This window comes from Cyrtonyx montezumae, unplaced genomic scaffold, assembly GCF_038088225.1.
Source record: "Cyrtonyx montezumae isolate F1298 unplaced genomic scaffold, pur_monq_1.0 scaffold_8, whole genome shotgun sequence".
Lineage (NCBI taxonomy): Eukaryota > Metazoa > Chordata > Aves > Galliformes > Odontophoridae > Cyrtonyx > Cyrtonyx montezumae.
The window spans coordinates 104098657-104212242 of record NW_027072089.1 but is presented as its reverse complement, the minus strand read 5'-3'; the positions used below and the strand labels follow the sequence as shown (position 1 = coordinate 104212242).

Genomic DNA, 113586 nt, shown 5'->3' with positions numbered 1-113586 from the left:
ATAAAGCAGACAAATAACATTCAGGAGGAAAAGAAGGCCGGGCTTCACTACATAGGGTCCTGACATTCAGCATGGAAAGATCTATCAAATGTTTTACATACAGGGAACTAACATCTCCCTGCACACACACCTCTGCGTGGCTTTGAGTTGCTCAAGAGATTTTAATATCTAGCAAAAAATAAGGCATTATTAAAATGCAGGACACACAACAACAGATATAAGCGAATCTTTCACCCTAAATGATTTGGTGTAATAGGTGCAAAGCAACAGTGGTCCTACTAAGAAAGCAGACAAAAGGCACAACATAATCAGCACTGTGGCAAGGCAGGGCCCCACGCTACTACGTGTGAGAAACAGAGGGGTTTCTTTGCGGGGTGCTGTTGGAGCAGCACTGAGCAGGAGCAAACACATCTGACATCTGTTTGCTGGTACTCCTCTCAAAAACAGCATCACTTGTAACAAACACAAAGTGAAGCTTTACGAAATCTCCAGGATCCACATTCTCTACGTTACAGTGGTTATCTTACAAAGCAAGATCAAGCTGCAGGATTGTTTACTCTTTTATTTTACAAAACAAGTTACATCCCATTTCATTCATTTCATTAATAAAGTTCTTGTTTCGGTGTAGTAATTAACTAAATCGTTACTTGAACGTCAGAAAAATCATTCATCTGAAAAGGCTTCTCATCTCCTCCCACGAGGAACCATTCAAAGCGATCACCTGGGCCACAAGCGAAAGAAATGAAGGTGCAGCTCTGCCTGACTGAGGGCTGAGGGGCTCTGCCTCCACAAGGGCAGTGGGCAGGGCAGCTCCCCGCAGCCACACCCCGCTCACGGCCTGGCAAGTGCATCGGCAGCGGTTTGATTTTAAAGGCAGGGCTGCAAACCGGGGCACCTCACACACAGACCGTGGGGGGAAGGAAATAAGTGATGACCTCAGCTCCATCAGCCAGGAGGGATTGAGCAAAACATGTGACCAAAACGCATCGGCATGACAACAGCCAAAGAACATCACACAGCAAGACCAAAAGCAGCTGGCTAGGAGCGACCGGAGACCTGTGAAACTTCGGAAGTAGGAACAAACAGAACAGTGAGGACACAGCAGGGTTAGTGAGAACAACGTTCTTGAGAAGGTATTGCTACTTCTTGTAAGAGCAGAAAATTCACACCGCAAGTGACAGAAACATGCCCTTCAATCAGCATCCCAAAGAGCACTGTCAGTGCATCATTCATACGTCAAAGTGAGTTACCCCGTGACTGCTGAGACGGAAGGACTGCCATTAAGTGACGTCACATTTCAAGTGCAAAACATTTTTGGCAAAAGTGAAAAATAGAAAACCTTAACCAGTACTAATAAAAAAGTGGTTTTTAAATACTAGCACAGGGCCTGATCCCGCAAGCACGCAACTTGGGAACCCCAGCTGATGGCAGCCAGAGTTCTGTGCCCTAACGTTTAGAGGATAAGGTCTTTAAATCACCATTAGTGTTTATACTTTGTCTGTGTGTGGTGTAAGTAACACACACACAAACACACATGCATGCTGTGTGTCTATATGTGTGTATATCGTACACTTGTGTGTGTCTGTGTATCCATACACACCAAATGGCTCCTGAATTACCTCCAGCTTGTGGTTATTTGAGATGCACTGTTCACAGTATATAGCTTCTCATTTGTATCTTCTGATAACGGGACCTACTCAGTGACATTTTACAAGTTATATACTGCATCTTTATAATGCCTTTAAGGTAATGTTATAAGACAACTCCTGTATCTTGTCAAAGGCTCTTCCAGAGAGGATTCAAGTATTGCCAACCATCTCCCTGTAAGAAAATTAGGCACAGGTTACAAACAAGATAGATACATACTGCATCTGCATGCATCCCTATAAGAGCTAAAACACCACCAATGGACACTAGGAATCATCCCTATCCTCTGCAAACCCTGTCCTTAATGAACGTACAGCTCATTTTTGTAGAAGGGAAAGAAATTCTCAAGGGGAAGAGAAGCAATGGGAAGATGCAGATGAACTACTGGTTTAAAAAGATGTACACAGTGGCTAACATAAACTTTCCCCTTCCCCTATTCTCTAAGGAAGAACAAAGATGAACTGTGTAAAACCTGTCCCATTTCAAGCAGACGAATCCCAAGACTGCTTACTTACATCAGGCAAATATTCCTAGAGCATGCTCACTTTAACATCCTACGAACAAGATCAGCAGCAGAGTTGAGTGCAGAGCACTTGCAAATCAAGGCATGGATTTCACAGTAAAAAGCAAAGCTTTAGGTGGCTGACATGAGGTACCAGAAATTCAGCATTAAAGTCTAATTTAAACAAGTGCACTAATGCACAAAATAAATATGGAACAACCTATTGCTGTTCTCTGAAATCCAAATTCTACTAAAAATCAGTGGTACATAACAACACTAGCCCAGGGTAAAACCACAAGTGTCCATTTGTACAAGCATCCATGCGCACAAAGATGCTACTGGGTCTTAAGAAAGAAAACAGAATGCAGTACCTCTTTGGCAAAATACTTTGGCTTCCACGGGGTTGTAAGAGCCGCGCGCTGCCTCTCCTCTGCTCGCTGCCTCTCTTCAAGGCGGTGCTTGTGCTCCGTTGCCGCATCAATGTTGCCTTCCTTCAAAGAATTGGTGACGTGCTGCCAGAGGTGCCTGCATGATGGGGAGAGAACACACACGACACAGTCAGAGCCGTGCCCCAGATGGGCATGTGGCCACAGCAGCAGTGCAGCCAGCGTTGGGCCAGTGCTGCGTTGCCAGGTCACCTCTGCAAGGCACATGGATGCTGAGCCACCACTGCCACTACAGAATACCCATTTGTGGGCCACACTTTCAGACACACTCAGTTCCCAGCGATCTAACACGAGTTATGTTTCTCAATGGCTTTTGTTCCTTGACTCTTCATAACCTTTCTCAAAACTGATGGATGGTTTTACCATTTCCTGTTCACATCCTTTGCTGATGACCTACCCCAAATGATAAGCATTTATTCTGCACGTCTTTGAAGCCAGCTTTAGAATCACAGAATTGCAAGGCTTGGAACAGGCCTCCAGATATCATCTCATCCAACCCCCTGCCAAAGCAGCTCCCTAGCCCAGGTTGCACAGGTAGGCGTCCAGGCGGGTCTTGGACATCTCCAGAGGAGACTCCACCACCTCTCTGTGCAGCTGTGCCACTGCTCCGTCACTGCACTGTGAAGAAGTTCCCACACACATTTGTGCAGAACTTCCTATGCTTCAGTTTGTGGCCATTTCCCCTCATCCTATTGGCACACACTGCAGAGAAGAGTCCAGCCTCGTCCCTTTACCTCCCTCTTCTTAGATATTTATAGACGTGGATGAGATCCCCTCTGAGTCTTCCTTTTTCAAGGCAGAACAAATCCAGATCTCTCAGCCTTTCCTCTTAAGAGAGGTGCTCCAGAATGACATGGGAATGTTAGACAGAAGCCAAGAGAACATTAACCCAGAACACTGATGGCTCCCACAGGTTACTAGCAGAAGCACTGACACGCTGATGCTCAGAAGCCCTTCGAGGTCTATACTCTTATTTCCAGTTGACAGTATCTGTCAGTAATAACCAGATCTATGACCTGACCAACAGTACTGAGATGCAATCCTTCCTCACACTGTATTCACTTAGTATATTTCTGAGCCAAGGTGCTGCTAAGAAACTGACTGCAACTCCCACATATTTCCAGGGGTGTTTAAGAGAGTTTGTTGACAATCTGATAAACTGCATATCCTGCAGAAGCGCTAGGTAACTGTAATTTTCTTACCAGTGTCAAAAAATACAACAAATACACTGCAGAGTTACTGCTTTCATTATTTACTCCAACCTTTCCTTGTTATTAAACTACAGGGAAGAATGAGTTTGCGATAAACAGATATGTCTAGAAAGCAAAAAAATGACATCTGACCCTGCACAATGCCTCAAGATACACCACTGTACAATAAAGAAATACATTTAAAGATTATAAAATGAAGTTCAACTCGTGTTCTTAAATCCTCCAATAAAACGTTTCATAAAAGGCTCCTAAATTCAATAAAAATATTGATTTTTCTGAAGATAAGTGAAAGCAGTTATTGACAGAGAGTAACAGAATGAGTTTTTTTCTAATATAGCTAAGTCACATTAGGCACACGATGTGAGTTCTGACAGCCCAGAAACACATGTATGCAGATCTCTGTCACGTTGTATCATATTTTACATTTCTGGATACACACACACGCATCAAATCCATTACATGCATACGTATGAAATATATATAAAATGTGCAGTTCCAGCAAGAAGTATAAGATGCAAAGTTACCTGTGACAAACTGACTAATTCGACTGCCAAGCTACAATCCTAGAAATACATAAAAGACTGCATTACCATTTTCAAATGTTCATTAAAATGCACGCGAGCATTTTTCCCTCTACAAAACTCATGTTTACATCACTACAGTGTCATTTATATACCAAAGAGCAAACACACAGCCTCAGCTATTTGCTCCTAGATTAACGTGCTGTACAAAAGCAAGGCTTTTTAGAACACACCGCTGACAACTGCAGGTTGCTTCACCACTCTCTTTTCCCGTGAGGCTCAGAAGCAGAATGCTGTAATGCCACTGCCTTACCTTGATTCCAGTGGGCCTTGTTTTGCTATTGGTCTAATCTTCTTCTTGGTAACAGGTAGTTTGTTAGTGTCAATCACTTTGGTTTCTCCGTTGCTGTAAGTGAATTCCAGCGTGCCGTTCCATTCTCCCTGTGCCTTGCATACAATGGTATTAGTGGGATTATGTTTCACTTCGGCTGTAACCCTAATTCAGGAAGAAAAACAACAACAACACAGAAGTAATAACTGGTACCATTCATTATCAGTGTATGAAAGCACCATCTCTGTCTGCCTGCTAAGGCTACAAGCCTCACATCTACAAAACAGCTGTTCAAGCACAAACATACTGTTCCCCAAAAGACCCAGCTAAAACAGGGAGGAGTTTCCCGTGTGCTTTAAGCACTTTGTGTCAAATAATCTGTAAATTCACTTAAGTTTTTAGATGATTAAACTATCACAGCACAGCCTTTTCCGTTTTGATGGGCACCAATTAATCTGTCCCTTTTAGAAAAAGCCCTGTCAAAACAGTCTTGTGTCAATTATTAGCCTGAGCACAATGCTGAAGTGGTTGACACATACAGAAGAATAATAAGATCAAAAGGAATTAAAACAGAGGTAGCCATGCAAAAGCACACCTTCCCAATAGGCAGCAAAGCCATGGTAATGTCTACAGTCTGCAGAAGAACAGGAAAGGGAGCTGTGTGTCTTAATGATCAGGTCACCAACTTACACAAGGAAGTAAGACAGAAGCCATCTTGCACAGCTTCTCCTGACACTCTTATAAAAGGGGAACCAAAGACAGATGAGCAGGAGTTTCATCCAGAATTTCAGTGCGGAAATGGGAGCCACTCAGTAGGGAGCTACTACTATGTGCAGGGACGTACTCCTTAGGGGAATAAAAGCTGGCTCCACCTGCATCATCAGCTCACCTGAACTGCACTTGCACAGAAACAGCAGCTGTTGTAGCAGAAACATTGCTTTTCCTATATATTTTTTTCTGATCGTGTGCTGTGCAGAGGTATATAGATTAACAAACAGGGCAAGCTATTTAAATATCAATATTTTTACAGGTGAAAAAGCCTGGAAGTATATGCTGACTTCAGATCAATGAAAGATATTTATCTAATTTGGTTAAATGATATGAAACATCCAACTACAATAAACTGAGCTCTGAAGCTGCAATCCACCTGAGACACTAATATGGAAAGAAATCCAGATATCCATCTACAACATCATGCAATAGAGGAACCAAAGAGATGACCAAGTAAGTCTTTCCTTGAAATCCAATAGCAGGTCAGCAACAATAATTCCCATACCTGTGGACCTTCCCTCCATAGAAGGGCTTGGTGTGGAATGTGACTGTAGCAGAGTAGCCAGTCCTGGCACAATTGATGTTGACTTTGCCTCCGAGCTCCACCCATGGGATGGTAAGTATCGAGCGAGCATAGGCACTGGGCAGTGTGAAAACATATTCTTCTTCGTGCTCCAGCAGGTACAGAACACCTACGTAAGGAGGTTGGCAGGGAAATGGTAAGAGCTCATTGATGAGATCTGAGAGTCACTGATGAATTACTGTCATTAAAATATGCTTCCAGAGAGGGCACAACACAAAACTTGACTTGAAGGAGGGTGCTGCCAGCTCCTCTCCACTACTTTCTTTCTGACTAATTTGCTGGTGGGAACAAAAGGTTCTCTCCAGGTCTGGTTGGGTGCAACCAAGAACCACGCTTAAGATGTCCACCTAGGAACTTCCTAGAAGTTTGCTCCTTTCATTCAAAGTGCTCAGAAACTCTTATGTAACCAGTGGGGGCACTTCCCTGTTACCACTGACATCAAACTCTCTACCATGCAGAGAAAACTGCTGCCAGTTCTACTTCATTCTGCAATGGTTCCTAACAACAAAACAGCAGCCAAAGATTCCTGCATTACTTAGAACAACAAAGAAAGTAATATACCTGATGAGAAGATCAGATCGGCTTTCTTTAAGGTTACTGACACAGCTCTATCACAGCTGTATTTTGGTCTTTAAGATGGCAAAAAATGGGACATAAGACCAAAGATATATATATATATAAGATAGGTAAAGAGCGCTTCAAACCTTGCACAAAGAATTAGGCAATGCTAACTTTGCATAGTATATTTTTATTACAGTTCTACACCCCTTTATATCCCATTTAATAGCCAGCTAAAAGCAAAATTATACTTGGAAAATATTTTTTCACAACAGGGATCAAAAATAACCCATCACGAGAAGCACTTAGACCCCAGAAACCTTTGAAAACATCGGGGAAATTATCTTGACATACAGAATGTAATAGAATCTGTTCAGCAACAAGATGAGCATAAGCCAATTTACCTCACCCTGGGGCAGAGAGGGGAAGAATTGCAATACATCAGTAGCCGTATTTATTAGTTTGCCTATCTGTTGAAGACAATAATGACACATCTTGCAAAGTGGTCTGAAATGTAACGATGAAAAAGCACTGAATAGGAACGAGCCACCAGTACTGCCAACGTAAAAATATGCCCTCAGTGCTGAATGAAAACGCAGGCCTGAGTAACATTCAGAATTTAAAAGCACAGCACTCTATGAGCACCGTTTTAAATGGAGGATTGTAACAGGTTTCAGACTCAAACACCCATCAGCTGACAAAAGGATGCTGAAGCTCTGCATTTCTCACAGCCTCCAACTTCTCAGGGCCCAGGCACCCTCCTCTGATAGGAGAGGAAACTGCCAGGATCAAAACTGCGTTAGCACGAGTCTGCTTTCATCGCTCTGATGAGATGGATAGCTCTACTTCTCTGTGCAGGAGTGGGAGGGATGTAGAGCTCTCATGATCAGTGCCAACCACACTGAAAAGTGAATGGCGAATAATAGCAGTGACTTTCAGTGTAAAATATTTAACAACCACAGCAGGTTGTGTGTTAAAAATTGAACCAGCTCGCTTAGCCAGTTTTCTAGCAACTGGGAACTTCACTTTTTTTTTTCTTAAATTCCTTAAACATTTCAATAAACACATTTCTTTAACGAAGTGCCACCTCACTTGAAACATGACTCCAGCTCAATAATTACAACCTAAAGAAGAACAAAGGAAAGATGTGCACAATACCCACAGCTTGATACCACTTTCAGCACCAACCATGACCACCAGTTTCCCATTCTAATGCCTGCAGACTCCACCTGCAAAACCTCAATTGCCTGAAGCAGCGCACGGACTGCAGCTTCACCTCTGGGCCTGAGCTAAGAGCTGAGTCTCTTTTTGAAGATGAAGTCAAAGGGATGTTGAGACACAACATATATAACTGCTACCACCGTCTGAGTTCATGTTTTAGCCTCACAACTTTACCTTGAGAAATTAAAAGGCACTAAAAAGAAAACCTAACAGTTACTTTTAAAAGGGTTCTATGCTTTTAACATCTGCTTTCAGTAACATTTCACTGTGACTGAGCTCTAAAAAATTCAGGTAGGCCATCTGTGGGCTATGTTTCTCCCCTTGCTCCCCCAGCAAGGGAGCACTTGTTCTGAATTTTAAAAAATGGCAACAAATATACATGAAAAGTCGTCAAAGATTTTTCTGTATTTTAATAACGTTTCCTCCTCTCACATCAAAGAATTATTTTGGAAACTGCAGAGCCCTTCAAGAAATCGTTAAGTATTTATAGGCAGCTATTACACAGGGAGGATGCATCGCATAAGTACTCTGGGAAGAAAAGTGGATTTAGTAATCTAGCGTATTATTAGAACTAAATCCCACAGCAAAGAGTCAATTTTTTTGTAAATTTTTGTAAACAAGTGCTGAATTCTGAAATCTCCCCTTGAAATATCCTCAACACCATTTACTCCTGCTTTGATTAAGACAGCATATTCACGGCCACGCTCCTTGCCATGCCTCCCCAGCCCACATGAAAGGAAGCAATGTTCGCAGCACATCATTTTGCCCGTTTGGCTATTACACGTCCCTCGCTGATGCTGTAGCTTTGTGAATTGATTTTCCAGTAACACATATTGACGGAATACCCAGAGGAGACTCTGGATCAATAACTGCAGAAGAGGCATGTGAAATTCAATGCTTCCCACTGATTGTTCGGAGATCAATCCGAACAACAAATGCAATGTGGGTCATAAATGGCCGAGGGCAGTTTCCTGATTTAACTGGCTGTTCACACTGTCTGCATTATTCACAACAGGGCAGAAACGAGAGTAAGTTATGCACTGGGATGGAAGCACACATGGATGCAGTCCATCACCAGCCACCACAGTTCACACAAGATGCCCTCGTAGCCCCAGACATTCTAAGCAAGCTGCCCTGTAGTGCTTGTTTACCAAAAGCTGGACACATTTGCTAAGTAGTAATGCAGTAATGAGGACCGTGCCGTACAGAAAACGGTCTGAAAGCACTAGGCAAAAAATTACTAATTAAACAAAATTAATGCCAGGGAAATATTTTGTTAGTTCCAGCTGCATGGAGCAGAGCTGATGAATTAACAAGTCACTAATGCCTCAGGAAGGGAAATGATATATTTTGTTACATGCATAAACACACATACATACACTTGAATGGAAGAACTAAGAAAAACAACACTTGTTGCTTTCATTTGTATTTATCCTGGAAAGAGCACCGAGCCTCTCCCTACCTATCAAACCTTTTCGAGGTTGATTTCAGTCATAAGAAATAATTTCTGGAAGCATGCATCTCAACAGTTTTTAAAGCAATAAAAATTAGAAGTAAAAACACAAGATGCAGCTGAGCCACTTGATTATATAGGGCAATACACCTAAACTGCTTGAACTGCAAGGTAACTGCTGGATTTTGCTGCTTTGGAACAAAAACCAAGAACAGAACAGGAGCCCTCAGTGAGGTGTGCTCAGCACCACCTCTTCCATCAGAAAACCCTTATCTTACAACCAGAATCTGAAGATTTTTGGACCATGTAAAGCACATTAAATATTTACTCCGACTCTTCCATCCCCTGCTAATTTAAATCCTAATACAATTCTATTCATTATACCCTCTTCCCCTCCCTCACTCTCTCATTAGTACATAATTAACATTAACCAGAATTAGGGACTGTGCACACAACGTGAATTCTTACATGCAAAATACTCTCCCTTCTAACTCTGCTTTCTCCTGGGGAAACTCAACTCTGGTTGCTCTGAAGAATGCTTTTTTGTCATACAGAACAAGTTAAGGATTCTCTTTAGCAAACCAGATTTGGAGCTCTCATAACTGAAGATGAAGGCCTAGCATAAAAAAATGTCTCCCCATTAATAAACAATAATCATAGAAAAAAAATCTTAGTAACTTTGAGTTGCAACATGCACTAAAAATGGCACCATTTTGATACCGAGCTGCATCATTTGTATGACAGAATCATACTTGCTGTCAAATCCCCTCATTATTTAACTTCCTATAGCAGCCTTGGCAGCTCTGCTGCATCCTATTCCAGCAAGGCAGAAAAAGCAGCATGTGCTGCACATCTCGGGACACTGTGACAAGTTGAAAACACAACCTCTCAAAAGAACCACAGAAACATTACCAGCATAGTCCTTACAGAGTATAGCTCCAAACATTCAGTACTACACTAGCTATGTAATTAGCAAAGTGTAATATAAAAACCATCATTCAAATGTTTAGAGGCCACACGCACACAAAACCCACAACATTCAGAAGACAGAACACAACATACAGAAGATGTACACCACACTTGTTTGTATTCAGTGCTAATGCCACAACAAAGTTAGAGGGTAAACAAAAGCATTCTGTTAAATATCTTAACTAGTCACGGCTACCACTACGTTCTGTGAACTCAGCACAGTTTGCCTCTCTCTGTTGCTCTGTGGGGAAGAATTTTTCTTCCCCACATCCATCACACAGTGCTGGGTGAATATATGGGGTAATGAAACTGCTATACAAACATCAGAATGATCTGAATATTGTCTAAGAAAGGACAGATGCACATGGGAAGTATCAAGAAAATTGCCTTTTCAGAATCTAGAATCCATGCTGGTCTCGCAAGTATTCAAAGGCATCTACACGTACAGAAGTAAACTTGACAGGTTATCTTAAACACACACCAGTGTCACTGAATGCATATCCTGCAAGAGCAAGGAAAAGAAGCTGAGTACCCATAGTGAAAATTAAAAACAAAAACGGGAGAACAGAAAAAAAAAAGCATCAAAGTAACCCGATTAGTTAGGTCATTGAATATAGAGTAGCAGAAAAAAATGGCACAAAAAAAACAAATAAGGACTTCAATGATTCATGAGATGTCAGTTTGTCTTTTCCCATAAAGGAGAATCACTCATACTTCAGTCACTGCTTGCTCAATCACATTTTAGCAGCTTCTAACAGTAAGATTATACAATCCTGCAGCCAGCTTTCCTGTCAGAAAGCTTCTCCTGGTAGCATGCTTTAGTTTCTACCCATCTCAACTATCTCTTTCTATACTTTCTGAGTATAATGTGTCTTTTCACCATCTACTTTTTTCTAGACAACCTCCATTTGAAACACTGCAATGTTTTAAACATCCTTAAATACCAAGACAACCCTCCAAATGTTTCCTGTGCAAATAAAGTTGGGTTTGCACTACCAGGCACATAAATACAAACCCAGTCTCCTACACTGTAAGCCCAGTGGCTACTTTCTATTGGTTCAGCAATATATTCCCCAGCATTCATGCTGACCTCAATCTAACAGAGAATTTGTACTTATGTAAGACACGATAAAGAAAGGTCTGCAGCAGCTTTTCATTTTTGCACAGCTTGACTAAGCCAAACGCCGACCGCATCAGGAAGGCTTCCCTGGGACTAAAATAAAAGAAAGAAAGAAATCCATACTGGAAAAAAGTACAGTCTAGAGTGAAGAAAGCACATGGCGAAGCAAGCATTTTCAATAGAGGCTGTCAGGTTTGAGCTGCCTGTTTTCAGATGATAGGAAAGATTCAGTGGTACGATCTCCTGCTGCTTGTTGCTAGTCCTCAACACACAAAAGGAATGCCTGGGCCGCACTGGCATTTCTCCATCACTTCACAGAAATGCTGTCACCATGAGTCCACACGCTTCTGCATTGTTTACGTGAACAAAAAAGTTGAATGACAGCTAGACACTGGTAACTCCAAATTTCTTCCACAGAAGTTCATGGTAAAGACAGTGGTAAACCTTACACTAAAAGGGTTCATCACTCCAGGTGTTCCCCAAAGCATGCCTCTACTAAGGACACCTCTCTTCCTCATAAGGAAGGGAATTCGTTCCCACAAATGCACACTAAGCAATCCTTGGAGTGGGGAAGCAGTTAATACCCAGACTCTTTCTCTCTCAAAACTGGGACACATCAGGACTTTGAAGTCTTAAATAATCCCCACAGTAGACACCCCCAATCCCAGGGAACTGTATGTGCTAGCAGTTAAGAAAAAGAGATTTCCTAACCCCTAAAAAGACCTGACTGTAATTCCACTAAATAGCTCCCTTCACTCAGAAAAGACATGATCAGAAATGGATATGTACCAGAAAAACATGACAAGTGAAACCAGTGACTTGGGCTGGAAAGCAGGACAGTAAGGAGATGGACAAAAGGACGTATTTCCCTTTTGACATTCCCTTCTCCTCATATTAAAATACCAAAATCTCTGGAAGAAGGAAACAGCAGCACTGTTACAGACTTCAGTTACCACAATATCAGATCCAACAGCGAAGAAGTCTCCAGGTTCAGGTATGAGAGGGTATATACTGACATCAGGGAAGAAGCCACTGCAGTCATTTCTACTGTTTGACTTTGCTTTTTACTTCCAGCAGAAACAGCAGAACATATCTGTCTGTGCTCAGAAATCAGGGTTTTTCACTCAGTCACCCTAATGGTTCTTCTCACTTGCTTAATATCTTCAATGTTGATATTATTTAACATAATGGCAAAAGCAAGCAATTACTCCAAGTTGTTCTGGTGTTCCTATGATTACCTGTTAAGAGCACCATCTAAAAACTTCTTAACACAAAACTAATAAAAACCACAGTCAGGAGATTACCCTCAAATGGCAAGAGGGACTGAATTGTTTTGAAACATTAAATTAATACATTAGCAGTCAGTAACAAGTGTGTTTACCAGTTCATATCATACATTAATCCTTTGTTATAACTACCTGCTTCTTTGATTCCTGTTGAGCAACAGTTTATCACAAAGCAGAATGCATATATATGATACATATATATGTATATAAATGATATATGCATATGTGTATATATATGATACATATAAATTGTGAGTCATACCTCAACTATACAGATTACCACAAAGCTTGAGACAATAACATTACTACAGTAAGTACTACAGAAGCCATGATTCTTTACTGGAATTATGAAACAAGAATGTTGGGCTTAAGCACAAACGCTCTTTTTTTCTCCCTATTTCTTTGCTCCAGTTGTGAATCTCCAATACCAAATTGGATATTACTTTAAAAGTGAGCAAGAAAATTAAAATGATTCTTACAAAATATACTGCTACTGCAGCTAAACACAGGACCATGTATTAAGAAAACCTCTGAAAGAGCAGTCAGGCACTGAAACAGGCTGAGCATGGGGGTGGCTGAGTCACCATCCCTGGAGGTGGCTAAGAAACGTGTTGTACTGAGGGACACGGTTTAGTGGGGAAACACTGGCGGTAGGGGGATGGTTGGATAAGATGATCTCAGAGGTCTTTTCCAACCTTGGTGATTCTACAATTCTATGTTTCAGATATAACTAACCATCCCATATAAATATACATTTCCATTGCTTTGACACTCACAACATTAGCTCAAGAAATAAAATGAAAACACATTTCTTACCTTCACCTACCATAGAAACACCTATTGACATGCCCATAAACTTGCTTTTGGTCCATACATGGGCGTTCACACACATTTTCTTCTCCTTGCACTCACAGTAAAAGCAAGATACCGGTGGATGATGGGACACTTGTTCAGCCACAAACCTCAGCTTGTAGCACGTGGACTGGTCCTGGCCAGACTCCTTGGCTGGGTCCTTAGAAACCGCAGAGGCACCGTTAGTTCTGAATGGTTTCACTTTATCTTTAGGCACATCCCATGAGCAATGAAACGTTTCACCAATTATAGGGTTATAGGGCTTCTTGGCAACCGCTCCCTTTCGGCCTTCATGAAAAGCTGTTAGATAATACTCCACAAAGCAGATAATTCTTTCCTCAGGAGTGGCTCCAGCTGCAATTGACAAAAACAGGTCTGGATGGGCCATGAAATTTGCATACATCTCCAGCAGGGATCTTTTCTCCAAAATAAATGTTGGAAGCACTACCTGTATGCAAAGCAGACAAAGGCAGATATGATTTCCCCATGATCATACTACAGTGAGGGGTAGGGGGGAAGAACAGTTAAGACAGCTGCAATTCTGGCTTAGCCAAGTTTCAGGACAGTGTTTTTTCCTCCCCTCTGTAACAGCAGTTTCCTTTTCTTTACAGTATAAATAATGAACAAAGGAAAAAGCAGCAGCCTTGATAGCTGTGCCGGCTGCTTCCTATTTCATTAAGATTCTCAACAGTAGCTCATGCAACAGAGATGTGCTGTTCCAATCACACGGAAATTTTCCTTTTCCTCTCCTCCCAGTTAATAAACAAACCACTGTTCCCATTGCTCTCCTGGTTTACAAGGCAGAAAAAAAAAACATATTTTGATGTAAACTGATTTAGTTCTAACATCAACAGACCCAAATGATTATGACCCTTTAAAAATATCAAACCTTCCCAAAGCACTAGAAGATGAGTACTGTACGTAAACATACGCATCCTAATCTAAGAGACGAAGAGTATAATGTGTACAGCCATCCGGTATCTCAAGTACCTGGGCTACCAGCTTCACTCCCAGGTCCTCAAGAACCCACTGTGCATGTGTACGTAACTCTGTCCCCTTTCACCCCCTTCAAACTAAGCCAACAAGATCTAACCCAAAACAAATCTTGATTGTGTTTCCAAGAGTCATAGAGTTTCCTAGAGCCCACTCTCAAGAGGCTCTAGGTGGGAAAATGTCACCATATCCCCCTGACCTTCCCACTCAGTCCCCAGGGCACGTGGCACTCTTCCATTCCAACCCCCACCACATTACTGCAGGGAGCCACTGCTTGTTTTTCCCTTATTTCCCTCAAGTTGAAACAAACAAAAAGTGTGCAAGCTGTTACATCAGTGTCCTGGGACTAGAGAGGCCCAAGGGGCCCAGAGGGATGCTGGGACTGAGCACGAGTCAGGCTGCACGGCAGGCAGCCATCCCAAGTGCACTGAGCGTGATCTTGAACAGCTCATCTGGCAGTGCAGATGTCACCAAAGCCCCCACTTAGGAATAACACTTGGTTAAAAGTTTCCAATAAAACATCTTGGAGTGACCTAGCTTAATATGTTTCTCTCCATTCCTTCACAGTCTCTCCTCCTGCTCTCCGTACCTTGTGCAGGGAAGCTCAGAGCTCACTGCTGTGCAGCCAACAAGGGATTGCTGGCAGAGATATCCCACTGGATGCAGATGGCTTGGGTGACGCCAGTCACAGAACAACTGCTGTCCTCTATTAAAGCAGCTCTTCTGCTTTCCTCTTCCAGCTCCCTTTCTTTTCCTCTTTAACTCGCCTCCACATTTATTTGCTCCCTTCCCCAAAAGGGAGGGTTACTTAGAGCACACAGGGAATCACTTTTTGAACAAATACATTTGCTCTGCCCTTTCATCTTGTCATATTATTTATTCTACATGGAACCAAAGCCCAGTTCAGACCTATGAATCCCATGGATAATGGAACAGAAGCCATCAAACTTTCATTCATGACTAACTTACTTCTAAAGAAAACTTACAAGTGTGAAAAGAAATTCTCTTCATGATGGAATTTCAGTCTTAATTCCTTCACAGTAAGTCATCATACCCCAGGCACAAAACAAAACCAGATCACTGCTCCATTTGGTAACATGCATGCTCATTTTCTCTCTCCTTCTGTGCGTGTGTGTATAAATAATACAGTCACTCTTAGGATAATATTTTTACAAGTTTAGACATAAATCAAGTGAAGTTCCCTCTGCAGTATTCCACATACTCTATAACACTTCAGGACTCCACACAATTTCTATTATTAATAGAATAAATTCTATTAGTAGAATAGAAGAAATACATTTATTAGTAGAATATCTAATAAATTCTAACACCAAAAGATGGCAAGACCTTAATTTCAGACTATTTGTAGCAATCTACTGAGTGCCAAATACCATCCTCAGTGACCTGTGGCAGTGTAATGGGTGAAGGAGTGACAGAGGGGATTGTTTTTTTAAAGATGAATGTTAAATCTGGAAGCAGAAAGAGAGGTTTTCTTACAGTATTTTTAGCTCTTGAAACAATTCCCTCTTCCTTACAACATTCTTATTCTGACCAAATACTCAATATCATCTTTAAAAATGCAATTCAGCATTAGTGAGCTCAATACAAAATCTCATTTTAATACAAATTGTACACTCAGAGCTGGGTAGCAAAGTAACACAGGAACAAGCCTACCACTGGTGTCTAGAAGTGCCAGCAGTGGTTATCATGAGTCCACTGTACAAAACGGAAAGGGCAGGGAAACTTATCTGAATAAAAAGCACTGCATCTCTATTCATGTCCAAGTGGCTAACTCTAAGAGTGACCTTTATTAGCACAAATGGAGGGGAAGGAAAAGAAGCAATGGGCCAGGTTTAAGATTATGCTTATTTGATAATATAATATTAAGTCTGCTGTGGTTTCATCCTGTTGGCTTGACTGTGGAAACACAGCCCCCATACCCACTGTCAGACATGAGCTGCTTTGCACCCATACACTTAACACAGCGATGCCACCACACTCACTAGAGACATTATGAACAACTGGGCGTTTTTGTTATTCAGTTTCAATAATCAACTCAAAATTTGAAAGTCTATTTGCATGATCTTGCTTCAAAAGCCCCAACTACCATGGAAAATACACCCTTAACTGCAGCAGCTAAGTATCCCTTGCAGAACAGAGTAATTGAATAGTTTCCTCGAAAGGAGACAGAAGTACATAAGAAAATTGAGTTTCATAGCTTACAAAACTCTAGAACTTTAAAACAACTGTCTAGAAAACACTGCCACTTACTAAATAATCTCACTGCCTGCAATCTTCACTACACAACACCATCACCCTCTAACAGTCAGAAAATCACACCAGGATTTTTCTGTTTGTAACTCAACCCCTCTTGGTTTCCTCAGAAATCAGCCAAATAGAAACGTACAAGTTTGGAAGGCGTATAGCATTTTTCTTGCCAGCTCAGGACTGCCGTGCACTTCTGCTAGTACCGTACCTTCCCAAGGAGTGACCTTTTGGAGTTTTCTGCAGCCAAACAGGATTCAGTCTAGAAAAATATGATTACTATCTATGTTCTTGATATCATTTTTGGACAACATTGGGTGTTTGTTTTTTTCCTCGTTTTTTTAATTGCATAAAAGGTCAACACTATCTCATATTTTCCTCTGAGGAAAAGCTGTCATGACAACTAAATGAACAGTGGGATCTCTCCAGAATAAATACCAAATTGCAATAGTCTGAAGCAAACCATCTCTTGATGGCACATAAAATGTTAATTTCCATTCTGTCTCTCTGTGAAAAGCAAGTTGTTTAACGGGCATCCTTTCCTCTTCCTTGAGGTTAAAAAGAGGATATTAGTTCAGAGCTTGATCATCATTTTCTAGGTTTGAATCTTCCCATACTTAATTAGAGCCGAACACAACTGAGAAAAGTGCAGCATAACTTCTTAAAAATAAAGAAATTGATCACCATTTCTCTGACTTATTGTGAGGCAAAAGATGGGTGTCAGCACTTGTAACCCACTTCTTCAGAAACCTGACAAGCATAATCCTCGCTGAGATTTTCAGTACCTTAGAGGGACAAAAACCTTCTATCTACTGTCATCTGTGTCACTGTGGGAGTAAAATAAGGGTCTTTTCCACCCACCTATGTTTTTAATTGCACTATGCATTCATCTTTCAGTTTTAACCGTAAGATGCTGTAACAAACTGCCATGCTAATTTACAATAGGCTGATAGGCAGCAGAACTACCAGTAGCACTTCTAGCTGAATGGTAGCCCAGTACAGTTGTGGTGCATAGGGAAGGGAACAGGATGAGTGATCACCTGTATGTACAAACTGTTAGCATGAATTTCAATCCATCAGATGTCATTTACCCACACATTTATTAGGCTAGCAGAAGTATGATTTTTTATTTTTAATAAACAATTTAGAAGTGCAGCAGGGTGGTTTTTGTTGTTGTTCTTACTGTCTTTTTTCTTCTCCTTCCCATCAATGCCAATTTTAAGCAAAGTGTAAAGTCCAAGACGAGTCCAAGGCACCAGCACTGTGCTGTATTCTGCCACCACAAACTGCTCCCCCAGCTCTCCTGTGGCTGCTGAAGTCCATTCAGCCACCGCAGGGTTTAGTCTGTTCTAGCAAACCCCCATGCAGATTTGATTCTTCATTGCAGGGTTTTTATTTCACAGCAATTTTTTACTGCTTAATTCTTCATTACAAGGAATGGCAGCACGACACGTTTCAAAAGTGAAACACCTCTACAATGCTAAATTATCACTGTAGGAGACTCGTGTCACTGCAGACAAGGCCAACACTAACATTAATGTTGTTTCCTCTGATACAATACAAGAAGATAATGATTACACATCCAGAACCAAAAGTCAGCAAGGGCGCAGAAGAGCTGTTTGTTCATGTGCATCTCATCCTACAGTCCCTAGCTCATAAAAGGAACTGAAGAAACAACCCTAGGGAAGAAGGCAGAGAAAAATGCAAACATATAAAAATATCCTCTGATGTTAGCAACTACTAAGTCACAAGCAGAAGCTGACTAGCACCAAGGCTATCTGAAATTTGACTTTCACAGGAATAATGAACAGTAAGCAGGACAGCCAACAAACTGAGCTTTATTGTCACACGTCAGTGGCCCTGAGGGCCTCATGTCAGTGAGCAAAGTTAATAAAAAACAACAACAAAAAAAAGCAGACAGCTGTCCTGTAATTTTTTATTTTAATCCTTAAAATGGTCAGAAAAGTGATGTGCACATGTGGCACGTCTCATCAGTACTCATCATATGTGTAGCCATGCATCACACACACAAGAGAGATCTAACTGTGCCATATGCCCGCTCTTCTTTTCAGGTTGTAGGCATTATACACACATTCATGCATGCTAATGCTCTGCCAAAGCACAGATCTGATGATATCCATTGTTACCCTCAAAAACTGTTCTCTAAAATATTGTATAAGAAATTGGTTACCATATTCTTTTACTTTCCTACTTTTCACATACATGTCTACACTTCTCTGATTTATAGAAATTTATTTACGTTAATTGTGCCTGGGATTTTTGCCTCTTATGACTAAAAGATGATACCAGAAATCAGAAAGAAAAGCCTTATTCATTAAGGAAGACAGAATGTTTTAAAGCACACAACTAAAAGACAAGGAATCTTAGTCTGGTTTAAACATCACAGATTCTGACAGTCATGGCCAACCAAAACAAAAAAAAAGAGGAAGAGCTATTAATGATTGAAGAATGACAGGGAAACAAAACAAAAATGAACTGTACATAATGCCAGACATACTAAGAAGTGACAAGTATAAATTATGCACAAATTAAATGATGAAACGTTTATTCTCTTCAGAACAAAACATTAACTTCCCTGTAGCTAACCAATAGCTATACTTAGCAACAGATCATGGGATTGCTCAGAGTTAAAAATCTAAGTATTTTTAAATAGTGTCAACTGTTACAGAGGAAGCAGAGAATACTACACTGAAAAAGTCTTGCTTTGTACAAAACAGCAAAAATAGATTTTGATTAATACATAAGATTAAAAGGAAAGCAGATGCAACTCTTCAAAATGTCCATGAAAATAATCTGCTGCATAGCTACAGCTATTCCATAGAAATGGGAAAATCTCTCAGTAACTTCTCTGTTCACATCTGTATGGATAAGCTCTTAACAATACTGGCTCCAGAACCAGGAGGATGTACAGAATGTAGAACTGCTGCGTCGCTTACGATACACTGAAGACTGTCTTGTTTACCATTACTTTTTTCTTTTGCTTTTTTTAATTAATTGAAGCTGCCAAGTAATTAAAAGGGAATTGTTCCACAAAGCAGTAACTCAAGCACAAATCTCCTTCACCCATAAAACTGACACTATAGTTCCTCACAGGCTTGATGCACTCTGACTTAATATACATGTGGGATATATACACAACGTACAGCTGTTTTGAAAGATTTGCAAAAACTAAGTTTCTAAATCCTTTGTTTTTTCATCCCTCCCCCAACAGTGTCTGCTGGAGTCACTTCATGCAAAAGCCTGCCTAGCAGACAGCGGGAGTACATTACTGTCTGGAACCACCCTCTTAGGAAGAGACAAACATCATCTACACAGTTACACACACATGCACACACACACATAAATATATTAGGAAAAAGATACGATGTCCATACCCTGGTAAGGTCCATGCCAAGTTTGAGCTGAGAGATGAGATGGAGAATTACACTACGTTGATCATCCATGACTCCTAGATCTTCCTCTTCATTATCTTCTGTATCTGTCGCTTCATCTTCAACTAGGACCAACTCAGATGCTGAATGCTGAAATGAAAAGAAACATCACCATCTGGACAAACATCTTTTTTCTCCTCTATAAATGTTTAAAACAGAGCTGATCAAGGGAACAAAAGACAAGCTGTTAAAAAGGAAAAATACAAATAAAAAGCCAGCGATGGGTTCACAGGCTATTTTGATCCTTTCCTCTGAACACCAGTATTAAATATCAGATGCTAATTTACACGTCATATTCTTATATATATTGCAGTCACATATCAGGCGAAAAATCACTGTGTGCTAAAATAACAGCTATTTAACAAACAGAAGTAGACATCTGCAAATAAGTCTTCGCTAGATTGTTTCATATACATCTTCTGCACATATTCATGTATCTACCCAGATGTTGCATGACCAGATTTCACACTTTCTTCTCCCCATTCTTCTATCCAAGTTCTAAAGTTAGATATCTAAGTAAACCTCAAGCAGAACGCTAACCAGTGCTCACTGACCAATACAGTCCAGACTATTAACTGAAGGAGGTAAAGAAACTATAAACATCCTGGGGAAATAAAAAAAAAGAAAGAGGGAGAGATGATTGAGAGTAAGGCAATGCCATGAATCTTTATATCTGTAACATTATGATGCTTCTCATTGTAGCTGTGGCGATGCTGCCCATTTTCTTAGACACACTAGCTGAGCATCAGGAGACATCACACCATCTCCCTTCAAGAGGAACTCCAGGGATCATGACTTGTGACATTTTATTTCCCTTTGGGTTTTACGATATATAACAACACTAATCCAAACAGGCGGTAGTAGTTTTGCTCAGCCCACTGAAACCACTTTGCAAACCTGCTAGATCTAACTTTTTTTCTTTTTTAAATGAAAGTTGGGTTACGTAGCTGAAAAATTTTCAGCCCGGAATTTCATTATTCCCCAAGGAGCACATGCTGTAAGTGAGCCGGCACCACCTGCAGAAGTTAGCATTCCTTCATGCTAAGCAGTGCATTCCCGCAGAAGCAGCGAGCTTGCTGAGCAAAGTGAGAACATTTTCAGCTCTCTGAAAGTCTTCGCAAGTGAAAGTTTCACTAAAAAAAGCTGATGCTCAGAATTCGGTTTCAAAGGAAATACTTTTAAATAACATACTAGAGACCCCTCAGGTGAGCAGCCTGTGTAAGGAGAACGTTGCTGAAATTTAGTTGCTACGCCTTTTCGAGATTTTAATTAAGCTCTTTCCACTTTTTTTTTTCTTTTTAATTAAATACATGTTAAGTAAGTAGTTGCAAAACAGTATCCGTTTGGTGAGATCCAAGGACAATTAAAAGACACTCTGCAATTACTTTAAGACAGCAGAATATGCATCTTACATAAAACGGGATCTGGTGAGCTGTAACCTCAGCAGCTTAGAGCTTTGCAAAAGAAAACAAAACACACTTTCCTCTTCCCACTCCCTTGGAAAATAAAAGGACAGAAAAATAATCCCTCTGCTCCCAAAGCACTCAGCAGCTGATGACTTATTGACAAGTTCAATTAACATAAACCTGACAAACTCACACAAAATTATCAGTCAGGGGAGACGTAAAACACCGAAGCCCGGCTCTGCTGTCGAGGCAATGTTTCATTTGGAGGGGCTGTGGAAAAAGCATAACTTACAGCAGGCGTTTCCACGGGAGCTTTCCCTTTGATCCAGCTTGACCTCATTGAGAGCACAGAGCTACTGGGCAAGCACCACTTCTTCGTTACTGCCATGAACCAAGCTTGCGGCAAACAAGCTCCAGCAGGAATTAATAGTGCTGGGGAAAAGCAAGGGAACCTCCCTCCTCACTCCCACCCCCTCTTCTTTTTTTTTCTTTTTTTTTTTTTTGGCTATCCAACGAGTTTGAGTGTGTGTGCTGGACGTCAATCTGCTCCGTGCACTGAGAGTCATGTGACACTGGGATCAGTGAGCTTAACTGCAAGCAGCTCCAGTGGGAAAAACGCTGCTGCTGTTTCCCAGAGGACATCCCACTGGGCTGGGCTCCAGGTTTGGGCTACGGGGGAGATGACAAGGGAGGGAGAGAGAAAGTACACACAATTAACAGCCAGCATCAGAAAATAAAAAAGCTACACATCAGCCAGTTAAAAGACTAAATAATATATAATTTTCTTTTGCTCCTGAAAACTGCACACTCAGCCAGGGACAGAAACACTTCTTCCTTGCCTGCTAAAACAGGTATTGAGTTTTCCATGCCTTTCACGGTGCTGCTAAAAAAAATGCCAACTGCCTCCTATGGACAAAACAAACACAGTAGGTGGGAGCAGCTCTAGAAACAACTTTAGGTGTTCGCGGAAGAATTTTTTGCACTGTTTCAAATGAAAGACATTATCCTCCCTAAGGAGCATGACATGTACAATGTAATATTGGGATGAAGCACTTTTAATGACCATTCTGCAATAAGAACTGTATTTTTCATTATCTTAACTATTTTAATAGCACACATAAGGACACTGAAAATCCTCTAACTACTCCTTCTTCCACTACTAGAGTTTTCAGCGTAATAGTGATCCTCACTGCATGCAGAATGACATCACTTCTCTGTATCTTTCCTCACTTCCCAAGAAAATTAGAACACAAGTAGCAGTCTACTGCTAATGTCATCAGACCTGAATAGCCATCCTTAGTAGCACTATCCTGTATGTGTTTTCTTCCCATTTGCTGTTCAAAGCAAGTAATGAATTACCTTTTAGGTTTTTAGAAAATAGATTTCTCTTCTAAGAAATACAAATTTCTTTAAAACAAACCAACAAATAAAAAAATTCACCACATAAGTGCAATATACAGTGTGTGCAGCTACAGCCACAAAATACAATATAAATGCCACAAAATACAAAAGGTAACGTATGTTCAAAATGTTACTGAAGTTCCATTGAGTTTTTATTTCTTTGAACAGAAAATAGTATACAGTTTAGTATAAACCTATACGTAAGCATGCAGTAAAATGTAAGGGATTACACTGACTGATTATCCTTTAATGGCAGCTTTTCTGAATTATTAGACAGACATGTAAATGACTTTTCCCCATTAAATATAATTGAATAGCTGAGCTAGGAAAGCAGTGATTTGCTTCATTCCTGAGTGGCTGGGGCACAAAATAAAAGCTTTGGAGCTGTGCAGCTCAGCCTGGGAATGAACAGCAGAGTGAGAAAGATGCTGACTCTGAGAAATCAAACACCAAACCAGATACAAACAAGCACCAAGGCAGCACTTCTATTTACCATCAGTGTACGTTTCCAACACTGACTGGAACTACCAAGATTTTTCAGAAAACAACTGATAACTTCTAGAAAACTCGCTGAAGCTTACTGCTTTAGACTTTAAAAAGCAGAAAACACACTCCGGAAGAGATATTTTAAACAAGTTACATCATAGAATTGGGATCAATTAATTTAGGAAGGTCATCTCCTGGAATGAGAAACTCATGTTCAAGTCAAAAGTCTTGGAAAAACATGGTTCTTTTTTAAAACAAAAACTGTAGAAGAAAGAAATTTCTTCTGAAAGAAACAATGCATTTAAAAACATTCTGGAAAAAGACACTTCTACAAACTTGAGACAGAATCATAGAACTAGAAGCTACGTTTCTGTCAAAGGGCAAAACTCCTTCTGTTCTCCCAAACACTACTTCACATATTTCAAGTTTTTTTTCTAATTGTAACTGTTGTGCTGGAACTTAATTTTAGATAATTAGTTCAGTTATAAGATTTAGGGCTCAGTTTCCAACATGCTTCACAAGTCATATCATATAACAGTACTGCCAAGCACAGCATAGATCTTGTTTAATTGGAGGAAGGGAGTGTAGAAAAAAGAATATACAGAATCACTGCATCAATTATTAAGTTAGAAGAGATCTCTTCAGATCATCTGCTCCAAACCATCTGCTCCAACAAGGTTGACTAGAGCCAGTTGCTCACAACTGTGTCCTAATAGGATCTTAGGATCTCCAAGGATGGAGACTCCACAGTATCTCTGGGCAACCTGTGCCACTGTGACCATCCTCACCTGTGTTAAGCAGAGGGAAAGGAGCACTTCCCTCGACCTGCTGGCAGGACTCATCCTAATGCAGGCCAGGAGGCTGCTGGCTGTTTTAGCCATAAAGGTATATTGTTGTTGCATTGTCAGCAGTTGGCCACCAGGACTCCTGGGACTCTTCTAGTGCAAGGGCTTATCCGCAGATAGCTCCGGATGCATGATTTTGCAATTCCCTGTGTTGAACAGATTCCTTTTGATGCTGCCTGTGACTGTCTGTTTCAACGGCAGCACAACCCTCTGGTTTATCAGCCACCTCTTCTAAGCCTCTGCCCTCATCATCCAGGTCATTAATGAAGATGTAAAACAGCACTAGCCCTAACATTGACCTTTAGGTACACCACTAGTGACTGACCTCCAACTGGACATTGTGCCATCTGATCATAGCCCTCTGGACTGGCCATTCAGCCACTTCCCTTACCTATAATCCATTCCCCACCGATCTGTTTATGAAGATGCTGGGGAAGACAGGGTCAAAAACCCATGTTCAAGCTAAACAACATATGTTACTTTCTTCACATGCACCAAACCAGTCACCTTGTTGTAGAGGGCTTTAGTGGCAGTTAAGCAGGTAAGCTTGTAAGCACATGCTGACTACTTCTGGTAACACCTTTTTGTCCTTCATGTGTTTGGAAAAGGTTTCCATGGTTAGTTATTCCACCATCTTTCCAGGGACTGAGATGAGGCTGACCAACCTGCAGTTCTCCAGATGTTCTTTCTTGCCCTATTCAAAGGTAAGAAGGGAATTTGCTTTCTTCCAGTCTTCATGAATCTCTTCCAATCACCATGACCTTTCAAAGATAACAGAGACTAGCCTTGCAATTAAAATGGACAAGTACCTCCATGCACATAGATGTACCCTGTGGAGCCCCACAGGCTCATGTACATCCAGTTTAAGTGCTCCCTAATCTGGTCCTCAATGAACAAAGGTATATCTTTCCTATTTGGTAACTTCTAGGAGGTCTGGCACTCCTGAAGGCCAATCTTAGAGCAAAGACTGAAACAAAGAAGGCATGGCATAAATCAGTCCTTCTTCTATCATAGTAATAAGTACTCCAGCATAGCAATAAGTAGAGACCATGAGCATCCTGATATGGACACAATGGCGACTTGTACAGGACTTATAATTCAATTCTGCATGGAACTGGACCAAAGAACTTTAAGAATTTTTATCAAGATATGGAAAAGTTTTACGTAGTAGAAGACCGCCTCTAGTCAGGGGCGAGACAATAAATGTCAAAAGCTTAAAACATCTGGATAAAAAGACAACTTCATAATATTCCAATTGAAGTAGTCATTAAATCTTCCTACACTAAAAATATTGGCAAATGATACTACAGAGTAATACAGACCGAAACATTTTCATATTGAGAGAAAGGTGGAATAAATGAGTTGCAAGACTTGTTCAGAACATTATACAGAATTAGCATTCTCAAACTAGTCAAAGATCAACATATTTTCCATAGAGTTACCTGACTACAATTAATCCTACCACTGCACATATAAGTCAAAAGCTTCATTTTAATTTTCAGATTCCCTCCATAATGGCATGGGCTTGCAAATACCATTTACATTTTCACTTGTGTAACTTGAGAGCTTGCAAACAGGTTTTCTGTGGGTGTAAGATTAAATATAACTCCATGTAAGGCCAGAGAGTTTTAGCATATTTACACGAATGTGACAAATTGACTCCATACAATTTTCACCACACTGAATTCCCGAATTAGAATTTTCTTTGTACAGTAGATACACTAACAACACCCCAAAAGTGAGTGTTGTTGCATAATTAGGGGTTGGCTTCTTTCAGGACTTGTCACTATATGAGAATCGACAAAATTGCACAAATCTGCATGTGTCACTTTTTTTTTTTAATTGCATTTATTGTCAGTTGTGACACACACCTGTCAGAAAAACATGTGAGCTTATGGCACCCCATCCGTTATTGGAAGCAATCTGAATCTCAAATAAAGCTTTTACCAGTAAGTTATATTTATTAAACTAATTATACACAGATTAGTTTACTGGCATACTAAGAAAGGAGTGATTCCCCAGCAAGATGTTAAATTGAACAGAAATTAAATAAGATTTCAGTTCTGTCATTAACCTAAATATTGAAAGAAAACACTCAGATGAGTTTACTTTAAACTCATAATAAAGACAGAAATCACCATCATCTATGCACTTTTCTAACTTACTAAGGTGTTGACCTCTACATACTAACAATTTTTAACCAAAATTTTCTCTTTTTTTTTTTAAATGTATCCAGGAAGATTCTAATCTCTCTTTAAACAAGCTTTTCCCTTCCTCAAGAACACTTTAAATAAACAAATGAGAAAATACTTTTCTCAGCACTTATGACCACACTACTAAACAATGTAAGTACATTATGGAGGAGAAAGAAGAGGGTTGGAAAAGCAGTGTTAGAGTGAACTCAGTTTATTCACTGCCTGAGACCTGTCCATCTTACTGAACCTTTAAGTTTGGCTCCTGGCAAGGCCTTTGCCTGATTACTGCAAAATAGGAGCAGATCAAGGATAAAATTTCAAGTGCACCCAGATCTCATATTCCAATGGCAACCCTGGCAGCTAGATACTAAAGTTCCAGTGACTTTCAAAGAGATTTAAGGGTCCCCAGTTGCCAAGCATTTTATTTATTTACTTAACAAGCTTACATACAAAGCAGAGTTTGAATGGAAAAGTTAGAAAGCAAAACTTATTACAGCCCATACACCTCAATTTCTTCCTCTTAAAAGTATCAAACGTAGGTGGCTTAGCTGATTTTCTTCATTTATTCTAAATATTCCATAAAGCACTTTCTTCTACTACCTTTGTTATCAGCGTCTGATTTAATTGGTAGGAAAAAATTTCCACAGTAGCAATAAGCAAAATCTCTGCCACCTCAATAAGAAAAAAAAAAACACACTAGCATTCAACTGCTATAGCTTAGATTTAATACTGAAGAAATATAACTCCTTAAGTATCAACACAAACAGCAGAAGATGACAACGAAATAAAAATTTTAGAACTAAAAAGGGTGCACATTATAACTTATCAGTATAGCATAGTATATTCAGTCATCTATATACAGACCCTATCAACAAGACTGTTTCTTCTTCCAAATTGCATGAAGGAAGAAGTAGAAAATAAGCAGGTTTTCTACTTACCTTAAAATACGGGTACCAAGAAAAACATCTAGATAGGTAACTAACTGCTGCATCTGTGTTTGGGATACACTGCTCATCACTAACAGTTAAATATGGAACACTTGGTAGGAAAAAGCGTGCATCAGGAAAGGAAGCCTACGAAGTGCCTAGAAATTAATTTCTTATCTAGGCTTTTGTCTCAGTTTGGTAATTCGGATCTCCAGAGAAAATAAAATTCTTCAAAGCAGAACTAGCAATGATAAAACATGTAAATTTCTTGTATGGATAACTTATATGCATTTTGTGGGTTATTGTGTTTTGTTTTTCATTAGAATACACTACACACTTGGATGTCCATAACGTGCATTCAGCTAGGGATAAGTGCAAGGATCAGAGACCAGAAAGGTGAACCACCTTTCCACTACACAGGATTTTAGATACAACATGTAATAGCAGTAATTTATGGAATGAAGTAATACCTTGCTCATTTTAGGAGATGTTTCATTATAAAGAAAGTATGCAGAGTCTATTTTGCAGAGATGATCTTGATAACTAACACTTAGCAAATGTAGACAAGCTGACATACAGACGGTGCAAGCAAAGAAAATAATTACAAAACTAGCTCCTTAGGTTACAAATAGGTCTGATCTTCCTTCCCAGCAAAAACAATGTAACAAGCACCTTGAGGCAAGAACACTATCTGGATATTCACTGTTCTGAGAGTTTCACTACTATGTTTTGCTTCCCTCCCTCCCTAAGTATCTCCAGGAACAGAGGTATTTTTACACGTAAATAACAAGCCCAGAAAGCTTGCCTTTCCTATACTGCAAAAGTGTTTCAACTGTTATTTGTAACCATATTTGTCAACTAATATAACAATATAGTACTGAAGAGGACCAAATAGAATTAGTGTATTTAAGAATGAAAAGCTCTGATGTATCATTAAGAACAAAATGAATGTAACAAGAAACACAGGATCATCTCTGTAAGCCTTCAGACAAAAATACTGGAAACAAACTATAGAAATGATTATCTTTTAAGATTAAAGCATTAGTCAGAGAACCAATACCCTTTTAAATGCAGATATTCTCACTTGGATTACTTATAGCATTGTAATCACCCTGTCGAGCATCAAATCAGGTTTGACAACTTTTTTTCCCCTACATGAACATATTTTCTTCATAAGAAAATTCCTCTTTGGTTATCTTGATTTTCATAAACCCAAAGTAGTCAGTACAGAAAATCAGCCGAAAAGCAGCTCATTCCTAAACATAGAATCCAAAGAAAAGATTAAGTATCAGCACCAGTACACATCTTGTGAATATCTATCATGAAGTGAGAGCAACTGAATTATCACACTGTTTAATGAGAATCCAGAAACACCAAAGGACTCTGCAGTATTGCATAAATTCAGTACAAACAGGGAATAAATATATTTTCGTCGCTGTTATCAGAAAGGGCAAAAAGGAACTGCAACTTGAAGAACATACAAAAAAGAAAATGCTCAAAGAGAAAAGCCCCACAGACTCGTTCTAACTGGGGCAAAAAAAAAATCTTGAAGACTAATATAAATGACAATAGTGAATTTTACACTAACCTAAAAATACATGAAAAACAATACAGTATCACATCATCTAATGCCACATAGATACTAGTGAAGAAAAACCTAATGTAAGATAATCAGTTTTGTTTTGAGAATTAAATTTTTAGAAGCAAGATGGCTTTAAATGCAGCATCTGACAACTCAAAATAAGTTCTTCACTATTTACAAGCCTGTAAAGTCCAATGTTTGGAAGCCTATAAAAATTCTCAGCAGCAGCCAGGCTTCAGAGATTGTGAAAGGTCTGAAAGTCATATGTCTGTGATTCTTCATGAGCTAAAGAGAGAAGAGAAAAGGCTGCATGGAGCTGCAGGCTGATAAGGGAAACAAACATGGACAAAAGCATAGGAGAAAGTTTTACCCTCTCAATTTCCTCCTCTATTAAAAGACATCCTCTTCTCTAGACTGAGATCCTTGGGTAGGAACTTGATGAAGCTGGAGCAACTTGTCTCTTACTCCCACAAAGCAGGGAACAGGTCACCAGTCAACAGAATGTTTTTTTCTGGTATGTTTCCACAAGATATCTATTTATAACTTAGAAAATGAAGGGAGGTCCACAGACAGAGCATGACTCTTCTCAGAAGTGTAGAGCAACATAGTCAGAGGCAATGGCCAAGTTGATGCATAGGAAATTGCATTTACGTACTGAAATGAAAATATTATCATGAGATTGGTCAAATGCTGCAACAGTTTGTGCAGCAAGGTTGTGGGACCTCTACTACTGGAGGGTTTCAAGACTTGGCAGCGTATGACCCTGAGCTACCTGATCAGATTAGCTCAGTATCAAGCAATGGACTAAACTGTATGACCACTGGGGGTCTGTTCCCATCTCAACAACTCTCTGATACCATAAGGATTACATTTGAAAATCCAAGTAACTGAAAAGTTAAAAAATAATCAGCCCTCTGTCATTCTCCTCTCTTGCACAACACTTTGTACACTAGCTAAGCAAATTTACAGCAGAAAGATGTCACCATGTTAGTCAATAGCTAATAAAATGCCATTCACATATGCAAAGTGGGCACTATAACACTCTAACAATAACTACTAAGAATTTAACATTTACTACTGTCTGGTCTGGCAAAATTATATATATATATATATATCCATTTCTTGCAGTACTACTACTTATATGCAGTATCAAGTGCCAGGATATTTATCAGAGCAAAGAAGTAGTATGGATGTTAACACAGGCAGCATTAACAATCCTTCCAAGGCACAAACTCATCAAACCATCCTGATTTCCCCTCTTCCTGTTCTTTGTCCCATCCACTACATACTTTCTCACTGCTGCCACATATACACACCAAAGAGGAGGGGGAAAAAGAAAAAAAGAGGCTTGGGTCTTTCAAAACATTCTCATAGGACAGCATCAAATTCATATATGAAATAATCTGAGCCTAGAAAACTGCCACCTTTAATGTGGCTACATTCTTGAGGCCAGTGGAACTCTACTTGAAAAGCTTCAAAGATTTGTTCTCAGTCTTATAATCACTTGGTTCATTCTCAACTGCAAAGGAATCTCTGTGGCCTGCACTCTAAGGTAAAAGAGTCTTGATTCTTTCACCTTGACCTTCTAACTCCTCAGCTGAGGTAAAGTCTTAGTCTTGAGCACTTTCATCCCACCTCTTTCCACATGCTGGGCTTTTCAAATGAAGAGCCACTAAAATTCATCACTGCAGATAGAAAACCTCTCTGTTTTTCCAGCAAAACCAGAAGGAACGGCTGAGGTCAGTTTGGATGGCACTTCACTTAACAAGATAAACCATCTCTAACATGAGATAAATACATACTATAAAAAAAGTTCAATCCACCCCACTGAAGTCTAGGCAAGTTACAGACAGCCTTAATGAGATGGGTAAACTTGCTAATGGACAGTGTGAACAAACCTGCATACTAGAAAATCAAAAATGGCAGCACACAAAGCAACTCAATTACCACACAACAAATCAGTTGGTGCACAATCCTGAAATAAATTTGATATTGGCTTTGAAACTGGTTTTCAAAGGACAGGAACAGGTTTTTATAATTAACAGAATAAGCAATTGGTCTATTTTAACCTAATTTTTAAGTCTTACTGCAAGCAAATCTGATTCTATAATGATGAATTTTCATTGAAATTCACTATTAATTATGAAATACCAAATAATCAGAACTTCATGTTTATTCAAATTAAATATAAATTTTGTATTAAAGCTTCTTTTCTTATTTTAAGTAGACTATTACTCTTGAGTATATTTTCCATATATTAGATGGAATACACGTATCTGGGGCCTTCGACTGGCTCCACAAAATGTAATGGCTCTGGCTGGAGATCAATTTACATCTGTTATTTACATTAAAAGATTTACTAGATTGTTTGCTGACATAATTTCAGAAAGTTATAAAAATTAAATCCAAGATTAGTTAGACTACCTTAGTTATTTTCTGTCAGTGCTGTTGTAGCAGGCTTATGTCATACAGTTCTACTTTCAGTATAGTTGTGTATTTAATCCTTAAATATACCTTCCCTGGAAGTTTTCTATCGATTATCTCAGAGTTCATTTTTTAGATGGCCTGATAGAGAACAGATTAACTGGTACTATCTTTGCCTAGAGGTGAAATTTATCTATCCAAGTCATTACAGTCCATTTACTGCACTCTTCTGCCCAGAAGTACTAAATCAGACAGAAAGCAAAACGCAGGGCACAGTCAGCAATACCATAATGTCAGTGCTAAACAGTGAAAAGGGACACTGTAATAGCACTAATATTACTTTCCAACACTGATCTGTTTTCTTTCCATTACTGCACTTGTAGATAGCAGTGCATGTTCATCACTAAGCTGATCTTCCACCACTGATTACAAACGCTTATGTGAAGTACAAAAAGGAAATAGGAAACACTAGGAAAAATTGATACCAGGAAGTAATCCAGAGTCCTGAGCAAGACTGCCTCTAGACAGACATACAAAGAAAAGGTAATACCAAATTAGAAATTATTTCCTTTATCTAGTTTACCTTCTAAAATGACAGAAACACTTAAAACTATTTCTTACCATCACCAAATCATCCTACTGAAAAAGAGAAAGGACTCTACAGAGGATGAAGTATCATCACATTAGGATCCATATTAACAATAGAAAGCAACTTCAGCCTAAAGGACACAATCTCCTGAACAGACTGGACCATATCACAGTCTTTAAGAACTAAGAAGAAAACAACTCTGTGCCTCCTACAAACAGCGCAGTTCCTTCTTGCAATTGAGAACACCATGGCTCAGATCATCCAGGGACAGAAATACCCTTAATGATCAGGCCATAACTACACTTGCAATCACTATCACAATTAAAACCTGATTTAACAGTTAGATAATCAGAGCTAAGCCTCAATCCTACAGAGCTGAAACTTCAATCCTATTAAAAAGATACTTTGGTATGGAACACGTGTACAGTTTCACGTAAGCAAGGGAAAGTTAGGGACAGGAAAGAAGAGAGACTGCACAGATGTCAGATACCCAGGATGGAAAGAACCAGCTGATATGGCAAGTTAAGGCATAAAAGCAAAATAAAAAATAAAAAATCACAAGAAGGGAGCTAAAATGCAGATGTAGATACAGCATATTAACAACATATTCGTTCTTAAACTGTTAGATCAAAAGAAAATTAGTATTCCCCTCTCAGGTCTCCCCTAAGAACTGCCATTTGTATTTGGCTACCAGGGGAAACATTTGGTCTGCAGTCACATTCTTGTTTCTCAAAAGAGAACTTCTGACACCCAAAATTACAATTAATTGAACTGGAGCAGCACACACATGGAAGTGATTCAGAGCTTTATTCTACTTAGGCACAAACTTTATTAAAACAAAATCTGTTATGAAACTCGGTATTTTGAAATTAATCAATTTCAGAACTTCAAGAAAAGAATTTCCAAGTTGTAAACGATTATGTGAAGGAAGCAGATCACTGTTGCAAACTTTACAGAGATCAAGATCATATCAAGGCTCTGAAGGGCCTACAAAGGCATATTTGTCCTCTTCTCTTTTAAAGGGAGAACTCTTTAAAAAAAACCTATACCAAAAACTCCAAGTAGGTTCATTAGGCATTGCACAAAAGTATTTTAAGTCATCTCACATCAGGTGTAGAATAGCTCTGTTCAGGTCAGTTCTTAGCCCTGATGAATATGAAAAAGCTATCTGGTATTTCACTGTCAGTGGTTACTTCTTCCAGTTGATGCAACAAGCTTTAACCTAATGCTGTCCTACATCACAACCCTAAAAGGAAATTCTCATTTAGGAAGAAAAAGCAGTAATATCAACAGTAACAACAAAGGATATGATAAAATAAGCAATTAAATACACATGGAAATCACTTCTGCTGCAAGATCTTTTCCCTTCTGAGCTACTTTAAGTAGTATCTCAAAAGATATCCCTCTGCACATGGAAACAAGAAACATTTTAAATAACAAAAGCAAGTAAACAGCAACAGACTGTTTAAAAATAAGACTCTCTAGCTACTACTTTGTTTCACAAGGGAGAAACTGCAACCAGATACCTTAATTGGGCAGCAAAGCAAAAAAATGTTTTTTCCTTGATCTATATGCAGCATCAAAACTCAGCTCCATGACTTACAATACCCCTCAAGAATGCTTATGTATTAAAATTGCATCAGATGAGTCTTGTCCATGCTTTCTTTGTAAACATTAAAAAAAGAGAAAACGTCACATATTTGTTAATGACATTTCTTAATGCACTGCTTCAAAAAGCCTACCCACCATGCTGAGAATAAACATAACTATTGCTAAAGGCATTCAGTAAGTTGGCTGTGTAGCCAGGAATCTGCTGCCAGTTTGCAGCCTTCTATATTGGGAACAATTCCTTAGCAATCTCTATCCAACAAAACAAACGTCTCTATTTTCTTCTTAAAATCAGAGCTGATTCACATACCTAAAATGATCTTTTCCTTGTAAATAACATCCCATAACATAAGCAGCTAAGTCAGCTGTTCCTCAAGGGCAGCAATTTAATGGCATTTTCTATTTCAGACTACAGGTCAATTCACAATTTGTTTAGTTGGTAGATCTAATATACCATGCTGAATGTTGGCCAACAAGCTCTCTCCCATTCCTTTGGGGCATAGTTTCTGACTAAAAGACAGAGATACTATTAAAAAAAATAAAGTATTCCTTCATAAAAATCCAGGCATGGCCAAAGAAGAAACCAGAATTAACTTGATAGCACTGAAAGAGGAAACTGCACTCTCTTCTCGTTAACTTTTTAAAATTAAGGATCACTTCCTCTGGCACTTCTGACAGCTAGCCCTATATACACACTACCAACTCGTTCAGAGATTAAGTTTAGCCAGGGCTCAATTTATTGCTTCTTTCTTGGTGTGAGGGTTGTGTCGTTTTTTTGTTTTTTGATTTTGTGGGGTTTTTTTAAGTTTTCAATAAAGTCATGGAGATAAATGAACATCATTTGAATGACACTTGTAGTTTCCTCTGTTTTTTTTTTCTTTCCCTCCAACACCTAAAAGCAACTACCACATGAACAACAAGAAGTCATGGTCTTCCATATCACAAGTTTCTTAACGATGACACCTGGATGAATTATGTCACTCTCTACTGATGCCACCACAGTTACTAATAAGGAACTAACATCTGCACTGGGAAATAAGTGGAGCATGATGACTTGCAGTTGTTTTTATATATAATCTCATATACTAAGTAATTAGCTGAGTCACTGCTTCTTAAACCTTCGAATGTGAACTGGCTGCTCAGTGCCACTCACTCGTGCCTGAGACACACAACAGGACAGAGTGTATTTGAAAGTGAGTATTAAGCAGAACACCTTTGATAGCTTGGGTAAAAAAAAAAAATAGATAAATTTTTCAAAAGTCACACATCACCACCAGATAGCATCCTTAGCAGGCTAACAGTTACGCTACGTACTCCATTTTTCTCTTCTACAAGGCCAGTTCTCAAGTCTTCCTTTCTACAGTCACAGTAACATGAAGCTTTGCCTCCTATTTGACACTTCTCTCAGCTTACACAATTGGGCTGAAAATTTGCAGTTCTCTGTGAGAGCATCTGTTCAAGAAAATAATCTGACCACAGCAACCAAGAGTGGTGTAACCCCTATAACAGGGCATGACAGTCAGCCAGATCTGAATATATCTAATATCTTTTCTTTTTTTTAAGTGCTAGTGCCCCAGGGAATGCAAATGCAGGCCACTGATTTCAAGAAGATGGTCCACAAAGCACTAAGTATTCTGTACTGAAACTAATATTATGCTCCCTTGCTTATATGCATCTGCAGAAGGGTTCTCCCTCCTCCATAAATTATGAGTTTCAATACCTCAAGCCATCAGCAAGAGAAAGAGCTGAGTCTTTGAAAAAATAGTTGTAATTCAAAACTCAATTCAACTGCAAAAGTGATGCTCTCTAAAAATAATAATAATAATAATAAAATAGTTGAGTACAGAAAGCTCTCAAAAGACTACTCTTAGGAAAATGCTGTAAGAATTGCAGTTGGCTCATCTGAAAAAGAAATTATACAACCTCCTAATAAAAAGCAAACATAATTCATTTAAACATTGAGATTATTGGACATTGTAAACAGTAGAACTTGAAATTATCTTCTAAGTACAGAACTGTAAGAGGACCAAAGTAGGAAGTAGTATTTTAACAAAATCTATTTTGGTTTAGCCCAGGATTTTTTTAAACTATATTCAACTCAAGATACTACAAAAGAATTGGAAAAACAAGCAGCTTTATTGATCTCCCCAGCCATTACAAAGTTCGTTAAAGGTAATATATTTTAATTTAAGCAATTCCAATTGCCAAAGAGCATTCACTTGTAGTAAAGGGTTTCTTCAGCTCTCAAAAACATCTTTCCAGTTCTCCAGGTCTTGTGTGCTCCAGGTGCCCAACAATCTTTGAAGTCTCAGTGTGAAGTGTTTTCCTGGTGGGCAGCACTGGTATCCAAAGCAGACAGCAGAAGCTGGAGAAGTTTGACATGGTGAGAGAGTTTCAGTGCCACCAGATGTCTGATACGCAGCTATGAGCCTCCTCAAAGAGCCGATGCTTCAGAACTGCCCTTTACCAAGTAAATGCCACAAAAGCACAAATCAACAGGCTGGTGCAGGTGATGTGAACAAGTTTGCCTATAATCACTTAACGAGAAAATGGGCCAGGAAGCAGTACATAATTTTGAACTCAGAGAAGCTGAACCCAGAGACATTCAAGAGCAATTAGCAACAGAAAAACGGGTAGCAAGCAAATCTTGTGGTACTAATGTCTCCTGTCTCAAAGGAGAATAAAATCCAAACAGCTTATTCTATCATCAAAGATAGATACATATACTGACAGACCACCAATGGGTTTTACAACTAGGAGATCATATACTTTCCATAGTCCACTATCTCTCAGAGAATCAAAAAATCACAGAGAAGCAAAAGCACAGAGCAATACACAAACATTCTGTTCCAGTTTTCAGAGTACGCTTTTGCATAAAACTCCATTTTAACAACTATTTCAGACAAATACAGAACTATAAAGATTAAAAATAAAAGTACAGTAATTCATGAAAGCATCCACTATAGCATATCTCTGCATCTAATCAATGTCAAGTCTCTAATGCAACAGAAGTGTTATGCTTACCTCAGTGCCTGGCTGTAGTGTCTGCCCATCTTGAGCTGCAGATGGAACTATGGCCCACGTAATGTTGGCACTAGCAGATGATAAGGAGCTGAGGGCACCATTTTTCAGTTGCTCTGAGGAATGTGACTTAGGCCCAGGCCATCCCAGGATACCATCTGAAGCAGAAAACAGATGTCAACTTACAAGAGTAAGATGACTGATTTTTCCATTCCTGTCATCATTCTATTCATATTAATGAACTGCTACTTGTTCCTTGTCCCCATGCACAGTTTTACTTCAGTAATAAGTCAATGAAGGAAGAAGATTTTACAGTTTTATTCCTACTGCCAGATAGAATTATACATAAATTATGTATAATAATATAGATAAATATTATTCCATCCAGCACACCTCTGTAATCAAGCAAGCATTCTCTATCCAGTATTTTAATTGTTAGGAAGTTATTCAACATTACTGCACTTAATACAGTGCAGGAGCTTGCCACATCTTTTAAACACGGATCAGTACCAGAAGAAAGATAACTAACCATCTAGTTTTTGCATCAGGCTCCAGGCTCAGGACTAACTTGGGTAATATGCTGACCACCTCTCCATTTACTTTGTCTGAAACCAGAGTTTGACACTTAACAGCTATACCTCATTTCTGCTGGAACTTAACACTAAAGCTCTCCCTAGATTAAGTGCTAAAATGCTTCCCTTGTATAGAGAGCACAGTTTAGAGGAGTTCTCATTAGTAATACGCATATTAAATATGAATCAAACAGAACAAGACATCAAGATAACCCCTACTTCTGGAGACACCTAATTTCCAGGAAAGGCCATTGAGAGATGCTAAGACAGAAAAAAAAAATCAGCTAAAAAGGCTGCAATGTCCTTCTTCCCTCACTGCTCTAAAATACTGTACCACCATTCACATCTGTAGCCCTCACCATAGTGCTTACATTTCAGCTATCAATTACATAGCTGCTACAAAATACAAAGATATGGATAAGAAAACTGCAGTTTTTCAGTCATTACCATAATATGTGCATGAAAATACAATCAATATCACCAGGAGGATCTCTTTCTCTCATCACTGCCAACACTTTAAGATGACCTCAAAAAAACACAAAGTACATAAAAGAACCTGCTAGTTGTTTTCACCATATCACCAGTGGTTAACAGAGGTTGCTTCTTAATTAAGATAAATAGTTTGATGTGGTGAGATAAACTGTGTACTACTACATTAACTTCATATTTCTATTGTTTAAAATAGGTCAGAAGTCCTATAGTTGAAGTCTTACTGAATTCCAAAGATAAAATAATTACAGAGCATTCCTCTCATCTGAAATGGCACCAAGTTATGATAGTATGATGAAACTTCGGGTCTACTTGCTTAGCAGTATTTTGTAGTGCCACCTTTTGAAGAAAGCATAAGCAACTGATTTGTAAAAAGTGTATAATGATTTTCAAAGATCAAAGAAACTAGCAGGGAGAAGAAAAATGTTAAAAAAATAAAACGTACTTTGCACAACTCAAATTTCCTACTGATAAAGGAATAATATCTCTGGGACTCCTTACTTTTACATGCTGCAAAGGCTTCTGGATTTCAGTGACTCTAAGTACTATGCCAGTAGATATTCTTAAGATCAAGTGGAGAAAAAACAGTCTTTTTGTTTGACTTGCCCTATATATTAGTCCTGCACACCACAAAGTCAACATTTGCTCCCATGTCAAAAAATGAATTAAATCAACACAAGGTTGGTATACATAGCAAGGAATACACAATGTTGGTATACACAGCAAGGAATGAAGAGTTCAGTGACTGCAGTCATAGTAGCCTTTTGTGTACTCCTCAGGTCTTGAACAGTTAGGAAGAAAGGACAACACCAGATCATTCAAAATAAGCTCTGACTCAGAGGACAATCTGAAGATTGCCTTGGCAAATCCAAAATGGACTCCACATGGGAGGAAGGAATGAAACGTACTTTAGCATTTAAGGGTAAAACTAGAAAACTTTATGTGAAGTTAGAAAACTTCACATATCTCCTTGTTATCTCCTTGGAGGGAAGGCATAAGGCTATAAATTGATAACATTTTTATTTCTTTTTTTTACTCTTTTTTATGTTGATACAGACTTCATCGAGAAAAACACATCAAGAAGTTAAAACAAACTTGCTTCATTTCAACACAGTTTTATAGAGTACACCTATCCTCATTCTTCACTACTCTGAATGTTGTAACTGATATATTTTTCTGTTTCTCCCTGTCAACAGCTGAATATTGAATTATTACTGCTATTTTCCTATTATAGAGAAACTAAAAAAAAAGACTGAACTGACTGTTCTTTATGCAACTCTTTGAAAATAAGTCATCCGCTCATTTCCTTGGGCTATCAATTTTCTCTCTTCACACACAATCTATTTGGCCTTCACTGTGAAGAACTGTATTTTTTAACTAACATTTTTACAAAGCTAATTTCTGTAAATAGCCACGAGAAAACACCATTTGAATAAACACCTTGCTTCAGGGGAAACTTACAAGCACAAACATTTGCTTAACCATCATTTACATACTTTCTAAAACACTGTATCAGTTTTCAGTACAAACACACCTAGTAAAAAAGATAATTTTAGTCTTCATCTTTCTCTGCACATCTGAAACACTCTCACAGAAACAGCATCTATTAGAAGCATACCAGAATGTTTTTCCATCTGTCCCAAGGGCAGTGATATTCCTTCACAGAATGATGCATCTTGTCAGCTTAGTCAACTTTAAGCAGATCTTAGCCACACTTTACAAGAGGATGCTAAGAGTTAAGGTCCAAAGGATAAATCATATCTAATAACATCATATTTAATATGCAAATCTACACTGATGTATCGGCATTTTTGTATCACTCAAAGGGAGCTGTCATATACCTTGTAGAACTCTACTTCCCAGACAAATGCAGGGTATGAAGAAGGAATCATTAGAAATAGCCTTAAAATCAAGTAAGATAAGAACACAATCTCTATATACCTGCAAGTTAGAAGACACAAAAACCACTATGCTAATTAAAGCAAAACATCTACGTCTATAGTAAACAAATGCAGAAATTAGAATAGATTAAACAAATATTTGCTATAATATAATATGATATTTGCCTAACCAGCTAGATCTCTTCCATTTGTATGGTGTTGGGTATGTTGTTCCAAAAGAGAAAGCCAATTCTAAGTCCAATTCTTCTGACAGTTCAGTACAAATGTACATACAAAACCATAGCTCTCATAAAAAGTATCCAAAAAACAAAGCCAATTTCTACCACAACGAACAGGCAGCAGGTAAATTCCAACAAAACAGAGAACACTTTTAGATAAGCTAAATGCAGCACCCAGACACCTGATGTTCTTTCCCTACAGTTCAGAAAAATCATCCATTCAGATGGCACAACTGAGAGCATTCTACAGAAGTGTCCTCAGGATGACCACTTTAACCCTTAAGAGTTGCACACAGCAGGAGGATCTACCAGAACAAGTGGTATGATGGAGATTATTCAGTTAAGCACTATTGATCATTTTCATTTTTAGACTCTGATGCATCTTCAAACTATGTTTCTATATTATAATTGATGTATGATATATGCTTAGCACCAACCTCAATTCTATAATAAAAAAAAAACCTTTAAGTTCTCTGCTCTTGGCTTATAGACAAAAAAAAAAAAAAAACAACATTTTTCCCTTAGCATAATCATAAACAAACAACTATTGATAAAACTCTTACAATGCATTGTAACTACACTATAATAAATATTCCCTTAAGAATTCTACACTAGCTCTCAAGGAGAGACCAAAATTGGTCCCTGCTGGGCTGGGACTAGAAAACAATGTTATCTTGCAAAGCAAGAAGAGCAAGTAAGGAATACTGTATTAGCATATAGATAGAAGTGCAAATTGTTTTGGTTAGTCCCAGCAGTAGGAAGTCTAGCACTGATACATTTAAAGGAGACCTGATTGACTGTGGAATTTAGTTAAGTTACACGGGTAATAATTTTTTCTCACCTGTTATTCCTCATTCTTCTCTGCACCTTCAGGCATTTGGCAGGGGGGGAGGAAGGGCTGAGGATAGCAGGGGTTAAACAAGAAGGAGGATTCCCCTACTTGCTCATTTTTCTTTCCTCTTGACAAGGAGAATCCATTGCTGTCATTTGTTACCAAGTTGAAAGCATCTGGATTTTGTCTTTCCCGGCCACTTACTTTCTCAAAAGTTGGAACCAAAGAATCTGATGAAATAAAGTACTTCCCCTCTCCCCACCCCAAACTCCAGAATCCCTTTCGGTCCATTTGTAGCCATGGAAGCCAAAATAAGCAGCATTTGCACATCCAAATGAAAGAAAATTGATAGCAAAGATGGATTTGGGTTTTGGCTTTTGTTTTTAGAAAAGAAAATAAAAATAATCCCTTTAAAAAAGAAAAGAAAATGAGAAACATTATATTTTCTATTCAGAAAAGTGGGCAATTGAAACTTAAAGGAGTTCCTGTCTGGTGGAATGCTTTATTCAGTAAATGAACAAGATAGTTTTAAATAAGGAACATATCTGTACATACTGCTGATGACTGCAAGGCAGGACCCCAATTGCAAAAATATGAAAATAAAGATCTAAAGCACAACATAAGGTGATAACTTAGCTTTAAAACAAATTTTCAAATTTGCTGCATTCTTAGTTTGGGATAGAAGGAAGGACACCAACCATAGCAGTCAACAGGCTCTAGAGACACTCTTCTGCTAAAGGCTACACATTAGGAAAAAAGTAACACCAAAGATTTTAAGATTTCAAACAGAAATAAAAGTTTCCTCTCTGTAGTTCTATTTTGAAAGCCATCTATTTCCTGTTGCATGCTAAATAAACTCAAACTTGTCATATGGCACTTAATGCTGATTAGCAAGTACTATGCATAGTACACACTACACTGCTAGGTGACATACTGGAACAATGTTTGTCTCTAAGCTCGTTCAGCGGCACCCATCTGAAAAAACCTGCTTGACAAGCTTTTGAGGTTAATGGTAGCCATGAGCACAGCGGCAAGAGCAGCTGGGAGAGGAGAAACCATTTTCAGCTGTTGCTCATTTTGGGAATTCAAGCTGACTTATGCGGGGTCATGTAGACTAACGAGATGTCACTGGATCTCTGGTGGTGACTATCTCCACTTTATAAACCATTTGCTAGGATTTCACTCTTTACTATCACTAACTTCCCCATCTTCCCCACATTTCTTAGCTGCTTAGAACTTGTAATAAGTCACCCGGACAGCTTTTGCTGCCTTAATCTTCCTCCAGGTATATATATATGTTGAACCATCTCCTCCAATAATTGGAATGAGACAGTGTGTAAGAAAAATTTTGAAATGTTTCTCTTCCCTTCAAAGAGAACAGAATCCCAAAACTCAAGAAAATTTGTAGGTATAGACAGAATCACTCATTTTTACCTCATTCTGTATATAATCAACACTTCCAGTTAATAACATACTTGTTCAGCACGTTTTTCAATGAAAGAAAAAGATTACAAAGAACTCAGAGATCAATGCACATATGTTTAATAAAGGCAGCTAGGTATGTCTGCCATTATTTCATCTTACAAGTAGAAACACAGACAGGATTTTTGCTTCAGTGATTTTTCTTGTTGAAGCATTTCCAAAATCAAGCACTAACAAAAAGAGAATCACAAAAAGCTTTCCTTGAATCTTTAGAATAAGACTAAAACATGTGTTGACTGCCCTTCAAAAAAAGATTGAAGACTTCAGTTTAATCTTCAAAACTGCTTGTAGACTTGAGTTACGTGACTGACAACTTGTGAGAAACATTAAAATGAAGAGCGGGAAACCACATCTTCCTTAAACTATTCCATGCTAAACAATATCATAAAATATTTAAAATCAAGACCTACATAATTATAGATTTTGGATAAGATTTTAACGCATTGACTGCTAAAATGCTTTCCTTCTGCTCACACTGTAGGAAAACAAAACAGTAAGTAAATTACATTTCAAAAGGAGATTATTTTCTTTTTAAACAGTAACAACTCACAAATCTGTTTAAATTAATAAATAATTTTCTTTGTGATTGCAGTTCCTGAGTACTATGTCAGACACTCAGCTACCTTAAGTCCTTGCTGTAGAAGCACTAAGACTGTAAGGCCTACAACACACAAAGGAAGAAATGACAATCCTTATGTAACTGACCATAACCATTTTAAGAACAGAAGCAGGGTAAAGTTATACAGAACATAGGTACACATTACTCTTCAGGCAGTTCTCTCTATTTAGAGCATACTAGTGAGAGGATTTGATGCTGAAGGAAAGGTAAGTTCAAGGATAAGTTCAATTCAACACAGCTAAGTCACTGCCTATTTCTCACACTCCACATGAGCAGTACGGCCCTGCTTTGCTGGACTACTTTCATGAACTGTAGGCTAGAGGCAAGCACATTACTGAATACCAATCTTGTGAGTCTACACAAAAGCCGAGAGATCCTAGCCCAGGATACCAACTGCCTTCTCACAGGAGTTATTCACCATTACCTTGGACACCACGTAGCAGGTAATCAGACAGCATCCAAATGGAAACATTTGGTAATATATTACACAGGGCCATTACATCACATAGGGAAGGTGTTCATCAAAGGAACATCAGCTTTTAAACTAAGAAGTGATTTTCACCTGGCAGCACCAAGAGGTGGCAACAAAGGTTATCTTTTGGTTACTCCTTCTGGATATGCAACTGAAAAAAAATTACCAGGAGGACACAGAATCAAAATAAAAGATTATCTCTCAGAATTAGAGTTTCCTAGAGGATTACTTAAAGGCACTAGTCTGATTAGGTATGAGTTTATGCAGCTTTGATGACTCAAAACTCCACTGGCTCAGTGGAAACATTAAGTTCATCAAAGTACGTCTGAACGAGATTAACTGTAGGAAAATCAGTAATTGAGACTTTCAGGCCAGGTTCTTTCAGTCAATTGTGTTGCATAGTAAGTCCTGGGGAAAAGAAAAGGGAAAAAAGATAGTAATTTTACAGACTTTCAGTCAGGGAGAATAAACTAAATGTTTCAGCAGCTTTTAGTTCCCTCCTCTCACCACTTTTCCCTATCTCTAAATTACATACCAAGTGGTAAGCACACCTACACACTGAAGAATTAACTGTTTGTGTTAGAGTTCTCACAGTTACACTGAAGATTCTGATATGAACAAGTGCTACAGAATTCCTGAAAGAATTCTCGTATAAGTTTGAAGTCTAGGGAGTAACAAACAACAGAATTTATTAAATTTTAATAAGTACTTCATAATAAAAACTTAAACCTTTTAGGGAAGCGATTAAAAAAAGGTTTAATAAAGGAATTTGATAGCTTTATTGTGCATATATCTGCAAAAATCATTACAAAGACAGAATATACACCAATTTAAAAGAACATTACTCGGACACAAATTCAAAATCATGTGCAATTCAAGTCATCTATCTCTGACAGTTCACTTAGATCACATGAACATGAAAAACAACATCCAGAGACTTTCAAACTGGAAACTGTTTTTTCTTTGTAGGATGCTTTTCATCTTTGATACAACCCATGTTGTTTTGAAATGCCATTATATCAAAGAAACCTATTAAATGGTTTTCATCGTTACTATGAAGACGGGCACAAATTTTCTAAATTAAAACAAAAATTTAGAAAAATAGGGGAACAACAAAACCCTTATGTTCCCCTATGAAATATATATCAGAAACTGGATTAGATAAAGTCATAATACACCACAGTTTAGGCACAACAGTTGGGTGTTGTGTCTTCTGTCCCCATCCAAGAACCATTTTTTTGTCATTTCCCTACTTCTCAGCTGATCCTCTCATATTTTGCTTTCCCCACAAGGGAGATAGAGGGCCTGGCTTCTCAACCAGTTGTCTCAGCAGCCTGAAGGTATATTTGCTCAGAAACAAACATACTGTAAAAGCAAGCATATTTTGCCTTTTTGGATTCATCTCTTTTTTTTTTTTTTTTGTTTATTTTTAAGAGCTTACTTGAAGTTAAATTTTGTTATTGATCCACCTACAGAAAACACACAGAGCCCTTATATCCAGAATTGTGCTGTTGCTCTTTCTCTTATATCAACTCCTGCTCCTATACTTAAACTAGACAGTGCGCTAAGAAAACAATAAGCATCCTTTCAGAAAGATCTAACTTCTTATATTATGGACAGAGTTCTAGAACTGTGTGAACTGGAAATAAACTGAGCTACATGGGGACCGAGAGCTTCATGCCTACAGAGCTAAATGCAGTAATCAAACTGTTTGACATTTTAGACTCGTAAAAATTTGCCAAATATACATATATTTAAATAGCAGCAAGAAGATCCCTTCCTAGATAAAACCACTGACTGGAATGAATCTGCTTGACCAGGATCCCTCCACACAGAAAAACTAGTAATATGATTTTTCAGCAAATACTGCATTTTTATCACACAAACCTATGTTGTGATTTTACACTCTACAAAAAAAAAAAAAAAGCAGGTTCTGCGCTGTCATTAAGAATACAGGTTTATGTACCTGTTCTCCATGCCATCTTGTTTGGTTTTTGTTATTATTATTATCTCTGTCCTTGTGTCTTCAGAATCCGACTTCTGTGGGAAGACTCAGGATAACATCCTTTTCTCCCCTTGTCTGATTTCAACTGATGTTGCAACTATTTGGGCTTTTTTTAGATTCAAAGAAAAATCCTGATGCTTGGTGTTACAGAAGCTTACAAGTTGCTCCATCCAACTTCCTTCTTTGAGGGAGGGTTCATTTTACCTGCTTCGGTATCATAATTAAAAACAAAAACCTAAGACAGACATAAAAAATACTCGAGAGATTATGCTCACCTGATGACAGTGTCCTGTTATGGTGCTGGCCCACTTGATGCATGCTTTGCTGTAACAGAGTCAGGCATTCTCCAAGGCAGCTCAGGGTGGCAGCAGAGGTAGCTTTTAAAAGCAGCAAGTCCTGATCCAAGGCAGAAAGGGGGCCAGAACTTGGAAGAGCTTCAATGGCTTGTACAAGATTCTTCTGTTGTCCCTCAACTTGGCTCATCATCTGTAAAGGTGCAAAAACATCTGATGTCACAGGAAATATCACTATGTAGCTGCCAAATTCCTACAGCTTGATACGATCAATAAATGTAAAGAACTGCCTCAAATGAATGTTAACATTATGATCCAAACATAACATAAGCTTACCTACAAAAACAAAGGACTTGAGACTCCCACAAGCCTATCAAACCACCAAGACTACAATAGAGAAAATAGCCACTTAAAACGGTAGGTTCACAACAGATCAAATAATGGTTCATACTGTCTGGAAGTCTTCATGAGGAAATATAGGAAATTTCTATCTCCTTCTCCATTACTAATTTAGACTTAGATTTTCTTCCCTTGGTATATGATCTGAGACACCCAAGGAAGATACACCATCCATCTTCCTCCTTTCCTGCATAAAACATCTAATCACCATTTAAGAACTGGTATTTTTCATTTCTCATGCTTCAGTAAGAAATTACTTTTTAAAAATATGGTGACTTGAAAGTTTACAAGTATTACCACAGGATGCAACTTAGAATACTTATTTACTGTCAGATATGAATACCAGCTGTCAGGGAGAAAGTTAATCTGTTTCTAGGTTTGGACAAACCAGACAAAGATAAAATGCATGCTAGTAGTGAGGATAAAAAAACATTATATGAGTAGGCTGTTCTTTAAATAAACTGGCAAGTTTCCAAAGTCACTCCTATAACCAAAAGAAAGAGATTATTAAAAATTCTATTTTTACAGTCTGTAGCAAATTATGCATGCACAAGACAGGCCTCTTTATTACACTTACCTTTCCTTCAAGTACAAAGCCACCTGCATGCATCCCACCGCATTTGGCAACATCTTTGAAATAATCATATCCATGCCTGCAATCACACCCACTGGGGCCAAAATTCAAATTAACTCTGGTTTTCCTTTGTTAATGCACTGAGATACTATGCCTAAAGAGACAGCATATACACCTCATCTCTGACGGTAACCTTAGTTAAGCCACTGCTATCTTTCTTCAGTGATGCAGCAAAACACTTCTTCCTTTGTTCACCCTTTGGCAATATACAGCAGAAAAGAGTATATAGTACCAGACAGACAACTCAGTTAACATAAACTGAGTTGCTCAGTACCCCTTTCTCCTGCAGGTGCAAAATCTATCAATATAAACCCAAGATTCAATTACTTGTGGGAGTCCATACTGATTAATGGCTGCCATGTGTTGAATTGTCTTTCCTCTCCTAAAAAAATCTCATTTTCAAATCTTTCTACTTTCAGTACAACTTCAGGTTTATGATCCTAAAAGGTGAACAGAGTAGAAATAACCTATCAATCCTCTGCCAGACTGAAGAAAAAAACTTTTTTATATTTTTGAAAGCATACAGTATCTTAAAAACAGTTTCCTAAAAAATAAAGGAAAATCATGTGCCAGTCATTCTTCCCAACAGGATATGAATGCATTTACTCTGTTCATCCCTATGTATTTCTACAGGAGAATTTTTCAACTAAACATGACGTTTACTCCACAAATGTCTCCTTATTACATCTCTCTTTGCTCCCTTCTCAGAGAATCTGCTTTGCTAAATCTGAGGTTTTTATGTGATAAAAAGACTGCTACTTGAAGAATACAAGCTTGAAAATAAGATCAATGCTTAATAAGTTTATGAAGCATAAAAATTCAATCCCACACCTACAGTTCAAACTCCAAACATGACTAGAGATAAACCAAAGTCCGGCTCCTTCAGCTATTTGAATGAATCATACAAGGCTGAGATTACAGAACGTGTCAGCACTGATCTCATTTACCATACAATTCACCACATTAATTGCAATGTTCCTGTACTAGTTCACCGACTCCAACCAAGCCTGGACAAACACATCTAGCTTAATTATTACAAGATTCATAGGACGATGTGGATTTTTCTTTACCACAACAATCTGTACATAGACTGAATTCGAAAGAAAGCTTTTCAAAGTAGGTGCTTTTCATAGTTGGATTTGGAGCTAACTTGTCTTCATTCTCCTTATTCTACGCCTATGCAGCATTTAACACAACAGTCATCATCTCTTCTAACACAAACAAATACTAACCCAATCAGATCAGAGCACCCGAGGACACTAGCACGACACTATCACTGGCCACAAGGAAGTTATAACCTGGTTATAGATATAAAAGATGTTGCTATATGAAGTCACAGTTTGATAAAGGGCAGTCTAAAATGCTTGACTACAAAAGTAAGCTAGGTACACTCTGGAAAAGGCAGGATCTCAAGATGCACTTTACTAAGTAATCAGTTTTAAATACAGTATCTTCCAAAAAGAATAATTTCACTAAAAAAACTATATTTGAGATGCTCAAAGCTTTCAAAGGAAAGAATTTGTTAACAGATGCAAGTTCCGTTTGTCCAAGCTACAATTATGTAAAAATAATCATAATAATGATGAGCTTCATCAGTTGTTTTTTTTAATTATCATTATATTTTTGAAGTATAGTATACTTCCTGTGGTCTCCTTACACTGTAGTAAATACACCAACCAAAAATGGCTATACTGAGTGCTCTGAAAAGAACAGAAACTGAACTCCAAGAAGCAAGTAACCGTTCCTGCAAACAAACATACTCAGCATCCCAAGACACAGTGATTTCAAGCTCCTTGAATAAAACAGAGTGACATCAGCTATTTTACCTCAAAGGGCAAGCAGACATTTTCCCTTTATCACATAGGCCATGTGGAATGGCAAGAAAATAAGTAGTGCCATCCATTGAGGACACACTTTGCCCTGTCAATTAATAGCATGCTTTCTCTGCTTCAGGATTCTCTGTGTGGGATGTCAGCAGTACTACTGCCAGCAGCACACTGCCAAGTTACCTCTGGACTCTTCTCTGGAAGATCTAATGCAGCAATTTAGTTATTTATTTTTAAGCTTTTCCACTGCTGGCTGCAGGTAAGCTGAAAACAATCATTAAAAAACAATTGGAAAATAAACAATAGTGTTAATATGAAAATCAGAGCATCCATATAAATAAATGGACAATTAAAAAAGACACCTTTCCCACGGGAAAGGCAATTAAGTATCAGGAATTCAACATGTACAACGTGTTGTTTTTTTTTGTCTTCTGTTTTTTGTTTGTTGGTTTTTTTTTATAATACAAGCCATACATCAAGTTGTATTTGGGAGAGGTTTACCACAAATACATCCTAGTTATATTAATTTCTTGCTTTTGGATAATCATGATAGAAGAAAAGCATTTTGAAAGACACTGGGAAAGGACAAAAGGAGAGGTCAGTTCCTGTAATCTCCTGAGAACAGGTCCAAAGTGACATGAGCACAGACCTTGGCTCTCATTTTTAAACAACTGTGTACCACAGGGTTTTTGTTTTTATCTTTTGTTGTAATATAAAGCATTGCTTTTCTTAAAAACAAAAGCAGACATGAAGGAAGAACCTAGTACACACAAAAATAATAACTTTCTAAGTCACTGTAAACCAAATACATTAGATTGTCATGTAATCCTAATATAGCTGTTAATTCTGACCTTGAGCAAGGACTCCTAGCTTGAACAAGACATCATCAACAACCTCAACCCAGACATCATCAGTAACAATATGAATCATCATATTACAAAAAGTTAGAATGGTCAACCAACTTATACCAAAGCATAATATAGAGATTCATATACCAGGTATATATCAAAATGTATAACAAACACATGGAACTCCAGTGTCACCAAAGTAACCATTACCAGTCATTGATGTGACACACTAATGTGGCTAATACCTCAGCACAAGTTCACAATTGCCACATGGTATTTCCAAGGAGCTTTCCTCTTTATTTTTTTTATTTTTTTTATTATTATTCTATATTATTCTATAGAATATATTATTATTATTATTATATATTTATATATATTATTATTATATTATTTATTTTAAAAAAGAGCATAAACATATATGCAAAAAAGAAGAAAAAAAAATGCTAAAGAAGGAAGTGACTTGTTTGCTTTCAGCCACACCTGCAGAATTCAGTGCTGCTGATCTCCCAACCACTGAAGAGAAGCATTTTTCCCTGGGCTTAACTTCTGAAAATTGTTTTCAAACTTACTCAAGATCACTCAATACATGCACCTTTCTGCTTGGTGAAAGATTTCTTGACAATGATTCACAGGTTTACATATTTTCTTCAGTAAAGTCACATCCATAAACATTTTAGGGGGATTCCATCAACAGTATGCAAGGTAGAAAGGCAAAATTAGAGCTTAAATATATAGCTGAAGTGAAAGACTTATACACAAGAGTTGTTGCTAAAGGCACTGCAATATACAACACCCATCTCCTATTAAGGAATATTTTGCTTTCCAGTTCTGAAACTGTTTAGTATAGAAAGGTATACAAGACCAGATGACCATAGACATGCCTGCTCTACAATTAACAGATCTGAATGCTTTGCATACAATTTAAAATAAATAAATAAATAAACAGTTTTTGGCCAAAAAGGGCTTGAGTTGAAGACAGAAGGTAATTCTCACAAAGCTTCAATGTGGGCAAAAACCCGCAGCAATCTCCGTGAACATCGTTGTGCTAATGAGAGAAAAATATTTTTCAAAAGGATCCTGGAACACGGAGATATTCTGAAAGCATCTTGGAAAGATGGATCCAGATAATGACATCCATATCAACTGCCCCTTGATTACTACTCCCTTTCCATTACAAGAAAAAAAGCACGTAATTCTCCATAATCGTCAACTCAGGATAGCAACTGGCTTGACCTCAATTATTTCAAAGATGCAAACAATGAACAGTAGAATTGGAATGACTCTGTTATATAATAGTTATTAAGGCTTAGACACACACATCCTATCAATGAAGCTTCAAAGGAGCAAGATAATTTTCACTTGGCATGCAATTTGCAGACTGAGGCACAGAAAGTGACAGAAGAAACAGAACTACACCTCTGAACAGCAGCTAACCGCCAGGACAAGTTTTCCTTGCAGTCCTTGCCTCTTTTTCCACAATTCTATTTCTTTCTTTGCAGAAGAAAAAATAAAATAAAATAAAAATAAAAAGTACAAGCCTCCCCACTCCCATCTGTTATTTTGTTCTATTTTCTCAAACCAGAAATTCATATAATGTTACAGGAACAACTGAAAAGCCAGTTGCTACATATCCCATTGTCTCAACTGACAAAGCAGAATTTCCTTTAGGGTTTTGATTTGGCTTTTTTTACTCATTCTTCTTGTAGTGCATTCCACAGGGTGGTTCCCTTTGAGGAAACCCTTGAAGAACAGGGGAACAAATGTAATTAGATTGGACTGATTCTGAAAGCGGAGCCTAAGACAACCAGTAGAAAACAATGATTTGGTTGTTTCCCCAGCTACTCTTTCCAGTCTGCTGTTTCCACTGATGATGACGATGCTCCTCCACTGGTAATCAGCAGGGGCCATGAGTTCTCCAGGGACCGTGGCACAAGATGTACACACCAGGGATCAGCTAGCTCTTGACTGTCATCTCCTGCCATTTACTTTTAAAATGGACTCCTTAATCTGTTTATATATTCCTATGATCCACTGTTTGCCAACACTACACATTCAATTTATGGTTTATAGTTTTTAAGTTCAGTAACCTGGACGCTTGCTACATATCCTTACAAGATAATATCAGCACATATTTTGAATACATGATCGTTAATTATCTAGAGACTTCTTACTCTTTGGCAAGTCCAGCAACTTGTTAATCACATACTCAAGCTACTTTGCTGTTATTTGTACTTAGATTTGTATTTACAGTAATCAGACTGCGTTTTTCAGGTTGACATATTACTTTTTTTTAATTATTATTATTTTTTAAGCCCAGAAGGCTGTTGGACGTTGGAGTGAAGAAGGAGAGACAAGAGTCTTTTCTGGTGATTGATCTGGAAGCTTTAAACATTCCTTCCAGCACTGGAGGAGAAAAAATAATCTTCTTACCTGACAAATTCTCAAGACTATTGCAACTTGGGCATATAGGAAATATCTCTTCCTTTCTTTCAGTGTTTTAAAACAGGCACAAGCTCAGCAAGAAAAGGAGCTGATCAGCCACCTGTTTTACAAAAGCATTTATTTGAGGGGAAAAAAAAAAAAAACAACAGGATATTCTTAACAGATCTCATCTTTGAATACCACGAACTATATGAAAATCTGTAACTGTAAATGTTTTCTGGGACTCTATTTGAGTGCAAATACTTTATCTGAATGCAAGTACCCTTTGAGCTTCCAGGAAACTCTTACTTCTCTCCACAAGCAAAGACAGATCTGAGGTGAAAAAAAGGGGGTCACCAGAGAGTGGTTCACAGCCTTCACAACACATACACTACTTCACAGTGAGGGTTCAGCAATTCTGGCAGGATTCCCAAGAATGCTACCAGAAATCTCATTAAAACAGCCCACATACTTGAGGGCAAAAATATCAGGTGTTTTCCCTTGCTATCTCAGGCAGACTTACTACCATACTTAGTAAAGATCACACTTCCAGACGTAAGATGAAATACATGCTTTCTGTACACAGTCTGCCCTACTCCTCACCTGGGAAATGAGATAGTGAAAAATGGAAAGAGGAAATACTTTTCATCTTAATCAATATCCTGAGATATTACCTTCTGTTGGCTCCCTATTGAGCTATTAAAAAAAAAAAATCCTAGTTTTCAGTCTCCTATTTTTCCTTATGATAAAGAGAGGATAACAGTTCTGCCTTCTACACCAACACATACTTCAGGTTCTTTTCCTCGCATAAGAGGAAGATTTAGAAACAAACCAAAGTATTGAAACACTGGAGGAAAAAAATTCCTCTGATAGTGTTAGCTATCTTGAGAATGTTTCAAGGAGCCACTAAGCAAGCCTTTGGGTGAGAAGTCAATGCTTTTTACTAAGAACTGGCTTCTGTAATAAACACTCAAGTAAAAAAAGCATGATTCAGTCACACAGTATCAACGAGCACTACACTTCTCCATAGATCAGGGTGAGTGGGCTATGCTTTTATTATTTTTCCTCTCCCCAAAAAACCACAGTATTAATCTAGTAAAGGCCATTTTGCCACTGGAGGGAGCTGTCTCAGCATCAGGATCTTTTTTTTATGGTAGTAGATAATGACTGTTTTTCTTTGCCTGTTGCATTAAAGCTCCCTTTGGATAATCCGTACATTTACCGATAACGCTTGCCATTTGCTGCCCACATAAGGCTGAAACAAAAAATACAACTAGTACATAGTAACTACTAGGTTCCCCTTGCTATCATCAGAGCTCCTTCCTTGAATATTCGTTTGTCTACCTGTTAGATTAACCATATCCTATTAACAATCACGTAATTAGACTTAACATTGGCTATTAAAGATAAGAAGAGCAGGATGCAGGGACCTTGAGGCAAAAGCACTGAAAAGAGAAAAAGCAGGTAGCAGCTGCAAAGGTTGGTGGTGTTCTACCGAGGATTTTTTTCACCTGAGTTGCTTCCAGTGATCAAGAACCAAAAATTGAGAAGCAAAAGGAAAAAGCCTATAATTTCAAGTAAATCTTGGACAGCAACTGGCTACCGTCCAGCCAAGCAGGAAGGGCACTGTTGTATTTTAAACCACAGAACACAGCACTGAGAACACAGCTTCTGAAAAGCTTCTTGCAGAAAATTAGATTGTTTAATTTTACTGTATGAATTACCTCAAAATCTGTGAGGAAAGATGTTAGTTGTAGTGATTAAGTGCTACTCACAGTACATGTTAGACTACGAGCTTTTCTGAACCACAATTTCTCCTACATTCAATAACGATCAGTTAATAGTTATGGCCCAAAATGGAAAGCGTATTTTGATTATTGGCAATTAAGGCACATTTGTGACTGTTAGGCATTCAAAAGAGCACCTAAAAGGCTGCTGCTAGTCATTAAGTCAACATCAGCAATCACAGAAAAATTCTATTAGTTCATCACAGTATAGCATACTACTGACAAAAGCTATTTTCGCTAAGTTAAGATCAGTCTTCCACAGATAAAAGGCTGCACTGCACAGGAAGATAAATTATACATTTCATCAGAGGTAGATTTTTGAGCAAGGTGATTCAGAACACATCTCTAACAAACAATCAGAGATTTTAAAAGAACAAAAACCATACAATTTCGCCTCAGAACATACAAAAACACCTATGGCCATACAGAGCAGCACAATACACCATACTAGTAGTTCTCCAGTCTTCTGATGGAGATATTTCCACTGTGTCTGTAACGGGCTTGGGTGGCAAGGTGTTGGCTGCAGGAGGCTGGAGGACTGCCTCTGTGAGCAAAGCTCAGAAGCTGCCCCATATCAGGTAAGTGCCAGCGCCCCTAAAAGAGACCCCCAGCATACACCTAGGTCAGTGCAGAAAGGCGCTCCACGCAAGGAGCAGAACTTCTCAGCAGCCCAGGAGATGCCCACAGGAGAGCAGGCTCTCCCCCTGCAGCCCATGGGCCTCTCACAGAGCAGATCTCTACATGAGGAGCCATTGAGGAGCCCACAGTGCAGCAGTGGATGGGGCCTGAAGGAGGCATAGCCTATGGAAAGGATCTGCAGGAGCTGAAGCCAGTGGAGAGGAGTTCACGGAGCGGCAGAAGGGCCTGGGGAGCTGTCACCTATAGCGACCCATGCTGGAGCAGTGTGGTCCTGAAGAGATGCTGCAGACACACGTTGGAGAAATTTGGGAAGGACTGCATCCTACTGGTGACCCTAATGGAGCCTGAGGCAGCAACCCTGTGATTTAGAATGCCAAGCTCTTGTCTTTTCTATCTATTCTTACATTTACTTCCTTTCACCCCCACCCCAGTTAGCTACCTAGGTTGGAATAAGTGCAGAATAAAATTCGAATTCTGTCACATCCCACATCAACTTCATAATCTGGGAAACCACTGTGCCAGAGGATATTGAGATTTGCTTATAATTACCAAGAAGTACTCTTCAAACAACTCTCAGGTGACACAGTATACAGCAGAACGACCTTCAGTTTTAATCAAAGTAGGTATTGCTTCCCCATCTGGCAATCCGTTCAGCTCACGTTTTCTGAAAAGCAAATCAACTGTCAATATCAAGGCTATCGAAACCTGCTACTCCTGAACCTCAGATGGGAAGCTCTGGATAAAGCATATCCCTACAGCTTATGACAAGTCATAAAGAGACAAAGCACAAGAAATCCAACCTTGGCCTTATTCCACTGTCTCAAAGCATACTATCAATCGGTTTAAGTTGCTATCATCAACTTCACTGTTGTAAGCACTGAAGTAATTCAACATGCACTGCCATGTTTTTGAGACAGTTTGTTACACAATGTAATACAGCTGAATTGTAATTTATACTGCAACTTTTAAACAAATTCACATGCTTCACATTCAGCACCCTAGATCCACCATAAAAACAACTGAATAAGCAGAGACATCCGGGAGGAAAGATTGCAAGCAGTCATCCCAGAACACAGCAGACGTTACCAGAACACAGTAAGCAGTACTTAAAAGAATCTAAGAATGTTTTCTGAGCCAAATACAGGAACTGTTTTTGTATTGCATTACATATCAATCAGCTACAAGTACACATCTCATAGCTGTAACACGAAGTTACAAAGCAGTGTATTAAAATTCAGCCAGACAGCTCTTTTCAGCCCACTGGACAAAATACTATTAGCCATCTGGGATATTAATCGCATTTTAAAACTACTGTCAGAAATTGCAGGACTGTAACCAAGAAGCAGACAAGCAGCTTCATAAAGTTTTAAGTGTAACACACAGAAGTTTCAAAAGCATTCAGAACCTCAAAGTCAAGCTTAAGTGAAGGAAACATATGAACACGTAGCAAACAGCATTGATCATGTCTTTGTTAAAGATGAGAGCTACAGCATTGATCATCTTGTAAAATCAAAATGCATCCTGCATTTATTAGTGCAGCATGCAGAACTTTGAGTGTTATGCAAGGATTTGAAGATAAGTCCTTCCAAAATGTATATAATAATATAAACTGAATACTACATGAGATATATGAGCAGAAATCTACAGTTACTTTCTCTTGGAGGTCACTTACTTTCTGTAATTAACATTTGAAAATTGGCTAGCCACCTAAAACTATATTGTCATCGCCGAGAACACTCAAAAACACCTTATTTTAATTTAATAAAATTTGCATTTAAGCCAGTTAACAAAAGAAACCATGCATCTTGGGTGCAATTATTGCTGTTAGAAACACAGCTATAGAAATCAAAAGAACCTTGTCTCATTAAGGAGTTGCTATGAAGATCACTGCTGCACAGGCTAGTGAGAAATCTGCACTGAAAGTAAGGTCGCTAAACAACCAGCCGTGACATGTCATGCTCTACTCTGGAAAAAAAAAAAAAGGTTTACAGAAGAATGCTTTCTTCAAAGCTTCATTTCCAAACTGTCAACTCTGAAACAACTGCAGTATTAGTGCAAGAGAACAGCTTGGTAGGTTTTCAAAATGTAGGTAAGCATACAATAGGGTATACTCTATTTCACATAGAACAGGTGAATTCTGTTTTGTATTCAACATAATTGAGAATTTTGAAGGTATGAAGAAGATGAAGACTGGCTTTCCCTCAAATTTCACTTCTGAAGTTCCTTTGGAAGCTTACTCTTTAGTCAAAATTTAATGAAATGCTCTAAAAACAGTAATCTTAGCTTCTCCAGAATTGCTTTACAAAATGAATGCAGCAGCAGCTTCCAAATGTAGCTATCACACATGTATTATCTCTAATTTATAAAATTGCCATTTAAGTGATTGAAAATGATCATCTTTGCACATATTCAATTACTACTAAACTACAGGCTGAGAAAAAATTAATAAAAAAAAGAGAAGTCATGTTTGCATCATTAATATTTTTCAGATTTGGAACAAAAACAACAACAAAAACAAAGAAATAAATAACATTCATTCCTGACATTACTCACATGGGCAAATGGTGTAATTGAGTAGAACATTTGCTCTGTGATTCCCATAGCAACCCTAATTCTTCCTGACTGCGTATCTGGAATCCAAGATGACATAAGTTTTGCTTGAATATGAAATCAAATGCAGAGAACAAGGTGTAGCTTAGAAAGGTGCAACCTGTATGCATTCTTAAAGACCCCAAAGGAACTACAAAAGCAAGGTGAAGATTTGCATAATAAATGTATTCAACCCTTGCCTATACAGCTTAAGAGTTGTTGTCTTATAGCACTGTAATTTTTATAAGCACATGCACATTTACTACTTAGTCTGATGCCCAAAGAGATTTAAGCATCCCATTTATTCCCTAAGGAGACATGTTTTTATTGAGTTTTGCAGCACTGACTTGTGGCAGAACAAACAGCCCTTGGAGATGATACATCTACAGACAAATCAAACAGTCTCCAAAGAAATTGCCCTTGAAGACATCAAATAGTTCCTACATAGTCAAAGTTAACTTTGTCTACAACAGTATGGATAGCAACTAATCACACCAACTCTGTTTGACAGCTAGAAAGAAAGTTCAGCATGCTGGCGCTTCTCATACTGTATGAGGTACACAAATTCCTAGAGGAAGCAAATAACCTACCAGTCGGTTGTGTAATTCCTGCAGGAATCAGAAGGTAATGACTTTGAATATGTGGCCATGGAGATGCAAGAAGTAGCAGGATTGGAATCTTGCCAAGAAGTAGGCCCTACCAAATTCAGGGACTGTCCACTTGCAATGCATGTCACCTCGGTGGAGGTCTCATGAAATCCAGATCTCATTACAGATGTTCAAAACACATACCAATGGCTAGTCCATTATACAGTATCATGGGTTGTAAAATACACTGTATTCCAGAGGGATCCAAAATTTTCTTTTAACTCCTCAAAATAATGAAAAAGAAATATTTCTCTAGACTTATTCTGGCTGACCCTATTTAATTTCTCCAGGTGTCTGTAAATTATTAACATATGCTGCTACAAAATGTTCACAAACTGCAATTCTTGATTCTTCAACAACAGTGATAAAACTGGCAGAGGTTACACTCTTCTCAGCCAAAATAAACACCATTCCAAGATGAAGTGTGCCGCTATCACTTCGTTCAACAGCAGCTAAAATTAGTAAGAAGCGTGAAGGGGTCCAGGAAGCCTGGATGCTCCTCAAGATGGAAATCTTAAAGGCACAGGAGCAGGCTGTCCTGGAGTCCCATAAGTCGAGCCAGAGGGGAAAAAGACCAGTGTGGATGAACCGGGGACTTTTGCTGAGGCTCCGAGAGAAAAGAAGAGTCTATGTCCTCTGGAAGATGGGACAGGCTACTTGGGGAGACGACAGAGAACTGGCCAAGATTTGCAAGCAGAAAGTTAGAAATACAAAAGCCCAGCTTGAACTTAGACTGGCTACAGCAGTAAGGAAGAACAGGAAATTCTTTTACAAATATATTAACAGCAAGAGAAGAACTAAGGAGAATTTCTCTCCTTTACTTGATGAGGCAGGGAATGTAACCACTGATGATAAGGAAAAGACTGAGGTTCTCAATGCCTTCTTCACATCTGTCTTTAATAGACAGAACAGTTGTTCACAGGGTACTTGCCCTGACCTGGAAGTCTGGGATGGGGCGCATAATGCACCCCCTGTGATCCAAGCAGAGACGGTCAGAGATCTACTCCTCCATCTGAACTGCCACAAGTCAATGGGACCAGATGGGACCCACCCAAGGGTGCTGAGGGAGCTAGCAGAGGTGATTGCCAAGCCGCTTTCTGCCATCTATCAGAATTCCTGGTTAATAAGGAGTAATAGGAGACTCAGAGGAGACCTTATTGCACTCTACCACTTCCTGAAGGGGGGTTGTGGTGAGGAGGGGGTGGGCCTCTTCTCCCTGATAAATAACGACAGGACGAGAGGGAATGGCCACAAGTTGCGCCGGGGAAGATTTAGATTAGACCTGAGGAAACTTTTTTTTTCTGAAAGAGTGGTCAGGCACTGGAATGGCCTGCCTAGGGAGGTGGTTGAGGCACCGTCCCTAGCGCTGTTCAAGAAGCGTTTAGATGAGGTGCTAAGGGATTTGATTTAGTAGTTCAGTGGGTAGGGATGGTGTTAGGAGGATGGTTGGACCAGATGATCTTGTAGGTCCTTTCCAACCTAATGTACCTATGAACCTATGATGCAGCCACTTAGCTTTATGTTCTAGCTAATTTTAAACACTTACAGGAATGAATCCTACTGGTACAACTCTTATTGCAAATTGCAAAGAGGATGAGGATACATACAGTTTAAAAAACACAATGCAACATCAAGACCACACACACTTAGATTACTGTAAAATAGTCAAAGTTACTCCTTTAATCATAAGTTACGGCCAAACAGAGAGGTCAGACCTTGAATAATTCTGCATAAAATGTAACACATTAACGTATGAGCTCTTCCAAATTAATATATGATGAATTTTACTTCTGATGAAGTATTTCATAGATCAGTATGGACTGGACAATCAAGATCAAGTTAACTGAAGCAAAAATCTCACTTAAGAGAATAATATTTAAATTAAAAAAAAAATACATCATAATGAAAACCAACGATCCTTAGCCTTAGCTCCTTTCAACTCAGTGTTAAGCAAAAGTATTAAGTTTTTATGGCAGTCAAAAGGTCCATGTTACTGCTTAATTTTATATTTACCAAAATTATTAAAAAGTGATCTAAGTTTTAATTTCTAAAATTCCTGGTTTTGGAACAGAAACACTTAGTGAATGTGTCATTTTGAGTACCTTCACGGTCACTTTTACAACTTTTCTAAAATTCTGCACAACAGTTTGGTTCTAACTAGACCTCTCTGCTATCATATCTTTTATGCTTCAATTCTTTACTTAATCTAAAAGAAAATTAAGTCAGCCAGAACAAACAACAGCAGAAAAAAAATCTGTTCTTAATCTTTACTAAGAAATGAAGAAGAACAATCAAGTATCACCAAATATCACTGCAATATGTCAGAGTTGCACATTTGTGCTTTTTGCTACACAGAGATACACTTCAATGTTCGCAAATAATTTAGTCAAATAAAAATAAATTGGTTCAGAACTGAGCAGCAGTTTCAAGTTTCCAGGGATATTACTCAAGGTAGTGAAGATAATACATCCTAAGTGAAAAATGACCTTTCTACTGCATTCCTGTTTTGCATAGGTATCTGTATGGGAACTGTTGAATCACAGCCTGAACCACTGTTTGATCACCTGAGACAAGAACTGAATTAGCCGCAGAAGCATAGGTGAAGACAATTCACCTGTGTGACCAGGAGGGGTGGAGTCTGGCTCCAACTCTCACAGATCCCATTTAAGAGCTGAACACCAGTAGGGAAGGATCTCTTTCTGGAGATTGCTCCTTTGGAGTTTCTTATCATGAGCCTAGGGCACACGCAAGCATTTCCCTTTATTTCAATTGTCTCTTTTCCATCTCAATAATCTTTCTAATTACACCGTCAATAAAATATCTCAGCTAACAATACCATTTGGTATTATTCATTTTGTTAAGTTCACACCTTACAGTATCACAGAAGAAGTCATAGTATTACCATGACATTTTTTACAGTATTTCCCTCCCCCCTCAAAGAAAGAAAAAGGATTTTCCAGAAGCACATTGGCTCTTTCCATTTACTCAACTGCTGTATTTTACAAGACATAATATGTTAACATCGCATATTAAAATTTAAAAAAAAAGGCTTATTGGGTGTCAAAGCTTCAATTACTTCATTATGGGAAAGAGCATTAACACACAGATCTACAAACCTCTTGCAGACTTATCTTTTCACTGAAATCATATTAACTTACAAATAAAAAGCAAAGATTCAGCTGTTGACTCTCTTTGCACTTTTACTTCCAATTTCTCCTCTTTTCATATAAAAAAGGAGCAGAACAGAAGCAAGTGCAGTTTTGTGAATGTTTCTGACTACATCTCTTTATTCATAATTCTAACAAAGGGTAAATCTAACAGTCACTACCACCTGACACAGGGAACAAGAATATTCTCCGAAAAAGCAGGCAACGTGAACCTAAGTCTGTCACATCTACTCTTGAAAAGATTTGAGAAGGAAATGCATAGAACATGTCACTGAAATCCAGTTTTTCCAGAATAAGGAATGAAACACATCCTTATCTTTTCAAAAGATGGACATAGGATAAGTCAAGCAACCATTTTTCAGACAATGAGAAAGGTTTTTTTGGAATCCAACATGCTCTTCTTAAAAAAAAAAAAAAAAAAAAAAAAAATTAAAATCCAAAACACAAAAGGTAAAGTTCAGATGCCTCCTTATAAAAACTTCCTATATTTACCTTAGCTTAATTTTCTCCCCTTGAAAAATATTTATTTCTCTTAACTTTCAAACATCATCATATGTTCTGTATTGATTTTTTTTTCTTTTTATTGTTGCCCTCTAAGCTTTTCTCACAGGATTTGATGTTCTATCTGAGGTGTGACTCATATCAAATATAGAGAAGTTATTATATATAATTACAGAATAAAGCCCCGTCACATTTACCTTTAAGCAATGACATCGTGCTGCAATACTCTACAAACGAGTCAGCATTCACCAGGCTTTTCCTGTAGAGATGGTATCATGATATTTTGTGTATTTTACCATAAGCTAGTATTCATTTCCTTCCCAGTTATAGTTCTTCAGATTTGTTGATTTTGTCCCTTTCCAAATTATTATGAACAGTACACATTAAATCTCTCTTTTTCGATTCCTTTCAGTCAGCTTTATACAATGAATCTACTACAGCTCCCTGTGTTTATTTTATTAATTGAAGTAATGCACAATCTGAATTCAAACTATAAGAGCAAACACATTTAGTAAGGTAGAAACAACTTGGGGAGATGACTGGTAGACAAACACAGGATATTCTAATGAAAAACAAATAGATGTGTGTTTTCCATAATATAAAATTAATATCAGTGACTATCAGTGTGCTCTTCAGGGCAGGGAACAAGTATTGTTAACACAATACAGAATACAAGGGAAGCTCTCACTTCTAATGTTAGCAGGAAAAAAAAAGCATTATTCATCAGAACATGTAATCCAAGACCTCACTGTTAGAGCACACTAAGACAATTTATTCAAATTCTTATTTTAAAAGTCCTCAATTTATAAAACATTCCAAGAGGCAGAACTTAAAAGTAGATTCTTCAGATTGTAACTTAAAGAATGAAGGCAGATATTTTAAACGAATGTGATAAAAGAATGCTTTAAAGTTAGGCTGCCTACAGTTTCTTTGGTAGAAAAGGTAGAAAGTGAACTTACAAGGGCACTATTAGAGAACAACAAGAAGTTCAGACAAAAAAAAACAAGAAGTGAATAATGAAAGTGAGCTCTGTGAATGTCTGCCACATCAAGCTTTATATCTGTGCTATCTTTGCTGTCTAGAAGACAGACTTAAATCAGTATGAGTTATAGTTTTCAAACTGTGGTAGAAACACACCAAAAATAACATTTTTTCTTTACTTGTCATTTGTTTCCTAAGAACACAGCATTCTTCCATCACAGGCCAAGAACGTCAAAATGTCAATAAAGTTAAGACAGCCATATAGAGACAAACTGCTAATGGGGGGCAGCTGCTCCTTCTTTCACATTCGTTCATCAGAATCATTCTTTTCTAATTACTATTAGATCTTCTATGGTCCTTTGTTCGATTGAAAAGATTTTGCTAAACTCAGCTTAAGAGATGTTCCTCCAGCACTGCAGCACCACTGCAAAGTCTGGGAGCTACTTCACCTTTTAATGTATGCACGCACAGAATAAAAAGCCTGTACACACCAGATTTCAAGCTGAACCAGAACTAAAGAGAGCCTTTTGCTCAGCAAAGAGACCAAAACAGAACAGTCATACAGAGCAGGAAACAAAGAGAACTATTGACTTGTCAGACTTGACTGCTTATTCCAAAGCAAAATAAGAAGTCACATCAGATTCTCTTACCTCTCTGACTTCATGGAGCTGGCCAGAACGCTGGCTCTTAGCTCTTCGAGCAGCTGCAGGTGATTTGTGATGTGTGATGGTAACAACAGTTGGCCCACTTTGATTCATGTGTTTTTGGCCACTAGGAGAATTAACTGTCCCAGGTGGCAGCAGAGATGAGCTTCTACTTCGGGAAGATGAAATGCTCTAGAAAAAAGCAATAGAATGTTGACATTAACAATCTTCACACAAATAAATAATATGTAGTTTAGGCTATAGATATGCAGTGTTCTGCTTTCCTCACAGACTTGGACCTGGAAATCTAACTGCTCAGGACTGGCTTATTCTTTCAGAAGCATCTTCATTGCTCAGCACAGATACTATCAGAAATTGTGGCCCCTGCCTTTCAAGAATTGTCTGAACTCTGCCTCCTCATATATCTCAACAAAATCCTGTATGAGAACATACTGTTAGGTTCCTACCAAAACACTTTTTAGGAAAGATTAGGAAGGATTCTGAAGAGTGAATATGAACTTTTGCCAGCAAAACATTTTGAATTATGGGACAATGTCTTCATGAAAACTAGTTAGTGTGAATAGCAAGGAAGAAATCTTATAGTAATGCTTTTACCCAGTAAACTTCTGAAACAGTATAGAGCTAACTTTTTACCATGAAAAGAGCTGCAATTTTGGCAAAGTCAACCCACAATCCATTCAATTAAACATAAACTTCTATCTAAACCATGGCTTAAACCGTTAACAGATTTTGGAGTGAGCTTAGGATAAACAGTAAATAGAAAAAAAAAAGGCTTGAAACAAGTCCGCAGTAGGGCTTGCAGCATGAATGCTCCATACAGACAACCTATAAAATCCACCTAAACATTCAGTAACTTTCTTCATTCTTATCCCATCATTTATCAGTGTTGCTACCTCTGTTTGCTTTCTGTAGCCAAGCTTAGATGTGCACAAGAACACTCTGACATATCATATATAGGTGCAATATAAAAAAGCTTTCTCTTCTATTTAAGCCACCAATTGCATCTGTAAGGTTAAAATTGAAAAAGAATAACTTCCACCTCATAAAACAGAAACCAATTCAGAGAGTGACATTTACTAGCACTTTAAGAAAGTGAGGTAAATACACAGTATAACAGGTAAAAAAAACACTTAATCTCTCCTACCAGCTCTGTGCAAGCAACGATGGCAGCCTTCAATGTTTCTGAGCGTTACTGTGAATGTGAGGGACTACTCCCAGAGTCTGCTGGCAGTGCACAGAAGTAATAACTTGAGTACAATCTTTCTCCCTGTACGTCAACAAGTTATTCGTGAGCACTGCAATTCTGCAGTTATTAAAAAAAAAAGACAAAATCCAGGGTGGACAAGTGCCAGCCAGCACTGTAATTCAAGTCATGCATCATTTTATCACTACGGTGACTGTAGATGATGAAGTAGATTATCTGGCGCTGACAAGACGGAAGAGTCAAATATGTTGCATGTTCCCCCTGTCACCCACTCTCAAATTAGACTTCTAACTTCCTGAGGCATTGGTTCTAAAAAGTGGGATATCACAACCTCAGTATTTGAAGAGCTGCTACTGCAGACATACTGAGTACTCATGGGGGGGGAAAAAGTGTTATCCCAGAGGCATGGATGTACACAAGCAATTCCAAGACTAATGATCTGCCTGTTTTTTCTAATAGTGCATCCTTTAATACCATGACTATTCAAGATTGTAATAACAAGGACCCACATACTCAGGCATTTGTAAAACTATCCATTCTGGCTGATAATGTACAATCACATTAGAACTAGATTTGACTGCAAGGCAAAAGATAACTATAGAGCATAAGGGTTGAATTTGTCATAAAGGAACAGAGTTTTGCCTTTTTTTAATTCACCTTTATTTTGAAATAACATTGTTTAGTCATAACTACAATTTAAAATAACAGAGAAAAAGGTGTTTTGGAAAAGGAGTTGAATAAAACTGGATGTGACTGAATTTTCTTTTTAAACAGAGGTCTCACAGAAAAGGGTTATCTCTAGCATGATAGCAGAATATATACTTATTTTTCTTTTTTAAATTGACTAGGATGAGAATACTTCCAAATGAAATTTTGAGTGCTGAGGAAGAACATGATAGTTTCATTTTTTAGCATAAGATAAACGTATCCTTCAGTTTAATAAAAGTTATTTTTAGAATTAGATCTTCTGAGAATCACTGATGTTCTAGCATCGTGCCATCACAATATGAAAAAAATCCATGACTTCATCTAGCTAAACTGATTATAAAACATAGATAAGCAGCAGCAATTTGAAACAGTGAGTCCAGACATTAGTTTCACCTGAAGGAAAGCAACACTCTATGAGAAGCTCAGTTTTCTTATGTCTTTATTTAGTTTGGGGTAAAAAATAGGTTGTAGATCTGCAAATAACAAAACCAATATAAAATAAATACATAAAAATCCCTGTACTTTTTCTCTTTAAAAACAGAATCAGGAAGGAACACTAGGAGAAAATGAGCTTTCAGAAAAACAGCTGTCAAAAGAATCCCATTTAACTTGCACCATTTGAAAGATATTCATAAATTTACTTGTATATGTATTTCAAGGAACTATTTTATTTTGCAATTCATTGCTATTTTGCTTCAAGACTGCCATGAACTGCTTGCAGTTGGCCTATGGATCACAACACACTCAGAATGTTCCCAGCCCCTTTGATTACAGCTCAGACCTCACATTCTCCCTGACAGTGTCACCTAACACAACACACCTTTCACCAAATGTACCTTTGGGAACCATAAATTTTATGGGGCACCATTAGCAGAAAAGCTGCACCAAGTTGTGTTTTTTAAAAACGTGTTCAAAATGTGTTCATTTAACAAACAGGCAATGAATGTATTTCCAAGAAGCAAGTATGCCAATCATTTTAGAACTTGCTTAATCCAGGTTAGGACTTTTTTTTTTTAATTTTACTTCAAGACTTGCTCTAGTACTTACCAAGCAAGCTCCTAAACTGTGATGTGAAGTAGAATCAAGTCTGTGGGACCATAGTGCCTTTAAGGTGGCTTTTCATTACCTTTAATGACAGCTTCATTACCACATGACAGCTTGTGCCAACTGTTGCTGGTGTGGTATGGTACAGGGCATGGAGTGAAACAGAAGAGAGAATCAGGAGGAACAACGAATCTGCAGTTTCAGCAGCTAGTGATACAAAAAAGCTGTCCCACTAGAGTAATAATAGGTAACTCCAAATCTCTACATATATAATTTGACAATCTGACAAAGGTTAACTATAATCACACTGCCAGGTTTGCCTAGTGTTCAGTTGAATGCCTTGCCCTACAACAGTGCTACAAGATCTCCAGACAGAGATCACCTCTGCTCATGAGGATTAACCTGTCCTTCCCCTTTCAAAACAAAAAGTTATCAGTTCTATGCAACATGCTGTGTCAGAAAGATAATTCAGTCTGTGTAAATACCGAAGCTAAATACACTGACTCAAATGGATCCTGAAGAATCTATGTATTTTCCTCATCTTCTCATTTTCTGTCCCCCTTTATACTTTATTTCTACTTAGTAACCCTGCTTTTCTAATCGACGTGCTATAAAACTCTACCAGCCCACCATACAAATCCCCTCACATCTAATCTGGAATTATCCATTAGAAGATGTCCATAACACACAGAATCGAAGTGAACTCTACATTAGGACCGCTAGCTACCCAGGAAGTTTGCCCTAAACACATCCCAAAGATACACATAAAATTTCAACTTGCATGTAACCTTACCTTATGGAAGTTTTAATTCATGAGATTGGTGCAAAACCTAAGCAATGACCAAACTGACACAGAACTGCAAGGAACCAAGAGCAGAAAGTGGGAAGCACTTAAAGATTCAAAGTGCAGATGAATGTTTGCAGTAGGCAGTATCTACAACCACTCAAAAAAGCCTTTTTGAAGTGGAACTGCACTCCTCAGCAGTTGGAAGCAGCAGACCTGCCTCAGACATCTGTAACAGTAGCAGAGCACTGTGCCTACTCAGCTCAAGGACATGGGGCTGCTAACAACTCCTTCTGCCAAATTCTTCCTGCAACTTCCAGGAGAGACCTTTCCTGGAATGACACACTCAGCCCTTCATGTGCTTTCTAACTGTACAACACGTTGTCAACACTTACATCCCAGCCAAGTACTCTTCTTTTGCAGAGCTTCTTCAAATTAAACACTGGGAATGAAAAGCATCTCTTTTGCATTTAGACACACAGCTGTACAAAAATCAACTTTTTTGTCACTGTTAAAAAATGTTAAAATCAATGTGATGTTTTTTTACAGCCAAAAGCAATCTAATTACACATCATACTGCAACAGTCATTTTCCCAAATTCACTCTCTCAGGAAATCAAAGTAACGACAGTAACTGACAGATCTTTACTCCTAATCTCCTGCTCTTTCCTCTGTTATCATATCTGTTTTTCTTTGGTCCCACTGCTTTCTGGTTTGCAAGTAGAATGAAAAAAATAATGAAAAGACAGATGAAAGGAGGATATAAGCTCTTAAACAATTAGTAATGCATGGTGCTAGTAATGAGCCCGGAAACCCATAGGCATCTGAAAGGGATTACAAATACCCTTTCCTGAGGTTACACTTTACCATGGCTCCAACAGTTTGATTGCCAATAAAATGAACCTATTAAAAGGAAAATATAGAAGATAATAAAAGGCTGTTTGTACTCACATTCATTCTTGTTTTATCACTAAAAACTATCTAAAGTATGCCTAGCTAACACAGTCCCTTAACCCAGCACCTTGTTTTGACTGTCCACCTCCAAGAGGAAAAGCAACATACTGAATGCTTCCACTGAGATATGAAAACTCCCAACAATTAAATAATGTAACCATAGAACAGCAGGTTCCAACTACACTAATGTTTCATGACTCATTTTCCCTGGAGGTGACTCTTTCTCCTCACAGAGAAATGGTTTTTCACCATTTACCAGAAGCAAACAGTTTTGTTTACTTTCAAAAGTAAACACAACGTTCCCGAGATCAATAAACTAATTTTTTAGTGAACTGTCATATCTGTTTATGGATGATAACTATCATCTGCTTCACAGGCACTGTGCCACAGATGTTTTCTACACAATAATAAATACTGAAATGACATTCCTCTACTCCTCTGCATACATACAGCATGGCACAAATCCCTGCGTACAGCTTTGAAGCAATGAGAAGTCAAGCAGTCAGAAAGTAATTACAACTGAGACAGCACCATTCAGTGTTTTAATTCCTATCTATTTCTTTCTCCAGTTCATCCTAAGTAAGCAAATATTGAAGAAGAATACGCACAGATCTGTTTAAAGTACATTCTGATCATTCAGAAATATTAAAATGCAAATGACAAACTACACAAAATCCAAATTTTAGCACTGAAAAGAGATGAGCATGTGGGATCCTTTGCATATTTTTGTAGAGCTCTGTCAACAGCACTTACTTTTCTGACAGATTATTACCATGCTTTATCACCTTTAGATCAGGCGATACATTTGTCTGCTTTTAAGCAAGAGACTAATGTTAATTTGCTCATAAAAATATTTTGCCAAGAATCGTCTCAGCATGTTTATGTTAAAGCCTGATTTTTTTTTTCAGGACTTTTTTTCAAAGATTTTGAAACCAGAGACGTGAGCAACCCTATCTTCATGTAAGTTCCAAAGCGAAAAATACATATCCACAGCCAAGCAATGTTTCCTTCTCAGCCTCGCTTGTAGAGAGGATTTCCAAACTATGTTTTAATTAGAAACACAACATTTTATCTCATTTTTCCAGACCATGAAATAGAGAAGTGGAAAAGCATACCAGGGAGGAGAGAAGAGTAAACTTGCTAAAAAGTTTTGTTAAGAATCAAAGCTAGAAAACTTCCCTTGTCCGGCTTTTTGGAAAGTTACTTTGAGCATGTTAAGAACATGCAGTCTATAATCCATTTGGAAAGCAAAACTTAACTCCATGGTCATTAATTACTAAAGGCAAAAAGAATCTTCAGAAAACTGAAGAGCTTGCAAAGATCTGACAATCATTCTTCCAGCTATAGCAGAAGAAGTACAGATCTGCCTCAATGATTTCAGAAAAGTGCTAACTTCAAGAAATTACTACGGGAGCTGTTTCTAAATTACAGACAAACCACTGCAGTTGTCACTACAGGAGCAGTTTTGATCTTCATTCTTCACTCACCACGCAGGCCATGATGCCTATTCAACTCCAATGACAACAACTTCAGGGGGTTAAACCAGAGAAAAGACAAGTGGACAAAATTTTCTGCTAATTTAGTTCCCCAATCAGCCTTTCCAAAGGGCCAGACGATCATTGTAACAGGCACCAGGAACACTGAGAGGAAGAAGAGCCAGAAAGTCACTCAGGGACAAGCAGTCGTTAGGCTGGCTCAGTTTTAAATAACTAGCCTGAAACTAAACCAGAACAAGGTTAATTTCTGGCCAGATTCATTTTGGCCATTCTCCATCCAGGAGGAGGACGGCAGCACAGCTTTACCACATGACGAGCAGTGTCACGTCTCCTGCTGGCCTTTTATCAGTGCTCACCTGATTACTCAGCAAGCCAGTTTCTGATTTCCAAGTTCCCATAGGTGAGAAACACAGAATAGTGTGCACAAAAGGCGGCAGCAAAAGGAAGGGAACTAGACTGCAGCATGAGAACTGGAAGATGGGATAAGGCGAAACAAGAAACCACACCATCTAATTTTCAGCAGCTCACTGCTCAGCTCTGAGCTGAGTGCTTAGAACAAGGAGTCTAGTCCTCTGATCTTCCACAAACCAAAGCTGAAAGTTTCCATCTCACCACAATTCAAGGCACAAGCTGCTTCACAAGATAAAGGTTTTTGTTCCTTGCCATGTTCCTGATAACACACTGAGAAATACAAGGGTTATATATGCCAATCCAAGACTGAAATTAAGAGCTATATAAAAAGCTCTCTTTGTATTTAGTAGTGGTTTTACAGCCACCATTGAACATACAAGAAAAAGTGAAAAGAAACTGAAAAACGAGCAAGCTTCTGACAATTCATAGATATAAAATTATTATTGGAAGTTACCAGAAATCATGTATGAGCCTACTTTTTGAATTCACTTTCTCTCTGAACTCCAATTTGACTTTAATTAAGACACAGGCAATCCAATTGACTTAGAATCATTTTTAAAAAAAGCAGCACAGTCCTATCTAGCCACAGATGACTTCTTTCAATGAGTGTGATTTGGCACTCTCTGGAGGCTAAGTGCTCTGTAATTAAGCAAAATGAAACTTGCATGGGAATACAGAGAACATTAGAATTATCCTGCAGCATGGGTATTATTTGCCAGAACATTATCCTTTTATTGCTTTTTTATCATTAAGATGTAAAATTTAATTAAAATACAGCAACAGACTTAGCTTGTATTATGTCTACTTGTCAGCTGTACTGCTCACCTTTGGACTGTATTCAGTCAGTATGCAAGCAACATTTTCATACAATGTTTTTGTGTTTGTTGTTTTGTGTGTTTTTGTTTTGTTCTGTTTTTTTTTTAACTTCACTGTTTTACTTAATGTACTCTATCACTCCAGTCCCCAAGGGAAGTTTTAAAGGCAGTAAGTTACACAGTAACACCACTGTCCAAGAAATTAAACAAGAATGGTGAAAACTGTTTTCTTCTAAACTTTCCCTGAATAATATTTTGCTTTTTATTTGTCTCAAATATAAGCCTTCAAAGAAACCCTGAACTAGTTTATTTGTGGTATACATAACATTTCTATTTACAGGTTGTCAATGTTATTAGCATAGTATAAATACTGATCTGTGAAATAAAAACATACCATATTTATATGAGAAAGGGGTATAATTTGGATTTAACTATACAGTTGCATACATCTGCAGGACTTCAGAGTAACTTCAGAAAAGGAACACATATTCCACAAGAGATCCAAGCAGATTATGAAAATTATACTGTTATTAGGGAACATGATGGTATTATACAGTATATATAAATAAAATAAATTGAGAAGAGTACTGGGCCACAGCTATGCAAAAAACAATATTTAAATGTCTGGCATAACAATGGAAAGAGATCCATGAAAAACTAAGTTACTTATTTTCCTCAGAAAAGGCTTTTACTGAAGCAGTACTTCCTAACAAGCCACTATCACCCAAAAAGAAGAAAAAAAAAACGTTTCTATTTTACTTCAGTGAATGCCATCCAGCTGTTAAGATAACATCTGATCAATATCTTATGGCAAGGCAGGGTGGAGCCTCTCCAACTGAAGTTACATGAATTTATTTATTTATACACAGCAAACAATTTGCAGCAGGGAAGCACTCTTTTCATTCTTGTAAACATACTAATAAAAGTGTTTATAAGACTGAAGGTGAGAACAGAAATTGCTGGTTGTTGAAGACACTGAAGACATTTCTCTGTTTGAGGACAAAAATTCAGACATCACTTCTTAAGAGAAGTAATTAATATTAATCTTCACACGATGACACCTTCCAGATTTGGTAAAGAAGTTGTAAAGCTGACCACTACTAACATATAAATAAAGCTTCTTAATAAGAGCCATTATACTATAAATACTAATCAGATACTACACAAGTATTTATTAATGGTCAATTTTTCAATAACCATTTATTGTTAGCATCCAAAATGCACTTCATGAGTTTCCATGAATTGGACAATGTTTATTTAAAAAGAAAGCTCAACTGACTTAAAGAATTCTGTTCAGATAGCAAGGACCTGTAACTTACTGCTTTCTTTCAGAAATATCTAAACACAAACACAAATTACAGCAGACAGTCTACCATTCAGATAATTCTGTTCCTCACTTACACCAATTAAACAGTTGTTACTTCTCCCTCTTAATTATTTACCTTTGAATTACCTTCCTTGTGATGTTTGGCACAGGATCGAAGCTGATTGATCCAATACTGTTTCTCCTTTGCATCAGCAGCTAGAACAGAAACATAAGGGATCACATGTGAACTCACTTTGTGGATAACAGAAGATGATGGGAGTAGGAGATAAGGGAATGGAGAAGAAAGAAAGATAGAGGGGGATATTTACTCATTGGGACTGTACATTCTAGGTTGTTTTAATTTAAGTATGTGCAAGCTCTGAAGTACAATACATCTAAATCTCAACTTAAGATGCTACAGACAGTTGAAAGCAATATCTTCTTCAGTTATCCTCACCAGCTTTTATTTGTCTTGTGTTGATTCGAAACACTCCTTACCAGTCTCAGACATCATTAAAAGCAGAAGTACCTCAAGATGCCTTTCAACTCTTCCTTTAATGATTGCTGCCCATGAAGGACAAAGGCCATGCCATAGCATTTAAATATGAGAAAAGTCTGTATCCAGGCTCGTCAACCAGATAAGCTACAAGTTCTGTAGACAAATCAACTATTCTTCAGTGTGGTTCAAATGAACTTCCATTTAAATCTGTATTTTGCTGGTATGCAAAGATACAATGTCCCCTGACCATCTTTGAAAAAACAGTTTTAAAAATTGAAAAGAATTATACATTGTATATTAGATGGCTCCTGTATACTCCTGTATAATGCTAGTAAAATACACTTAGGAGAGAGTTATGCTTTTTTTTAATCCAAAAAGAAAAAAAACACTAATATACTAATTAAGAATACCAGTGCATAATTGAATACATTCAGTAAATATTCCTGCCTACTTCTTTTGCTATTAATAATGTCAATGGTTATGACCATTTCAATGTAGAATCAATTTTATTCAAGTTCATACATCTCACTACATTAAAAGCAGTATACTTTAAGTATCTGACAATCTCAAGTGAAAAAGCATGACAAAAAAAAACCACACACACTCATGACTTCTAACTGTGCAAACTCCAAAACACTTTAACAGAAATTCTCCTTGCTTGATCTTGTGTTCCAGTTCCACACTTAAAATAAAGCATGCCTTCATTTACATTTCTATATGTGTACCACAAGGAATCCTACACAGCCAACTGAAGTTGTGGTCAAAATAAAACTAACGTCATTTTAAATTTCTGTAACAGCTTATTACATGTCACTTAAAAAATAGTATGTTTATATTATTTTTATGAATTGGTTTTGTATGAAAGTATTGAGATTAGACTCTGAAGTATTTTTAATATGTTTGATAAAGTACTGATTTGTGGTTTCTTTGCTTTTTATTTTTTAATAATTCTTAATTTAAAAAATAACTTTCATGTACCCTACAGCCTTTCATACGTTTGGGAACACATTAAGGCAGCATGGTATTAAAAAGTATTTATTTAAAAAAGTATTTATTAAAAAGTACTAAAAGTATATTAAATTATTCCAAGACTAGCAAGAACAGAGTATCTTAATAGTATTCTACTGACATTTTCCCTACTTCAACCCTGTAACAGATTCATTATTACACGTTGTCGGCATGATGGTAGCAGGGGAGAACATTAGAAATTAAATGCTGCGATGTGGACAACAATGAAAATAGCTCTTCCCTCCTTCAGAAGTAAACTGGATGCACTAAATAATCAACATGCCACTTTAAGAACTTACAGAAATTATCTTGAGGTATCTTCCAGGCCTATAAGGTAATATACATTGTAAATTCACATGTACTTAATTCCATATCACTATTCCATTCTATTTTATAGTGTAGAATGCAAGAATACAGCTATACAACCACTACCTTCTGATAGCACAGGGAAGTAAGAGAGGAGAAATAAATGAGAGGAGATGCGAAAGCAAGAAAAGGAGAACAATTCAGCTGTACTGTAAGCAGCACTGTACCTCTCAACTTAAATATCTCTCCGTTAGCAGAGTAGACCACCAACATGTGTGGTACTTCATCACTGGGTGATATTATAGCTCCAGCCAAAGACAAGGTTCCTCGAGGCTTCTGAGTTTTACTTTGCTCATTCACAAAATACTGCAGAATTCCAGTCTCAAAGTCCAGCACAAAGTACCTGTTCAAAGAAACAACATTTCTGTTAAGGGGTTTTTCATGCCCTTACTTAGAGGAGCACAGATATATCTTAAAACAATATCATAAACAAACAAGGTTAAGTCACTTTTGGTACATAAATCAATTTTACAGGGTAATACTATTTTGAGTAGTAGTTGTTTTGGGGTGGGTTTTTTACTTGATGACATTTTAATTTTTGCACAGGTATCTTTCAGATTAACAGCAAGGTTCTCAGAAGTCACAAAAGAAGGGAAAGAAGGCTTTAACTAAAGAGATGCACTGAAGATATAAGAAAGTTCTTTTTTTGTTGGTTGCTTTTTTCCCCTCGCATTTATAACCCGATATGTATGCTAATTCCCTGCAGTTTGTCTTCTGAAAAGGAGCCACTGTTTTTGCAGGAGGATGAGCACAATTAAAGTCATGATATTTTCTCCTCTGTGATCATACTTCACATGCAGTTGTCATGAGCTTCATTCTGAAAGCTGAGCAACAGAAACTGAACGTTCAGTTCCCATTAAGCACGGGGTAGGAAGTAGCAGTGGCTATGTACAATACTACAACTAAGATGTGGGAGAAACAGGAATTTAAGCTCTGCATGCTCATTCTGCCAATAAAATCTATTACGGAAAGGAAATATATACTTTTTTCTTTTACCACTGGTCACATGTTTGGCAATAGGGAACATTCATGTGCAAATTCAGAAACCACAAAAATTGAAAAAAATAAAACTAAGAGTTGTTCATAATCACAGCACATTGAAAAGAAAGTGGAAAGGGAACTGTGGTGGAGCAGCTCCTTTCTACAACAGAAGCACAGATGGATGGAGAGCACAGAAGGAGCAAGAATAGCAAGCAGTTCCACCTGGAAACTTTCTCAAGACACTGTTCTGACACATAAGTGAGACAATTAACAGACTAAGCAAAAAAATAAAATATCAAATAAGTAAAATAAATAGAATAAGTAAAATAAATAGAATAAGTAAAATAAATAGAATAAGTAAAATAAATAGAATAAGTAAAATAAATAGAATAAGTAAAATAAATAGAATAAGTAAAATAAATAGAATAAGTAAAATAAATAGAATAAGTAAAATAAATAGAATAAGTAAAATAAATAGAATAAGTAAAATAAATAAAATAAGTAAAATAAATAAAATAAGTAAAATAAATAAAATAAGTAAAATAAATAAAATAAGTAAAATAAATAAAATAAGTAAAATAAATAAAATAAGTAAAATAAATAAAATAAGTAAAATAAAATAGCAAACAAGGTACTAAGATTGATGATCATCTAATTTCTAAATTCATTATTCTTATAATGTTTTCTTTTTTTTGCAGAAAAGCCCTGGGAGGTTGAAACAGAGAAAATAAATGCTTCATGTATTTAAAAAAAAAAAAAAAAAACATGTAGAAACAAATGAGTGCAAAAAACAGAGTCCTTACTCATATTTAAGCTCATTAAGCCGAACATTTATAGTTTGTATGGTGTGAATATTGTGCTCTAACATAGCTGTTTTTGAAAGGCAAGGAGCAAAATCCTCCTGCTAAAAAGTAAACAACCAGCATTATTCTACTTCAGCCTTCACTCAGTCATCTCCGATCAACACAACCCATTTTACAATAAACTGACTGCCAGGGCTGGAGGACCATAGAAACAAAATCAAACTAACAGTGTTCTTCAAGTGCACTAACTGAAGATGGTCTGAAATCAATGTGTCAATCCTCATGTGACAGAAACATCATTATTTTAAACACAGGCATTTTTCACAACAGCACATATCTTAAACTGTATTTTCCTATAGAAATCATGTATGCAATTAAGCAAAGCAATGAATTAACTCTTTGCCAAGAGGGGATAGCAAGCTCTTAGCTCACATGAAGGACAGTTTGCTGAGATTTTCAACAGTCTAGAGTGAATACGACACAAATATGACCTACTTACTTATCTCCACAAAAAAAAAAAAAAAAGTAAAAGAAATAAAAAACAGCCATAACAAATTGACTAATACCACTAACATGCACATTCGGAACACACATTCGCTATTGATATTGCAGATAGGATTAGCACAGTTAACACAAACCTGTGTGCAGTATTTCAGAAATTGTGACTAATCAGACTTCTGTAGTTCTGCACACCTCAAATTTGCTCAGGTTATTACCTCACTTTGAAAGTGTTGCTTTGTTTTATCCCTTTCTTAATAATCTCATATGAAGAACACCTCTAAGCTTTCCTACCACGGAAAGCTTATTTACTGGACTGTTTTCATAGCCTGTTGAGGCTCTTGGTGCTCTTTCCTGCTTCCCTTTTTCCAGCTAAGTAAGTTTGGTTTTAGCAAGCAATCCCTACCTAAGAGTTTCAGAGCTTCAGAAATTTTTCTTGGGCAAGCATCCTTTGCCACCTTTACACAAGACTTTACTCCCACCACCTTCAAAACAGAACCTTTACTCCTCCAAAACAGGTTACCATTGCTTTACATCAACAACTCTTGCTTCAAATAATCTTAATGCATCATTAACCTTCACACTTTTGCCCTGACTCCATCTCCCATAAGCATCTCCACAATCCTTCCCTCACTAAACAAATGGAAATCCTCTCTTTGTAACCATGAATCACCTTTTCACCTATCCTCTACAGATTTTAACATTACAATATAAAAAAAAAAAAACCCTAAAGCAACAGCAAGCTGAATGTCAACCACCATGATGTTTTCAACAGCAGTGCTAAAAATAAGGAGACTTCAAACAGAAGTTGCCAGCATTTCAGAAGATTAGCTTATTGCCATCTATTACACTGCTCTATAATCTCCATGTTCTGTTTGACTTAAAAGATTTTACAATACTGCTTCCTCACACAAAGCACTTTTCCCTCTTCTGATTGCTCTGCAGGGACAGATGATGCACTTAAGAGTGGGTAAAAACAGCAGAATTGGAAAACATCTGATCAAAATTCTGACTGCACATTTCATAGTACATTTTCATTTCACTTATTCTCAGTTTTCCTTGTCCACTTTAGAAATATCTGTTACATATTCAAAGGGATAAAGTGGACAGGAGCGATGAGATGCCCCTGAGAAAAAGATATGGTCGCCTGACCCTAGCGCCAAGTGTTTCTCTCTATCCAACTGACAAGTTGTCAGTTTTCTATTTATTTTGATTTAGCAAACAAGTCTAGGCTTTATATGTAGCAAAGTCCATTCTGAGCCCCTGACATCCTCATGATAATTGCCCCACTTACTTCACTGCTGTTATCAGGCCATCTTTTATCAATTACATCCCATGTAGTAAAGCAGTGCACCTCCACATCTAAGAAAAAAAAGCAACAACAGCACACACAAAAAAAATCCTCTTTCTCCTATCAAGACCAGGAAAAAAAGACCCTTTGAGACTATTAGAACAGAGTCTATTAAGTTATATATATATAGTACGAGCACTTCAGTTAAGAAATCTTTGCATATTAGACCACCAAAGCACTCCCAGAATGAACATAAGTTCCACAAAGACATGCTTTGCATTGCCATAAAGCTACCCCAGAAAAGGAAAACAGCCATTCTAGTACAGAGTATGCCCTTACCAGCACCATGATGTCCTGCAGCAGTAACTTTTGAAATTCCACATATGCAGATGGTGGTATCCTTCCACATCATAGCCATAGCAGCAGTGTTAATTTGACCTTGTCAACCATAACCATTTTTATGTATAATCTCAGAAAAACAGAACATGACCACTGGCCTAATCCCTTCATCCAGTTTTTTTTAGATGCTTTCTTACTCGCTTGTAAAAGCATGCAGCACATTTACAGTACAATTTGAGCAGTAATACTAAGTTGAAAAAAGAGTAACCCATTTTCACAAGCCTTCACACTGCTCTATACTTTGCCTTCTTTTGTCATCCCAGATGAATCAGTTTTTATGCCTGACAACTTTGAAAGCCAGAAGAGAAAAGGGAATTATCTATAGAAACAGGAACCCTAACCACCCAGCAAAAACTGTTCAGGTCAATAATAGAACTTTACTCTGATTTTGGAGAGGCAACTCAAAACCTTTCATAGTCATCCATTCTAACCATGACCTCATTCAAGTTGAACAGAAATGCAAGTTTTTGATGCGTGACTCCCCTCCTCACCTTTCTCACAGCAGTATCTCAGAGAACAAAAAAAGAGGGAATGGCAGAGACATCTATAGTCTCACAACAGAGGCAGGTTGATAACACACTTTCAGAAAACACTGAAGTTATTAAAAAAATGGAGCTAGGAGAAGGAACAAGGGATAAATGTTCAATTAAGCAACACAAGGCTTAAAAAAAAAAAGATAGAAGAAACAGAAAGAGCCTCCAAAAACATTTTGTTATGTCACATGACAAATAATCCAGATCAGACTATCAGAAAAATACAGGAGAAATGGAGACCAGATTCTTTCATTAACTGAGGATGGAAAAGCAGTATATATAAAGCAGAAAAGAAGTAAACCATGGTACATGTCCCATTTTAGAAGCCTGATGTAACTGTAATCAAAAGAAGAGGGATATTTTGTAACTTGAGTTCCACAAGTCATTTGTTCTGCACACCAGGGAAATAACAGCATTAACTTCTCTAGAACTGATTAATCTTGCCATCTTTTCCCCTATTACTTTACTGGCTTGCTCACAGAGCACACAGTTAACCAGGACATCATAATTCTGTAATTAACTTGCAGATTACCATTGACAAAAACTTTAATATGCTCTTAAGAGAACAGCCAGGCAGGAGGTAGCACAGCTGAGTTACATAATATCAGACAAACAACAACCAGGGTCATACAGAAATGACAAAATAACTATTACTGACACACACTTCCAAAAGATGTCTTAGTTTTTCCTCTTATACCAAAATTAGATATACTTCTTTTTTTCTCATTAAAAGAGACCACATAACGAAGAGCTACAGCACTATTGCTCTAACACATCACAGCTACTTAATCACTATTCAAATTTGATACAAACTGGATTTCTTACTTTAACCTCAAATCTGTTAGGAGAATACCAGCTCCTGATTCCCCGGCCCAGCCCCAGCTCACCAGTCTCCCTCAAGATCCTGAGATTCATCTTTGATCCCTCTACCATTCCTTCAGGGTGTATGCCACAGACCTTACTGAAGCGCCCACGTTTTTCTATCAACTGTTTCACCAACAGAGAAGACCAACTGGCAGTTAATCTTTAGGGAGATAGGGAGACCTTATCACTCTTCATAACTACCTGAAGGGAGGTTGTAGTGCACTGGGGACCCTGGGTTAGCTCAGTGCAGAGCAGAGCTGAGGCCTCATGGCTGCTGTATCTCCTCACAGGGAGCCCCTCTACTCCCTGTGAGGCCCGAGGGAACGGCAGGGAGCTGTGTCAGGGGAGGGGCAGCTGTGGGTTAGGGACAGCTCTGCACCACAGGGCAGTGGGCACGGAACAGGTCACCCAGGGCAGTGGGCACAGCCACAAGTGCCAGAGCTCAAGGAGCGTTTGACAGTGCTCTCAGACATCGGGTATGGGTTTTGGGTCATGCTGTGTGGAGCCGGGAGTTGGACTCCTGGGATACTGTGCGATTCCATGCTTACAACCCAGAAGTACACTATATATCAAACAAGTGGAAGATGTAGCTTGCACTACTGTCCGCTAGACAGGACAGGCTACCTTCAAACATTTAAATTCTCATTACCCACAAATGCCTAACAACTGAGTACATCAGATGCATTACCAACTGATATCAATTACAAGGTAAAACATTCCCGCAACACTCAGAAATTGAGAATTGCATTACTGCTCTAGCAAAAAAAATAAAATAAAATAACACTGCTAGAATTTTTTTAACGTTACTCATGAGTTTGTTAAAATGCCTGATGACAATGCAATATCTATTTCACACTTGCTATATTTCAGAACCATTGCTCGCCAACTAAATCCCAAGTCTTCAGAATTTTGTAATTACTTGACATTCATCGTTAAGTTCCATTCCTAACCCCTCTATCCATTCATCTTGACAGTCATTTCATTAATAAAATAAAATGAAAAGTCAAGCAGTGCAAGCATTACACACTAGGAAGCACAACTATGCTGCTTTCTAAATTTGTGGAGCGGAATAAAGAGACTCAAACACTGCACAGATCAACTATTTCAATTGGATTTCACATTCACTGTTCTGTGTATTTTTATAGTGAACTATGAAAGCTTACTTTTTGGTTCTCCATTCAAAAATAATTTAACAAATAGCTGTAATTTTGGTTTAGGAAGCAATAAAATGCTTGTGCTATGATCTACCATCTGAACCCATCTATCAGAGAAGAACAGCTGCAGCATTTTCTGAAATAAAAATAAAAAAATAAAAAAGGAAAAGCTACACATTCCCAACGTAGTTCTTATATTGCCCCAGTTTGAGATAATCCAAAAACATCAAAAGCTATCAGGAGAACAATATAAACATTTCTCATATCATTTACTTGCTTCACAGGTTTTAAGAAATATAACTTACACTATTCCAGTTAAATGAAAAATTTTAGTACTCACATATGAAAATGCATTTTTTTACATTAAAAAATCAGAACAGATTCAGTTGCACATCCACTAACATGGTACATTGCCCACTGAAGTCGCCACTCAGTACAAGACTCAACATACACAAAGTATTCTCCTACCAGAAAAAACACCTCTTATAATAGCTACAGTCTTTTCTCCACTTTGAACACATCTGAAACTATCCTTCTATCTGAAAATAAGATTTAATTATTCTGTAATGCCAGGAGATTCTCAAGGTAGGACTGTTCCTCTTTCAATCCATTCCAGGTCACCTCCAACAACTACCAACCAGCTGCACATACTTCAGTGTTTCCATAACCATCAAAAAAGCCATCCCTTTCAAAAATAAAACTATTCTATAAAATTCTCTTCTTTTAATGTATTTCAAAAAAAATCTATGTAAGAATTATATGAGAAATTAAATGACTGCGTCCAAGAAGAGCTTATGGTTCTAGTAACTGAAAGAAAAATCATAAAGAAATATTTCATTTTTAGGAAATGTTATCTTGTTAAGCTACCTTGGAGATACTTATGCAACTACTTAACTGCTCTTTTTTTTCCCTTCTTTTATCTTGTGCCATAAGATCAATGGAATTGTTCACGTCAATAAAGAAGTCTGGCATACACACTTGACAATCAAGGACTTTACTACTGAAAGTCATCTCTGAAGATATCAAAGACTGGTGCTTGGGAGAGCATGCTTACATTTTGGTAACTGTTTAACACCCTCTACTTATCGAGGTTCTTCAATATCATTTTTTAAATTAAGAAAATATAAAAACTGCAGTATTAATTAAAAACAGTACTGACTTGAGCATCTCAGAATGAAAACCAGATTTTTAAGAACAGTTTCTCTGCACACTAATCAAGTTGAACTGCAACTGGGAACTTTTGGAAGCATTACACATCTAAAATGGAGATAAGAAATAGAATTATTACCCACAGCTAATAGTGACTTGTTTCTGATTATCATGTCCTTCATGATTTTAACCACAGATCCACAAAATTTCAGAAGAAATCTCTACTGCTTTGTCAAGTCCCAGTCAATTCCTACATTTCTAAGTGAGCCCACTTTACAAACAGAAATGACACTTATCATCTAAAGAAGCTACATTTGCTACTAGTAGTTCATAAGTTCAACTTTTGCTCTCTCAACCAATTACCTTCCCCTGTTCCACAGTCCGAAATTCTATTGTCAGCAACAGACTATGGTTAGCTGCCTTAACTTTATGTAAAGAGTGAATACAGTAAAAATACATCAATATTATGTAGTTTTCTAATTTCAAATGGTCTTGCTTAGGGGTTGCTTTTTAGGACTGTGAAGAAAATACAGGCTTAAAAATAATGCATCAATTTTCATCCATCAGGCTTGGAATTCATACAGATTATGGAAAAGAACATTAATTGTATTAATCTATGATTCAGCACATCCAACATCATCATACTGAGGGACAGCAATTTATGGCAAACACGTAAACAAAAGGTACACAATTGAGGTTGATATCATAAGCAGCACTTACAGCTTGCACCCCAGTGAATTGGCTGGCTGCCCAATGCTATTTGTGTCATTTACCAATCCTTCCTATCTTTTTTTTTTTTTAATTTGTTCTAAATTTGCTACCACTTAATAATTTAGCAGACTCCACTTCCGCATTGCAGATCAGAGAGAAAAGGCTAACAGTGACATAACTGGGAGGAATAAATGGGCCAGTACAATCTTAATTACAAAAATATTATCATCCAGCTCGATTCACATCACAGATGTGAAAAAAACAGTTTGCAGATGGGAAAATATATTTTCATTTACAAGGAAAACAACTTTGATACAAAAAATGAGCAGAGCAACACCATGTTGCTTCTAATAACTAAACTGCAACTGATAGGAAATTGGGCTTTAAAAAGACACATCTGTGCAAGTCTAGAACAACATGCAGGAAATACATACCAGAGCAAACTGCTACAACATAATCCATAGAACCTGTTAAGTTTGACACGCACAATTCACATCAAAAACTGCATAATGTCTAACAAACGCCTTTTTCACAAAGTACATAAAAATTCAGTAAGAAATAAGCAGTTTATAAAATATCCTAACATACCATCTCTCCAACAAGTACCACATTGTGAAAAGCTGAAATTTTGAACTAGAAGGCTCTATCACATCCATTAAATATACTATGAATGACTTTCTTAAAACCTAAGCATCTCAGAGGCTTATTTGAACAAAAGTAATTAAAAAAATGCCACTGAGTGTAGCCAATGAAAACAGTTGCTCAAATTGACAAGTCCAACTCTGACGGATGCTATTACGCCACATTCTTTCAGTAGTATCTACATACAGATGTGCACATGGAGAATGCATTTTCAGGAAGACCACATATGATGACAGATCAGTAATGAAGTTAAACTTGACGAAGAGCAATATTTTACAGAGATTTCTGACAACTACTTGCCATATTCCTCAGTATTCTTCACAAGTTGGAAGAGAAGACATGACATTACCTTGATCTCTTTTGGCGCTTGCTATTATATTATCTGTAAATCAATCAAAAATAATCATTCGACAACCTGGTTTTCCTATGATACAGTGGGGAAAGTAGCAAATTCAGATATCTTGTATCCTGTCCCCACAACACACAGAATCCTGAGATCACTGGGTTTGTATCAGCATGATCATGCAGCAAAGTTTAAAGAAAACTACATCCCATGAACATGTGTCAGACAGGCCTAAATCATAATTTCATCTCAAAATACTCAGTATCATCCATAATCAAAGTTCTCTGCTATTCGCTGCTAGTAAATTTTGGTGGTGTCAAAATACACACACAGCTGAAAAAGGCCACTTAACACAAACCAAGAACATCTATCCAACTCAAGTACCCACACACCTTTCTTCACCTTTGGCTACTGGAGCCTGCCCTCCAAACTATGTAAAGTGAGGCAGACACTATTACTAAAAGCACAGAAAATGAAGGAAGGAAGAAAGCAGTAAACATTTACCACAGGTGTCTACTACACAATACCTTCCAATTGCCCCATCCTGAACTTTCCTATCACCTCCCTCTTACAGCCTGCCAATGGTGAATCCAAACCATATTTGTAGAGGTAAATTTGGTTAATGTTTCCCTTATCTGTACCTCCCAACTCTTCCTTTCTCTTCTCCAACAACCTGTAAGATTTACTAAAACCTATGTTAGTGTGACTAGTTACTATGTCCTGTCTAGTGAGGCACCTTCACCCATCAGACACCTGCTGACTTTTAGAGCCTTCACTACCAAAAATTACAGGTGTCACACAGAATAGAACCTAAGCATAGGACAGTCACTGAAAGCCTGAGTTTTTATGTCAGATGTGTTATTAGTTTGGACATCGCCTGGAGAGGAAGTACTATCAGGGACTGAAATATTAACAAATCAAATAACAAAGGCACAGAGAGTGACCCTGAACAGCAGCACAAGCACTGAAACTGAGGAAGAGACAATTGCTGGTTGCCAAAGCCCAAACATCTCCAAGCTGGAACTCTGGGAAACTATTCAAGTAATCAAGACCACAAAATGGACTGCAAATAGAACTAGCTCAAATAACAAGAATACTCTAGCTTCAATGAGAGTAGCTATAGAGTAGTTCAGCTACTTTAAGTGACTGCATTTTTGTTCAATTTAACAGTGAGAGAACGGAAATTAGAAATACTGTTCAATCATAGCTTGAGCCAATTACACGAAGAAAAGGAGTCTGTTGTTTTAGCCCAGAAGTTATTTGGGCTGCAATGTCTTAGAGTTAAAAGACAAAGAAATTGTCTGTGTAGGTGAAACCTAATAGGTGAAATGTGCTACAGTGACAGCCTGTCACTTAAAACAGGTACAGCACAGTGGTTAGCCAGGGAACTTCAGGGAGTTGACCTGCATATAAAGAATAGAGAGTAAATACCAGTGCAAATAAATTGGTCAGCACAGTTCTTTCCAATTCTTTTACTGCTTACTGGAAATCAGTGTCACTTTAACAGACTGTAAAAACCCTGAAATCACAGGAAAGTTAAATCACACAACTGAATTATAAATTTTATGCTCTGCTCTATTTTGTAGATAGCATTTACTGGAAAAAATATCTAAATGACAGGACTGTCTCTTATTTCTTCCCTCACACTTAAGCATGCAAGAAGTTAGAGGGGATTCACAGAATCTCTTAATAAAAGATGACATCAACCTTGAAGTTTTCATTAGAAAGATATTACTGAAAAGTAATTAGAGCAGTCACTCATGTAATGGTTCATGGAGACAGAAACTTGGTTTTATCATGATCACTCTGCTGCCAACAAGCAATGGACAATTTACAGAGCAGAAGATTATGACAATTAAGGAGCAGAAGAGTCTGGTCACAGGATTTGCCAGAAGGTTTTCAGTAGATTTACCTAAAGCTAAGTAAACAGAAATCTGAAGACTTCTATTGACACTACAGTTGAGAATAAAACACAGTTACTTTGACTTTCAACCTCAAACAAAAGGAAAACATACAGTCCTTTTCTGGACTAAATCTACTAGGGGCTAATTACTAAGTTAGTGAAGATAGTTTTGGTAAAAACTTGTAAAAAGAAAACTATCTCATCAACTAGTACCTTAAAGATAAGAAACAGTTATTCTTTCCTAGGCTTATTAGGTGACTGATAGAGAAAAACAAAAAAGTTGTCTTTTTTGTCCATTATAGGATTATATTTTGACAATATATTGATGTTATTCTTTCAAGTTGTACAGAACATTAGACTTTCTCCTGCAGCATCAATAAACTAAGCAAGCAGTAACTGGTGACAGCAAAGATGTAACTTATCCTTGAAGCTGGAGTACTTCACAAGATACATACTGACATTTAAGATATATTTATTTACAATTTTTTCATCTTTTTTATCCAAGTTCATTAGTTGCCACTTTCATAAGTGGAATCCCATGACCATGAGTGAGTGCAGTAAGAAAAAGTAAGAAGTTTACTTCTTTTAGGTGACAGTATGCTCTTAATGCAGTTCAGAAAACCTTGTGAAACCATATCATCTAAGGGCTGTTTTAACAACAGCTTTTTACTGTGTTTCTGTATTTATCAGCAAAAATTAAACTGCAGAAAACAATTCTGATGCTTCTGTTAATCTCTATCAGACTTTTTCCTATGTTCAAACTACTAAGAATCACAACTGATGGTGTATGGTCCAGTGTACTTTGTTCTTCACAAAGAGGTATAAACACAATACAAGTTTTTCGCCATTCATTTCTACCTTATACCATCTATTTGATATCTGTCTTACCATCTGCTAATCTAAAAACTATGCATAATGAAAAATTAAACCTACAAGTAAAAGTATAAATCTAGTATATTCTGTATTTTCAACACCCTCAGTCACGCTGTGTAAAGTTCTGGTTAACATCACTTCTGCAAAGCTTAAAAATGGCCAGCAGGTAGAAAAAGTATACTCTGTTTCTTTTGATGTATGAGGAACAGCTAGGATGTCCTATGAGCCTACAGATATTAGTTCCAGCTTTCACTAGTCTTCCTGAAAGAGTGATGTGACAGAAATACTACCACAAGTCAATAAATAAATAAATACAAAAATGTATTCATGTAGAGAAAGCAGGAAAATACTCAGAGGTATATAGGAAGCTAAATCACCCATAAATTTTGAAAGTTTTCACACAGACACTATTTGAAAACATCAGAAGTCACCTTTATTGCTGAATACATGCAGGCTCCAAATCACAGGTACCACTCGTGTACTGCTGGCAGGAGAAGCTGTTATGTCTGCTCCCACTTCATCGCCAGAGATCATCACCCCTGCAGAGCAGTGAACCAACCTGTTCTCAGTGAAATTAAAACTGATGGACTCATGCTGGGCAACAGTGCCTCTTGTACTGATAGGCTTTTCAAACATTGTTATTTGGAAGAAAGTAGAAGACTTAAATGTCTATGCGAGTTACTTGTATGAGACTGCAAAGAACACGACATCTGCTAGAAGCCAAAGCCCTTCCAAAACTTACACATCATCTAATTTGCATGTGATGTATTGCCTTGGAAGAAGATAAATAACCAACACAACCATTCTCTTATAACTGTTTATATTCTGTATGAATAATTCCATTCCAAAACAACTTCACTGAATATAATAAGAAAAAAAAAATAGCTCTGGTATTTCTTAATACAGAGAACTCCATTATGATCAGTAAATTAAAATATTAAATATCCAGTGTTGATCTTTTAATCACTGGGTTACTGATTTTTAAAAAGAAATACAATATGTTGGACATTTACACCACAGTCCACAGCAAATGTACAAAAATGAACAACGTGCCACCTAAATCTCAGATAATTGCACAAAGTAAAGTGAGCTAACTTAGAAAACTTAAGTGAGAACCAATTCTAGTTCTCACTCCTACTCCTCAAGCAAGAACTGCATGTGGGCCTCTTAAAGGCCTTGTTCAACAGAAGAAGCTCTCCTCTATTCATTGTTACATGAGAACTGCCAGTGTCACCTTAATTTTTTAATTCTGGTCTCTGGCCAGCAGCAAAACTGAGCACTGCAAAATCTGTACAATGATAAATGCTATGAGCTAAAGAATAAGGTGGCAAATAACTTGCCATGTCAGCCTTCGGGCAGGAGAGGAACTTCAGAAAATCATCCATCTGGTAGGGCAGTGATCCATTGCCTCTGCCAGCTACTAGCATTACACAGAAACCACTGGCCAGTGTTTTCAGCTGTAGGTCTCAAGCTCTGGCAACCATACATGGCAGTACTCACTGCAATCTGTCCTGCACACAGCAAAGTTCACTCACTGCTATATTATAAATCTTCAACTCTTCCAGATTCTGGGAAACCACGCTTTCGTGCAAATGCATGCAATACCTTTCTCCCACACTGAAAACACAGCCTCTCCTACATCAACCACCACCTTACTAATCTGAGTCTTTGATGACCAATCAAAGAAAACAAATAATAAGAACAATCCTTACCACACAGAATCAGCAGTCCTGCCACGTTAGATTCCACTGTACTCACTCTACTCTACAAAATGGCTCACCAGACTCACCAATAACGTTTTAGAAGCACAACATGATTTCTGTTGTCATTCCTGGCATTACAACCATGCTTGTTATAACAAAGCAATTTAGGAATTTCTAACTTAATCCACCCTCCCATACAAACAAGTTATTTTGCTATAACTGATGTTACAAACAACTATGAACAATCATCGGCATGACAGAAGTTTCAATTCTTCACTGTTGCAAGTACTTTGATATCAAAGAAATTCATGAAAGGAAAATTGGCTCATCCCTTCTGATGACTGCTCACAGCTCAAGAGGAGTGCAATTGCTAACCAGAGAGATATCACTCCCTCTGCTGCTAACCCTTAACTGAGGATGAGGAGGGTGGATCCAGGCTCCATCCTTCCGGTCACTCAGGTGCATTGCTTGCACCTAGGCTCCCTGGGTTAGCCACACCTTCTCACCTTGTGCTCAACCATTGGTTCAGGCTGCAACCCAGCAATTCTACAGCAGTGGGTCAGAGCAGTTTCATCTGACTTGTATAGCTTCAACTCTTCCACTCTTTCTCTGCTTTTTGTGTATTTTTTTGTGTGTTTTTGTTTGTTTGTTTGTTTGCTTTTCTAGGGGGAGGACATTTGTTTTGGGAGTTTCTGTTTGTTCAAACTCAGCCTTGAAAGGATTAAATGCTTAAATAAGCACCTAACATTCAAAACCCTTGCATATGGTGTAGTCAATGCATGAACTCTGGAAAGCTACTTAGTTTCCAAGTGAAACTATGAATCCTATGTGATTTTTTTCTTAAAAAGATCACTGAAATAAAAACAGGAGACATTTCAAAGTTGTACTGCCAATAAAGAAAATATGGTAGGAAATCTGATTTCTTTTAAACATGCAAAGGACATCACATCCTATCAGACACCTATAGAAGATCAAACTTTGGAACAGTCAATTAACCCAACGAGACACAAAACATCACTTAGAGGCTGCTTCTACTATAGCTCCAGATGTTAACAGTTTCTCTCAGGTCAGACTTATATGCCCCTCATTTTGGTAAAATCAATATTAAGTATTATAGCAAAACAGAAACTCTTTTTTTTCTCCTCCATATTCTGGGAAGTAATTTTCCTCCGTGTGATGGGAAGTAACTTCAAGTTGGGAGATCTGCACTGCACTTAGAAGTAGGCTAGCTGCACCAATCAGAAGCTCGAGTCTTGCTTCTAGTGCTGGAGGGATTAGGCTATATTATGAGGACCTTCACAAACCTCCATAGACAAAATAAGGAAACACCACAGGGAGATTTCAAAGAAGGGATTTCAAGTCATTATTGCTTAACCATTTCCCCAACAAGCCATAAGTGTATGTTTTCCTTCAGCCACCAGGAATCTTCAACCTCAGAAATCCGAACAAGCAAAACTACCCTAATGCACTAAGTTCCATGTAATGACTTAGAATTTATTTCCTTCAAACACAGTTCATAAAGCTCTTCCTTCTGGCTTTTTTCATCATCTCTAATTATGACAAAAATCAATGCTGCAGTAAGTACTTGTCTATTTAACCTCTTCTTTGTAGTTTTCTTCTATTTTCTTCCTAAACGGTATAAACTACTCACAAATACTTTCAGCAGATGTTGCTCCTTATCTGTTAGTTTCTCTTGCCTAGCACCCCAAACAGAAAAGATGTGATTCAGAACATACACTATTATTCCCCCACTTCTCAACAGAAGAACTCATTGTATCTGAGACATTATAATTGGAGATGCTCAAGTGAAGAAAACAGGAAAATTGTCTAATAGAATACAAGTCTCAACTGAAAACAGAACCTACAAGAGAGACATTTAACAGCTATTCCTAAAAACCATTATTTTGCACACACTTCATTTCTCACAAAAAAAAAAAAAAATGAAAAGAAGTAACACTTCTGAACATAGACAGCAGAAACTAACACATTTTCCTAGCAGTGATTTGACACTCAAAAGGTCATTCCTGTTCTCCCTTTGGTGCACCACCACCTCCTTCCTACACACTTCTCCATACTCACACCAGTTCCTGCACTGCACCCTCTCTGCTTTTCATTTCATTCTGAGCAATGACAAGGAGATAGAATGATAAAAGGAGCAAACAAACAAAACAAAACAAAAACACTAAATACAATTGGAGAAAGAGTTCTTAATAACAGACTGAAATACTTGCAAATAACCTTCAGGATTTCAGTAGATTCCTCTAGTAACCCATGCTGGCTGTTAAAACTGCCATCACAAGCTTGCCTACCACACAGCCCATGAAACTACGACAGAGAAGGGAATGATGTAAAAAGAAACAAAAAAAAATTCAGGAAGAAAGTCAGTAGCAGAGATTTCAAGAATCAGAACTCCTCTTCCTGAAAGACACAACACAACAGAACTTTTGCATCAAACGTTGGACAACTCCTAAGCATAAATACTCTTTAAAACAGAAGAGATCCATCATAATTAGTTTAAGTACCTAATGCATGACAGTCCTGCTAGGGAAAAAAAAAAAAGTAAGGAAAACAAGTGTAGGACTTTATAAATAAATCACAAAAACAGAGCTCCAGTAGTTTTCAGATTTCCAGACCTTGGTTAAAGTCCCATAATTCTTATATTTTCCTTTTAAAAAATATTCCAACTAAATCCAGTTGAGGGAATGTAATGAAAGTCAAAACTCAACATGTGAGTAGATGAGGCATTTTCAGTCTCTCAGACATCTGTTCTTGATGTTCTGACACCACCTCAAAAATGCAATCTGTGAGAAACCGTACTGTATATTCTTCCTGTACCAGCTGCTTTCTCCATTACTACTGACAGTTCCATTTAAGCTTTCCAAATCCCTTGGTTGAGATACCTATTCCACACCACTGATGTTCAATCTGTTCAGACGTAAATTCTGAAAAATCCAGTTTTAAGCTCAAGGGTAATAAAATCCCAAAAGGTTTCATGTTATTAGTCAAATCTGTGGAACTGGAGGTCAGCCTGCCCCAATTATTAGTAAATGCAACATTTTTATAGCTGATCTCTTTACTTTCAAGTATTTTCTCTAATTTACTTCCTAGAACACCTGTCAACCCTACATTCATTGTCACAATATCAAATACAAGATCAGATAAAGGGAAAGGTATTGAGAGGAATCCTTCAAGCACAGGAAAGAGGACAGGTGGATTCATACCACTTATCTGGTCCTACTTCATATTCCTTCAGAGCTCACTGCCAAGTTGGTAGTACAACACAGGGAGGAGCAAGATTAGATTCAGCATCTGTTCAGACCTTTTTCCTCAATACTTTAATTCTTCCATTTAAAAACTAGAAAAGAAATGAACCTAAGCCATCAGGCTAACAGTTCTAAGCTGCTCCAGCACCTGCTTGGAAGGTCTTGCTATTTTCTATGACTCATCCTTCAACACTGAACTCCCACCAGAACATCTGTGCCCAAGAAATTCCCACCTGAACCTCCTTCCAACTTCCACAGTCATCTGCACCCTCTATTACAGCTCATGCAAGAGGGAAGACAGTCCCATCAGACTTCACACACTGACAGCGTGGCACAGACACAGTGTGAAAGGGGAACCTTCAGTTCTTCTTACATTTGAACAAACCAACAGCCTTCCAAAGCTAACGAAAATGCAATATATGTAACAGGCTTTCTTTTTACCAGTAACATTTGACACTTCAAGCCCCTGGGAAAGACAGGGCAGCTGAACAGGACTGCTCAAAGGCACCAGCTGCTTACTGCGTGCAACTGATCCTTGCATATATATTCACATTGAAGAGTTCTAGCTTTCAGATAGTGGCTATTCTCTTAACTCCTTATGCCAAGTATCAATTAGTACCTTACTCAAGAAAAGTAGTAGAAAGGAGTTATTTTCCCAGCATAATTAAATTTTTACTATCAAAAAGTAACAACTGGAGAGGTGAAGGGGGTTTGGAAACAGCAGTCCTCCTAGCAAGTTATTTAATTATAGAAGAAACCTGAAGAATTAAAAGTTTCTAGTATTCCAGTCATTGCTTGTGTTATTCTTCTAATTTTCTATGATTCTTCTCACAACATTCTACACTGAGTACTGCCAATACTAAGTAGTCTGTATTAACATTTAAAAAAAAGGCAAGAAAATTGATTCACAACTAGTCCTAGTTTATTTTCATATTGACCAGATTTCAAGCTGATGTGTTTTCAATATTCATATACCAACGTTTTAAGAAGAACCTACCCAGAGAAAGATACTGACTGCACTGCATTACAACACCACAATCCAACAGCATACAAAGCATAGTCACATCCCATCAACAGATAATATAGCATACATTTTCAATTAGCTGCCTTGAGTCAGCAAAGCCTTATGGAGGTTTTATCACAGTTCACTGACTTCTGTCAGACCTTCATAGTTCAACCTTGTTTTGCAATGCCCTGTCCTCAGCAAGAATCACTGCCAGGAGCCAGCATCTCTTCAGCATTATGTTCTAGTACATAGCTAAAAACATCAAGGAATAAGAGACCTCAAGATGTAATAATTTTCCTGTAAACTGAAAGACTAATGTTTCAATTTGAAAACCACAGCATCTTATAATCAATGAGAACCACTTCTGGATCTCATTCTACAGCAAAAGAGAAACCTATGTATAACCTCTGACAATGATTAAACAAGGAAAGTTTCTTAATTAGGGATCAAGCACCTCTTCCTCTAACCTCAGCAAAGTGCTGCAATTGAGGATTGCCCAAATTCTACAAAGGACCTATGGTATTCTCTGACAAAATAGACAATATTTGGGTTGGCGTTCATTTCTTTTTTTAGAGGAACACCATCACTGTAGAACACGTTTGTTGAAAACAAACCTATTTTTGTTTGTTTTCTTTTTGTTTGTTTTAAGAAAAAAGACAACAGTTATGCTACAATTCAATTCTAGTAACTGCTTTTAGTGAGTAATGTATTGCAAAGCTGGAAAGGACACAACCTCATGGTCAAGATTTGTTTTTTTAATTGTACATGTTGTAATGTGTTCCAAGTGTTGATAACATTTCCAGCAAAGCAGTAAATTTGAACCGTTTATAACTCACTTTTATCTGAAATGTTCTTGTCTTCATCATCTAGGTCAGGGTTGTAATGCCAGTACAAAACTGGTGCATACAAAAATTTGTCTCCATTTTTTTCTAATAACTCTCTCACGTTCATCTAGATGTTGTAGCTTGTGGACCTGAATACATTGCCCATGTAATTTATATGGGAGAAACAGTTTGAAAAACAGCTAAAAAACAAACCCTGCAACACATAGTAAGAGCTGATCACCACCTATAAAAGCAATGAAGACAAGGATTTCAAAGGCAATTTCCAGATGGAGAAAGGCACACGCATACACTGATGCCAGGAAACAGCAGTCCTCATACCAATTCTTCCTTCCTCTCCCATTCCATATAGCATTTCTTAATTCACTAAAGGTATATTCTCAATCGTTATTCCAGGCACAAGTTACTGTAATATATTCTACATGATTACAAGGGCTATCAGACACTTCCAGGCAGATACACACTTTCTGAACACATCTGCTGGGGCAATAACTTTTGCAAGTTAAAACCAGGTATTTTATTCCATCAAATTTGATCTGTTTGATTACTACACTGCTTATAGCAGCTGTTATTTTTCACTTTCAAGATGATAATTTATCATCTAGGTTCTCAAAATTGAACCTCATGAATGTTGGCACTTCTCCCAATGCCAATGTTTATTTAAAATATTATTTCACTGACAGAACTTGTTGAACAAGTAATATTTATTCTAAGCCCATACACGAGGGGCTGAGAACTCAGCTATGTTAACAGTAATGCCATTCTTGTGAGTTGCATGTATATATATATGAAACTAAAAAAAAATACAGTAGGCAATATAAGGAGGTGCCACTTCTGGAATTTTTGTATATCTCAGTCTTCTCTCTTCCCTAGAGCTTGTTTCTCCTAGCTTTTATATATATATATATATATATATATATATATATATATATATATATATATAAAACAATCTGTAGTCAACTAATCCCCAGTTTGAAATTACAAACACATTCAAGAACATGCCGCGCTTTCTCTATACATCATATAGAATAAACCAAGACATACATAGTAAGGAACCTGCTTTGAAGTTACCATTGCACTGGCTCATTTCCATCTCTTCTCCAGCTCAACAAGTTTAAACAAAGCTTTGCAGAAACCAGATCTTACATACTTACCACATCATCTTATGATAGCTAGAACTTCTCAGCTCTCTATGTCAATGTTCTGAATAAGGCTGGCCCTACCTTTTCTCTTATAACTACTGATTCACTGACTGAGAAGTTAATGCTTATGTATTTGGCCTCAACAGTTGATGTGCAGCCCACTTCACAACACAGTATCTTGTCAACACTGCTTCTTAGAAACATATGCACAGAATCCACACAGTCCACCAAAGAGCTGTTTCATCAATATGCTGCAAAACACTCAGAGTATTAGCCATGATCCCCCTGGAGACAGCACATTTTGATTTGCAAGCAACATTTAGTTTGAAAATCCTTCGTATGTTCAGTTGCTGCTTTATATCTATTTCTAAAAACTCTGATCTGCATGTGCACAAAAAATCCAGATACTCATACCTTATTCAAAAACAAAGGAGCAATACTTACGACCTTTAACAGGACAACTCATCACGTGCTTGAACTGACACATAAACAATACTGCATTTAAAAGGGCAAAGATAAGCCTGGCACATTGCTATATATCCAGGTGGGCGCTGTCAGTAGCTTCCTCTGGCTGCAGTTCACATACCATTAACATGAAATAAGCTCTGCTACAGAAGGTAGGAGAGGTAAGAAAGCAGAAAAACATTGGCACTGCCCAAAATGTTCTGCAAATTAGCAAAGAATAATTTCTACCTATTTCTTCTGTGCCATTCTTAAAAGTAGTACTAAAACTAAGAAATAGACCAAATTGTCTCTTAGGCTTCCTGGACATCATTCTGAATACATACTACATGATTTCTAGACTTCCTTTTTAATTTTTAAAAAATTGCTAAAGGTCTATCCTTGTAGTCTTCAGTTTTGTAACTACTACTTAATTTCTTCTTTCATTTTCTCCTCCTGCATGGCTCCCTTTCCCTCCATCAATCCTCATCCAGAAGCTTGTATTCCTCCCACCATTGTACACCTCATCTTTCTTCCCCTACTCTATTGTCAAATTACCCTTTCCTTCCACTTGCATAAAAAAATAAGATAAACAAGACTGACACATAACAATAACAAAATCAAAGCCTAATAGCCAGGAAAGATAAAATGTACCTAATGGAAGAGAAAAAAAAGAAAAACCCTACTACTATGGCACAAAAGGCAAACCTTCCAACTGACAGAGAGAGATCTTTCTCCTGTTTTCAAGAGCAGGAGCTTCTATAAAAAGCTTACTGTGATAAGGCACCAAAAAAATAAAAAAGAAACTACTTCAGAAGAGGTTTTTGTGCCAGTGCAAAATGCCCAAATGCTTGCAGCCAATGAATAACACATTTTTTGTTCCTCCACTGTGCCTGCATGTAGGTAACTTATTCATGATTCTTTTTTCTTTTTCTTCCCATAACGAGAGTAAAAGAAGCAGGGAGAGCTCCAAGATAATTCTGCTTCAACAAGAGACATTAAATGTACTGAAAACCAGCTAAAGGACGTAGCCAGTCTCAAAATACAATTGAACGAGGATCTCTGAGGGAATGTATTTCTAATAGGGCTCTTTGGCAATCAGTTCTTGGCTTAAAGTGTTTTGCAATGACCTAGATTAGATAAATTTCCATAAAGATTGCTGATGACGTGAAAGTAAGGTATCCTCAGCAAATAACATGCATTCTAATAATATCAAAATACAATCAAACATCTAGTGACAAAATAAAGCTGATTACAAGGAAAAAAAAAGATTGACCTGTCTAAATTTATACAAACACATACACACACACATATATATATATAAAATCCTTAAGCTAATATATTTATTCCCAAGTAATTCTTCAATTAATAATCAGTTTCACCAGTTATGTTTTTAAATGTTCTTAAATGTTTTTAACATTTATAAACAAGTAATTAAATAATTTCCCCATTAAAAAAAAAGGCATCCACAAGCCATGAGATACCCTAAGACTTATTAGAGAACGTGAAAAGACATGAGCACAGATAGAACATACAGCAGGGAGACATTTTATCACCTTCCTAATTAAAAAGGAAAAACAATTAAAAAAGAAAAATAAAAAAAATAAAACAGGAACATCACAGTACTACCAAAATGAGTATGCTAATGGATATCAGAAGAAAGAAGAAGAAGAAGCACCACATACAACGTAGAGAAAGCCTAACAAGCATTAGACCACATAAAAGGTAAGGAAGGCAAGCAGAAAGTTGCAAGAGAAGGGGTACAGATGTATCTGTCTGGAGAACCAAAGCAACATCAGGGAACGTGAAGTATCTGAGCTGTGTGTAATTAGATTAACAGTTAAACTCACACATAAAAACAAAGCTAATCTTCCAAATCTGTAACGGAGACCTTAAAAGCTAAGTTTTTGGACATTTTAAGCAGGAAATACTGAGTTGGAGAAAATGGGATGTGTTACATCTGCATTTTTTTCACAGCACAATTGCAATTAACTCTACACAGTCCTAGTGATGAGACTTGAAAAAAACTTTGAAATAGCCAATACATAAATTACTAACATTACTGAGAAGATTGACTTGCAGCTCCTTTGAAGATTCCATTGGTTTAGCTAACAAGAGATAGACAAATGATAACATCCAAGAAGACTGCACAGAGAAATGAAATCTGTAAGTGCTGTTTTGTCTCCTACACAGTATTCATAACAAGATTTGAGTTTTAAAAAAAACAAAAGGTTGACACATATTAAGAAAGGCAATCTTTTTAAGCAGAGTTGGCTCCAATGGTCAAGAATGCTTTACCACTGGAAGAAAAAGTCTCAGATGCCCAGAGAAACACAAGTCTAGGTGGAACAGGAATCAAGACAAACAATATCGCTTGTGCTAGATAACTGGTAGTTAAGAATCTAAATTACTCTATTTACCTACTGATTATAATGGCTGCTCTCAAAGTAATGCTTCCCTATTTTATTATGTTGGCCTACAACATCAGAGGTGAATATTGGTGGTAGAGGCTGAACTTCTCCACCAAGACTCTGTTGCTGCGTGAAGATGGCAGCAGGGGGGCAGTCTGACATGGCATGTGACATGGAAGTGCATCTGAAGCAAAGGGGTGGAACTGAATTCCTCCACGTGGAAAACAGGGCACCCACTGATACTCATCAACACTTGCTGAATGTTTATGGAGACCAGTGGGCGTCAGCACAGTGAGGTGGTGGGTAATGAATTTCATCAGCAGTAAGAGCAACATGAAAGACAAGCCATGCTGTGGACAGCCATTCACACCACAAAATGAAGACCCTCTATCAGCTTATCTGAACAAATTGGTGGATTACAACCTGTGTATGGAGCTGAATATCAGCTTCAATCTGTTGGAAACAGTGGCAACGTTGGAATATTGCAAAGTTTGCACCAAGTAGGTCCCACAAATGCTCACATTGGAACAAGAACATATGTAAGTTTGTCAGGACCAACTGAACCAACACAAGGACGAATGTGGTTCACTGTATCGCTTCATTACCAGTGACATGACACAGGACAACCATTATGAGCCTGAGTCATAACAGCGGTCCATGAAGTGGCAATAAGTAAATTCCACATTGAAGAAAAAGTTCAGGACACAGTCCTCAGTGGATAAAATGATGTACACTGTCTTTCGGAGTGTTCCTTCTGGCTTTCCTGGAATCCAGACAAACCATCAACTCTTGACTTCTTAATGACCACACTGACTGACTGAGCTGAAGGCTCAAACTTCCAGAGCTGAGCCAGAGAAGACAACATTCTCCTGCAACATGGTAACACCAAGTCTCATATCAGAGTGAAGATCATGGGGCATATTGCCAGTCTTTACTGGACTGATCCACCATACAGTCCAGATTTGGCACCTTGTCTTCCACCTATGCAGGCCAATGGAAGATGAACTGCATGGGCAATATTTTCCTAGCAACAACACCATCATAGCAGCTGCAAAACAGCAGGTCACCTCCACTGGTGCAGTCTTTTTATGAGCAAGGCATGCTGGCTCTTATAAATCGCTGGTAAAAATGCACAGATAATGTTGTGAAAAAAATAGTGCTTTGTAGTGATAGTTTATCACAGTCTTATTGTGCCCTTTCTACTTGAAAGGTTCACCCTTTTAGACATATCACAAAGAACAAGGTAATAATTATACTATTACTTAATCAAAGAGAAGATAACGCCCAAATGCATTCTTCTTATTTAATAATTGCTTTAAATATAAAGTGATGTGAAAAAAAACTCTTGAATACATTTCTTGTGTACCCACAAAAAGACTCCAGGCAAACTACTTAGTTTAACAACTTACTGTCACTTCACCTACTCAAACACAAATCCTTATGCACAAACGGGTGCATTTTTTCAGATGAGCTAGCAAGAGCATGTGTGCCCCCTCTAACCACATTTATCACTGCGTTGCTAAGCACAGAGATCTCCATTCAAAAAGACAGCAGTGAGATGAGCTAGTAATAACAAAATCCAGATAAGGGTAACTGCTAGAGCCAACTGCCACTTCTTTTCACTGTCTGAAAGCAAAGTGTGACATCTGGGTGAAAGGAAGACCACGCTCTATTTTGTCTGCCACTTCATTCCCTCTGGTACCAAGACTGCTGCTCAGCTCTGAAGCGCACTTGAAAATCCCAAATACACTGAGTGAAAATGCTCGAGTCTCCTCTGTTTTAAGCAGGTTTTTCCCACGCTACCATCAAGCATCTTACATAGTAAATTATCATACATTATATAATCTTATCCTCCATACAGGCATAAGTAGCAGTGACTCTACGTGATACAGGCAGCCAAGGAACGAAGAACTTGGGTTACTTGCCTGGGAACAAGAGAAATGTGGATTGCTCAGAGAACTGCCATAAACATCTCCAAAGTCCAAATCACAAGACCATCCTTTTAAATTTCAACCTGACATTCAAAGTTTTTTTCTTCAAAATATTTCTTGTAAGCACCACTGAAGGGCAGAGAGAGAGAATGATCTATTTCTCATCCTGCCTTTACCTTGATAAAAGTTCTAACTTCACTCCTCTGTTCCAACAGCCTTCTCCATTCTCCTGGCATATTTGTTTAGAGGCAACAGCAAAAGCTATTCAAGATAAATCAAGCAGTTAGTGATTAAACAAGCTAGGTTTAACCAAACATTAACTAAGCATCTTAACTTACAGTTTTAGTTTTCCTACCAATAAATTAGAGGTATTCAACTGAAGAGGTTATTATTATTACGTTCTTTTTTTTTCTAACAGTGACCTCCAACAATAAATAATTAAAAGCAAAAAGTTTCAATAGCAAAAAGTGAAGGAAATAGAGGGTTAAAAAAAAAAAGGAGAGCTCACATTTCAATATTATTACTTTTGCTACCTAGATTTCAGGATTAAGAAAAAAATTATTAATATTTAATCTAAAACAGAAATTTCTCATAAGAGATTTCTGACATTTTAAGTTCCAAGTTTACTTGAAACAAGCAACATACATCTAACCTTCAATAACATATTCAAGTATAGTGATATTTCTCCAGTAACCACCTACTCGCTTTTTACATGGGAAAAAGGTCAGAATCCGCTCCTAGAACTCGAATAATTCCAATGAAAGAACATGGAGCAGCCCATCACTGTCCCAGACTCTTTAATCTTTGACTCTCAACATGTTTTGCATCTCTCTTATGACAGGGAGGAAGCAAACAGAAAGGCTGGGCCGCAGCACTTGTTTTATAGTTGGTACCTTATGAAAACAGACAGCAGAAGACTGGAAAAGTTGGACAAACTCTTCTTCCCTAGGCAATACTTTGCCTACTAATGCAGCCAAGAATACTATGAGCTTTTTCATCAGCAAGGGCACACATCTGACTCACGGTTACCTTGGCATCCACCAGGACTCCCAGGTTCTTTTCAACTGAGCTGCTTCCCAGCTGGGTGGCCCCAGCACATCTGGCGTTGTTACTCCCCAGAACGACTTGTCATATCTCCCCTTGTTGGAGTCCACATCAACCCACCTCCAGCCCATCCAGGTCACTCTGGATGGCTGCGCATTCCTCTGAGTTGGACACTTCCCTCAGTTTCATGACATCTGCAAGTTTACTGAGGGTGTACTGTACCTAATCATCCAGAACTATAATTAAGACTTCAGACAAGACTGTTCTTAGATTTAACTCCTAGGGTACTCTCCTCAATACTTGCCCCCAGTTAGATTTTGCACCACTAACCACTTATCTCTGGGCTGACACTCAGACAGTTTTTCATCCACTTTACTATCTGCTCAGCCAGTCCATACTTCAACAGCTTCTCAGTGAAGAACTTATGGGGCACAGGGCTACAGATCCACGAAAGTAATGTCCACATCTCCACCCTCATCTACAAGGCTGGTGATTTCACTGTAGAAGCTGATCAGGTTAGCAGGCATGACTTCCCCTTGGTGAATCTAAGCTGAGTGCTCCTGATAATTTTCTTCTACTTCATACATCTGCAAATGGTTTCCAGGATGAGCTGTTCCATCATCTTTCAAATGACTAAGGAGAGGCTGATCAGCCTGGGGTTACCTGTGTCCTCCTAGCCTTCCTTGAAAGTAAGAGCAATGTTTGCTTTCCTTCAGTCTTCAGGCATTTCTCCCAGTTTCCCTCACTGTGCAAAGAATATCAAGAGCAGCATCTATATCACATCTGCAAGTTCCCTCAGCACTTCTGCGTGCATCTCATCAGGCCTTATGGGCTTAAGAATGTCCAGTTTGCTTAAGTGTTCCCTAACTTGATCCTCTTCCAACAAACTTACAACTTCCTTGCTCCAGCCTTTCCTCCTCATCTCTGGAAATTGGTATGCCTGAAGGAACGTTGCTGCTGAAGAAGGCATTCAGTACCTCAACTTTTCCGCTGTCTCAGATAACCGTTTCACATCACTGTTTCACATTTCCCCTAGTGTTCTTTATGTCACTAATGTACTTGGTTAAGGACAACAGGAAGAGCTTTTACATCCTTGGCCTGATTCAACTATACCTGGACTTCAGCAATCCTAACTTCACCCCTGGCTGCTCTCTGTATGCCTCCCAGGTTACCTGACCTTGCTTTCATCATCTGTAGGCTTTCTTTTTTGTATTTGAGTTTGGCCAGCAGTTCCTTGCTCATTCATGCAGGCCCCCTGTTGCTAACACCAGTCCTGCAGTCAATTACTGACCTGTCCTGACAGTGAGATGTCCCAGTATCTCAGATCAGACACAAATGTTCTTACATTAAAGTGTCAGTGGTTTAGGTTGTATTGCTCTCTGCCTTCACACCAGTGAAAATCAATGGCAAGACAGACTTCAGCAGATACATTTTAAATGCCCAGCCCCCTCGATAACTTTACTGTGCAACAAACTGCCTAAAAACAAACAAACAAAAAAAACCAACAGCTTTTCCTTCTTCTTGCTTAAGGGTAAAAAATACACCTAGCTCTTTTCCAAAACAGGCTGTTCCTGAACCTGCTAGAAGAGAACAAATAGATTTATTTAGGAATAGGCAACAAACACTCAGAAATTCTAAAAATAGAAAGAAATGCAGATATCAAGATTGACTGAACCTGAGGCCTTCAATTACTTCAGCTATTGTTCATCAGTGCAGTGTTATGCTTCAATATTGCCCCATCCAAAATAAGAATACCTTGCATACTCCTCTTAAAGGACAACTGAAGAAGAAAGCGACACCAATTTATTGTAACTCAAATGACAAGACAAAAATGTCTTCAGAATTTCAGAGGTCACCCTGCATAGTAAGCATGGGATAACTTAGGAAAGAATGCCTTTCTACTTCAATACCTCATGTCAGAAGCTAACATTAAATCCATTTAAATTATTTAGGCTAATGGGTAAGGTACTTTAAAGAACATTTAAAATCCACAATCACTGAACTCTATCAGTTTCCACTTTGTTTTTCCATTTTATTTATCTTTGCCCCATCCGGCCGTATCGATCATGAAGTTAAACAATCCTGCGTTTTTCCAGATGAAGTAAACTCTGAACTAATTTCTACAACCATTCCAAAATACATACACTCTCAATCACTTTGCAGGTGCAAACTATGAAATCCCTTTCCAGATCTTACAGGCTGATGCACAGAAAGCGTAGTCTTATGACAAATATTCAGAAGGTCAAACGGACAACCACACTTTAAACCATGCATACTCATTTACTGGGAGGTACAGTAAGGCTGATGTTAGTAACCTTTCATTTGCAACTGTTTGGTTTAGAACTGGCATCCCCGTCCCAATCAACATACACACAGATAAAGGAGCACCTGAATGAATTAGAAACACCACTTAGCCCAAAAACTCTGTCTCATCACAAACCACGTTTGCCAACAGCAGATTTACACAAAATAGGATCAGTGGTTAACAAAGCATAATACAGCAGGATTAAAATAGACTGCTTAGAGAAAAATAATACTAATTTCCAAGTGCTACACTGGAACTGTTCATCTGACGTTTATCTCCGTGATATTTTCAGATAAAAGTTTCTCAGACATACGTAGATCATACACAGTCTTAAACCACCATCCTTATCAGAGATCTAATCAGTGCTAAACACTGTCCAAAAACAGAAGGCAGTTCTAGATCCAAAGATTTGTACACAAAGGCCTCTATCTTGCAATTTCATCAGATTACCTGAAAGTGACCCTTAGCAACACTCACATGATTAGAAAAAGTTACTGTTTCTACCAAAAAGAGATAGCAGTACCAGGAAAATAATAAAAAATAAAAAGGAAGGAGGGTTAGTTGTTCATTTTAATCACAGAATCACAGAGCTGTAGGGGTTGGAAGGGACCTCCAGAGATCATCTCATCCAACCCCCTGCCAAAGCAGCTCCCTAGCCCAGGTTGCACAGGTAGGCGTCCAGGAGAGTCTTGAATGTCTCCAGAGAAGGAGACTCCACCAGCTCTCTGTGCAGCTGTGCCACTGCTCCGTCACTGCACTGGGAAGAAGTTCCCACGCACATTTGTACAGAACCTCCTGTGCTTCAGTTTGTGGCCATTTCCCCTCGTTCTATCGCCACACACTGCAGAGAAGAATCCAGCCTCGTCCCTTTGCCTTGCACTCCTCTGATATTTCTGGATGTGGATCAGATCCCCTCTGGATCTTCTTTTTTCGAGGCTGAACAGCCACAGGTCTCTCAGCCTTTCCTCATAAGGGAGGTGTCCCATGACCTTTATCATCTTTGTGGGGACTCTTTCGATGAGATCCCTGTCTTTTTTGTACCGGGGAGCCCAGAACTGGACACAATACTCCAGGTGAGGCCTCACCAGGGCAGAGTGAAGGGGGAGGATCACCTCCCCCAACATGCTGCTGCTGGAAACACGCATCTTGGTGTGCACTGCGTTAATATCAAAATGCATTTATTTGGTTCTTAAACAAAACAACGGGAGGTCTGCTAAGACAACAGACAGGATTCTGACATGCATCTAGTACAAAGCAGAAGCAGCCAAGAGAGAGTCAAGGGCCTTCTCTATGTCTCTATGAAGGCAGTTTATAGGTCTGTGTGAAAGATGTCTGGTTTATAGACAAGTGCCTACCCATATCGGAACTGATGCTTTCACTGTCACCCACAGTGGGTATAACCGGTGCATGCTTTCTCCTGCATGAAATCAGATCAGTTTCTAAACTTTTCAGCAAGTATTGCTATAGCTCTGTTACACTGATTTAGCTCCACAAGAATCAGCATCAAAGCATCCTCAGCATCCATAACATTTTATTTTCTCACTTAGAAATACTGTAAAATTACTACTGGAGCCTCTAGGAGACAGCTATGCCTGCATTCTTACTGCTTGGGGTCACTCCATGCAGGCAAAGTTTCCTGGTTTCGCTTCTCCTCTCTTGAATGTTTGGGGCCGTACCTGCAGGCTCTACAGCCACTGTTTCTCTCCAGAGCCACCACTGCGACGCCGTACATTAAAAAGTTGAGGTTTAGACACCCAAGCTCACCCATCCAGTAAGTTCGGCAAAGCAGCAATACAAAACCTCTCGCGTTCCGCAGACCCCAACGCAGCGCCCTGAGCCCCACAACCCGCAGCGCCGGGAGCCCTCCCGCACCCACACAGCGGCGCGCCCCTCCTCGCCGCTCCTTCGGAGGGAAACCAAAAATAAATAGCGAGGACAGCAGGAAGGGAGCGGCGCGGTACGGCGCGGCGGGGCACGGCACGGCACACCGCACCGGGTGCGGAGGAGGGGGCGGCGGCTGCCGGGCACCATCTTGGGGGCGGCGGGGGCCGGGAGGCCGCGGCCCGGCGGTGGTTACCTGCTCTGCCAGCCCTGCAGGAGGTTGGTGTATTTGCTCAGCGTCCCTTCCAGCACCGGCTCCCGGCGCCTCCCGACGCCGCCTGGCGCCTGCGCGCCCCCCGGGCTGGCCGCAGCCGAGCCGGGGCTGCTGCTGCCTCCGCCGCCGCCGGCCCCCCCGCCTCCATCCAGCCTCCCCGCGGCCGCCGCCCGGCCAGGCAGCCCGCGGCCGGCGGAGGAAGACGACGGTGAGGAGCCCGCCGACGTGGGGCGGCTGCTGCTGCGGCTGCTGCTGTTGCTGCCGCCGCCTTCGCTCGCCGCCGCCGCCGCTTTCTCCATGGAGCCTCGCGGCGGACGGCGCGAACCCGCTCCGGCCGCGGCAGCCGCCAGCGCCCGGCAAAGCCCTGACTCACGGGCGGCGCCGAGAGAGAGGGGCGGCGCCCGGGGGAGAAGGGGCCGGGCCGCGGCGGGAGAAGGAACCGTGCGCCGCCCCTCGGCGGGGGCCGGGGGGGCGTAGGGCGGCTGTCGGGGGCTGCGCGGGTCGAGCGGCGTCCGCTGTGCACGTACGGAGCTCGGGAGTCCGTGCCCCGGGCGCTGAGAAAGATGTGCCCGCCAGAGCGCGACGCTCAGCATAGGGGGCGGTTAGCGGTGCGAATGGATGCACGCGAGTGCCCATCGCCACAGAGCGTGGCACCGAGGAGGCGGCTGCCTGTGACTGATCACGCAGTGCACGCCGAGATGCGTGTGCCCAGCAGCAGCAGTGCCAGAGCTGTCCCCAGCGCACTGCAGGACATCACAGAGTCAAAGGCTCAACCGCCCATCCACCCCCGCCATGCCCACTGACCACGTCCCTCAGTGCCACATGCACACGGTGCTTGAACACCTCCAGGCACTGACTGCACTACCTCCCTGTGCAGCCTGTGCCACTGCCTTAATGCTCTTTCAGAGTTTTTCTTAATATCCAACTTGACTCCAACGTGGAACAACTTAAGGCCGCTCCCTCTTGTCCTTTCATGTACATCAGCACATTGCATCAGTTCTACCATCGATCTCGACTTCTCGGAAAATATTTTTGTGGGCTAAGTTGCATCTCCTGAAGACAGAGCATGATTTAGGATCACTGTAAAAAGACAAACAGATCTTTGTACAGTCAGCAAGGTACACAACTGTGTGGTTACATTCCCCCAAATCAGTTCCACAGCCAGCCTTGCTGTGTTAGCCAAGTGCCTCAGCATCATTACAGTGCACATCTTCTGAGCACGCCTGACTTGCAGTTATGTCAGCTTATAACTGGTGACCTAAAATACAGAGGGTCTTACTGGGACTGACAAAACACAAATGAACCAAGCTTAATGTTGTACTTTAACTCTGAAAAGTTGTGCTCTTCCACATGTTAGAGATTTTTGGACTGTAGCAAATCGTATGTGCCATCCCATATTCTGCACCTCTGAAGATTTTCAGGCCTTGCAAACTCCCCCAGCTAGAGGCCCACGCTACCAGTATAAACCAGACAGGAGGACTTCTTGCTCAGATTCTCCCAGTTTTCTCTCTAGAAAATCCTACCATATGTGTTGTGGTTGGTTAGCTGAAATGTTGGGCAACTCGATCCTGATTTTTGGGTAGTTAAACTTCTATGTTGTAGCTAAATAACGAGGCACGGTAGTCTGGGAACTTGAATTTTAATTTAGTATTTCATTGGTAGAATATTTAGTGTACATCTCTTGCAGCACGGACCAAGATTTTTAGCTTAGTTATTCTTTAAAACAGAAAATAATTGTGAGTAATTTTTCAAGACAGAACTATTACTTAAATATTCATGTAAAATTACCCAGTCATTGTTCAGTACAGAAAGAAACTCCATGACAACAATCTGAAAATCCTCATCCTCTGACTCAGCTCCATCAATTTGATGGCCACAGTTCTCAGAAGACCTTGGCATGAAGGAGGTGTGCTCCTTTAGGAAGCTTGGGCCTCTGTCTCTGGAGACAAGCATGAGATGCTTTCATTTTTCTCACCATCAGCTACAGCTACAGCCCCCAACAGTGGAACAAAATGCTTTACAGAAGTAGCAGTGTCATCACCGCAGCTTCCCACCAGCCACTGCAACACATTAACCATGAGTGTTCTGTATTATAGAGAAAGATTTTTTTTTCTGCCTTCTATAGAATTTATTAGAAGACAGTTATATCAGGAAAAGAAACCTCCTCATAAAGTTATATAGAAATGTCTCTAAATCTTTCTGTACAATAAAACCCAAATAACAATTGTGTCCCCATGAGGGAGTTTCTGACACAGAAGAGACAATAGGCTGTGAGCATATCACATCCCCAGGAGAATTTTGCAAAATATCAAACTACCTCACTGCTGCAAGAAAGTCTGTGTGATGTGGTAGCATAGAAGGTCGTCTTACAGCTTACAGGCTGGTTAACAGGTGTTAACAAATAGAGGGGTTAACGGTCATTTTTCAAGTGGGGGAAAATGCTACTCTGATTTGGGATCTATGTTACTCAGTGTCTTCTAAAATCATTAGTCCTTCTTCAATAATAGTTAAAACAAGGATCAACTGGGAAAAAAAAATAGCATGGAGATTTCATAGCAGTGATTGATTTGCTGATAAAATGCCAACTGAAACAACTAATTTATATGATCTGTAAGTTATCTGTGGCTTCCCAGGAAAGACATTTTGGAGTCATTTTAAACTGTCCTCTGACAATCCCGTCACAGTGTTCAAGGGTAATCAAGCAAACAGCTGGGATGAGCTCATTAGGAAAACAGAAATATCAGCATGCTGCTATATAAATCTATAGTACACCCAGTGAATGTATACTCTGCATTAATAACATCCCTTCAAAAAAGATGGAATAGAAAAAGGTATAAACCCCAACTTTGTTATGAGGAGAGAACTCAACAGGATATTCAGCTGGATAAGAGGAAACCTGAGTGCAGAATGGTATTCAAGTTAACAGGAATGGTTCTTCACAGTTTCTCAGGAAACTAGAACTATGGGGCAGCTGGTTTGAAGTAAGAACAAGAGAATACTTCTTCCCATGATTTCTAAAAGTGAAACTCATTGTTACAAGATGCCAAAAGTCCAGATGAATAAAAGATCAATTTGATAATTGTGTTCAAAGACCTTTAAACAAGTCTGTTCAAAGTGTTTTGGAAGTATCTGAAGGTCAGAGAAGCCCTAAACTTCTGACGCCTAGAAAAGTGTTTATTGATGAAGTATTACCTACCTTGTTCTTGATCTTTCTCTAAGCATCTACAAGTGGAAGAAATGGACTACACAGACCTTTAGTGTGACATGTAGTTCATATTCTGAAGATTCCCTCCCCTTGGTTAACCAAAGATCCTTTTGATTCAAACCGTAGCACTCTGCCGTTTTTACATCATATCTAAGAAAAATAATGTATTGTTAACAACTTTCTTTTCTTTTTTCCTTCTCAGTATGTTCATACTGCTGTGACACAACAGATTTGCACAATCTTTCATGGCAATCTTGATATTAGTGATCCCCTATTATCATTTATTTTAAGGCATTGATGTTTTCCAAAATGACTGAAACTGGGTTTTGTTTGTTTTTTTTTCTAGCTAATGGTGTGTCCCAGTAGAGCTACTCTTCAGAGTAACACACCCTGAGTTAGTCTGATGCAATCCTGCATGATGTATGCTTTGTTATAAGTATTCTTAATTAGCTATTTATTAACAGTGACCTACCTAATGAAGGCTTTTGCTGTTTCCAAGGTAACACAGCCACTAATTCACAGTTCTCATTTAGTATGTTACTTTCACTCTGTGGTCAAACCAAAATTATGCCTCTAAACCAAAATATGGTCTCTTTCATTAAGTACCATAAGAAGCAAAATGTTTTGTTATTTATCCCTCCTTTTAGAAAGCAAAACACCTGGCAGGATAACAAATTCATCTGTGTTTGCCCTTATTGGAAAATGAAGAAGTTTCTCCATTCTATGATCCTTTGCTAAGCTACCCAGTTTCAGCGCACAGAACAAGGCCATCTCACAGCTCATTTGCTGCTTTCTGTTTCCTAGTCATGTTGTTTTGGATTTCTATACCTTTTCAATGCTCTCCTAGCAAATAGTTTTCTATAATTACTTCCCATGTTCCTTTTCTACCTCTCACCCAACCTCCCCACCAGCTTTCCATACAACTCGTAACAATCATAACCATAGGGGTATGGGGTTTCTGCAGGTTCTACTCTAACAATGGGGTCTTTGAGCTTAGTTTTGCCTGGTCTGTATTCAAGCATTGAACCTGTTCTGTGAAAATGATGCAAGGCTTGCTCAGTTTTACCATCTCCTCCTTGTTCTACAGAGTTCTCCTGAGACACTGCATCATTTCCCATGAGCTTAGAAGAGTAAAGCTGCATGTCACTGAACTGCAGGTGGTTCTCACAGCAAAAACGTACCTCTCCTAGCACTGGGAGCACAGTCACACTCATGCCAATGCTGTTCTTGCTAACACTTGCTCAACTGTCTACTGCAGCTGCCAAGACTGAGTGTAGCTGGTACACATGCAGCAGGTGGAACGGTGCACACATGTTTTCTGGTCCTTCCTCAGATCTTTTTCCCTACATTACTGGACTTGAAGGTCTAAAAGAAGCAGTGATCTCTCTAATCTGACCTTTCCATGACATAGTATAAGAATCATAATGCAACTATTATGATCTGTCCTACATTATGATTTCATTTAGATTTAACCAGCACGCCATGCACACTTCTGACCTGAGGATTTCAAGGACACAGAGAAGCACCCATTCATTTTGCTCTCTGCCAACTTTAGCATTAGCTTTGCTGCATCAGTATGCATTTTATGCTCCTTCCCTTGTGTCTGTAAGCCTGTAAGTGTACTAAACATACTTCTTTGCCACTCTTCATCTTGCTGTCAGCTGTTTCTCATCCATGTTTCTCATCTACCAACAAGATATCATTCAGAGGTTCAAGCTGGTGATAGGGAAACCAGCATAAGCCATTAGTACCCAAATCACCTTCGCGGCCAGAAACAATGTAGTTCAGGAAACACAGTCTTGACTGAAATGTAATTCACTCTGTTACAAGTCATCACAAATTCATTTGGGCTGAGATTTGTGCTGCCTGACACATCTAGATTTACAATAGCATGTTTAGTCACTTACCATGCATTGCTCTTTAATTTGCAGGTTAGACTGGTTGAAAGAGAACTTGATCAAAATATCTGTGAGCCCCTAGAATGCAAACTTAGGGATGGTCAAGTGCAGAGAATACTAATTTATGTTATGTATGTTTGCATCAGATGTCATTAAATGTGCATAAGGAAATGACGTATGTGACAACCATGATACAAAATATTTTCTGTATAGTTAGAATTAAACCTTTGAACTGCCCTGAAAACAAATAGAAAGGTGGTGAACAGGGAAACTTGGTGAGCGTAAATATCACACGCAGTATATACTGTGTATTTTAGCTATTGGGAACAGCCTTATTCTGTGCCAACTTATGTTTGAACAGTTGTTATAGGTAGTGACAAATACAGCTCTTTAAATAGATTCTTTCATACTCTAAGGCCAGAAGAAAACACTGAGATTATCCATCATGACCTTCTGAGTAAGTGAAGCCTTTTTAGGTTTGCTGTGAAATTTTAGATAAATGTTGATTTACCAAATGTTAACATGATACAGGCACTTTTACCCATGTTTTTCTAGCAGCACAGTTAAACATTTAGAGATCTGAAAAGTACACTATTCCTCTAAGGGTCAAACTCAGATTTAACCCCAGACCGACCCTACTCATTGCTGCTTTCTCCTATCAGATCTCAAGACTAGTTCTTAGGCTCTTTTTTATGCTACTTTTTGCAGAACTGAACACTATCCGTGGAGTGTGTCAGATTTCATCATTTATTATTCGTAAAGCATAGTGCTATATGACACCGTAAAATCACCAAGATTATCACCCACTGACTTTCTAAATGGAGTGTATGTAAAGTATCACGATGGGATGGCAGATTAAAAAAAAATAATAGGGAAGAACTTTGCACTGAAGATGAAGAAACATTTAGATTTTTTGGTAGTAAAAACAAGGAGGAAAATTCATTCAAAACTTCCAGATAACTACTGATGCAAGAAGTACTGTATATTGTTTCAGACTCCATTCTGCAAGCAGTTTCAAGTTTCATATGCAACATAATTGTCTCTTTTTAGCCTACAAATCTGCATAAGAAATACTCATAGGCAGTTGAATATGCTTAACAGAAATACAGACATGCCAAAAGTTGGAACATATTTGAAACCCTTCTGGAAACTGCTGAACCTTGTATTACTACAGGCATATGTTTCAGTCCCTTTTTCACAACAACGTTTTAGAAGTTGGGTAGATTGTAGAGAATAGGGCCTATTTCTTACAAGAAAAGTTAACATGGAATACAAGAACCTTAGACCAGATTCTCTTACCTGCATATTAACAGCTTTTTGCTATCAAAATATATCTGTTATAAATTTAGTAGACTAGTGGAAGATATTTAGCCATTTAGTTCTAAATGTTAGCTCCCACCAACAAAACCAGTCAAGTAAGCATGTGAAAGGCAGTAAAATGCAGAAAAAGTGGTTTGTGTTTGTTTGTTTGTTTGTTTGTTTGTTTTTATGGTTTGTGGCTTTATAATCTTTGGGGTTATGCTTTGATTAAGTCCAGGACGTCTTCTGGCAGCAGTTCTCCTAAGCTAATTGTGGCGATTTGCTTGCCAGGGTTCACCAATGAGTGATTTTAATTTGCCTGTTAACCAAAATAACAATAGCTTGTGAAAAGCATAATTTCTTTGTATAATGTAGTGGGGTTTTTTGTGTGTTCATTTGTTTGTCTTTAAAAAGGAGCATGCTGCATAGTGCCTTATTAGTGCAAGTGTTGGGCCAGTTCTCTCTGCAGGTCCAGTGCTGACAAACAGATAGGCAGTGTTGTTATGTTCCACAGAACAGCAGCATAGAGTTGACTCTTCAGCCATTCTGAAGAATGTTAGAAACTGAAGTTTACAAAAGCCTGACAAAGTCATTTGTTTACTCCTTCTTTGTCTGCTGGAAAGAGACAGACGTATTTTTTTATCCCCCTCCTCCAGTGAATTTGCTTGTGATGCTTTCTCCCTCACATCACACTGAGCCCTGACAGGAGTATCCAGTGGAGACAACCTCAAATATGCAAACAGCTGAATTGTGATTCTGTATCTCTGGTTTTCAAAACCAGAGCTGTCAGCTTTGATCTTTGACTTTTCAGAGCCTATTCTGCAAAACCAGAGGTACATTTATATGTGGCTTAATGGGAGAGCATTTGCCTTGATTTCAAAGGTAGAGATGAATGTTACTTGTTTTGAACGCACAAACTAAAAGTTCAGGAAGCTGCCATTTTTTGGTTTAACTTTTCCTGACCTTATTATTTTCCAGAAAGGATGCTTAGGACGGGCACTCCTTAACTACAGTTTCATAAATCCAGGCATTCCAAGCTCTGAGCTCTGCCAGCTTCAATCAACCATAAACATTCTCCTACTATGGTGATATCATGTTACAGCCTAAAAATAGGGCTATGTTTGCAAAGAAATAAGACAGTATTAAAGTTATAAGTGTTGATATAAAATGGACTACAGACTCCAACAACCTGAAATGACAACAGAAGGAAGAAACTAGAGATTTGCACACTGAGGAATTTCTTCCTTCTTTATAAGATACACAGAAGACCACACATTTTTTTTTCCAACATTTTGTTTGTATAAGATTGAAGAAGGAATTTCTAATATTACCATCCTACTGGGGAAAAAAACAGGGACTGATTCTGGGGGATCTGGAAATCCTCACCAGGAAAAGTTAACCCCTAACCAATAAAACAGATACTGGATCTCTGAAAAAATAAACTTCTTACAACTTTTTCAAACTGTCATCAGAGTAACAAATTTGAATAATGCCATACAGCTTTGAAGAGTCCAACTAGGAACTGCGACTCCCCATCCAAATTTGGCTTCTCTTAGATTTAATACTCATGTCAGATTTGGTATTTCTATCCATGTGATTTACAAAACACCTCGTGAAAAGCAAATGGAAAAGATTTGAGTTTTTAGAATAGGTATCAAATGGAACAGGAAAAGTCTTCAAAAGATCATGTACCTCTTTTTCTTCTTTAGAACACTGCTTGAACAAAATCATCTAAAAGCTATAAATATATTCATACAGAGTATGCTTCATAAACTGGAATAGGGTCTTATTATAGGAAAACATAGCCTATTTGATCTGAATTTAATCTTATCTGAAATGTGTTCATGTCAGAAATGAAATCCATGTTGCTTTCAGTAGAGAAGGGCATAGAATTCTGCTGCTGACAGAGGGAAATGGGGCTGATAAGCAGAAACAAAGACAAGAATTACCCAAACCATTTAAAGAGTTTTAGGGTTTTTTTTTGCAGCTAACAACCAGTACTGTCACACCGCACTGGCCTTTGGCAGTTGCTACTGCCTTCTTTTGCCAGCTCGATCTGTGCTAACCAAGTTTAGACAACACTTCAGTAGCAACACAAGTGCCTAGTCTACTTCAGAATTCCCAGTGGAGGTGGAGCTGTTCCAGTGTCAGCCTAAGAGCACAGCAGAGCTTTTGCCAAAAAAGGCCACATTAAATGCAGTCTTCACTGCACATAAACCACACGTGTCAGAATCCTAGTGCTTAACTGGCAGGAAGTTCGGAAATTTGCAACCAGGAAGAAATAGATAACAAGTCTGCTGACGTACCCACAGGATTTTCTCACTCTCCTATAGCTGCAGAAGGAAAAGTGGTGTTGTATGACAAGGCAGCACATCAGAAATAAGTCAGAGGCTGTCAGCCACAGGGAGACATAAGGAAGGGTTTCAAGGTAATTTGAATCTTAGGGAAATAATACAAAGGGAAATTAATGTAATGAGCCAACCCAAGCCGTTGCACAAGAAAAGAGAAGGATTGAAGGCTCTTGACAGAACAACAAAATAAGAGAGAAATCTAAGAAACCTGTCTCAGGTTAAATGTTAGGAAAAATTTCTTCTCTGAATAAGTGGTCAGACACTGGAATGGGCTGAGCAGGGAGTAGGTGGAGGAAACCATTCCTGGAGGTGCTCAAGAAATGTTTAGGTGTGGTACTAGGGGACATGGTTTAGTGAGAAAATACTGGTGGAAGATGGATGGTTGGACTAGATATCTTGAAGGTCTTTTCCAACCTTGGTGATGCTACAATTCTATGAAAAGAGGTTCTCCAGTTCATGTCAAGAGAACTACAGTTCTTCTTTTTCCTCCTTGTCCAAGAGCAATTTGCTTCAGCCTGAACTGGGGAAATGGAGATAAATAGCTATAAAAAATAAAAAAAAAATTAAAAAAAGGATGAAAATGCATTTGTAATGTAAGACCAAGGTAGCCTGTTTTTTTTTGTTTTTGTTTTTGTTTTTGTCTACAATCTGCAGCACAATACAATTGGTGTTTTCTTTCTGGGAGAAAGCAGCTACTTTCTTCTCACTGATGTTGATGTTAGCTACCCAGGAATGGACACATGACAGGATGAAGCAGGAAGCATGGACCTTCCTCTTTCCCTGGCTTCTGAACTTCCCCTGCCTTCTCTGTACTTTTCATGACATCCCTTGTGAAGAACTGTGCCTCTGAGAAATTTGTTCTGTTGTTTGTAATAGAGAAGATCAAGAAATTCAGGCCCAGCTGGAATCAAAGTACTTAATGTATTATCTCCCTGCTATGCATCTTGTGTCCCAGAGTTTTCTTAATGTTGCATAGCACAAGAAATAAAATTAAAATACATACCCTAAAGGCTCAAACACATTTCCAACACTCTAGATATACAGCAGACAATGAAGGAAGTTCAGACAAAGTTATACTGTGAATACAAAAGCAATAGGGATCATCAAAAGAATATATGACATTGAGAATGTTGTTTTTTTATGGTGGCTGGTGCTGAAATATATGATATATTTTGGCATTTCCTGTTAAAATGAGTCAAGGAAAGCTGAGAGATGGCAGTATAGAGATATAAGAAGCACAATTGCTGTGTCATAAAATGGA

At 38.4% G+C, this 113586-nt stretch overlaps 1 protein-coding gene across 2 annotated transcripts; it reads right to left on the bottom strand.

Annotated features, from left to right (window-relative positions):
- Nucleotides 1-848: 848 nt before the first annotated feature.
- On the bottom strand, nt 849-103888 carry OSBPL10 (oxysterol binding protein like 10). Of its 2 annotated transcripts, XM_065753342.1 has the most exons (13): nt 103555-103888; nt 73413-73588; nt 71509-71588; nt 62637-62822; nt 45530-45740; nt 36668-36822; nt 20125-20271; nt 13436-13919; nt 5935-6121; nt 4641-4823; nt 2521-2674; nt 2163-2201; nt 849-1821 (listed from the first exon to the last, which is right to left on the bottom strand). In XM_065753342.1, the coding sequence occupies exons 1-12, from the start codon at nt 103869-103871 to the stop codon at nt 2178-2180; spliced, it is 2304 nt and encodes a 767-aa protein (XP_065609414.1). In that variant the 5' UTR covers nt 103872-103888; the 3' UTR covers nt 849-1821; nt 2163-2177. The 2 variants fall into 2 exon arrangements, with proteins under 2 accessions (XP_065609414.1, XP_065609413.1); XM_065753341.1 differs by lacking the exon at nt 2163-2201.
- Between the last annotated feature and the right edge of the window lie 9698 nt (nt 103889-113586).

What these genes read in the sequence shown, in the direction of transcription:
- OSBPL10 (XM_065753341.1), bottom strand. Translation starts at nt 103,871, where the DNA reads ATGGAGAAAGCGGCGGCGGCGGCGAGCGAAGGCGGCGGCAGCAACAGC. An exon ending in CTGCAGGGCTGGCAGAGCAG is followed by an intron (nt 73,589 to 103,554) that starts GTAACCACCGCC and finishes TTCTTTGAACAG; the next exon opens with GTACTTTGTGCTGGACTTTG. An exon ending in TTGGCATGGACCTTACCAGG is followed by an intron (nt 13,920 to 20,124) that starts GTATGGACATCG and finishes CTTTGCATACAG; the next exon opens with GTAGTGCTTCCAACATTTAT.